Source organism: Peromyscus eremicus, chromosome 7, assembly GCF_949786415.1.
Source record: "Peromyscus eremicus chromosome 7, PerEre_H2_v1, whole genome shotgun sequence".
Lineage (NCBI taxonomy): Eukaryota > Metazoa > Chordata > Mammalia > Rodentia > Cricetidae > Peromyscus > Peromyscus eremicus.
Window position 1 is genome coordinate 45,710,316 of NC_081422.1, and position 144,179 is coordinate 45,854,494.

A 144,179-nucleotide genomic window follows, 5' to 3' on the forward strand; every position below is an offset into this window, starting at 1 on the left:
CCCGTTGAGCAGGCACCCAGGGTGAGGCGAGTCCTGTAAAAGGTCTGATAGTGTGGAACTGTATGTGAGTGCCAGAGAAAGCTCATTGTTTTCTAGATTGTCTTTTGGACCCCTAATCGCATAAGGAGCTCTGACCCTTGACCTCATAGTCCACTCTTTGTATCCATACCAGCCCTCACACTCTACAGTTACACAGCTCTCTTTGGCTGTGTGCACATGGCTGTGGCCTCCTGTGCTATGTGGTGTTTTTTCCCAGCTGTCTGGCTCTGTGCGTAAAACACTCTTCAGCCAGTGGGGGCTTTTGGGTGTGCACACAGTGGGGTGACAGGCAGTGCTGCTGAAGACAGAGCACAGCCCCGTCTGAGGTGGGAGGATGTGATGACGTGGCCGCACTCAGCGGGAACGCAGGCCTTTAAAAAGCTGAAGAAACAGCCTCAGAGTAAACGGTGGTTCCACGGGAGGAAAGCACACCCAGTCACATTAAAGAAGCCAAACTGTCTGCTTCAAAGAGAAAAGGCAACATCCTGTCACAGGCCATGCTCTGGCAAAAATGTAAGTGGTTCGGTTGTGGCTGTCAGAGTCAAGTAAGCAGAGGCAGGGGCCAGGAATGGAGAGCCATTGGTGGTGATGGGAGCGCAGGGTCTAAGTTCAGGGTCTAGGGAGCATGGAGGACTGAGGTGGGCGAGATGGAGTTTGCTGGCAAAACCAGCCCGTCAGTGGTGATGCTCATTTTCCAACTTGGGGGAACGAAGGAGTGTCCCAAGGTGGGGACAGCTCATTGCCTCTCCGGTTCTATGCATGAATCACCGAGGTAGGAAAGGGCAGTTTATGATTCATGAGACGGAAATCACATATGGTACGGGTTTGAGCAGTTCTTCACGTGAGGGCCTTTGCTTACATGGACACCTGCTCTTTGGCTTGTTGTTTAGATCTCTGGGTCTCTTTCTAGCTGAATTCTGCCAAAGGTGGTTCCTTCCTGTGCATGTGTTGGGATGCGATGGGAACCCAGTTGTGGGAAGCAGCTCTTCATTGCTTCCCTCCAGGCTCTATTCATTTTCTTCTTTATTCTGTGGCATGGTTGGCTTTCTGTTCCACTGCAAAGGGCCTGTGGGCTTATCTTTGACCTTGATTTTTATCCCTGGAGTTGAATGGAACAACTGTGAACTGTATTTTCCGTTCTGTAGATTGAAAAGAATCGGGTGTTATTGATAGTGGAAGCCATACAGACATTATCTACAACATTCCTTTCATGAGGTAAACAAAGTCAACTGAATAGTCTCACAAAAGTTAAACCTTGTTAAGGGTCAGTCCCGTACTTCCTCAAGTAAGAGCTATTATCAAAAAATTTTCCTATCTTTCTTTGTAAGATGATTAATTCCTTATAATGCCTTTCATTAGTTTAAGTATACCATTCCTCAATCAAACTTATATGATAATCCAGATGAAAAGAAAAAGACATTTGGGAGGGTTTTATTTAAAAAAAATCTGAAAATACCACTTCATTGATTAAAATGTGACATAGTCACATTATCAACAACTCACTGTTTTCTTTATTTCTCAATCTCAAGTTCTCTGGAATTGATTTTGTTATTCATAGGTGACTCAGAGGAGCAATTTAAACAATTCACAGTTTACAAAGTCCTATCATTGATATCAGTGAGATTTCATTTTTAAAAATAAAAAAAAACAACTTTAATTTGGATTTGAGAGTTTTAACCACCTCTTCTAGTTTGGGTAGCATGGACTCATACCAGAAGGTGACCAGAGCAAAACCTTATCCTTCTGGAAGCAGAAGTGGCAGCCAGCATCATTGGAAATGCTATAAGGATGTAGGCAGATGGGTCTGGGGCCTTTTGAGCACCTTTTAATGCCTTCTTGCTTAGAGTTTTGTGTGAGCACATTCATTTAAAAAAAAAAAACTCTTAGAGTTTGCATATTTAAAATGGGGGTAAAAATAATCCCACTGTGTATAGTGGTTCTTAATAAGCTGACGGTGCCACAAGAATGATGCCAATTGCTCTGACTTGGCATTAGCCCCTGAGGTATGGGCTGCTTGCCTACAGTGGAAGAGCTGCCATGGCCTCCCACTGTTGTTACCCACTGGATTTTCCTTCTCCGGTGCCTTACAAGAAATGAACAGATTTTTTTTTTTTTGAGAGTTGTTGGAGGGCTTGCTTCCTGTTCATACTGCTGGGCCAGCCAAGTAGACCAGAATGCATTAGAACAGTGACCACATTGTGAGTTCACCAGTATCATAACTGAAGTGTGCTCAGATGAGCAAAAGTAAAAATTCTTGTCAACTGTCCTTTGGGGCCTTGAAGGAAATGAGGAAAGGCCTTGCACACCAGACTTATCCCTTTACCCTGGACCTAAGGTCACCTGAGCGACTAAGACTTGTGGGAAAACCAGTAAAATCAAGGCAGTGCCATCAGCCCACTGAGAATCAAAGAGACTGAGAGGACAGGGTTTGCAGTCAGACAGTAGGAGTGCTGAAATGGCACTTTCTTTTTTCAGAAAACACCCTCCAGGCATGAGCTGAAATGACTGTACCCAGGGCTAAGAAAGAGTTAAGAAAACAATCCTAGTGCATGTGGTCCCTCCTCCCCGCTTGGCCCATGGACTCCTGTTAGTGGACTCATGGTGAACACAGGCTACAGTAATTAAGGCAGGAGAACAGTTAGACAAAGTCAGACCTGTTGACATGGAGATGTAGACGCCTTGAGGTCTCAGCCCTGAGTGTCAGCTGGATCAAGAGGTTGGTCCATCTGCAGACTTTCTCCTCAGGCTCTGATATGGTCCACCCCAGCTGGTGTAGATGAGATCTGACACATACCAACTAGGGCAGCATAGTACAAACAGCGTGAAACAGCTTGAGCCCTGGGCTGAGCCAGGGCTGACTCTGACAGTTGGCTCTCCAACTGAGAAATCTCACCTCTTCTCACCCTTAACACGGGCATTTGAATGCCTGCCTCACAACGACTTCATGAGAATTAAAGGAGAGCATGTACCTGCCTCTGGCCAATATTGTCTGTACGTGCTGGGGACATCAGCTTGGGGTTTATGTTAACCGTTGGTTACAGGACATTACATTTTGTATTTAAGCAGTTTCTGTAAAGTTTTCTCTTCCTCTGCTAAATTTAAAAAAATAGATTAATATACAAAGTAATGTGTTTCATCATGGTATCTTCATACATATGTGTCATTCTACTTTGTTCTTATCTGCTCGCCACCCACATGTCCCTTCCTTTGCTAAACGTCTGTTGACACAATTCTTACAATGATTGCCATTAAAAGTTTAAGATAGAGAAAACACTCCATTATAAAATGTAACTGTAACAATTAAATTTCACATGAGTTATCATGCCAGCTGTCTGGCAACTTTTAAAACCGTAAGTTTGCTTAAAGTGACAAAAAAAAAATCAAGAAAATGCTATAAAAGCACCCTGTGCCATCACAGCATGCACAGGTCTCTGTTTCAGAGGCTGAATTCAGCAAGGCACTGGCTCGCTTAAGTGTGAAATATTAACTTCTCAAACAATTTGATCCACACGTTTTCAAATGGAAGTGGCCACATTACAGGAGTGGAAAATGTGTTCAACTCTTACTAAAGTTTCAAGAATCTGAATTAAATAAATAAATTACAATTTTATCTAGTTGTAAATTTTTATTGAAAGGTTGAACTTAGGAAAAATAAAAGAATGTAGGCAAAGTGGAACTCATGTGTCCAATAAGCAGCCACAGTGGTCAGTTAATGCTCTCCTTCTTCTAAATGTCCCATAAGCCTATCTGACCCTTCAGGCTATGCCAGCTTCCCTCCCATATATCTTTTCCTATACTTTAAAGAGTTCCAGACAAAATATTTTTGGGTGATAGAGTCTAGCAACATTTTTCAAAGGTGTACAACACAAGTGTGCTAAGCTGGCTTGTGTGCCAAATCAGGCTTATTGTCTATCTTTGTAAATAAAGTTTTATTAGAACACAGCTATGTTTCTTGACTGGCATATTCTGCAGGGCTGCTTTTGCTATAACAGCAGAGTTATATAGCTGTTAATGTTACTATATGGGCCTATCTGGCTCTTTATAGGAGAAGTTTGCTCACCTCTTGACTTAGATGCCCGGCTGGTACTTGAGGCATTCATTTCCCCAGGTTATTCAATGGCTTGGGTATATACAGTGTTAGCATCAATGGTAGATAAAGCATGCAATCAATTCATTCAATAGTTTTTTTTAACTTTCTTTTTATTTATTTTGTGTGTCTTTCACATCATGCATCTCCATCCCATTCATTTCCCCATCAGTCGACAGTTTGTTAATGACAAAAAGTCTAATTGATGAAAAATCTTTCTAGAAGTGATGGAACAATGTATAATAAATTCAATATCACTTGCTAGAAAGGGGAAAAACTGGAAGATAAGATTTTTATCATTGTTTCTTGTATTAGGGAAAGATCTGGGTGATAGTGAAAGCAGGGTTAACTGATTTTTCTTTGCATTGACTGGTTGTCTCAGATCCCCTGGTCTTAGCCATGTCTTCATTGTAGTTAAGTCAAGGGGCACCTTAGGAACAGGAACTAGTTATTACCAAATCATTATGCCCATGTGCCTTTGTCAGACATCTGGAACATATCAGAGAGGTTTAACAGATCAGAGAGGTTTAACAATTAGGAACTCGTAATTCTCACTAATAGTGAGATCTACTTTTAGGATTTACCCTAGGGTTCCACTAACCAGGAAATATATATATATTAGGGTAAAGTGACTAAGAGGTATACATGTGATTTTTGAAACTTGGTAATTTAAACTATGTAGACAACCTCTCACGTTTCCATTATATGACACAGTTTTGCTTAACGAGCTCAGTAAAGACCTTCCCTTCCCAAGCTTATGCACTGAGTTCTTACTGCTAACGACAAGAGGGATCCGAAGGAGAGATATAAATTCACAGGTTCCTTATGCAGGCAAAGTGGGGGTAGACTGGGGAAGATACACATCTCTCAGGCTGTTGCATTGTCTTTACCCAGGGAGATATGAACAGACTTCTAATAAGCCCAGACTGAGAACCAATGGCAGACCAAAGTCACAATTCTACCCAAGTGTAGGTTGGTGAAATTATGAGTTTATATGGCTTATTTACAATCCCAAATATCTGTATCACCAAAAATTCCTACTCTAGCCTGGGTAATGACTTCCCTAAATCTGCAGAAATGGAGCCCCCTTTAGTTAGTCCTTTATTGCTTCGAAATTTAGTCTAGCACCTCCTGAAACTAATTCTCACTGGGAAAGAATGACATAGAGCTGGAAGGTCAGGGCCAGGAATGAGTGAGTGGCCTGATCAGGTGAGGGGCCAATGACTTTTCCTCCCCTTTGCTTCTATGGTAGATTGTGAACAAGCTCAGCCTTGTGAAGGTCTCATGGATTCTTATAGGTGCTCTTATTGAAATGAGAACAACCATGCTAGTACCCAGAAAAAAGTGTTCCACAACACAAGAATGCAGTTTAATTGGTAAAAGAGCAAACGATTTTCATGGCGCACATTTTCCTTGTTTTCCTATATTTAATAAAGAAATATGTCAAATATGTATCCCTAATTCTTAATATTCACCAACTCAGAAGTATTGAAAATGGTCCTTCCACTCATGCATTCAAATCTATTCTTTTATGAAGAAGGGAAAAAAGAATCAAGGTTGTCTACACTTGTTCACTAAAAGTGTGGATGTTTGATTCATTAAGAAGTTCTGCAAATGTTTGCTTTTAACTTTCCAATACAAAGTAGGTGTATCAGGTCCCCCCACTTTTTTTCCTACAGTAGTTTAATTTCCAGTTAAATGGAGATGTTCACTAATTTCTCTTGCTAGCTAACCAAACCAAAGTTGGGTAATTGATTATGACTGTTAGGATAACTTTCTCTTTATGGCATCCTTAGTAACTATTCTAGTTTTCTCATTTTTAGGAATAACTTCTTGATAAGAGATGCCTTGGATGAAAGAACCTCCTCTGAAGGCCCTGTGCCTTGGAAGTGTGAGGCTGTGAACAGAGGCATTATTCTTGCATTAGTGATTCATGGATTATACTTCCCAATCTACAGACAAACAGGCTTGAGACCTTTTAGCCAGCTACTTAACCACTGTGGCACTAGTCTTTTCCTAGCTAAGAGACTCAAGTCAGGCTCTAATCACTGAGGTTTTTTTTTTTTAATGTCCCTATTTAAAAAAAAAAACATATTTTAAAACAAAGGTCCTTAAGTTAATAGAAAAGAGCAGTTCTTTTCAACATTGGCTATATACTGGGATGTTTTAGGATAGATTTAAGGAATATCAATACCTCGGCCTCAGCACAGAGCTTCTAGTTCTGCCCCAGGAACAGAAATTATGTACCCATTAAGATACAGTTTTCCCTTCATGGGTTATGGCAGGAGGTAATACCCATTTCATAGCACAACTTGAACTAGAAAATGATATTAAAATAAATAGTTTAAACTTTCTAGGCCTGGGAAATGTTGAGATGGAAAAGAGAGGAGAGAGGCAAAAGAGTTAGAAATAGGAACATGTTTTAATCATCTTTTCATTATTTCATGTTTACATATATTCATGTGTTCTGTATTTCCAGTCCGATAGGGGAACTTCTAGAGATCAAGGAGTTATGAGTAGATTTCTTCTTAGTAGATCATTTTAATGTTCAGGTCTTAAACTATTACTCGTAGTCGAAATTGATGGTCTCTGTACTAGTATTAACAGAAAGTGCTCAGTCCTTCTGATAGCGTTAAATGGCAGCTGTGGGGTATAGGGCACTTACTTGGTGCCACTCAGAATGTGAATTCTCAGTTGGATCAATTTGGGTGACATTTGGTTTCTAGTATAGAGATGGAACATAATAGGAATTTAGGTGAGATTCTGGACTGTACTTATCACATAAAAGAAGTTCATAGCAGGCTTCCCAGGACGCTGTGGGAGTCTCTGCACTGCCAACAATATTCCGGCTTGTTTTGTCTTTCTGTTCTGATGTCTTCGGCCTATGACTTTTGTCCTCAAAATTTCCTGATTGTCATTGTAACTTGAGCCACCACATCGATGATCATCAAATCTTGAAAGAAGAACTGTGGAAAGAAAAAACGTGTATCTTCCTCACTACTGTTTCTTCTCCTAACAGACAACCCCTTTTGAGATCTCATGGCTACTCCATCCACAGGGGAGAAGAACATAATTGTTTAGATGGGCATATTGCCAGTGCAGGGGCTGTTAAAAAACGAAGAAACAAGCAGGCATTGGATGTGATAACGTCAGTCTTTGCCACATTTTGTGTTCTTTCATCTACTTCTCATAAAAATGCCACGACGTGGGTCCTGTTATAAGATGTTCTTCATTGATGAAGAAACTGAAGCTTAAGTATTATATTAGTAACTCACCTATGAGATAAGATTCACCTTAAGCAGACCCAAAATATTGACTTGCTAAACTGCCGTGTCTCCTGCCACCAAGTGGTGCTACCTCCTAGAGCTGAGGAGATACATTTGGTGAAAGCCAAATGCTTTCCATGTTAGATAAAGGCCAACAGTGAGATAAAATACAGCAGCTCACAGACGGTTGCTCAGACCTTCAGGATTTATTCACAATGTGTTGACTTATTGGAGAGGAAGCTCTGGCGAGTGGGGTTTTATTTAGAGCTATAAAGGGATATTGCTGCTTTGTTTGCTTGTAGGAGTTTAAAGATCAGCTTCAGGGTCAAGCAGATACGAGTTTGAGATCTATGCCTTACTGGTTGTGGTTCTGGTAAGTCTCGTTTCTTTCTGTATACACCAAGGATGTGGTTCTTCCTTCATGGGCTGTGGTGGGTGTTTACTACCACGCTTGGCAGTAAGTAAACACCCAATAAGTAGTTGTTACTATTATCACTTTTCTCTCACTAAGAGCAGAGGTTATTCAGGCTAACTATAGATTACAATTGGTGAGTTTGCCATTACCTGTGAAGTGGCCATATTCATGGTCCTGTAATTAATAACAGGTTTCGGGGATCAGGGTCAATGCTGATGGCTAAGCTGATCAGTTTGAGACCTATTTGTCCATGACTTCCTTACCACCCTCCTCAGGCAGTGTGGGGTGTATACTTGCATTTGTTTTTTTAATTCACAAGTTTGGACTGAGGTATTTATAAGTTGGTTGTGAGGAGAACAACACTTGAAATGGTCAAGAAATAGCACCGATGATACTGAAAACCGAAACAACAATGTGTTGCCTCTTTTTCTTAGTAATGGTTTCATTAGTAGTGCTTTCTGGGAAAAGCTGGCAGCCAAAGACTCATAAGCCAGAATCGTCCTCAGACTAGGTGCCGGTGCCCAAAAGGGGTCGACCACCCTTCAGGAGAGCTTAATTACCTTTTAATCTATGAGAAAGAATCAAGCTTTTACTGAGAAGGGAGATGATAATAATGATTCTTAAAACCTCCTAGGAATGACAAATGTTGAGATGCTGAAAAAGAAAGGAGGAAGAAAAGGTGTTGAAAATAACAAGTTTTAATATCAGCTCAGAAAGAAAAGTGTAGAAAGAAAGTCAACCATCTTTTCATTATGCTATGCATGTGCGTACTCATCCAGGCATCCAATCTAGTGATGGAACTCCTAGAGAAATGAAGCAATGAATAAATTCTCCAGCAAATGGGAAGATGGGATCAGTGATGATGCCATGGGACATTTGTAGATCATGAAGGACATGTAATGATAATCAGGTTCATTGCTTAGGTTCTGGAAAATATTGCAGCATCTTAGCATTGGAATAAAAATCCAAGGATGTCTAGGCTGATGCACATAAATGTTGTTGATAGTCACTCTTCAAATAAAATGTCTTGTGGGATCCTAACATCAACGTCAAGATGAAGTATCTCTGGGTTGGGCATGCCCAGAGCTTGGCTTTCTTGTTATGTCCTTATTTTCTTGCCTGGAATCTTAATCTTGTCCTAGGGTTCTTAAGGGTTCTAACTAGTTCCTCACTCCTTTGACCCAGGGCCCTGACGGCTAGTCACAGGTTCTTGGCATACAGAGTGAGTCACTGGGAAGCATGTTGTCTTGATTTTCATGAAGCTTTACAGCTGCAAAGATGATGTGGGTTTCTTGTGAATAAGGGAGGAAGAAATTTCTTTTAAGAAAGACTTAGTGACATATTTCTCGGATTTGATATTCTAATAACCACTCTTCCAGTGTCCCTCATAAAGTAGTCTCCCATATCATTAGAGCCTCTGGTTAGTAAACCTGAGAATTGTCAAAAAAGCTCATCTCTACTACAAGTTATGTTTTTCTTCATGAGGCAGTTACCAGGACTATTTTTACATGTGGACCAAAACCTTTACTACTCATGCGCCTTGATACTAGGCAGTTGGACCTGACCATTAAATATAACCCCTGCTGCATCCTTGAAAAGAGTAGTCCTTACCAAGGATCTCTGTGAAAAAATTTTCTTTTTGTAAGACTCTCTTTAGCTTTGGAAATCTAAAACTAGGTATTGTTTAAGTCAAGAAGCTAAAGCCTTAGTATCCATTTGCCTCTTTAAGCTGCCTAACCACAGATTTTCTTCCTGACCCATATCAGATAGAGTCAATAATTCTAGATTCAGATCTTTATTTAACAAATAAAGATGTATTCCTCTTGTCTGCTGTATCCCTCTTGATGGAGTTGCTTCCCTATAGAATTTAGGTTGGCAGTAGGTTGGGTAGGTTTAATGTGGGTTTGATGGTCATGCGTTCTCAGGTTAGGCCATTACATACACTGACACACAGACACACACACACACACAGACTCACACACAGACACACACAGACACACACACACATATACACAGACACAGACACACAGACACACACACACAGACTCACACACAGACACACACACAGACTCACACACAGACACACACAGACACACACACACAGACACACACACAGACTCACACACAGACACACACAAACACACACAATCACACACCCCTTCTGCTTTGAGGCTGCTGCTCTCTGTGAAGTTGAGGTGATGTCCAGTGTGTGAGCCAGGAATCTGCCTTGCTCTAACAGGTGATACAACCTCTACACCTTTTAGATTTGCATTCCATGTTGTATACACAGCCACATGTACACTTCACATGTGATGTGTGTTCCTAGTTATCCAGACCCACTGAAGGAATATCCACAACCCAGCCTCAGCTGGAGCTATGTCCCTGCTGTTTGAGAGACACGTACAGATTCCTTACGGAGTGGCTAGCTTCTGAGGTCAGGACAAAGGCATGCCATTGGACTCTGTCTCTTACCCAATTGCTAGCACTCAAAAATATCCATTGTATTTATTCTCAGAGGCAGCTCTAAAAGCCCTTAAATATACTAGCAGCCCACTTGTCTGGTGGCTTTTGAAGACAGAAATATGCTTTGCTTATACAATTTTTACAAAACCAATGCCAGGCTTTTGTCTCCTGTTCAGGGTTGTTGTTTGGTCAATCCCCTTCCATCCTTGGCTTCTCTGTCTCCTCCGTAAGGCTTTCCTTGAGGACTTTAGGCCCAGTACTTGAAGGTGACTTCCAGGAGCGTGATAAAGACAAGTGGGACAGGCTTTGTAGGTAGCAGGGTCCTGGGTATGTGCAGACATTTAGTCTCAGCATGCAACAAGATACGGTGAGTGACAGTGACTTTTGACTTGGCACCTATTATTATACCCTACCTGTCAGTCCATACTTAATCTTCATGATAGCCCTTTGAGACAGACAATATTGTTCTAATTTTACAGGTGGAGAAACTGAGGCTTACACAATTGAGTTACTTACTAAGGGTCACACAAGTAATAAACCATGTAGCAAGCTTTCCACACTAGGTTTACCAGGTCCTAATCAGTACTCCACTGTATCTCAGTGCAAAGGAACTTTTCATGACACTGGACTTTTCTTCCCCTTTCAATTGAAATAGGTTCACCCTACATGGGGGTGGTCTATGATTCCACCAAGGGTAACTCTACACTGACTCAAAAGTCACTGCAAATTTGAGTCTCAGAAAGCGACGCTTAAGGGCTGGGGAGCTAGTTCAGTTGGTAAAGTTCTTGCTGTGCTAATATGAGTACTGAATTTGATCCCCAGGACTGGCATGGTGGCATTTGCATGTCATCCCAAGGCTAGGAAGGTTGAGACGAGACGGGATCCCCTGGCTAGTCAGCCTAGCTGAATCAGCAAGTTCTAGGCCAGTGAGAGACCCTACCACAAAAAGAAAACAAAATAACTACAATAGATGACATGTAGGTTAACCTCTGGTGTGTACCTACACACACATATTCATCCCCTGTATCCTTCACAGACATGCACACACAAGAAAAATTAAAAGAAATTAACACTTGAGACTGAATCTAGATGACTTTCATCTTTTCTTTTCTTTTCTTTTTTTTTTTTTTTTGAGACAGGGTTTCTCTGTGTAGCTTTGGAGCCTTTCCTGGAACTCACTCTGTAGCCCAGGCTGGCCTCGAACTCACAGAGATCTGCCTGCCTCTGCCTCTCAAGTGCTGGAATTAAAGGCGTGCACAGCTGCCACCACCACCTGGCTGACTTTCATCTTATAATGAGTCAGTGGGGCTAATCAGCCAAGGGCAGACAGCAATTGGAAAAACATCCTGAGGGTTCGCCCAGGGTCTGTCACCTTGGAGTGTCTTGGCTGAGACTCATTCTCTTACTGCTACTCATGGTATGGCCCAAGCCACTGACTCCATCCAGATCAGTTTCCGCACTGGAGAGAGAACTGCCCGTCATGCCTCTTGCCTTGCTCCTCTTTGTACAGCCCCTAGAGACAGCTTGCTGCCCATTCAAGCCTTACTGAGTCAGATGGAGGCAGAAGTCAGAACTCTTCAGTTCTGAAGCGGAAATAGCTTCATCACAGCTTGTAATTCTAGATTTGCTTGTGTGATTGTTTCATTAAAGTCTGCATATCCCACCTGAGTAGACTTGCAAGTTCCCAAGGGCAGGGACCTAGTTTGATCTGCTCAACAAGTATTTGCTAGATAAATGGTCTACCAGATGTCTCTTGGTCTTGACCCTGAATCGGAGATGTGGTGTATCTGAGATAGGAACCCTTTCTGCTCTGGTGACCCTAGTTTCTATAAAAGGCGGGCAGATGCAGCTGGTTTCTCAGGTGGACCTATTTGCTGTCATTTCAGTAGAAAAATACCCAAAATAAAACGTTGCCAGGAATTGAGTCTCTCAGTTCTTGTCACTCCTCATGTGAGTAGACTATTTGGCAAGTTTCTTGTGGAGGGCTGTATTACCTGGAAACCACCATTTTCTTTGGAAAATGGCCATCAGGAGAGACAAGATCATGTGGTCCAAGCCAGCATTTCAACTGGAGGAAGGGGGGTTACGGTTGGCTTAGGGACCTTTAGATGACTGATCTTCAGTGCCACATAGAGAAACAAAATGGGACATACAGAGGCAAGAAGAAGGTACGTGATGAGGCAAAAATGGGCTATATTGGAATCAGAGGTCTTGGATTTGGTTGATAACACCTCTACTGATATTAATGCAGTCCTTCCACAATTTGTTGAATATATCTAAGCATCACCCTCTTCATCAGTAGAAGGGAAGGAAAGTAAACTACATCTTTTGTTTGTTTCAGAGGTTGTAGTGCAGCCTCCCATGATATCATTTGTGTCAGAGGCTCTGGGGACTATACCACAGAACTTCAAGAAAAAGTAGGTGAGGATTTCAGAATTTCTGGGAGTTAAGATTATGACCTGGAAACACACAGACTATTGCCACCCATTCATTCATCATTAAATGGGTGTACATACAAAGATATCTACAGCAGCTTTTTGCACCTGCTACTCCACAGTAGATTTGGAAAGAGGGTGGGCAGGTGGCATAGAAGGTGCAGTGGGCCTCAGGGGAAAGGAATCCTGGACAGTAGTGTTTGTGAGAAAAGAGTCAAGGAACCTCGCCACACAGAAGACTCCACACCAGAGACCTGTGGCTGGCTTTGCCTGAGGTCATGGGGTGGGATACCTATAATTCAAAGCCTCCATGAAGAAACACCCTAGGCAGAAGTTTGGTAAGTCAAGATGGGCTGTGAGTTTTCTTTTTACATCTAATGTAATGAGAGGAATGCCTATTGGGATCACCCCGGGTGTTCATGCTGTGATCTCTATGGCTTTCTTGAGACAGCATCATATCCTTATTGGATAACTTTGGTCTGAGGTCTGGTGTTCTATGACTGCAGTCACCCTAGACAGCGTCAGATAACACCCAGTGGCTCCTCATCACCTGCCTTGTTTTGCCCTGTCCAAGTTTAAGGACTTTCTTAGTGACTATAGCCCCCCCTTGAGCTTTCCCCAGTGAGCTCACCTGTGGCTGATGGTGAAACACTGTAGGGCCGATGGGGGAGGAATGTGCTTCTTGGGGGGGTCTCAGGGAGGGGAGGAAAACCACTGATTCTTTCCTCTTCTCTGACTTAGCCAGACTCAACCACCATTTTTGGGATCTCTTGATAGAGACATTTCTCTGTTTCCTCCCTGATTGCACTAGCAGCCTTACATGCAATATCATATCATAATTCAAGTACAGTTCTATTTTCTCTCAGATCTTCTAAACAACTTTTATACAGTCATGTCCCTACCCTTGCCCCTTTCACATCCTCTGTTTTTTCTCTGCTTTGAGTATTATCTAGATTGCTAGAGTATATAAATGGAATGTTTATTATGCCCATCTGTGGAGTCTCCTGGTTCAAAGCATTAGTGACTAGAAAGCCCACATTCACATATATGCAGGATCTTTTTGTTGGCTTACATTTAAAAAAAAAGGAAATTTGGTGTAAATTGGGCAAGAAAGTCTTTGTTTAGTATGTCAAGTCTCTCTGGCCAAAGAACAAAGTCTCTCTTCCTGTTTGAAAAAAAAAAATCAGCCATTGTCCATAAATGAAAATAGTAAATGTGAAAACTTTGAGAACTTCACGCTAAGAAGAGCACCTGCAGTAGCATTTCTGAAAAAAATGTGAACAAGCCTGTGGCCTACCTGAGCTCATGTTTCCCAGAAGACCTCAGCTATCTCAGGCCACCAACACAAACAAGACTCTTCACATTAAAGTGTCAGCAACTTTTCAGATTTTGTTCTCAGTAGAAGCTAGGGCAAGTTCGTTAGCCCCAGGCTCGAAGTCCTATTGTTCGATTATTTGCTTTGGTTTTGCTACAAGGGAAGAGAGTATTAGTTGTCTTTCTCCTTAATGAGTTCTATTTTCTTTTTGATAATATTGAACATCAGCAGAGAAAGAAAACATTCACAGTGGTTACTGGGAGTGATTCAGAGTGTCATAAGTGCTAGTATGTGTCTTGTGACCTTCTCATCTAGGTGGCTTTTATCTTTCAAAGTGGCCCATGTGGCTGTCGCCTTGAGGTCCGACTAGTTGTGAGTTCAAGCTTGAGCAGTCTGTCAAGCTGGCATGGAAAGGCTCCTATAGATGTGAGAACACCTGTTCTATGGTTTCCTGGTGATGTAAATCTGTGTTTAACTTACATATCACATAGGTTTTAGAACAGAGCTAGCTGCTTGGCCTGATGACCCATGGGAAATGGCTGAAGCAAGCGTCTTCTCTCAGAAAACACCTATTGGACATGGGCTCTTTTAAAGCTATACTGAAAGACAAGTTTCTGATGACTAGGATCTGGCTACTGGCTCCTTAGTTGAGTAGCATGTGTGCTGTGGTTTGCATGGGGTTATTAAATAAATAGGTGCTGATGATTTTGCATATTTCCTTAGTGAGATTTTATTGTGCCTTCATTGAGAAAACCAGAGTGTCACGCTTATTTAACTCAGTAGGAGCCTGCGTTCTCTCAGCTTGGTGGAGCATGAGCACTGATGCATTGTGCATCCAGGGGGCTGTGGGGTGTAACCTGTTGGCTTCAAACTATCATGCTGTGCACCTTCGCCTGAAATGGCAGCCTCAGGACTCTTCTTTTTGTGACATGCAGCCTGTCTGGGTGTGTGGTGGCGGAAGTGAAATGCCCTCTGCTGACTATTTACATCTTCGGATCTTGTGCTACTCGTTTTGGAAAAAGGAAGCTCTCTCTGTGACCAAATGTATGGGTTTTGCTATCAACTAGGCTTTTCAAACTTTTTTCCTTCCTAGAATATCACTGGCAACTGATAGTCAATAGTAAAGAAAGGCAGGATGAAGTCCTGTCCAAAAAGATTCCCAGAGGCTCATGTTCAGGCGGACCGATTTTCCATTGTGATGGATTTTTCAAGCCCACAGAAGCTCAAGGGGTCTTCACACCACAAGAGGAACATAGAGAAAGTTTCAATCTTCACTAGTGTGCTGCCCAGAGCTACAGTGTGACTCGTGAATTATTAGACTCTGATTATCACTAGTCCAGACTTTTCTCTTCTCTTTGGATACAGTATTATTTCAGTTCCTACTTTATTTTCTATAGATACTATCTTAAAAATTGCTATTTTAGATTATGTTAATATTTTGTTTAAAAAGTCATGAACTATTTCAGTGCAGTTATTGGAAAGTTAGATCAGTTCAAGGACTCAGCAGCCCTAAGCCAAGGTAATGGTTACTTTGGACAAAGTGCTTTTCTTCTTCAGAATTTCCGTAGTGGGCTCAGTTCTGGTGAGGGTGGCAGTTGATGCCACAGTGTTTACTAGGGACTGGTGCTGCTTGTTACTTTCCGTAGATTAGTGTCAGTTTGCAAGTACTCTTGTCTAATGAGCTTCCCAGGGAGATGTCTCGATGCTTTGGCTTCTGATATTTCACGGCGCTTTGCAGAGACACCTCAGAAGCCACCCCACTCTTGCCTGCTCAGGTGGAGTCAGTTACCAGATTCCTTGACAGCTAGCTACAGACACAGAGCTGTGGGAGTGTCCCAGCTGAACTAGACCAGGACTTCTGTGTTATGCCAGGACACATCCGTTAATTCTGTGGGTTCCAGAGATGACCAGACATGAAAAGCTGATACACTGTCTTTACAGACTCTCTCCAAAGCCTTCTTGGTTCTTAGATTTTAAAGCAGCAGGGGCCAGGAAATCCTAACTTCACAAGATCTAGAAATACCCAGCTAGTCCCTTTCTAGCCAAGTACATGTTGTATCCGGTTCCAGAGAGGAAGTAGGACCAGAGAGGAATGGGACCTGGAGGCCTCTAGGCCCTCCCCCAGAATTGTACATGCAAATCAGAGGAACATGAGCCTCAATCCTGTCTCTGATCTGGGCTGAGATGTATATGTATTGCTTCCCCAGTGAATTCAGAGGGTGATCATACTACTTAGACTTTCTGGCTCCTTTGACCCAAACCTCATTATTTTTTTCTGAGAGTACAGTATCTCAGGTTAGACTCTGTGCCTAAGGAATGGAAAGAAATGGATGAGGAGGTCAGCAGAGATTGAGTGAAGAAAGCTGATGTGGTCACGAATGATCCTGAGAAAGGGGAGCAGAATGAGACAGAGGCAGAGATGCTTTCCTGTCTCTCATGGCAGTGCATACACACTTGCCTCTGTGTGTGGCACTCAACATTGTTCTGTAGACAAGGTGTGCAAGCAGTGATTGTTCAGGAGTGATACACTCAGAAGGAAGACTGCAGGCTAAGAACATGTCACCGAGAAGTTAAAACATGTCTCCATTTTACAGATAAGGAAGTTGAGGGAGGCCTAGAGTTGTAGCTGGAAGTTTTTCTGTGTCCCACTTGGTCCTGCAGCTGCTCAGACCCACGTAAACACACAGAGGCTTATATTATTTTCAGACTATATGGCTATGGCCTATGGCTCAAGTTTCTTGCCAGCTAGCTCTTATAACTAAACTCAGCCCATTTCTATTAATCTATATGTCACCAAGTGTTCCATGGCATTACCTGTGTGCCATTACATGCCTCTCTGGATGGCAGGATGGCGTCTCCCCTGCCTCTCCTTTCTCCTCTCACCATTTCCCTTGGATTTTCCCACCTGGCTCCATCCTACCCTGCCATAGGCCAATGCAACTTTATTTATCAACCAGTCAGAGCAACGTATATTCACAGTGTACAGAAAGACATCCCATAGCATAGAGTCATTACATAAATCTGGAAATTTTCTCCTAATAAGTGACGGCCCATATTTGAATGCAGGTGTTTTTTGACACTTAAGGCTATTATTGCTGTTTTGAACAAAGATGAAGGTGGTCTCAGGGCACAAATACTATGCTGGCTCTTCATGATATACACTCTTATGTCAGCCCATCTCATTGGTAGGTATTTTATTGCTTATTTTCTCTGCTATACTTTACAACCCACATGAGCAGGGGCCACATCCACAACCACATGTGTCCAGAAACCTTTTGGAAGAATGCATATGGAGTAGAGATTCCCTTTTTGTCAAAGAGAAGCTAACATGAGGATCATCTCTTACAGGGATGCTATGGAGCAGCTCTAGTGTTAAGTCAGTGATGAAGCATCAAAGCTCCAAACTCAGTCATCTTCAGAAACACTGCACGTATTTTTATATATACAGACACCTTGGCTTAAGCGGATCCCTCAAATCCAGGGGTATCTGTATTTTGCATCAGTTTCTAGTTGGTTCTGCATCATGGTCAGGTAGGAAACCATAGCATATATAGGTCTGAAGCTAGCATAGTCTGAGGATCTGAGGTCCTGACTCTCACTGTCTGCCTCTGGAGCTCACTCCCACCTCTGCTTGCTGGTTCTGCATGACTTCTTCACCTACTGGCCTTCAAGACCAGACCACGCTGGTGCTGAGAGCCCAGGAGCCCTGTGGGAGGTCTTGGGCAGAGTGAGGCACACGTTGTTATCAGTATCAGCTGGGTGTTTACTGAACAAAGTTCAGTCAAGGCAGCCCTATGGATCCGGGTTGAACAGATACCCAGGCTTCCGGGCCTTTGATACAAAGCCTGGGTCTCTGGGACCCTTATCAGTGGAGGATAATGGGCTCCTTGTGTGAGTTCCAGAGACCATTGCTTCTTGATCTTGGATGACCTAGATCTTGGCCTGCCCTTCATGGGCCTTTCCATCTGTGTGGATAGGTTGTCTCTGATCTCCCAGGCAAGGGAAAGCCCTATGGCCTGGTTCAGGTTTGGTTGATGTTTTGGAGTCTTGGACTTTTTTTTTTTTTTTTGACAAAAGTGAAAGAAAACATTCTCCCAGCAGCAAGGTGGACACCCAACTCTAGGATACATGAATCAGCATTGGAAGTTTGTCTCATGTGTACTGAGGATCACCAAGGACCTGGCAAACACATAATTTTTTTCAGTCCATTAACCCTAAAGGAGAGTTGAGAGGATGATAAAAGGAACTACATTTGAAAGCATCACCCAGCTGATTAGTTAACAAGCAGCCAGGACTAAGATTATAGAGTTTAGGCATGTCTGCCACTTGAGGAAGCAGGAATGAGGCACAATATCTTGAGAAGTTTATAATTGTGTTGCAAGCATTTTAAACTCACGGCAACAAGAATAACTAATCATTACCTAGCAGGTAATTGAATTTTAGAGGCAGAGGATATAGATCAGTGGCAGAACACTTGCTTAGCATGTCTAAGGCTATTGGTTATATCCACAGCACTAATAAAACAGAGACAAGAAAACAAACAAAACCCTGATTGCTAAATGCTTGTTCTGTACCTGATTTTATATGATACATTACTTTTTATGTACTACACCAAGTTACTCTGACCAACATCCATCAGATAAGAAACTACAGATTAAGAGGCTCAGAGAAATTGAATTACTTCCTAGGACCTCATAGCTAGATTGTGACTGAGATGGGATTTGAATCCAGCTATACCTGACTCAAGAGTTCCTGGTCTGATTGTCATCCTTTACTGCTACTTACATGAATGCCACCAGCTCTAGGTGTGTTGGAGAGGTGGATGTAGGAATTCCATGGTCTTGAGGGGTCAGAGAAGTAGTCCCAGAATAGAATTCTGGCTGTCAGAAGTAACAATGAAGATAGAGAGGTGAAGCATGCAAGGACATGCTGAAGAGTGTAACTAGGCCTTCTTATTGGAGCCAGTTTATGTATCATGCAAAGGGGCCAGAAAAATGGGGTTCTGATCCCATTGGGAAGCCCTGTTGCTTTTAGACAAAGGGGACAGGGCTTAATTATTTGGATAGAGTAGAGCCCCAGAAAGTTTGGGGGCAGAAGGAGTCTTGGGAGAAATACTCTAGGAAGCCTCACAGAAGATATGGGCACTTGTGGTTGGGGGGTTCTGAGAAGGGCCAGGGGTTCCAGTGACACTCTTCTTTATAGCCACAGCTCCAGAGCAAGCTCCTGCCCCACCACGGCCATACCAGGGTGTTCGAGTCAAGGAGCCAGTGAAGGAGCTACTGAGGAGGAAGCGTGGCCATGCTAGCAGTGGGACAGCTGGTCCACCTACTGCGGTGAGGGGCTGCTGTGGGGCAGTGTGTCTGCAGTGTGTCTGTGTGTGTCTGTGTCTGCGTGTGTGCTCATATGGGTGTGCATGCAGTTGAATTTGTCAGGGTGGCCAGAGGGAGAATATGAGAGTATTCTTCCCTGATTCATGCAACATCCATGGGGCATGAACACAGCAGATTACATGGAGAAGGTGGACCCTGGATGCACCAAGCTGGTGGTTCCTCAGGGTGGTAAGGGGAATAGTGGGGCTTCTTGCTTTTATCCATAGTGGGGGAAATATCTATTGATGAGGCTTGAGGGGTATGCACCCTGGTGTAAGTTGGGAATTCAGAAAGTTTCTCTAATTGCTCAGCCTTCTTGCTAAATCAAAACATAAATCCCTCAAAAATGCAGGTGGTGATGGTTGGGGTGTGGGGTGGGAGATTTCCCCCTATGATTCTCCTACCCTGGGCCCCGGGGAGTCCCTGCAGAGGGCTTGCTACAGATAGATAAATACCCATTCTGATCTTCTTGTCCCTGTTCTAGGTGGTGCTGCCCCACCAACCCCTGGCAACCTACAGCACAGTGGGTAAGAGCTCTTCTCTACAGCCTTTGTGTCTTTGGAGACCCTCTCTGGTAAAGCCTGCAGCTCTGTAATTTCCTCTTTCCCAACAGGTCCTTCCTGCCTTGACATGGAGGTTTCTGCTTCCACAGTGACAGAGGAGGGGACATTGTGTGCTGGTTGGCTCTCCCAACCTGCCCCAGCCACCCTTCAGCCCTTGACTCCATGGACACCCTACACGGAGTATGTGTCCCATGAAGCTGTCAGCTGCCCCTACTCAGCTGACATGTATGTGCAGCCTGTGTGCCCCAGCTACACAGTGGTGGGACCCTCCTCGGTGCTGACCTATGCTTCTCCGCCACTCATTACTAATGTCACGGTATGTCACACAAATGCAGAGTCCCATCTACCCATGCTAATAGCACCTGTTGAGAAAACTCTTGATTTTCTTGGCTGTTGATTCTCATGATTACAGGGTCAGCCAAGTTCACTGCATTTTCCAGGGTGACTTGCTCCTATTCCTATTGGCTGAAAGTATCTATCCTCCACAAAGACACTGTATGCTTGTATTGTCACATCCTTTACCCCTGTGGGTTAGAAAGATCTCTTATTTCCAGTCCAAACCTCCCCAGCTACTCTGAAAGCAGTGGGTCTTCGAGAGTGAGGAGTTTAGCAGATGGGACAGTAGGTGAGATGTGTGTAGGGTCTGGGTTCCTGTCAGTCCAGATAACCTATAACCTAGGGAGTGGTTGCACACTTAGTAATGGGAACTACTATAAGGCTTCCAGGCTGAGCAAAAGTTGATGCTACTCATTAGGGAAACTACTTTTGGATCAGACTTCCTGTAAGGTCTTTTTTTTTTATTTCCCCACCGTAATGTTTAACACTCTTTCTTTTTTACTTAGTAGCTCTGCGCTTAGTACTTCGACATCTCTGAATGCAGTGCCCTCAAGTATAAAATGGGAAAGATGGGTGATACTAACAAGATGTTGATTATTGGGATCAGATGAACTGGTCCATCTGGGACTGTGCTTAGCATACAGCTAGCACGCCATAAATGTTAGTTATTAGCCTCATGGCCATAGTCTGCCAGCAGTGTCAACAAATGACTGCCTTTTAGTGCCAGATAGAAAAGGAAGTCCTCCCATCCTTGAAGAGTGGAGGAAGGGAGTTATAGTTTCATATGCTTAGTCCCTGTGTGTCCAAAAGAATGGGAATCCCTTAAGTGTTTGTGGGGAGAAAAGGTCTAGGAAGCCAGTGAGCTAGTTGACCTACTGGTGTCCAGCTCCACTCTGGGGCTGTGGGTAGTAGAGCCAGAACCTCCTGAGTGGTCTCAGAACCCACCCTTGGTAGTAGAGCTTGTCTTAGCTCCACGTGTCCCCTCTGTTTGCCTCCAGGGTCCAGTGTTATTCCAGCATCCCTGTTCTCTGCTTCAAAGCACTTTCCTAGCAAGGCTTGTGGAAGGTCTTCTATGCCACGCCCACCTGGCTACCCAACAAACCCATCTGGGGGTGGATCTTGATGAGAGTGAATAGGAAAGAGTTAATTCAGCACCTTCCCCAGGCAGCTCATTTCCATAGCAGCAGGCCTGGGGTGGAGGACACAGGGCTTCACAGCCATCTCTTTACTGAAGATTCTTTTCATTAGTTATCCTTGTCCATCATCCCCACCTTCCACTTTGAAAGGGTCTGTGTATCAAACAAACTGTATTTATTAAGAAATAATTTGTTTTGTCATTTTGTAAATTAGCTCATCAAAGCTTGCTTGAGCTGCTGGCTCAGCACCCCTGGTCAGCAGAGATAAGAGCTGCAATTCTATCCCCTGGCCGGGACCCAGCAGTTACAGTTGACCTGTATAGAGGCGTTGAAAGGGAATGATTTCCATTTGGATTTTTGAAAAAATGGAAGTAGTAAGGTTTTCCCAGATCCTACCTAGCTTCAAGAAGCCGAGTTAGGGAGCATGTGCTCGCACTGAAAGAGAACCTGTATAGAGGCGTTGAAAGGGAATGATTTCCATTTGGATTTTTGAAAAAATGGAAGTAGTAAGGTTTTCCCAGATCCTACCTAGCTTCAAGAAGCCGAGTTAGGGAGCATGTGCTCGCACTGAAAGAGAAGAAACTGTGTGTGTAGTAGATATACACACCAGCTTACATGTTGAGGGTCACCAGCTCCATTGTTCAAATACAGAAACTTCCTGAAGCCTTGCTACTCAAATTGTAGTCCCTACACCGGCCACACAGCATCCTCTGAGGTCTGACTGGATTTGCAGAATCCCAAGCCTGACTCCAAATCTCTGGGATCAAGATCCATGTTGTGACAAACTCCTCAGGAGGCTGATGAAAATTCTTCCCTCAATGACTCTAGCAGTTTACTTTCAAGATTCAGTGGCAGCTGAAGAGATGACAGGGGAGAATGGGGATAGAAAAGGGGAGGTTTGGGTCTGTCTTATGTCTGTCCACACAGAGAATTTCCTTATCCATCTGCTTTTCTCAGCTGTGGAAGGGTAGTAAGAATGTAGGCCTTGTCTTGTTGGCTTGAGGTTTGTCTGAGTAGTTGCTGTGTGAATGTGATGCATGGTTTGTAGAGGAGCACAGCGCCCCGCCCTGCCCTGCCACAGGGAGCAGCTCAGAGACAGAGGGGGTTGAGCAGGTACATGTGTTAGGCAATAGCAGGAAGGGGCCACATTTGCCAACACAACAATGCTCCCATGCCACAGGAAAGCTGGACTTCCTGTACTGGTCAAAACCTAGAAGGGCAAGAGCTGAGGGAGCTATGTTGAACTATGGGACCTAAGGATGTCAAAGCTGCTTGTGGGTCCAATGTCACCTTTCTGTCTGGGTTAGATAGTGGTCATCTTCAAGAATCAGCTACAAGGCTATGAGACAGTCTCATCATTTATCAAGCATATATTTTGCACAATTTAAGATTTCTGCGATCGGAGTATATTTTATATTGAATGAAATCTGTAAAACCTCTGATTTACTCAGTGGCATGACCTCATTATTTTCTGCATCCCCTTTCATGAAAAAGTGAAGCTTTCAAGTTGGGAAGTTGCTTGAGCATAGAGTTAGAAGAGGGAGGGACACTGTTGAAACTTGTCAGGCTCTCCCTTCTAGGAGATTGAGCAGGAGGAGGTAGAGTCCCATTAGGTGAAACATCAGTAACAGCAGGGCGGGGTATAATGCAAGATCACGATGGGGCAAGAATGCAGGTGGGCACCCCAGTTCTGCTAACCATTGGTCCTGTATTTTCCCATCACAGCCAAGAAGCACTGCTGCACCCGCCGTGGGGCCCCAGCTGGAGGGCCCAGAGCACCAGGCACCCCTCACCTATTTCCCGTGGCCTCAGCCCCTTTCCACACTGCCCACCTCCAGTCTGCAGTACCAACCTCCAGCCCCAGCCCTGCCTGGGCCCCAGTTTGTCCAGCTTCCCATCTCCATCTCAGAGCCAGTCCTTCAGGACATGGATGACCCCAGAAGGGCCATCAGTTCCCTGACCATTGACAAGCTGCTTCTGGAGGAAGAGGAAAGCAACACATATGAGCTGAACCACACCCTCTCTGTGGAGGGCTTTTAGGGCTGCCTTGCACCTACCAGCCCTTTCCCTGGAAACTGAGATTCAGAATGCGTTCAGATGGAGCCCTGACTCCGGTCTGTTTGAAATGGCTCTTTCATAGGTACCTTTCTACCCAAAGCTGAATTGTATTCCTTCCTTCCCTCCCTCCATTCCCTCTCTCCACTTCCCCCCACTCTAACTTCCTCCTTTCTTATTTCTTCTTCCAGCTTTCTTCCTCTGGAGGGGGAAATTATAGCGATATTATGAACAGAACCTTATACTGAATGTCACCAAGTCTGCAGCTCAGAGTTTCCTTTGGTGTCACAGTATTAGAGAAGTGCCCTTCTCTCAGGTGGCTTTGATTTCTGGTAGCAGTAGCATTATAGATCTGTCCTAAGATCACTTACCCCCCTGCCATTCTAAAATGCATGGGGTCCCACAGGGAGACCGAAGCCACCAGCACCTCCCTGCTGAGTCGGCCATGGACAGATGCTCTCACATCCCACAGTTTTATTTTGTTTACTCTTCTGGGCCTTGGCTAGTCTAAGCAGATGTCTCTGGGCTGGTGAGAGGGGGTGGGACAGGACTATGAGGGTGGGTAGGGACAGTCAGTGAGTGATGGGGGACAGGGCTGAGGAGGAGCAGGAGCATCTATGTGGTGTGTCTGTGGTTAGAGAGGGAGTGAGGAAGGGGAGACTGAGTGATCGGCTCCACCTACAACCAACTTTGAAAAAAAATAACGCTTTAACTTGCTTCAGCTGATCTTCTCAACAGTAATTATGGGCAAAGCTGGTTGTAGTCAGCAGGATAATGATGAATCATCTGTTTCTGCCCCTCTGCAGGCCCTCCTCAAGCCCGACAGTGAGGAGGGTTCCCATTTAGTCCTTCTATGTGGGCTCCCTTCGCCATATCATGAACCATCCATCAGCGCCAAGGGCGCTTCCATCCTTCACAGGCTTCTAGAGTCATGGTTGGTAGGCCCATTAGATTTCATTTCAATTTTTATTTTATTCTTGCTGGAGAAGCGTAACATTTACTATTGAGTATTTTGCTGTTTCTGGGGCACTCTGCTCCTGATGTGGATGTGTCTTTGGGAGCTGGCAGGCTGTTCACTAATGGTGCCATCATCACATGGGCATACTTTAGTCTTTAGAATCCACATAGAAGTAATAGATGTTTCTGGAAAATGACAGGTTTTCCACCCCCTTTCTGTTTCTATTTTCAATGAAAAATCAGAGAAAGCCACCGATCTTTTTATTTTTTCATGCTTTGTGTTTATTTTGATTTAGATTTCTCAATATCTACCTAAAATTCTGGTAAGCTTACCTTGAATTCTTTGTATTCCTCTATAATAGTTAGATTGAGTGTTAGATCCTGGATGATAAGTTTACACTTACATGATAGTTACCGTGAACAAGAAAGGGAAGAGGATGCCCCAGCCTATTGAATTAAGGTCCAGTTGCATATAAAAACACTATTCAAGATTTCCCAGCTCTTGAGGGTTTGAGAAGATGCAGGAGTGGCATTCACAGAGGAGTTAATTCTGGGAAAACAAACAAAACAGCAAAGGAAGTAGTGTGAGCATTCGCTAGGGTTGAACTGGTATCTTCCCCCCTTCTTATCCTAAGACCCCAAGTCTTGGCTGCAGACGGTCACCCAGATTTCCTTCTGAGTTATCCTACTCATAGGAAACATTTTCAATAAAGATTTGTAGATGACTTCTCAGTGTCTAAGTGTTTTATTTCTTGTCTCGTTAATCCCTCTTATCTCCCAGACCTCTGGCAGACACTGTCATTAGAGGAAGAAGCTTGCTGTAGTCTTGTTGACCTTGCAAATTGACCTGTTCCAGGTAAAAGCTGTCCCCACGGTGCCCATTGGGCAATTCTCACAGGAGAACATAGGTGTGGTTGGTGGATTTGTTCTCCAGGGCTGTAGGGGCCTGAAGGGTGGGAGAAAATCTTGCTGGCCTATTGTCCTTCCTGCTGCATAAGTTATATGAATAACTTCTGATGGTTGGCATCTGGGATTCTGCCACGAGCGTGCTCCAAGAAGCCATCAGGCAGGACCCTGGAACATGTGACACGAAGAGAAACCTGAGAAGCCAGTCACCCCTCTCCCATCCTTGCAGTGAGTAACACTTTTGGAGGTGTCTCTTCTGGTGATTTTTAAAGAATTGTAACCTTAATTTTTTAAACTTATTTACTTATTTTTAGTTTCTGAGTCCACTGCCTTCATTGTTAATCCATATTGGAATCACTGTGTAAGTCATCCCCATTATTCTGCTCTCTGTTTCCAGATACTAGAACCACTTGAACAATCAGCATCATTATTATTTCTGTATATTTATGCATAGCTTAGAAAAAAAAAAGGCAGGCAATGAAAGGGATTTGATGGGAAGAGAGAGGCCAGCTTGGTATAGGTTGGTATTTTCCAGGATTCTCGTCTGAAGGTATGCACTTCAGCATGAGAGAAGCCAGAGGCAGACAAGCACGTGGTCAGACAAAGCTGGCCACACGGAAAGAATCAGTCACAACAAAGTGACCCCAATTCTTTTGAGCATCAGACTGCACTGACTGACCTTTAAGGGGTAGTTTGATGATAAGTTCTCTCTCTCCGTGTGTGTGTGTGTGTGTGTGTGTGTGTGTGTGTGTGTGTGTGTGTGCACAGGTGCCTGTGAAGGCTGGAGGTCAACGTCAAGTGTCTTCCTTAATTGCATTCCGCTTTATTACTTTGTGACCGTTTCTCACTGAAGCTGCCGTTCACTGACAGTTCACTGACAGCAAGAGTAGTTGACCAGAACGGCTCAGCATCCTCCTGTCCCCGCCTCCTCAGTGCTAGGTTGATAGGTCCTTGCTGTTTGATCTGGCTTTTCTGAGGGTGCTGGGGATGCGAACTGGGGTTCTCAGCCTTGTAGTAAGTGCTTCTGACTGAATTATCTCCTCACCCTCTAATCCTAAACATGAGGGTTTTTCTATTTGTTTCTTTCTTTTTTTTTTATTACAATAGAAAGCACAGATAACCTTCTAACTTTGTTGTTATTGTTGTTGTTTTAATTAATTTACTTAATCTGTGAGAATCTCAGTGATTCCTTGTTGAACTGGGAATTAATTAGGGAGGTTCTCTGTCAGCTGTTCCTAAATACTGATGCGGGTGCTTGTAAACTGATTTTTCTAGCGTCTTATTATTGAACCATAGACACAGAATATTGCTCAAATGTTTTCTCTGCATGCTTGTAGAAAAACATCCATTAGCTGGTGTCCTTAGCCTGCTTGTCAGATCTTCAGCTCTGGGTGCTGTGGGGATAGTTTTTTTTTTTTCCTTAGATTTTTCTCCAATTGCTATTTCTTTTTTTATTAATTATTTTTTTTCATTTATTTTAAATCCTGACTGCAGTTTCCCCTCCCTCCTCTCCTCCTGTCCCCTTCTCCCACCCCCTCCCCTAATCCACTCCTCCTCTGTTTCTGTTCAGAAAGGGTCAGGCCTCCCATGGTGTCAACAAAGCATGGCATATCAAGTTGAGGTAGGACTAAGTTCCCACCCTTGTATAAGGCTGGGCAAGGCAACCCAGTATGAAGAGGTTTTATACAGTCGTTCAACCCATTTGAAGTTTAAAAATTTTATAGTAAATTAATAATTTGTCATTATATGCATTGATGGTGTACAAAATGTTATAATAATGCAATATGGAGTGATTAAATCAAGTTAATTAACATCTGCCACCTCGTTTCCTTTTTTGTGGTGAGGATATTTGAAACTTTCAGTAATTTTGAAATGCAGAATTAATTCACTATAATTGACAATGTTTACCACATTCTGAAATAGATCTCAAGACCCCATTCCTCTCGTCTGAGGTTTTGTTATACCCTCTGGCTGTTAGCCCCCTGAGGCCAACACATTCTACCTTCTGCTTTTATAAGTTTCATTTTTTTTCCCCAATAGATTTTACTTATAAATGAGAAATACTGGATCTGCCCCTCTGTGCCTGGCTGTTTTCACTTAGCTTAATGTTTCCCAGTTTTATGCATGGTGTTACAAATGACACATTTTCATTTTCTTTAAAGCCTGAATAGTGTTCCTTATGTATAGACACCTCACTCATTTTTTTTTTTTAACCATTCATCTGTTGATGGACACTTAGGGTGGTGCTGCAGCTTGGCCACAGTGGATAGCCGTGCAGCGAGCACAGGACTGTAGCCATTGATGAAATATTCACTTCAGATCTCCTTGGTAAGATCTGGGATTACTGGATTATGTCCTTCTCCTTTTAATCTTTGAAGGAGCTCCACCTGAATTCCCAGAACGCCCTTCGAAGTTTGCATCACTGCCCATGATGTGCAGGGCTTTCTTCCTACACATTCTTGCCAACACTTATCTTCTTTCTTTTTGATAGTAGCCTCTCTGAGTGGTATGAACTGATATCTCCCTGTGGTTTCAATTTGCATTTCACTAGTAGTTAGTAAAGCGAACATGCTTTCATGAATCTGTTTGCCATGGATACATATTTACTTATTAAGTGAATTCTGTGGTAGACAGGCATAGTGAATTACGTAGCTGTCTACCTAGTGTTTTTCTTTAAAAAATGTTCGTTGCATTAGCTCTTCTTCGTGTGTGTGTGTGTGTGTGTGTGTGTGTGTGTGTGTGTGTGTGTAGGTAGGTATGTGCACTTAGGCCATCACACATGCAGGGAGATCAGAGAACAGTTTACCACAGTCAGTTCTCTCCTTCCATCATGGGGGTCGTGGGAATTGAACTCAGGTCATCAGGCTTGGCAGCAGGTGCCTTTAGCCATGGAGCCTTCTCTCTGGTCCTTGAAGTAATTTTCTAGTGCATTTTGTGGTACAGGCCTGTGATCTAATAACTCAGGAGGCTGAAATAAGATCACAAGTTCAAGACCCACTGGGCGAGTTCAAGACTCAAAGGCAGCTTGAGTAAATTTGTGAGACTTTGTCTCAAAATAAAAAGGCTGCATGTAGTTCAATGATACAGCCCTTGCTTAGTGTGTGCTAGGCCTTGAGTTCAATCTCCACTGATGCCCAAAACAAACAAAACCAAAGTTTACTAGCTCAGTCTTCAATTTCTAGTAAAATTATTTTTTATATATGTATACTTAATCATTTATAAATTTTATCCTTGAATTATGGTTATTTTAGAAAATTCGATAACAGCATTTTAAGGGAGAAGGAAATATTAAATAAGTAATATTTAATTATTTACAGTAAAAAATTCATTTGACTTCATTAACTCTAATATTTAAGAGATATATTGTCTCTTTTGTCTTTCTGAAGCACAAGCCTTTTGGTTCGCTGACCTTTTGTGTTTTTTAAGTCTATTCAACTTATTTCCACTCTGATATTTATAATTTCCTTCACTCTACCAATTTGAGGTTGAGTTTATTCCTATTTTTCTTGTCGCTTATGCTGGAGAAGGTGGCATATTCTCAGTCATCTAAAGACACACGTGATCAGAGTTCCACTCGAGGGCTAAAGAGAAAGGGCTTCTGGTTAGCTCTTGAAGGTGTGGAGACCTTGTCAGGGCTGGAAAGTGAGCAATCATTGAGCTCATTACAGGAGAACATCATTGATACATCACATACACTTAAAGGGCACCAGCAACTCAGCCTCATTGTGCTGTGTACGGTGTGGTTCTGCCTCGAGGTACAGGGATGATGGGTAAGATGATCCCCAGTTGACTGCCTACCCCAAGCTTCCATACCCTTCTCATGTAAGCCTCAAGAGATCTGCTCTTTCCAGATTTGTTCCTTGAAGGGGCCCATCCTTGTGGCTAACCTGGGATTCTAAGTCCTAAGTGGATAAGCTGTGGGTCCCCTGGGGCTTAGCTCTTTAGCCAGACCCAGGAGATGAGGTATGGAAATAGCAATTGAGTTTTTATATTTTATTTTTTTCTTTCATTGAGAATATATATATTTTTTCATGCAATGTATTTTTTTTACTATGGTTTCCCTTCCCCTAACTTTTCTGAGATCCTCCACACGTCCCCTCCCATCCATTTGTCTTGTTAGAAAGCAAACAGGCATCTAAGGAATAATGATAAAATAAAACAAAACAAACTAACAAAACAAACAAAACGAAGAAAAAAGAATCATAGAAAAAGCATGAGAAACACATATAGGCATGGAGACATGCACATTCATACATACAGGAATCCCATAAAAACACAAAACTAGAAGCCATAGTATGCATGCAAAGGGCCTGTAAAGTAAAACAAAGAAACAAAACCAAAACCAAACACCAAAAAAAAAGTCCTGACAAAATTTTATGAGACAAAGAACCTCCAAAGATGCCATTGAGTTGGTTTTGTGTTGACCATGTCCTTCCGGGCATGGGTCCTGCCCGTAAGAGTGGTGTGTATCCCTGGTGAGGCTCCATTGGAGAGAACTAGCTTTTCCTTTGTGAGTGGTTATCAAATGGAGGCATCTTATAGTAGGTATGGAGGCTTGTGTCCACTTCTCCTCTCAGTGCTGGGACCCCATCTGGCACACACTTTTGCGGGTCCTGTACATGCTCAAGCTGACACATCTCTGTGAGTTCATATGTGTGTTGGTTCTGTTGTGCCTAGAAGGCCTTGTTCCCATGGTGTCCTCCATCCAATCTGTCTCTTAAGATCTTTCTTCCTCTTCTTCATCAGGATTCCCTGAGCCCTGGAGGGGGCATGTGGAGGCTGATAAAAACATCCCATTTAGGACCTGTCGCGTCCGCCTCGACCAGCAAGGATGACGCGACGCCAGACTCTTCTCTAAGCAGTTTATTCAGGAACCTTGAACAATCTTCTGACCCCGGGGATAGTCTTTTTCTTCTTCTCTCTCTCTCTCTCACTCTCACTCTCTCACTCTCCTCTCTCACTCTCACAGTCACCCCCAAGAAAGCCAGCCCACGCCCTTTTATAGCCACTGGGCAAATCAACCCCGTGGTGCCACGTGAACAATGCCGCTAGGGTCAGACACGTGCAAGCAAGCCAGATTAGGTCCAGGTGTGCAGAAGCAAGCCAGATCCTAGCCTTAGCCAAATAAGGAGCACCTGCCATCGGGAAGGCAGAAGCCAGACGCTGCGCCATCTTTGAGGCATGGCCGTGCATGGCTCTCTACAAGGACCCAGTGTTCCAAGGTCTCTGCACATTGTCCAGCACGTTGTTCCCAACTACTGCAGGAGGAAGCATCTCTTATGATGGCTGAACAAGGGAATAGCAGAATGTAGTTAGGAGTCATTTTATGCCTATATTCCTTTAGTGTAACAGTAGGATTTGGTTTTATCCTAGTTCCTCTGGCCTATCTGGTCTCAGGTTCTTGGCCACCAGGCAGTGTTGGAGATGAATTCTGTCTTATGGACTGGGCTTCAATGCAATCAGATAGGGTGGTATTTTATTTGTGCTGAAATGTGATTTTATTTGTGTGTTAATAAATAAAAGTGCCTGGGGGTCAGAGCTAATAGCAAGCCATTTAGCAGAAGTCTGTCAGTGGTAGCACATGCCCTTAATCCGATCACATGACAAGCAGATCTCTGTGTGTTCAAGGATACAGCCAGCATGTAAACACACGCCTTTAATCTCGATACCAACCATAGAGACCTGGAGGTCTGTATAGACAGGCAGTGATGAGGAGGTCATGTAGTTGGGTTTATAGCCAATGAGAAGGCAGAACAGAAAGTCAATAAAAAGACAGACACACAGGAAGCAGGTCTTTTTCTCAGGGGAAGGACAGCAGCGGCAGCGGGTGGTAAGAAGGCGGTCTTGGTCTCAGCTCTTAGCTACTGCTCTCTGACCTCTGGGGCTTTTAACTCTGCATTTGGCTCTGTGTTTCTTATTTAATAAAACCATTCAGAATTACAACTATAATCAGATATTTGTTGATTACTCCCACAAGTGTTGTATATTGTACTGGTACATGTTGTGGTCAGCTCATCATTGTAGATCACAGGGTTTGTAGCTGGGTTGATTTTTTACGTTTCTCCTGAGGTAGCTTGCAGAGTGCCTTCTGGTACTGTGAACTCTAGTCCATAGGTGTGAAGGCTCTAGGTAGATACCTGCTGGACTTCTCCATGTTCAATGAGTTGTGTGGGTATTGTCTTCAGCAATAGGGCCTTACCATCAGTTTGAGGAGAGCAATCAATAGCCTTGACAGTAGCCTGGGTTGTTTGGGGGTTCTTATGGAACACTTTTGTCCAACAACTCAATTAGAGGCAACACATTCCCAGAACTGGAGGCTTCCTTGGTGATGAGAGATGTCTACCCAGGCCTCTGTCTCTCCGTTATTTGGTGATTTCATTTAGATCATCTTCATATATGTATGTATTTTAGGAAGTTTCTACTGTATTAGGATTCCATATGACTCCTCAAATGGCTCTTAGTTTTAGCTGTCCCTTCCCATATTCCCTCCCCCACCAGCCTCTTCCCTTTAAGACCCCATTTGATCGTCCTGTTCTTGTGCCCCAGCCATCTATATCTATTCTAGTTCCCCTTCCTAGGGAGATCTATTCCTCCCGCATTCCCTTACTTTATACCTAACCTCTATTGTTATGTGGGTTGTAGCTTTCTTACTGAAGCCTTAACAGCTAACGTCCACATATAAACAAATATATACCATATTGTTTTTCTGAGTCTGGGTTACTTCACTCAGGATGGTTTTTCCTAGCTCCATCCATTTACCTGTGAATTTCATGATTTTACTTTTTTTTTTTTTTAAAAAAAGCTGAGTCTATTGTGTAAACATACTGCATTTACTTTATTCATTCATCCACCGATGGACATGTAACTCTTTCCAAGTTCTGGCTCTTATGAATAGAGCAGCAATGAACACAGTGGAGCAAGAGTCTCTGTGGTAGGATGAAGCATCCTGTGGGTATATACCCAAGAGTGTATGGCTGGGTCTTGAAGTTCTTTTTCCAGAGTTCTGAGGAACTGTCACACTGACTTGTGTGGACAGTACATAGTGGCTGTACAATCTGGCACTTCTACCAGCAATGGATGAAGGTTTCCTCTACTCTGTATCCTCTCATTTGTTTTATTGATCTTGGCTATTTAGACTGGTGTAAGATAAAAATCTCAAAGTAGTTTTGATTTGCATTTCCCTGATGACTAAGGATGTTGAACATTTCTTTAAGTGTTTCTCAGCAATTTGAGTTTCCTCTTTTGAGAATTCTCTGTTTAGATCTGTATTCCATTTTTCAATGTGGTTATTTGTTTTCTTAACGTGAGGTTTTTAAACTCTTTATATAATTTAGATACTAGCCTTCTATCAGATCTGTAGTTGGTAAAAGTATTCCCCCGTTCTGTGGCTTGCTGTTTTATCTGAATGATGGTGTCCTTTCATTTGCGGTTTCACAAAGTTCCATTTACTAATTGTTGTTCTTAGTGCTTGTGTTATTGGTTTTCTGTTCAGAATGTGCCCATGAATTCAAAACTGTTCCCCACTTCCTCGTCTATCAGATTCAGTCTAACTGGTCTTATGTTGAAGCATGATCCATTTGGAGCTGAGTTTTTGCAGGTGGATAAGTATGGATCTATTTGAATTCTTCTACAGGCAGCCATCCAGTTTGACCAGCACCATTTGCTGAAGATGCTGCCTTTTTCCCAGTATGTGTTTCTGGCTTCTTTATCAAAAACCAAGTGTCCGTAAGTGTGTGGACTTAGGTCTGGGTCTTCAATTCAATTCCATTGATCAACATGTCGGTTTTGGGCAAATACCACGGCATATCTTTTACTGTAGTTCCATACTATAATTTGAGATTGGAAATAATTTGAGTGATATCTCCAGAACTTATTTTATTATTTAGGATTGTTTTAGCCATCTGGTTTTTTTTTTATGTTTTTTACATGAAGCTGAAATTGTACTTTCATTTTCTTTAAAGAATTGTGTTGAAATTTTGATGGGACTTCATTGAATCTGTAGATTGCTTTTGATAGGATGGCCATTTTTACTATATTAATCCTATTGATCCATGAGCAGGGAAGATCTTTCCATCTTCTGATATCTTCTTCAATGTCTTAAAGTTTTTATCATAAAAGTCTTTCACTTGGTTAGAGTTACCCCAAGATAGTTTATATTATTTGAGGCTATTGTGAAAGATGTTGTTTCCCTAATTTCTTTCTCAGTCTGTCATTTGTATATAGGAAGGCTATTGATTTTTTGGAATTAACAATTGAGTTTTTATTTGTATAAATCTCATCTCTTGATCTTAAATGTTCAGTGCCCACCAGAAAGGGAATTTGGCTAGAGAACTGAATAGTAGTTTTTGTCTGTTTTTTATTTTCTTGTTCAAATGTTGGGTTTTATATACCCAGACATGAACTTGTGATTTTATTAAATATTCCTAGTTTTGTTACCTTATTTTTTTCCAACAGAAATGTATGTTGTCCTTGATTGTCACCCAGCTCAAACTTCTAACCTTTGCTTCAGCTGCTTGGTATTCCTAAAATAACTCTGTCCCTGTGTCTTTCAGGTAGCCTTGCTTCATTATGATTCATCTCTAATGTTCAGTTCAAAGAGTACCTTCCCAAAAACTCCTCCACCATTTGGTCAGTCAGAGTAAGTAACTGAACTCCCAAGGCCCTGGAAGAGGTCATTCCCTTTTTAGAGATCCCCAAGGATAACCTAGGTGCAATTTATCACCCTCTTTAGAAGGTATGGGGTAGGCATTGGCTTCTAAACACTGTGGGGGCAAGGACAACCCACTAATAACTCAACTTTCTCTGAGCGAGCACTTACTTCTCAGCAGGCTCTCAGGGTGTAGAAAAACCCTGTATCACCCTGCAATGTCAACTTTTGCTTTGTAGATGGATAGAAAAAGTTAAATTGTTCAGCACTTTCAACTTGCCTGGCTTGGGAGTTTATGAAGAATCTGGGCACAAATAATTTGTATAATGTAACCTACCTCCTGAAAGATGCAGTTCCTGAAATTCCAATGCAAACCAACTCCAGCTCTGTTAGCCACTAAGGCTGAGGGTGCTGGTTGGTACATCCTAGGTATGGGGGCTTTTAGGAGAATACTTTTTATTGTCTTCAACAGAGGCCCCAAAAGTTCTGACAGTTCTTCTGTCTATTGTGAGACTCATTTTGGAGATGACTCTTTGTAAGATGAATTGCTAACCGGTCTTATTAATAAAAAACAAAACCTGGAGCCAGATATTGGGGTTAAAACCTGAGAGACCAGAGGAATAGGAAAAGCCATAGCCAACCTTATCTTACCAGCTCTCAGTCTACAAAGAGACCTACTTCCTGCATACCCATGCTAATATGCCTTTCTGTTCTGCATTCTCACTTCCTCTCTCCGCCCAGCTACACCACTTCCTGTCTATCTGTACAGATCTCCAGACCTTTATGGTTAGTGCTGGGATTAAAGGTGTGTGTCACCATGCCTGGCTCTGTTCCCCAGTGTGGCCTTGAATTCATAGAGATCTGGGTGGATCTCTGCTTCCCCAATGCTAGGATAAGAGGAGTGTGCTACCATTGCCTGACTTCTATGTTTAATATAGTAGCTGGCTTTTCCCTCTGATCCTCAGATAAGCTTTATTAGGGTGCGCAGTATTTTGGGGGACACAATATATCACCACAACTCTAGTTTTCTTCTCACCAGATGGGATTAGGGATAAGATCAGGAGTTGAATGGTCTATAGAAGGCTAAGGGACTCTTCAGTCTCACTGTGTCCTATCAAATCTTTCTAGGTTCCACTCTGACAACATCAAAGCATCCTCAAAAGTCTATCTCTGGTGGTGAACTGGCCATGACCATGAGCTATGCAATCATAAAGATATCGAGTCAAACCTTGTTCTATCATTTGGTGGCTTCTGAATAGTTTTTCTCTTTTATCTACAATAAAAGCCTTCCCCTTAACCATACCATGGAATGCTCATGTTGGCAGTTTCCTTATCACACCCTGTTTGCACACATCGGGTGCCCAAACCCATGCACACAGGTAGTATCCTTATGCTCAAGTCTCTCCATCTGTAAAATGCATCCTTCAAGGATTGCCATAAAAATAGATTAGTGATATATGCAAAACATGGGGTCTAGGACCTGATGTCTTTCACAATTAGTGGCTGTGATGACAATGATGGAGAAAACATGTTCCCTGAGTGAGTTATCTCTAGAGCTTATGGAATCTGATGAGTGAGTATAAGACTGTCTTGGGATATGTGGTTTTCTCCTAAGCTTTGTCACTCTATCAGGGGTGTCCCTTTGTCTATCTATGTGGAATCTCCATGACCTGTTGCAGTGTGGAAGAGAATAAGGAATGACATTGAACCAGAGGCAGTACCAGAAGAGTCTTAGAGAGTGTCCAGACAAAAAGCTCAGCCAGGAATGTAGTGGGTAGCCATTTCAGCTTTGATCTAGAAGTTCCAACCCCCATTGAGGCTTCGGCAACTGTCACACCTACAAGGCGGGGCCAAGGGAGGACCCTGGAGCCCCAAGATCAAGATGGGCCAGTGCTCTCTCTATTCCTGGACCCTAGATGGTGGAGCTCCAGAGAACACCGCTGGACTGCGATACACCTTCCCCAGACCCCGCGACCTACCTGTCCCTTCATTTGTAAGTTACCCACTAAATAAATCTTCCTTTTAACTACGTGAAGTGGCCTTAATAATTTCGCCAATACAGGAACTTTTGTGTCTCTGGTTATTTTCTTCTCTGAAGAAACCTTGTGTTTTGTACAGTTTGGAGTATGATCTACAAAAGCCACACTGTGATTGTGAACTAATGAGTTTATTGAGTATATAGCAAACCAAAGTAAAGGAATGAATAAAAAGAGGTAGATAGATAGAGAGATAAGTAGGTAGGTAGCTAGATAAACAGAACATTTTCAAATTGAGTGCTGCTCAAAACATCCCTCGGAACTTGACAGAAGAAGTCCTAGTTAGACATCCAGCTAGAGTTCTTGATAGAGAGAATCCTAGACAAAGGAGTGTCCCCTTGAGTGAGAATTCTGAGCAAAAGAACAACTAACAACAGAAGGATAACATCATAAACTTGGAGGCTTACAAACATCCAGCAGAAACTATCTGGAGAAACCCGGTGAAGGCAGCCAGCTGGAGTTCCTAGTGGAGTCTGGCAGAGCAGGGTGTCCCCTTCGGTGAGGCTTCCAAATAAAGCACAAATGGCAGCAGATAGAACTTACATCATCAAACTGGGTGCTCATAACATCAAGTAGAAACTGACTAAGGAAGTTGAACTCCCACGGGGTTCCTGATTAAGCTTTTTCTCCCTACGAATTACCTTCCCATGGCTGATCTTCTGGTTTCTCTTTCTCTTCACAGGCAGTTTTTATATGAGGGGATAAACCCTGGTAACCACTGTTGGCCATGTTCTGCCAAATGTTCTCAAGGGCACAGTGTCTTTATTCTTGTGTCGATGTGCTGTTCTCTTCCTGGTCAGAAGTTAGCAGCAGGCAGCCCATCTCCAGACAAGGATCCTTAGAGGACACTGTAAGACAAAACAAGTGTACTTGGGTCTGAAATAGAGAAGGAGGCAACCCCACTTCCCAATCCAGCTCCTCAATGAGCTCAATCAGCACATGAAAATTCACCAGTTGTGGTGGTTTGAATGAACATGGCCCCCATAGGCTCACAGGGAGTGGCACTAATTGGAGGTGTGGCTTTCTTGGAGTAGGGATAGGCTTGTTGGAGGAAGCGTGTCACTGAGCTTTGAGATTCCAAATGCTCAAGCTATGCCCAGTGCCTCTCTCTTCCTGTTGCCTGCTGACACACATTTGGAACTCTCAGCTCCTTCTCTGGCACCATGTTTGCCTGTGCATCACCGTGCTTCCTGCCATGGCATCGATGGACTAAACCTCTGAACTGTAAGTCAGTCCTAATTAATCGTATTTCTATATAAGAGTTGCCGTGGCCACGGTGTCTCTCCACAGCAATAAGACCCTAACTAAGACACCAATATCATTCTGTGCCATTATACCCTGGCACAGAAGTATCGCTATCTGAAGGAGTTAAAAGGTCAACACTTGGCATTTTTTTTTAATAGTTTCCCTCCCTTAGCTGTCCTGCTTCCTGACATTAATTAAAACCTTCATTGTGAGGAGGACTGCAATAGCCAATTTTTTATTAACTAAATTTGTTCTTTGATAATTTCACATGTATATATGTGTACTAGTTATTCTTGCCCAAATCTTCTCTTACTTCCCTCCCACTTCTGTTTCCTACAAACGTCTTTCTTACATTCCTATCTATTATGTTTTCTGATCCTCTGAGTTTAACCAGGGCTGTCTCTGTGACCACAGGTTTGGAGCTACCCATTGGAGTCTTGGACTCAGCAGTGGGTACACAACTGAAGACAGTGACTGACTCTCCCAGAATCTACAGCCAACATTTCATCAGAAAATTGCAGGGCCCTACGAACTCCTTCTCTGGTCCATGACTGATCACTGACGGGAACAGTCTTCTTCCGGCCCCGTGCCAGTGCTTGCAGCTGCTGTGAGTTCATGGCTGCAGTGACGAGGGCATGCCCAGGAGGTGACACTTCTCAGCCCCTCTCCTTCTCAGCTCTTGTATTTTTGTCATCTCCTTTTCTGCAATGTTCCCTGAGCCTCAGAGGGAGTTGTGGAGATGCCTTGGCTAGGGCTGAACTTCACCTGTCATTGAGTCCCAGTATCTCAGGCTGCTTCTAAGTCTCTACATTCACTACAAATAGAGGCTTCTCTAATTAAGGCTTAGAGGAGCTTTTGTTTATGGGCATAAGAAGACATTTAGAAGGCAATTCAATGCTGTGTGTATTTAGCAGTAAGAAATCCTGTTAGGCCTTTGACCTGCCCAGGCATGGGCTATCAACCTGGTTTACAGTATCAGGCATGGATTCTATCCTGTGCAACAGTCCTCAGTCCAATCAGAGAGCATCTGGTTACCCCCATAACAGTTGTAGAAGTGTTACTACTCAGGTGAACACATCTTGCCTAGAAGGTTGTGTTCATAGTTCATAAGATAGTTTATAGCCTTCTAAGACTGTTGATGCCTTTTCTCCCCTCGAAACCTACATAGCCCCTTCTAGACTGTAAGGAATTGGGTGGAAGTTTGCAGGTCAGTTCCAGATTGTTTTCTTGGAGATGCGTGGAGTTTTCAGCCACAGGGTCTTATTCTCTAGTTTGGATGGGTAATGAAGAACACCGATAGGACTGTATTGTTTTAGGGACCTTCCTGACCACAACTTCTGCAGAAGGCATCCCACTCCTAGCACTGGCAATTTGTTTAGGGATCCATTGCTTCCAAGAGTAGCATTATTTCGTCATGTGGAGTGTCCCCCTTCAACATCTCTTGTCTATACTTTAACTGGCTTACAAGATAGTAGGCTTCCACAGGGCTTCTTCACATATCCCTCATTTTTGGTTAACCACCATCCCCTTATCTCTTCAGTCCTCCTCCCTCTCTCTCTCTTTAATCTTTCCACCTCCAGTATTATCCCCCTCTGGTTACCTAGGACAGTAGCCACCCCATCCTCATCCTCAGGGAGAAGATAACATTTCAAACCTATTTCATTGGTAGAAATGAAGACTGGACTCTTGAGTAGGGACCTACCATGTTCCCTGGAAAAACCCTGTGAAGAGGCTAGTCCAAGACGACACAGAAGAGCCTGCAAGCATGCTTCCTTTGGGTGTTGAAACTTCACTTTAGGCTGATCCTTTCCTTGAGGTCTGGGACTCTTGGTCATTCTCGCACTTGGGCAGGACCCCTGACCTCTGGTCCAGAAGGCATGCATTTGTTGGAGGATTCGGGCACCAGGGAGCCTTCTTAAGCTCTCTTCTCTACCTACAAGTTAACCTACGGGTGTGGAGTTAATGAGTGATGAATTAAGTTCCACAGGTGATATTACTCCTTCACCCTAGACCTCAGATGTTTGAAGGGGTTTATTTTTTTTGGGGGGGTGTCTAAAAAATTCATAAAGCTGATTTTGTTGAGAAGTGTGGATTTAGATTTTTATAGGTCTCAGAGCAGTGCACACTAAGATGGTCTGTGACAGCACTGATAGCTATGATGTGGGGATAAATTTTAGCTATGTAGCTGTTTGGAGACTGGGTTTTCATTGAATCTAGATAAGGCATGGAGAGCTTATTGTCAATATTTAATCAGGATACACTGGATTCAACTCTGCAAAGCCACACTTAGGACTTCTGTTTGCAGACTCTGGCTGGGAGCCAAGGAAAGTCATGTTGGTCCTGGTGTGAGCTTTAAGGGTGAGATTACATATCTATTTTCCCAGGGTCAGTCACAGAGATTCAGATGAATACATTGTATTGTACAATACTCCAGATCCCTATGTCTTTAATAGCAATGTTGGCAGTTTGGATCTGTGCTTGGCTAAAAGGGACCAAGACTGGAAACTTCAGCCCTTACTTTCTACTCCTGCTTTGGGAACTTGACCTTCCTGGGCCCTTCTTAGTGTTCCCATTGCTCTGTCTGCCTACTCTACCCTGCTGGAGGTCAGCCAAGTGAAGGCCTCACAGGAAAGAAACAAATGTAGTCGAGCTCTTTTATTTTTACATTATACCTCCAAATGATTCTTTCTAGGGATCTGTTCTCCTTGGGGTGGTGGTGGTGGATCTCCTGATTTCAGAGCTAAGAGGATTCCTGAGTTCTGCCAAACTAGGGCAGAATGAGATAGTCTGTAGCTGAAACCTGGCTTCCTGATCCACGTGTCCTCTGATCTCAACATACAAGTATATATTCTTGTTTCCTTCCAAATTGTCTCAGGAACATTCTGCATACACACACACACACACACACACACACACACACACACCCCACACAGAGACGTGTTGTGCGTTTCTCTCGGCTGGTACAGGCATAAGCTTTCATTATCACCCTGATAGAACTCTTGGAGCTCTGATGATACTCCGTCCTTCCTAAAAGCTCTCTGCCATGCTGGATCTCAAAGCACACTTCCTCACAGGAGTTAGGTAATCAATGGTGCCAACAATTATTGATCATTTATGTTCTGAGCAAAAGGTTTAGCACTTCATCCATTATTTCATTTAATTTCTTAACAGATTTTCAGAGGTGTTATTACTTGACTGATTTAATTTGATGGATGAAGGTTAAGAGACACACACAGAAGCCCTATTTAAGATGATACAGTCACTCAGTGACCAAGCTGGAATGAAATACAGGAGTTGTCTGAGTCTGAACTCTTTCTCTGGCTACTGTGTGTTACCATTTCTCCAGTGGAAAGAACTAAAACAAGTTCTTTTTAAAATATTTTTGATTTTTAATAATTTATTATTGTTATGTGTATGGGTCTTTTGCCTGAATATACCACTGTGCATCACAAATATGCATCACAAATATGCAGTGCCCATGGAAGCCAGAAAGAGGCTTCAGATTGCCCTGGGATTGTGGTGACAGACAGTTGTGAGTCCCCATGTGGGTGCTGGGAATCTGACCTGGGTCCTCTGGAAAAGCAATGCTCTTAACTACTGAGCATCTCACCAACCTTGATGACTTCGTTTTATATTCACCACAACCACAGAAGGAATGCATAAATACATTACTCTTTTGAAAAGATGATACTCAGAAATTGCTCAATCCCTTCTGAGCAATTATCCCCATTTTCAATTCTCCCGAGCCCCCCATCCACTGAATAACTGTGATCACTGGAGCTTATCTAATTTCTTTCCTTCTACTTACGCACGCACGCACGCACGCACGCACGCACGCAGCCTAAAAGAAAGTGAGTGTACTATCTGGAGGTCATCATACTGAGTGAGCTGCCAAGTAGCTCAGTGAGAGGCAATTGGGCTGGAGGAGGCGTTCCTTCTTCCTGCTCCCTGGAGTCACTCCTTGAGTGTGACACAGGCCCTGAGACCACCCTCTCTTAAGATCCGCTTTGATTTCTTGCAATCTAGAAGCATCAGGAAGGAGATGGAGCAGCAAGTAGCCCATCCTGGACTTGGGGCTAGGGCTTAGCGGCGGCGGGCGTTGACTGAGCCAGGCCAGGCAGGCTCCTTTCCAGCAGTCTGGGCAGCAGAGGCCAGCCTGAGCCAAGACCAGACCTCAGGCGCAGTCTGCAGAGAAAGTGCCCACAACCACAGAGGCGGATTCAGGGAAATTCCAGGTGCATCTCCCAGAAGCGAGTCTGGACAGGCTTCCCTGTTACCCCCACCCCCACCTCCGTGCTCCTTTTTGGCTTTCGAGTTCTAATGGCTGGATTTCGGAATTAAAAAACCCTCTAGCAAATATGCAAATGGTTTTGATTTGAGGTGTAACAGACAGGTGGATTTTATACCCCAAGCCAGCCCTTTTCTTCTTCCCTTACAATTAAGAGCACAGAATCAAGGTTATTATTATTATTTTTCCTTATAGAAATGGAGCCTTTTGCATCTGGTGGTCATTGTTGACTGTTGAGGAAGGAAGTATTCAGGGAGAAAATCCTAATAAGAAACTTTTGTGTGTTTGTTTTGCTTTAGAGTCTGACACCAGTCCCTGTGTGTGTTTACCAGGGATGAACCAGCGCTGCAACTTGGAGGAGATTTGGGTTAGTCCTAGGCAAGAGAGGAAGACTGCCACCAGCCCTGGTTCCCCCAGGTCCTGTTTGGATGTTTCCTTGTCTCTCTCTCCTTTCTTCTGTTTAGAGGGACGCTCTGTTCTGCCAGGGGAGTGGACCCTGACCACGTAACTGGCATGAAGATAAGGACTGGTTAAAAGCATGAGTTTCAGAGTTGGACGGATATGGATTTACACTCTGGTCTTCTCCACTCTTATGCTGTACCTTTGAGTACTTTAATTACCTAAGACTCGATTACCTGCAGAGTGAACACAAACATTTTGCCAGAATGCAAATCATAATGGTGTGCACCGGACCGGGCAGCACGCCACCGTTCAAGACTCTACTGCGGAACGTTGAACAGTATTGCTAACACATTCAGGAGTTCTCACCTATCAGGAACAGGTGGGTCACATTAGAGTCCCTTATATGTCTGGGGAGGGGAAAGTTATGCAGAGATAAGAAAAATCCCAACCTTGGTTCTTGACTCGGAGGACTTCTAGAAGAAAAGAGACCTACTTGTGATTGGAAAGTGATGGGTTAAATAGAATCAAACTAAGTCTTTAAGAAAGTGCTAACTGGGTGAGACAGATGATCAGAAAAAGTGAAATTCAGGGACAAGAGAGTACTTGTCTCAGGTTATTCAGGAAGGGCCCCTCAATCGGTCACATTCCTGGGAGGTGGACAATTTTGTCTTTATTTTATTCCAAGAAGGGTGTAAAAGTTCAGAAGCTTGAAGGAAGTCACTCAAAGTCATGCAGGTAGAGATGGCTAGGGCTTGCATTGGAAACTCTTACACAGAGAGCAGGTCTGAGGTGACCTTGAAAGAAGGGTGGGCTTTGAGAGGCAGAGGCGACAGGGGTATGCTTCTCAGTCTGCTGCTTCTTGATGCTTAGGAACTGAGACAACTGAGAAGACATTAGGAAGACTGCTCTGGGTAAAAGGAAGCCCCCCCCCAGGGGGGGCATTTTGCTGGCTTAACCTGCAGGCAGACTATGGACATCAGGGCCAGCCAGTCCTCGAACATGAAGACCACACAGGACTCTGCCTGGACAGCTCAGCAATGAAACCTGGTATTTGTCATGGTCTCACAAGGTACCAGGAATTTGCCTTCTTATCAGGCTGGGCACATTCCAAGGCCAAGTGGCCACCTGGTCTACCCCTCTCGGGAGAGATGGGCATTTGCATTACTGTCTACTTGGCACATTTTGCATTTTTGAGAGCCTGGCCTGGTTCAGGGGGCTGATGCGATGATGTGCTACTGAGGACTGAGGGCATCCTTGGTCAAGTACTATTTTTTTGTGGAAGAATACTTGGGTTTGAATCGTACTCTGACTTTTTTTTTTTAAGCCTATGACCTTTGCCAGGTCACTTACTCCCCTAGGTCTCAGTTTTCCTTGCCATAAAATGAGAATGAATATAAGAAAAATGCTTTGTTTCATAATGAATATCAGTTGTTATAAAAGCCTCAACCTATATAGATGGGAACTTGATAAAAATCCTTATATGTTTTTGTAAGTTATGGATAGTAGCTCAGTGTTAGGGCACTTGTCTAGGATGTACAAGGCCCTAGGTTCAATATATAGGATCATAAATAGTAACAACTGCAGCAACAAGCATTACTGTAGTTAAAGACATTAACTATTTATAGTGATTTCAATAAGAATGGCCCCCTAGGACTCAAGCATTTGGACACTTGGCTCCTAGTTGATGGTACTGTTTTGGGCAGGTTAGGAAGTACAGCCTTGTTGGAGGAAGGATTTGGTTCAAACCTGTCACTTGCTTGGGAACCATGTCTCAGAGGTGAGATTATGGTAGTCATGTGCATGTTTCTCACCTATTGTGCCCAGGGGCTCATAGAAGGACCACACCGTAACTGTTAATTACAGTGGCTTGTCGTCTATATGAACTTCGCTCTCCATGCTTCTTGTATGAGAAAAGCTGAGTTCTTCTGTGTTTTCTTTCCCTGTAACAGCTCTAGGAGACTGCTCTTCTATGTCAGACTTTCCTTACCTTTTCTTTCTCTGGGCATTTGTACCATCCCTAAGAGGTTCTATTCATGATGAAGAGCAAGCCCACTTAATTGTGCAAGTTACTTGCTCAAGACCACTCCCATGAGTCTCAGAATGATGTGTCTTCCTAGGATCAAGCCGCACCATTTGAAGACCTCAGCCAGGTCCCAGAGGGGTCCTTTGGAGGACACCTGGCCCACATGTCCAGCTTGAGACGCTGAATTCTTCTGGGTCCTCAGTGACTGTGTTCTCCTCAACTTCAGTCCATGGGCTCTGCTGATACCAACTGGATATTTGCATAGTGTATCCTTGGGAACAATCTTAGGTTTAAACGTCACATTTGTGAGAAGTTGGCTGACTGCATGGGGCATTGCTGGTTGATTTCCAAGGATCAGATCAGGCAGATAGGCTATTTTAAGATGCTATAAAAATTCTCTAGGCAGCTATTGTAAAAAAACAAACAAACAAACACCTTTAAAATGGATTGCCACGTGTTTCTATGGAGACCTTTTAGGAGAGGAGGGTCTGACTCTATTGAGAGTCACCTGAGAAGCATCAGGTTTTAATTTTGCTCAGTTCGGCCCCCAAACCATTTTATTCTCAGAGTGTCTGACTGGCCGTCAATTCTGAAGCCCACCCTCAGTCCTAATTCAGAGTCGGGTAGGAGGGTGGGGGGAAGTATTGGTTAACTCAGTGCTGTTTTCTGAGATGCTGAAAGCTAGGTGATCCCTGAGAGATGGAAGACCTGTGGATCAAGTAGGAACGTTTTTCTACTGGAAAATGTGAGGGAAATTCACAGGGGATAGAAGAACCACTACAGCTTTTGCTGAGTTTCTTCACTTGGCTTTGTTTTCATTATCGGGGGCAGATGGACACTGCCTGCTGTTAGTTCCAAGGAGGAAGAAAAGGAGAGTTAGGGACTCCGCAGCTGTGTGCGCTAGGCCAGGAAGAGCAGACTCTTCCTCGCACATGGCTGGTGAACTTGAGACCTCTGCTGGATCTTAGCTTGCTCGGCTTTAACTTGAACAGTCAGGTACAATTCTGATTCCACGTGGAGAACGAGGCGAGAAATGGATGCATGGCCTAGGCCTTGGGATGCTTTGATTGGCAGCTTGGCTGGTGTGTGTGTGTGTGTGTGTGTGTGTGTGTGTGTGTGTGTGTGTGTGTGCGTGCGCGTGCGTGCGTGTGTGTGTGTGTGTGTGTGTGTGTGTGTGTGTGTGTGTGCAATTCAGGTCTAAGAGCTGGTTGCATGCTTCATTTCAGTCCTCCTTCCAGGATCCTACTATTTCTCCAGCTTCATGGGCTGTCAGTAGAAGGAAGAAAAGACAAAAAGCCCTCTCTTCGTGTGTTTGTGCTACTCTGACAGAACACCCCAAGCTGGGTAATTTGTGCAGAATAGAAATTTACTCAGTTCTCAAGGTCTCAAGGTTAAGTCCAACCCACTTGTGAACTGCTTTGTTCCAAGAGCATGTTCCAAGGTTTCTGTTCCAAGGTCATGACACCATGACCCTGAAACCTCTGGAGAGAGCAGAAAGCAGAAGGATTCTACCAAGGCCATTTTCAGGGAACCCATTCCCATCACTTCATGACCTCCTTGTCTCTTAGAGGCCTTACATCTTTATATCACATTGGCAACAACTAGGTTTTGGAAGAGATTCAGTTAAGCAATAACATACCCGATTCTGCCATTTCCACAGACAAACTGCCAATGCCCACTGGATTTCTCTGGAGAGTCTTTTCCCCCCGCCCCCCCCCCGCCCCCCCCCGGAGAATGAAGATGCATTCATTAGTATCGATCTGTGTTTTTCCTTTTTAGTTAGCTTATATGATCCTTAACCCCTGGCTTCCTGATTTCTCTTTTTCTCATGCTCCAATGTTTCCCGTTTCTTTATAATCTATTGATTTGGGTCCATATCCGTAACAGTCTTTTTCCTTAACAGTGCTTTGAGCTCCCTGCACCATGTCTGAGCTTATCTTGGCTTGGCATCTGTGGTGACATTCCGGATTTGCCAGGTCAGCTTTGACCTTCCCGGCCTGTGACTCTGTCTCGAAGATGAGGCAAGCTGACTCCCCTGCCCATAAGCCCTCCTGAGATCTGCCCTGAGCTGGCTGTTGCTTGGGCCGCCTAGGGAGCTGATGGCTGCCTTGTCTCTCAGGAACATCTGGTTCCTGTCCTTAGCCCCATGTTGTCAACCACAGCTGCTTGTTTTGGACGCGCAGGCTCTTTCTCAGAGGGAAGAAGCGGTTTGGGGGACCAAGCAGACAGGTCTCAGGTTTCCCTTCCTTGGTGTTTCTTTCTTTCTCTGCTGACAACAAGAATTTGTAGTAGCTGGGAAAACTAAACTTATCTCAGAGCTCCAACTTGCTGACTCAGTCCATCCGAAGAACAACAGGAGATTGGCATGGTGACATGCTCCTGTAATCCTGGGACCCCGGAGGTGAAAACGGGGCCATCAGGAGTTCCAGGTTAGCCTGGGCTTCATAGGAAGAGCCTGCCACAAAGCAAACAAGGCCAAGCAAAACCAAACAAGGAAACAGGCAAAATGTTAATTCTCTAACACCGATTACAAGATATTTCAACTGTAGCGTCACTGAGACTGGAAGCTGAAATCTTGATTTTTCATCACTATAAATTATGGACTTAATACAGAGATGTATGAAGGGGGGTGCAAAAATCTGCATGGAAACCTCAAGTTAAAAATTTTAAGATTATATAGTTTTTCCTTTTCTGTGCTTGCTCCACACCAGGCAGAGCTCCTCATGATCATTCTCTGGAGTCAGTAGGAGGCAAAGAAGCACCATCTTGATGCCTGTTTACATACAGGCAAACTGAGGCTTAGGGAAGGCTAAGTTGTTTACTCAAGCATGTATCCTTAGGGTATCCAAACCTGGGAGTAACTTGTGTACTTTTGCCTTTCTTCCTTTAGTTTTTTTTTTTTCTACCTCCAAAAGGAAGCCATAGTTTCAAGGTTTTAGGGGGCTTTCATGAATCAGGGATTAGAGGGAGGCAATCCAACCTACAGTGAGCTCAAAGGCAGATAAACAATGTTTGCTTTCCCTTTTTACATCGGGGCCCATGTTAGATTAGACCCACAGAAGCATGTGATTTTCTTCTCAGCATAATGACTACAGTTTGAGTTGCTGCTGTGAATTGAATGGGCATGTTTGCTGAGAAACAGCACAGGAATCCATTGAGAGCATGTCAGAAATGTGGGATCGAGGGCCAGCGCTACCAAATTAGATGCTTTACCTGAACAAGGTTCCCAGGGGACATAGACAAATGAGAGGACTCCATGGCTGAGAATGGGGGCTACATATTTGGGTTTTGTACAAAGAAGAAATACCTGAAAGTATTATCATTCACAATAAAATACTTCTTTTCTACATGAGGATAAGTTTTCATTATTAAAACAAATTATCCACTCATGATGTGACTGACTACAAGCATCAACTCCCACCAACATTTCGTTTAACACAATTCTTTACATATTTTCTCATTTAATGTTCACAACAAACCTATGAGGTTCATACTCTCCTTTATCCTCATTTTTCACAAAGCGAAGTGTGGCATAGATGTTAAGTAAATCCTCCAAGGTTGACACTACAAGAAAAAACAGTTCTTTTGAACAGTACAGTTCCCCTGAAACCAAATCCTTGGGTGTGCTTACGTGTGTGCCCATGGAACAACGCCTGCTTTCAAGTCAACACTTAGCAACTTTCCAAGTTACTCCACAAGATAAGGGCTGGACCACAGCTCAGCAAAGCACATAGACACCTGTGTGCACACTAGAGACGAAAGCAAAAGAGCAAGCACTTATTAAACACTTAGACTTGCTAGCTCTCTGCTTCTATTCTAATTTTTTCATATTTCACTTTTCTATCTTTTCTGATTTGGTAGAAAGAATTTCATATAGGAATCTGAAAACAACCCTTTGTCAAGAGGGATAGAGTGGGTCTTGCTTGCCTTTCCACCTGCAGAGGACTTGGCATAGAATTTGTATATAGTAGCAACACAATAAATGCCTTTTGAATACATAACAGCCTGAAAACTTCGAGCCCTTTCCAAGAATGCACCCTCCTATTTTTCTTCAGGACTTTCAGGCTGATAGTTCAGGGGCTGGTGAGATGACTCAGTTGATAAATGATTTGCTTTGTTAACATAAGGACATGAGTTCAATCCTCAGAATCCATGTAAAAAAAAAAAAGACAACAACCAAACCAAAAAAAAAAAAAAAATTCAAACAACAACAACAAAAACCAACTAGGCGTGCAGAGTGTACTTGTAATCCCAATAATGAGGAGGCGGAGACAGGTGGATGGCTGTGGCTCACTGCCCAGACAGCACAGGGCATTTAGTGAGCTCCAGGCCAACAGGGGACCTTGTCTTAAAAATCAAATAAACATCAAGGAGGATGGAACCTGAGGAATGGCAAGGGAAGTTGTGCTCTGGCTTACACACACCCACATGCACACACACACACACACACACACACACTTCAAAGGCACCATTTGACACAGGGTTGTACTGGAGCAGTTTCCTCACAGGGACCATGATAATGCCTATCAGAGTTATTAGGTTCTTTCTATTTGCAGCACATTTTACTACAGAGATTTCCATGTCAGCATTTGGTGGTCAGAGTGAATGATCCTCATTCTATGATGGTCCTGAACAGGATGAAGAGTGGGCCAGTTGTTTGTATGACTTGCTTTAGGATAATTCCATTCCAAAGAGTGACCTTTCTTGGGGGAGGAAAGGCAGAGACTATGGAGTCCTACAGGTTTATGTTGAAATTATGGTCATGTAGTTCATTGACTTGGGCCTTTGATTCTCTCTGAATCTGGTTTCTCATCTGGAAATGGGATGACAACATCTGTCTTGTTGGCTTGTGTTCCAGTTTGCTTTCTACTGCTGTGATGAAGACCATGGCCAAAAGGAACTTGGGGAGGAAAGGATGTATTTCCCTTTAGAGATTGCAGTCCATCACTGAAGGAAGTCAAGGCAGGAACCTGGAGGCAGGAACTGAAGCAGAGGCCACAGAGGGACACTGCTTACTGGCTTGTTGCTCATGGCTTGCTCAGTTTACTTTAAGTCTTATACAACACAGGACCACCTGCCCAAAAGTGGCACTGCCCGCAGAGGGCTGGACCCTCCCACATTAATCACTAGCCTACAGGCCAATCTGATGAAGGCAATTTCTCAACTGAAGTTCCCTCTTCTCAGATGACCAGAGCTTGTGTCAGGTTGACAAAAAAACTAACCAGCACAGCTGGGTGTAGGGAACAAATGAAATGGAGGATGTTTGCAGTCTAACAGGGACCTGGTATAGCAGACAGAACAGCTGGGTGGGGGACATCGGCAGAGGTGAACAGCTCAGGTAACAAAGACTTTGCTCAGATTTTTGTCAGAGTCAAATTCGGGTTGGGCTGGCTCTGGAGTCTAGGTCTGTCTGGACTACATTGCTTTATGTGGAAATAGAGATAGTGCCTGGGAAGGTGAAGCCCCTCTTGCTTTTACCTGGACCAAGAAAGGGCAGAAATGAATCCTCCATTTCCTTTGGGAGGAGTGGGAGAGGACACTGTAGCTCAGGAACTCATGACTAACCACATTGCCAGGGTCCCTTAGTCTTCCACAGATGGCTTCCTCCAGTTAATCATTGAACTCCTGTTCCTCAGCCAAGGAGTGGCCATGGGCCAGGCCCTGGGGGTGGCAGCAATGGCTGCTCATCAAGCAGGCTGGTGGGCCTCTTCTTGTTCCAACAGGAGGGGAGATGAAGATTTGGAGAAGAGCATCCAAGTCCATCGAAGCTTTGGGTTTTCTGTTTGCCTTCTTATGGAAGCAGGGACAGAAAGAACACGTAAGCTTTTGAGAGTGGCTGCCAGTGGATGCTTAAAACTCTCCCCAAAGAAGTTTTAAAAGGGCCGCCTGAGATGCTATCTGTCTGTGTCTAGTGATGCTTAGTGAAGTCATTGGCACAAGGAACAAGGTGCTCCTGGGAGTCTGGCTGCTAACACTGACACTGGAAGCTGGCCTGTGAGCCAAAAGCAAGTCCTAGGAGTAGAGTGAGGAAGAGAGCCCGGTGAGGCTGGAGCTCAGAGTACTAATCTGCCACAGTCGTTTCCAGAGGGGACCTCCCCACCCACCGCCATGTCTACGGCAGCTCCCCAAGTCCCAGATTTCTGTGCAGGTTCAGAGGAATGTCCTGGCTGCAGTTTTCTATTTCAGTCGAAGGATAGTATGCAAAAGGATGGACCAAGAAAGTTTTGGGATAGAGCTATCCTGCCCTTCCTCAGGCTATGTCCTATGTGCTCTGTGACTAAGGCTCAAGGTATGAGGAGAAGGCTAAGAGAAGGAATAAGTTTTCTTGGCTTATTCAGTGTAGGAGGGTACTGACCACAAAGTCCCCGGGTGCCACAGAGCGCTCTCTCTCTCTCTCTCTCTCTCTCTCTCTCTCTCTCTCTCTCTCTCTCTCATTTGCCTGGCCAAAGGCTAGTAGTGGGAACTGAAGGGACATTCTTGGGAAAGCAGGGCGGGAGGTCACACTAACAAGCCTTACTATGTGTTCCCAGCTGCTGAAAATCTCTTTGCAACACAGAGAAAGCAGAAGAATATCTACAACATTTCAGAACCCCACCCCCACCCCACCAAGCCAACAGTCTTTCATGAACTATGACACAGGAAGAGCGTGATTATGATTTGCCAAGGCTCATGCGTTTCATGACTCTTTGAGAGTCTGTCAGCGCGTTCCCACAGGATGGGATGTAGCTCAGCTGGTAGAACGATTGCCTAGGATGCACAGAGCCCTGGGTTCATTTGTAGCAGCTCTTCTCCCAGCACCTAGGAGATGGAGGCAAGAGGATCAGAAGTTCAAACTCATCTTCAACTACGTAGATTGAAGTCAGCCCAAGGTGTAAGACACAGCACACCTCCGATAAAGAAAAACATCTTGAGGTTGGAATGACTGCTGAAAGATGTGCTTGTCCCTGGGGATGATCGAAATTAGACATATTACTCCTTTTGTCCCCATGCCAGGAAATCGACTTTTTATTGACCTTTAACCCACCAAGGAGTAGAGGTGAGTTCATGAACAGCAAAGAACCCTGGACTGGGATGATCATCTGCCGTCATTACCTTCACTTCCCTGTCTCTGAATAAGTCACTCTGCCTTTTGAAACCATTTCCTCACCTGTAAAACGAGGCTTGGCTTGACTGAACTCCAAGTTCTCTGCCCTACAAATTAAAATCTTCAGATAACTCTTAAAAATACAATGGGATTTTATTCAGCCATGAAGAAAAATGAAATTTGCAGGAAAGTAAACAGAACTGGAAAACATTTTAAGTGAGGCAACCCAGGCTCCGAAGGACAAATAAAACATGTTCTCTCACGTGCGGGTCCTAGTCTCTGTTAGATGTATGTATTCAGGTGGGACTAAACACAGATAGAGGCCAGAGAGCTACCAAAGGGTTCATGTGATTAGGGGTGGGTAAGACAATAGAACAAAGTGGAAGGGGCATACTGGGGCTAAAATGTACAGCAGGGAAAGTGGGACAGGGAGATGAAAGGGAGAAATGGGGGAGGGGTGTTAAACAAAGTGAAATATATGTGAAAATCCTGCTTGGGAACCTGTAACTCTGTAATCTAAAAATTAAAATTTAACTTTGAAATTAATAAAAAGAGCAATTATACTTGCATGTAAAAGCTGGTGAAAATGGAACAGTGTCCGCAGTCCATTGTACAGAATGGGACCCATGTTGGCTTCCTGAGTATGCTGTTGTCTTATAGTTATAGAAGATGACCATTGCCACCTGAGGAAGTTGGGCATGGGGTACATAAGGCTTTTCTAAAGATTGTTTTCTCAGCTTCCTGTAATTTTAAAAGAAAGACTTAAAAAGCGTTCCTAATGACAAGATCCTACTCCAGAGTTTACAATACATTATTTTGGGGTTCTGATTTTAATTTTTAACTCCTGTGTGTGTGTGTGTGTCACACACACACACACACACATACACACACACACACACACACACACATGCCAGAAGACAATCTTGGTGTTGTTCCTTAGGTACTGCCTACCTTTCTCCAGACAGGCTTTCTCACTGGCCTGGAATTCATCATGTCGACTAGGCTGGCTGGTCAACAAGCCCAATGCCTCCTCAGCTCTGGATTACAAGTGCACAGGACCACACTCAGCTTACATGTTAATGCTTGTTGAAATCTCCTCAGGTCCTCATGACATGCCACCATAGTTGGGGTCCACTGAAGGAGATGATCTCTAAGTCTCTTTCTAGCCCTAAATATATCATCAATCAAGTTTATCAAAACCCTTCTTGAACTTGCATATTCAATATGTCTATGTCAGGGTAAGATAGTTTTAAGTTGACTATTCTTTTCATGAAAACCTTCTTGAGTAACATAAGCTCCAGTCTCTGGCATGGTGACCATGTGCCTCTTCTACTAAGGCCTGGAGCTGCTGCTTCTTTTTTGATGTCCTTGCTCATGACTCCAACCTTTGCCTCTGCTCACTGGCTGTGGGTCACTTCCTATGAGCCCTCTGTCGCAAGTCCCTGTATTAGGGACTTTACATGAGTTTCAGTTGAAAGGGTGAATGTGAGAACCCCCTGCTCTCTAATATTGACTTTATATCTTACGGAGAAGATGGAGTTAACCAATAAGATGTGTGAGAGGAAAAGTTCAAACACAATGTACCAAGATAGGCCTAGGTTCACAATCTGTGGTGATTTGAAAGAAAATGTCCCCCAAAAGGAGTGGCACTATTAGGATGTGTGGCCTTGTTGGAGTAGGAGTGTTCTTGTTGGAGGAAGTGTGTCACTGTGGAGGTGGGCTTTGAGGTCTTATATATGCTCAAGCCATGCCCAGTGAGACGGTTCACTTTCTGTTGCCTTCAAGATGTAGGACTCTCAGCTTCTTCTCCAGCACCATGTCTTCCTGCATGCTGCCCTGTCCCATCATGATGATAATGGACTAAACCTCTGAAAATGTAAGCCACCCCTATTAATTGTTTTCCTTTGTAAAAGTTGCTGTGGTCATGATGTATCTTTACAGCAATAGAAACCCTAAGACATAATCCAAAAGAAAACACCCCAATTATACCTCTCACAGGGAGCCCACTTAAAGATGAATCCTAATTCTCCATGGAGATTCTTGCCTTTGGTGAGTCCTCTTTGCACAGAACTGACCCTTTATACAATCCCAGTGAAATTCCTTATTTTAATCTGTAGCAGAAGTGACGATGCTCACTCTCAGCTTAACCCCTCCCCAGGATTCACATCTCCCTTCATTAGGGCAGTCCCAGGACTCTGATAACCTAATAAAACTCTTTTCAAAGCACTACTTAACCAAGACTACTCAATGGGAGAGGGGAGGTGACTTCACTAGGAATGCCCAAGGGGATCTGTGGTATTCCATATCTAATCTATCAGGTTAGGGACAAATAGGTGTCTCTTCTTTTTTCATTTCTCCATTAATTATCCAGGTGAGAGCTGATGGACACACACATACACACACACACACACACACACACACACACACACACACACACACACTATACCTTCATATTTCCCAAAGCCCTGAAGGATGTTCTTCATCTACATTAATCAAGACAAACTCTGCTGTCTGGCCCAGAGTGCACAGATTCCTGTTTGCAATGAGTCTGGTGCTTCATTTTCATGCAAAACTGTATTCAAAATTCTTCATATTTTTAGTCCCTGCATATTGCCAAAAGCCTGTGGGAACATAAGGATAGAGGTTAATTACTCTGTATTTAAAGCACGTGTGTCTGAAATGGCATCCTCTGGCCACATTAAAATCTAGCTCCAAGGCTTTAAGATACTTTGCTGGCCAAGTCCTACTCACAAGCAGGTCATCTCCCTACTATTTGTAAGAGAAGGGGTGCCATGGGGTCACTTTCTGGAGCAGTGTTACCAGTGTATCGTACTAGGGGTTAATTATGTAGGTTTAAGGATTTGGAAATGATGATGAGGCCATGTTTATTTTGATATTGGTTATTCACAATGTTATTGGCTTTGTCCATGACCCAATGTTTTAAACACATTAGTCTTTCTAGATTGATGAGTTACTAATAAAAACACATGTATCAACAGGCAGCCTCCTTGCCATCATTCAGTCGTACCTTTATATCTACAGAGGGCTCCCAAATGTTCACCTGCAGACTCAGGCTAGCCACTAAGATGTCTGTGCTCTAGGTCATCCCTTGAGGTAATAGTTTACAAACATTTATTACCTTCTGCCCTCCCATCTTATCTCTCAGGTTCAAGAGTTGATCCTTAATTTAAGTTTCCTAAGGGCTTGAAAGTAAGTCTGTGCCCATCCTAACTAAAATTCTCATAGACCTCAGTTTTTAAAATCGAGTCCCCTTGTAAACTTTTCCTATGCATTTTGAAAGCACTTACTTAGCATTTGGTTTATATTGGCTAATATTCTCAGACGGTTCTAGAATGACAGTTTTATTCATTCATTTACATTTCCAACTATAATTTTATAAAACATCTCTGTTGTATGAGGAGCCAGATAAAATGCACCTCTGACTGTTATGGTGACAGGTCAAACTCTAAAAAGATTGTTCTTCTAAGTATAATATATGGCACATGTACCGAAGAAGCTTTGGGAGTTTGGACCATATCCTCATGTATCCTGTGTGCAAGAACTCATATTAGAAGTATAGTGATGTGGGACAAGTTCTTTCATCTCTTTAACTTCAGTTTCATCATTTATAATGAGGACAGTAATAATCATGATGTTCACATGGTTGTTTGCTGGGTAAGGAGATGACACACAAGCACAGGTCTACAGAAAGAACAGAGCAAGTGAGTGATTCGTGTTATGCTAATAGGTCCCTCCAGTGAATGACCGGCCATTGAAATGTAGTGTAGGCAAAGGGCTGGGGTAAACATGTATTTTGTAGAACATACAGATACCTGGCCCCAACTCACACTTACCCTGTCCTGCTTTCTCACACTGAGGCATTGGTATGTTGTTCATGTGTCCAGGTGCATGCTGATGATGGTCCAGGTTGTCCTGTGCTGCTGGCAATGAGCCATTCCAGAGCTTCTCTGTGAGTTATGGCAGGTGTGTGGGCGGAGTCCGTCCACTTAGTCATAGGCTATTGATCTGGCCCAAATCTAAATTTCTGAAGAATTCTTAAATATTATTTTAAGATGAAGTGATAATCTGTCTGTTGATATCTATACTAGCCTCCATACACAGTAACACACACATGTACGTACACATGAGCATGTGTGCATAAGAGAGAGAGAGAGAGAGAGAGAGAGAGAGAGAGAGAGAGAGAGAGAACAAGAAAATAAGGATGTCAGAAAATGCTTTGTTAAATCTGGAAGGGAATTGATTCAGAAGGTACCAAGCTGATGGGGAAAGAGGAGGAGGAGGAGGAGAATAGAAATGGAGGAGGAGGAGGAAGAGGAATGAGGAAGAGAAGCAGGAACGGGAGGAGGGATGGAATCGAGGGCAGGGATATATTAGTGGCAACCACTGGGCAATGTTTGTTCCTCTGCTCTCTCTTAGGGACGGCTGCTGGAGATGGGATGGAGAGTATTAAGGGGCCTTGGACTGTATGAATAGGTATTTGTTGACTCCGGGCCAATATCAATTTAATTTCAAGCCATTAAAAGTCTAACTTTATTAGCACCTCAGAAAGGGAGCGATTGTTCCATTTCCACGGCACAGCTCTTCTCTGAGACAGGCTAGAACTTGTCCTGTTTGCCCAAGCCTTAGTTAAGTCTCCAGGGAGAGGACAGATGGTGTCATTCTGAAAGCACTCTTGTCTTCTCACAAGGAGAGGGCCACCAAGTGGCAGCTGGTCAGCTTCTCACACTGCCCCGGGGCCTTAGCAGTGCTTACACTTCACACCCTGCTATCTTATGGACAGTTGGGTCCTTCCAGGAGGCCTGACAGAGCTGAAAACAGAGCTTTGAGTGGGGTTTAATGACTCCATAGTCTACTGAACAGTATCTCACAAAGGGTGGCTCAAACAGGAAGTTTGGGTGCTCACTGTCTGGGAGACTGAGGGACATTGACTTAACTTTTATGAGCCTCAGACCCTCATTTTGCTCTTAGTGTTGTTAGGAAGAGTAAGCGGGATAATGTCTGAGAAACCTGCACACAACACAGCACACAGGAAGGGCTCAGAGAATTGTAGCTGTGGGGCCAGTATAGTTCCATGAATCGAAAGGTGGGACATGGGAAATGCACCCTAGATTTCACTTCTGTGATTATGTCCTGGACTCCAGAGACCTTCAGCAAACAAGATTAACTAGTGTAGTTTAACTAGTATAGTATGACCAGTCTAGCTTGACTCCACGTGGGTTACTTTCCTTGACCTTGAAAGATAGCTGGGATCCTTAATAAATTGATTGGAGGACTCAAGCTCCGAAAGTCAGTTGTAAACAACACAGACAATCTCATAAATGACACACATGTAAGCATGTGGGATGCATATGTAAGGCTCTAAGGTAGGAGTGCAGGAAAAGAGGATAACCACAAATCTGAGCTCTGCCCTGGATGACAGATGTTGAGAGAAAGAAGATCAATATTTGTTGAGAAAGTTTACAAAACAGTATTTTGGAAATGCAAAAGAGTTATCTCAAGGTTAACGTTGCTGTAGGTAAAGTTAACATTCCATTGACTAATGCTGGATACAAGAGACCAGTGAGTCATGGCGTCTTTGTCTGATGTTGCTCCAAGATGTACATCCTCGATTAGCCAAAGCAGCTTTCTCCTTTTTCAGCCTCTTAGCAAGACCTTCTCCTCTGTCCCATGGCATCCAGGGCATTTCATCATATTAGAATAGTTTTAAATATACAACTAAGTTAGATGAAACTATTCAATTATAGTAAGTGATTTCCTGACTAATTGATAATATTGAGATCAAATGATACTATTATTGCAAATTGAAAAAAAACCCAACGTATATTATACAAAGTTATTTATTAGTTTACAAAAGAGTTTGTTCGTTACACTGAGAAGCAAGGCATGGGGGACATTCCACACAAACATTTTTAACAGTGAGTGTATAAAATGAGAGTGGCGAGAGACCAGGTAGGTTTGAGGGCTTCGTATTGATTCCTACACTAGTGTCAGGAGGTTTAAAACTATGAGATGTAAACCATATGTGGGATATTTTGTGAATGGGTTGAATGTTAGTGTCATCTAGATGCGGTAGAGAAACAGAGGTACCCACGTCATGTTCCAGTGTGGTTTTTTACTAACTGTAGCAGGCATCACAGCTTGTTTCCCTCTTATAGAAATCGCTGGTGGTGGGGGTGGCCGAGGGGGCAAAGTCCACATAGTCTGTGCTGGAGTAGGAGAAGAACTCTGTGGTTCTGAAAGCATCCAGATGCTCGGCTTCACAGGATGCGCAGTAGCAGACGGAGGGGGTGGCGGGGGAGAAGTGGCTGTACTGGGTGTGGGAAGGCCAATGGTGGTGGTATGGGTAGCCTTCCTCTGGGAGGCTGTGGTTTAGGGAATCCAGAGAAGGCGGAGAAGTGTAATTCTCTGGAGTGTAGGAAGGCAGCTGAGCTGGTGAGTAGTTGCAGTCAAAGGAGCCAGAGAGACTGGAGGAATCCGAAGGCGATTCTGGAGTCTGGAGAAATGAAAACCAGGGAACAAAAAGCTTGGTAACTTAGACGGGATCAAAAGAACTGAGCAGTGTGGATTGAATGGTGCGAAGTGAGAAAATCAGGGGTAAAAATAAGCCTCCAGCCATCCACCTAAGTCCTTAGAAGTAATCTCATCTGTTGACGGCGTGATTTCACGACACTATACCCTAGATCCCCCTTTCTCTTTCCCAACAATCAATTGCCTTGCTTCACTGCCCTCCTTTGTTAAGACCATACTTTGCAGGATGTTTTGCTCTTAAACCACAAAATCTCTCGCTGCGTCTCGGGTCACCTGCACATCAAATCCTGCTGCATGCCACAGTGTAAGCCGCAGGTGGCACCTTGGCTGTTTCTCTACACCCTTGACCATGAGGAGCCAGGTAAACACACAAAGGTAGAACCTGAGTCCTTAAGGGCCCATCGAGGACACCCCAAGATAAGAAATTCCCTCCCCCATCACCAATGTATCCCCCCTAGCTGCCAAAGCTCTACCACATCTTAAGCAAGTTTACAATTGTCAGACTTGGAAGCTGAGCAGAAACTGGGTGCTATTTCCCCATGAAAATATGCACATTCTGTGGAGTTAATTTCCCATCTTCTCTAAATTCAGTTTTCCCATTATATGGACTTTTGACAAACTAAAAGAAAAAATATTCACATTTCTTTTTAAAAGGAAGAAAACCTTACATTTAAAACTTAAAAAAATTATAAATCTCTAAAACATAAAAACAGTCTTACTCATTTTAAAGAGAACACATTTCTGAACATTTGAGATCCATCAAGAACAGAAAATCTGAATTCTTCAAAGAATAGAACATTTTTGGTCTTTCTTTGAGGGAAGGTCTCATGTAGCCTAGGCTGTACTTCCACTCACTATTTAGCTGAGACTGGCCTTGAATTCCTAATCTTCCTGTCTATGCCTCCTAAGTGCTAGGATTAAAGGCATATACCACAGAGCTGTTTTACTGTCTCAGGCTTAAATATGTCCCTTTGCTTATGGCAGACCAAACCAGCCAGTTAGTAGAGCCAATTCAGCAGTTAAGTCAGGCCCCATTAGAATATTTGGATATTTGGTATCATATATATATCCATTTAAGGACTTAAAAATCTAAGGGCTATTGTTTAAACTATTGATTTCCAAATTAACAGATGTCTAACTGATGTTAAAAAACATCAAGCACCAGGAGACCTTTTTATTGCCAGACATCCATTTACTCAGGAATCATAATAAGTGTGTATTTAAAGGTTTATGCCCTTCAAGGGGCCCACACATTGAACTTTAAATGCTTCTCTGACTATTTCCTTGTTGTTAACATTTGTAAGCTTTCTCATGAGATGATGCAAACACTTCTACAAAGCATCTCTACCCCACAGTTAGCAACCACCAGGTTACAGGAAGGATGCAGATGAATTACCAGGCTCTGATTATAGCAGAAAGGGGCCACTTGACAGCTGTCTGGGAAATAGTGGGGAGTACTTTGAGTGGAGTTGAGCAAAGGCCCTGGAAGTGTCTCTGTCTGAAGGTAGGACTCAAAGATCTGGTCGAGGCAGCTTGGACTTTCCTCACAAGAGACACAGGTGGAAAATTCTCGGGGTTGAAAATAACTGGGTGTGGAAGATATCGGTTCGGGTTCAAAATACAGTCCTAGAAGAGAAAGGGAAATGATTTTTGCTTAAAAATTGCAAAGTAGATTTCAGTAGAGTTTTTTTTTTCTATTTATTATATTTAGGGGGAAGTGGTGATTGAGAAATTCCCTAAAAGTAAACAGTTTAGGAATCTGGACTGTTTTAGTTGTCTTGGGTTAACCCAAGTACCAGAGAAATGAATCTGATCAGGAAGAGGATAGGTAGCTCTCAATATAGTTAGGGAAAAATAAAAACGGCATAGTGGCCTCGCCTGCATTTAAATGTCACATTCAAGGGGGAGCATATGCCTCCACTCTTTGGAGCATGAAAGCATTGACATCTGTACTGCAGTACAGGGAGATTTCCCTGAAGCCACAGATAGATTTGTTGGGGGCTTTGGGAAACCTGGTACTATGCTCTTGATTCGGGATTGCTGCATCCCTAAACTTTTCATGTAGCAACTTAAATAGTTGAGGAGAGAGTTTTGGGAAATAACAAAAATAGTACTGCATACACAAAAACAGGAAGCCTAGAACGCAGAGCACAAGTTAACAACACTTTGCTTGGAAGTATAGAGCAAAAATGTCTTATTTGTGGACATGTTGGGAGGGGAGGGCAATGGAAAAAAAAAAAAAAAAAAAAAAACAAGCCATAGAGAGCCGAGGAGAATAGTCTGACAAACATCACCCCCTTTCCATGTTAATATGAATAGTCCCCATGTGTGATAATCAGTCTCTAAGGTTCACAGAAGAGAGGTTAGAGCCCATTAAAGGGGCTATAGAATTCTCAGGCTCCTTTCAGGTCAAGTTAAAGTGACATGTTTGGTGGGAACTGCCATAGGCACAGGCTTCCTTCTATATGACCTCCTTAAATTCTTAGCTGCAGAGTGGCGTAGGAAGGAGTGTTTATGTAATGGAGTTATTCATATTGGGCTGGGGAAACTTACACTTGTTTGAACTGCTTTCTGGGAAGAGAGTAAAGAGTGGGAAGGGAGCCCCTGTCGGCTAGACGCTAAATGAACAAGAGGAAAGGCATCATTCTGAATATTCTGATCCCAACTCATAGTACACCAAGAAAAGACAACACAATTCTGCACAAACCTTGTTTTTAGAATGGAGTTGAGTTGCTTGGAGACCAGCAACTAGGACAAATGTGAAGGACACAATCTTGGGACAGAACAGACAGTACAGAATGAGGGCAAACTCTGTCTTTCTTCCCTTGCGGGGTTTGCATCTGGAGTCACCTTCTGATTGGTTGGAGTCCAATTAAATGGTGGTGCCTCTCTTAACCCCTGAGTCAGGCTCTGAAAGGCTTCCGAGGTGGACTTTTGAGAGGGGTTGAGGGAGCTGTGAAGCTGGTTGTACTGACCTGCAGACGATGGCGTGCTGGAATCTGGAAGGTGGATACTGTTGCTTCCTGACAGCTGTCAAGACAAGAAGAGAAGCATGAAGCCAAGGGACGCTGGCTGCAGTTCTGGGGAAGCTGGGCAGGGGATTCTCCTGCTCTGCTGCGGTAAGCCAGACTCCTTCTTCTAAGAACATCAGACTTCTTTAAGTAAAGCCAGCATTATATTTTAGATTTGATTGTATATTTGCTTATTTGGGGATTGTTTTTTTTTTCTAACATCAGATTCCTTGCTAAAATATTAAGTGATTAATTTTGACAAAGGTTGATGTAAAACGTTTTTGTTATGGAAATATAGAACAATTCAAGAAAACTCAGCAAGCAGCCTTTCTATTAAGCAATTTGTTTTAGAATGAGTAAGAGTTAACGTTTACTTAGCCCAACTATGCCTTTAGTCACATACATTTCTTCAAAGCTGGTTTCTAGGTCTTAGGAATTCACTTCTCATAAAGAAATGAATAATCATAATAATGAGACATTGTTTCTAGATTTGTTAAATCCAAGAATCTAAAATATTCACATTGATGGCCTTTAAAAATATAAAAAAAAAATTCTTGAAGTTGTATTCAGTGATTTAGAGCCTATAAACATTTGAGTTCAGAGCCAGAAAAATTTCAGTTCTTTCATATTTCAAAAAATTGTTTTCTGTATAATTTGCTTTTTAAAATTACTGTATCTAAATGCTGGAAATTCTTAAGGCTGAGCCTTTCAAATACTTAAAGTTAAGCAGCTTTCCTTTTCCAGTTGAAAGGACAATTATACTAACCGAGTAGTTCAGGATTTCTTTCCTTTAGGCTTCAGGTGTAGCTTTAAAGTTTAAAGGGACCAGCCAGCGCTGTTGCTCTGGGCCAGGAAGCCAAGCTCACCACACCTCTCTTGGGTTGCAGGGGGATACTCACTCCTGTTCCCTGAGCCACCTGCATGCAGCGCACAGCCAGCCACTGCTCGAATGGGAGATGTGTTAATTTTGAAAACGATCCATGCTGTAATGTCATGAACCAGGAAGCTGGAAGCCTTTACCAGCTCTTTATGCAAATATTTGACTGCAGCTTGAGCTGAAGGACTTGGGAGGAATGGGTCTTAAAAAAAATCTGCTTCATTGTAGAGCTGGCTTTTAACCCCCTGCTTCCCCACTGGTCTGTTTGCTTCCTTGTTAGCCTGTGATTGCCTGGAGGTATGTTTACAATATCCTACTTGATATTATCTTTCTAGCTCTTGGGTTCATTTTCTACTTTGCTCCAAGAATACAAAGAATGGCGCCTCTCTCTTAGATTTCAGACAGCACACAAAGCCACAGTCAACAGTATATAAAAACACATCAAGGCTATTAGAAAACAAAACCAAAAACAACTAATGCTAAAAAAGAATTTTTTTATCTTTATCTTTAGATAAGTACTAACTCAAGGTTTTTTTTTTTAACTTTAAAGGCAAAGAAGTGGTGTGTGTGTGTGTGTGTGTGTGTGTGTGTGTGTGTGTGTGTGTGTGATTTGATGTGGCTGAAATAAGTTTTTAAATTAAATTTACCAGTCTGACGTGTATAGTTTCTTCTGGCACACTTGAGACCTGGATATCTACCTCAGTCTATAACTACCATTCATGACTGCTTTCTTAAAATTTTAGATACTCCTCTGACTTCATAGCAAAAACCCAAGATAGATTTATTTTTGCTTTGCAATATTTGACACAATTAATTCTTTCCCTGGATTACTGTTTCCCAGAGACGTCTTTTAACATTGGACGAAGATGGATACAGTCTCTGTTAAACTAGGAAGGTCTGCATGGAGCAGGCACATGTTATTCTCCTCCCTTGCCGACTGGGTACACTGTTGGAGCAGCCCCAGGATCCCACATCCTTCTCATTGCTCTCAGAAAGGGATTTCACATCTAGGGCTCCTACTGCAGTGCTATGTGTCTGACTCTTGAGTGCTGGAAAGGCCGGGGGTGAGTGAGAACCTCCTAGGAGGCAGTAGTGTACATTTTTGGTAGATGTGCTTCCGAAGTTCCTCTTCATTCTCAGAGGGAACCCAGAAAATGTCAAATCAGAACTCTCTCAGGAACAGAACCTGGTCACATACTTCCTCTTACCCTCCACTTTGCTAACAAGCCCACAGTGGTCACACCAACTGTCAGGGTTGAGCAGTGACAGGATGGTTTTGCCTAAATGGGATGGTTGCTCCGGGTACAGCTGAAGCAGAGTACCAAAGCTCCTTGCTGAAAGAGTATGTTTTAACACCTTTGTTGACTGATGTTTGTCTGCAAAAGTCTTCTCCAGCTCCCATGGCCCCAGTTTTATTAATGGAATAGCTATGAGGTTATTAAATTCCTGCTTAGTATGATGAGTTTAGAGAGCCAATACTAACAAAAAATATTATCTTGGCTCTGCCTTTAGCCTGTTGTCAATTTCAAGACTTTGGATCTTAGCAATCATGGAGGAATACACATTTATGGCCTATTTATGTCATCTGATCATTACAACCAAATGAAATAATGAATATAAAGAAGTGCTTAAAAAAAAAAACCCAAAACACTGCGAACTCCCTTTTGCAATGCAAGGGCATTCTACAGTTCTCTGGAATTCTGCAAGTGGAGATAACTAATTTCTCTAGCTGTATGTACCAAATCATAGCAAATATACTTGAACTCTAAGTTCTAAGCCAACGGTATAATATACATTAGTGTGTACTGGCTATCCATCCTTGGTTGGAATTTAATTTCAATTTATTTTAGCTTTCAACTGAAAAATGGAGGGAACAGACAAAAGAAAGTTAGCGTGCTGGTGGATATGAGCCACAGAGTTACTGAGAACTGAACCCGGTTCCTCTGGCTCAGAAACCTATCTCACAATTCCCCCATAGCTTCTCCTCTCCCTCCCTTTCATGAAGTCCTACTGGGAACACAAACAGCACCGCACGGAGATGGGAGCCAATGGTAACTAACATACGTGATCGGAGTCCTAGCTGTCTGATCCTCCTCCCACACCTACCCACAAGCAATAATGGTGTCCTGTGCTGAAGGCTCCTCAAATTAAACTTCTTCCCAGTGGACAACCACACCTAGTGTATATGGTTCTGCAGCTGCCCTAAGTACTCTGGTAGTATATGTGAAGTGGCAGGATACCCCATGACTGCTCAGATCAGTTTTCTAATAGTTCTGTGGATTTTAGAGACAGAGCCCTTTTCTCCTGGAGACTTCCAGTGACTGGTGATTTTTCACATAAATGACCCCAGAGTCTAAGTTACAGAGAAACTAGGTGGGTTTCTGGGAGAGATTTTTCTCTGAGTGTGTGGGCTATGGCTATACTTTATCTTAACACTGTAGCAACGTACTTACCTGCTGGCTGCATTTCTCCCTTGCAGAGGACCAACAAGCCTTCCACACTCAACTATGAACAGTGAGCAATGAGCCTCCCACATCCCTGGGCCCTACACCATGTCCCACATGTTTTTGTGGCTGCCTGTGGTAACCTGGGGTGAAGCTGGGAGCAGAAGTGGTTAAGACTCCCTGAGCAGGGCTGTGCTTGTGGGGCTGAATGAGGCCTACCATGGACAGGGGAGTGAGGGAGGGGGTCGTGCGTGCTTACGGTTGCCCCTGAGGTGGCCTGGTGTGCTCTTCTTTGTTGCAGGAGTTCTTTCACAGTCATCTTTACTCGGACACCTTGATACACCTTCGGTTTTTCTGGGGGAGAGGCAACCGGGTCAGCGGTCATTCCCAAAGCTTGGGTGTCAAGGGGTACAGTGAGGGTCCCGCTGATAAGGCTTGGATACCCAAGGCCAAGTTTCAACCTTTGCATAACACAAAGAGAATGCAAAAAAAAAAAAAAAAGCGCTAGCTTTTGAAAACACCCTCATTTCTCCAGCTTGAGAAGGTGAGGACCACGGCTGCTGCTTCAGGGTCTTAGTGGGGACAGTTCCCATGGGCATCTATGAAGTCATTCACCCCCTCGCTGGGCCTCATCCTCAGTACAGAACAGGTTGTGCTGCTCTGGAATGTGGAGGCAGGTTCAGCAAGCCTACTATTTTGGCTAAGACCGTAAAATCTGGGGTTCTGGCTGTGCTTGTGGACCTGGGGGAGCTCTCTGATTCACAACAGCTGACCTTACCCACCTCACCATAATAATGTTCATATTGTGAGCTCCCCCCCCCCCCCCCCCCCACACACACACTGTATTCCTCCATCAGGCCAGGCATGGTTTCTCAGGAGCTACAACCATCAGTTTTGGTGCCCTTGGTCTGGAAGCCAGCACACCCCCCGCCCCCGGCCCCCAGACAAGCAGTAGAGGTCTGAGCAGCCTGTCCTGACCCTTTGAGGGCCTTACTGGACTGACCCCAGAAAAGGGGCCAAGCCCAGGGGGTTTCCTCCTGTCACTCCTTTCTTTTTTTTTTTTTTTTAAAAAAAAATTCCTCTCTTTTTCCTCATGACCTTTCTCCTTCCGCTCCCAGGTCGCTCTCCTCATCTCTCTTCCCACCCCGTCTGTCTCTTTCCCGGACAGGTATTTCTCGGAGAACCAGGCTGTGGAGAGTTCTCCAGCAAGAGCTGCAGCTCTGAGTAAAGGCATCCCGAGGCTCCCTAGGACCGCGCAGTCGCCTGGAGGCCGCCCTCCGGAAGGGGCCGCCCCTGAGCCCGCAGAGCTGGGCCGGGTGGCCTGGGAGAGCCCAAGTGGCCGCCGCGCTAGGCTGGGGTCCGCAGGGAGGGACCGGTGACAGCCTGGGGGCCTCCCCGGCAGAGCGCAGTGAGTAGGTCTGACTGGTTGATAATCCAAGTTAGACCGGGCAGATGCACTTTTCAAGTAGGGTTTGTCGCCGAAGCCCAGGGTGACTCCCGCCCTGACCTTGACCCTAGAGCCAGCGCTTGGGAGTCGCATGGGGAGGGGTGGAGCGCAGTGGCCCCTGGCCTGGGCGTCAGGCGACAATGCCAGGCCGCCAGCGCCTCGTCTGGTTAGTGCGGGGACCGCGGCTGGACAGCAAGGAGACCCCTACCCACAAGCCAGATCCTGAGAGCTAGGATCCTACAGGAAAGGTGCACTGTTCTTCCCGATCCTGGGAATCGGATGTCCCGCCGCAGTGCCAGCGCGCGCCCTCTCCGCTCCAGTCTCCTTCCCTCCCATCCCCACTGCCTGGCTCGGCTCCGGGATCTGCAGGCAGCGGGCGCGCCTTGGGGTCCACGCGGAGACAGCCCCAGCCCAGCTCCCTGCCGGAAGCGTCCTTACTTTAGTCCCCGGCTCACGGTGAGCCTCTAGCTCCCCCCGCCGCCGCTTCTTGGCGCACCAGATCGGCGTCTCCAATTCCCAGGACGCCAAGGTGGAAAAGAGAAGGGGCAGGCAGGGGCCTGGGGTACGCGATTGTCCGGGACAGTCAGATGGGCCTCTGGGCCTCTGCCCTTACCCAGCGGGAGCCGACCCAGCGGGCCCGCGCCCTCTCTGGATCCTTGCCCGGCCCTGACTATCCTGCTCTGACTTTGTGACTCTCTGTTATACGCAGGAAAAGCAGAGAAATACACCCGGATCCAAGCACCCCTGGCCCTCCATGACCCGACCCCTGGAGAAGCAGCCGAGTTACCCGACATCGTGGTCAGCAGGAGCTGGGCTGGAGACTGGATGCTGCAGCTTCAGAGACTCAGCACCTAGGAGGGCTCCTGTGCAGGGAGAAAGGCAGAGATGCGACATTTTTAAAGTTTCACAAAACACGAGGCAGCACCCAGGTCCCTGGAGCAGGAGACACACAGAATTAATGTTTTATACCTTCGGGTATAGGTTTGAGTTTTTTCCCCCTCATGCCAAGTATTTAAAACCTCTAGAAACCCATGATTTGACAATCAATGATTGCGCGATACTTTCAATTTGAATATTCAAAGGCTTAACAAAATGGACTATCTTCTGCAGAAATCCTGCACACAGGCACCTCACAGGGAGTCCAGAGAAACAGGGAATGAGATGCCTTTGGGTCCTGACCCTTGCTTTTCTCCTATTTTAAACATTTTGTCCACCTTCCCACAGACAGAGCAGGTGGCCTCAAAGATGCTCCATGTCCCTGCCTCAAAGGCAGCTCAGAAGCCCCCACTGACCTAGGCTGCTCCTCGGGGTTCACCCGAGCCAGGTTGGCTAGCCACAAGGATTCTCACTTGCCCAATCTCCATTTTAAGGGAGAAATCTCAGGTTTTGGGAAGTGAATATGGCAGCCAGTGGGTGTGGCACAGCAAAGGGCCACTCTGGGCCCAGGTTGCAGGCCAGAGGACAGCAGAGGCCTAAGCTTTGCATTTTGTATTCCTCTGGCCCGACCTGGCCACCTGTGGGCTTCCCTCCCTGTCCATCTTCCCTCCTGCTAGGCCACAGATACTGGACTGCCAGCAAACAGTCCTTGGGCATCAACACTCACTTGTCTGCTCAGAGAGCTGTGAGTCATCACTACTGCCCTGAGCCGTCTGAGATTTCTCTAGGCGGGGATTCCATCACCGTGCTGTGGCATTCCATATTCTTTTTTTTTTTCCTTCTTCCTCTGTACCCCAGTCTTTTTGCCTCATAGCACCCCTGCTTATTTGAGAGAAGGATGTGGGGTTTGTTTTTAAGGCTCTGAGGAGAGAGGTAGGGGAATTCGGAGTCAAGCTGCCTCATTGGACCCCTCATAAGTGACTTGGGCCTGTGGTGATGCACATTTTCCAAGCACTGCCTGAGATGCTCTCTATCCTGTGATTTGAAAGATGGGAGAGACTGGGGTGGTGTAGAGTGCCAGGCCAAATCGTCACAGAGAGACAGAAGGGTCCCCTTTGTAAATAACTAGATATTTCCAGGAATGCAGATAAAGTGATAGTACAGGTCTCTATTCTTTAATCTCTGAGTTCTCTGAAATGAAAAAAAAATGTAAGCTTTAGCTTCAAAGATCCTTAGGAAAAATATCCAAAAAATTAAAATGTATCAAATATAGTATATTAGATATAGGGTATAACAAACAGCTCAGCTAAAGGGTCTCTGGGGATGATAAAAGCATGATGGGTAGGTAGAACTGTCTGTCAGGCAGGTGGCGTCACTTATGTGGGAGAAGGTCAGGGCTGGGGACACAGCGGTTGCATCTGTGGTGGAGGGTAGAGTGAGGTGTGGCTGTATTTGGTCCAGCTGCTGTTTATCAGCCACTGGAGCCTATTTCTGCCAGGCCAGGCCTAGGGACCGGACCAGGGAAGAACCCCAGGATCTGAGAGGAACCCCCTCCCTGGTACCACTTCCTCCTCTCTACAACTTTTCCCATTGCTTCTTTTCTCCTTTTGGTCTTGGTCTTACTTTTGGTTTGCTTTTAAGAAGGTTTCCTCTTCGTCTTTTGGCTTATTTTGTTGTTGTTGTTTACCCTCACTTACATTTTCTATTTCTTGTTTTTCTTCCTATTGATGTGTTTCTTCATTTCCTGTCTTCACTCTTTTCTCCTCTCTCTGGCTCTATATGGGCCTCTCTTTCCCGTGTTCTGGAGTGCTAAATATTCTTTCAGACTAAATATTCTTCCTCAGCTCTCCACTCACACAAAAATGGGCAGGGGTGGCACAGTTTTCTCTTGGCAACATCAAGGACATTGTTGATGCTGGTGACTGGGTCCTCCAGAGAGAAAGAACATAGGCTGGAAGGTGCAGGCTCCTTTGATGCCTAGGGTCTACAGAGACAACAAAGAGCAAAGACATCTGCATCTTTTCTCCTAGCAGCCTTTGCCTGAGCCATAGCTCAAGTCCTGGGGCATCTTTGTGCTGATGCTGTTGCTGGGAGTGAGAGTGTGGTGCTGTTGCTGCTAAGCAACGACAGAAAACTATCCCCCAGGCCTGCTTTCAGAACCTTCCCCCTGCCATCTATACTACAGGTCAACCCAACATTGAGGAGTTTTGATTCTGGCACTTGTAACCGAAAAGCCTCAGAACAGACATTTCAGAGCCAAAAGCCATGTTTGAGGAGTCAAGAGACAATACTTTCTCAGTGGAGCTCCCTTTTATCTGTCTCTGTCTCTGTCTCTGTCTCTGTCTCAGTCTCTGTCTCTGTGTGTGTGTGTATGTGTTGATGATGATGATACCTAGAGCAACCAGCCATTTTGTTTTTGTTTTGTTTTTTGTTTTTTGTTTTTTTTTGCCCTGAGATTCCAAATGACTATAGAACTGGGTACCCTTCTTGTTTGCTTGCTCATTCATTCATTCATTCATTCATTCATTTTTGTGTTGAGATAGAATCCAGGGCATGCTGGATAAGCACTCTACAACTGAACGACGTTCCCAGCCCATAGAGGATTATTTAAAGTTCTCAGCTGTTGTTTCCTGGGTGTTAAACCTGTGCTGTGAGATATTCCCACTGTACAGTTGAAGAAGCCAACTTAGAGGGATGAACATCTTGCCAAGTTTAGCAAGCACGCAAATGCCAGAACTAGGGTTCAAACTTTTGTAAGTCTCACACCAAAATCCTTGCTGTATTATCAGTTTGTCCAGGGAGCTTAAGACTGCAGCATACCGATGTGGGAATGTTCTAAAAACACAGAACCCTGAAGAAGCAACTGGCTAGAGGTGAACACAAGCTGTTCATTCTGCTGACTGTGGTTTGTATGTCTGACCAGGACCCTCTTCCTGGGGGCTTGTTGCTTCTAGGCTGCCTCCCCTGAGGTCCCAACAATCCATTTGAGGTTGTAATAAAAAAAAACACCCCAAAATTGTAGAGTCTGGCATGCTGTCACAGGCTCCTTTGCTTATAATGCAGTATCTTGATTTTGAGTGTTGGAAGGGATCTTGACATGCTGAGAGGGACTGACATTTTAGCCAGTGTCTATCTAGCTTGTAGCTCCATGCCTGGATCATAGAATAATCTGTGTGGAGGAGATGGGTCTCACTATTCGTGAGGCAGATTTTGCCATTATTGGAATCCTTTCAATATAGTGATCCATAGTCCAACTAGGTGTTCCTTGAGCACCAGGTATATACCAGGCAGGGCAATGAGTACCAGGAATACAAAGATAAGTAAGCCTTGGTTTCTGCCAGCAATGGCTCTCTTCTCCATGTGCGCATTACTGCTTTCCTATTGTGGGTTCATTCACAGATTCATTCACCATTTATTCAACAACCATATGTTGATTGCTCTGACCAGTCCAGTGCTTGCTTTCCACTCAAACCTTCTTTCCTTAAAGCCGCTGTCCATAGTCCCCCCACCCCTTCTTCATAAATCAGCTTTTCAGACCCTTGCCTTTCCACATCACAAGCGCAGAAATCCTTTAGTTCATCCCTGACCTCCGTAAAGTCAGCCAGCAGCACCTGGAGTGGGTAGAATGGATGTTTTTAATGGGGAAAGTTTTTAACTGAAATTATTGATGGTCTTTTGTGTGCAAATGACACAGCACAGCATCATGCTTTTCCCTCCCAAGTAGGTTTTATCAAACGTAGACATGCACATGTTAGAAGGCCTGTGGCACAAGGAAAAGTGCAGTTTATTCCTTTCCAATTTGACTACAGCCCTTTAGTAATGCAAAGTTCTTTTGTCACCTTGACTTTGGGACACTGTTACCGAATGTTGTGGGAAATATCGAGTTCCAAAAAGTTGAGTACATGGAGGAAACAAGTATTCATTGGTGTATCATAGGATACACATTTGGTCCATGTGAAAATGACCAGGAAGGCTAGTAGATGGAGGTTATGTAAGATTTTGTACATAGTCAATTTCTCCTCATAGTGTACATTCAGAATTTAGACTTTCCTTTAAGAAAAGCTTATGATGAATCAGCCCTTGGTCATTTATTATTAGGCAAGAAAAATACCATAATATACTGCTTGAAAAGTTTCTGTTTTACTTACAACATTTTTTATTGTGTCATATTTCTAACATATAAGTGTATAGAGAATACTGTCATGAAAACCTGTGAATATATCACCATGGTTGAGGAATAAAATGGCTGAGTGATCATACATTTATGAATTACTAAGCATTAGAATTTCTGGATTATTCCACTCAAGATATTTGGTTGGGGGAAAAGTTTCTTAATGTAAAAGATCTAATACCTTGCTACTATTTGTTTGGTCTACAGTTTTTCCTTTTGGAATGTGTAACTTTTTTCCTGTTCTTTCTTGTAATCTACTCACAATGCATTGCATTTTGCAAATTTATATGTCTTCTTTTATTAGAGGTTATTGTTAAAAATACTTATGTCTCACATATCTAATAAAACATGACGCCCATGTTTGAAAATGAGTAAAAAAAAATGTACTATTGTTTAATTTGACCCTGGGAGATTATAGTTTCTGACTTATTGTGCTCGCTTTAATCATACCAGAGATATTAAACCCCAAATAACTAACTTATATGTCTTTTTAGAAATATCTCATAGCACACACAGTTATAAAATGATACACCAATATATTTTGTACTACTTCAGAAGTTCATAAACTTTCCTTCTTGAAGGTATTTTAAGATACTTCGTCAGCCATCTTAAGAATTTGCCCACAAACGCTTACTATTCATCCATGGTCAACTTGTTTTAGAGAGTTGTCATCCAGAGTCAGGGGCTAAAGAGCTGTCCGTCTTTGTGGTGGTTTTAATTCAACCTAAGAAGGGTCTACTGAGCACCTACAACATGCTGGCCCTAAGCCAGGTGCTAGGGATGCAAGGTGAGCCATGAGTCCTCCCCCCCCTTGAGTCTTTACCTAGATAATCCCTCTTTATCTAGAGTATAGGGGTTTTCACTTTGTCTTTCTTAAGTCCATAGTTAGTGAATATGTTGTATAAGATGAACAGTGTAACAATGGAGAGGGCACTTTAGAGAGAAACCAGTTGTTGGACTGAAAGTTAATTTTGGTGAGTCACTATAATATCATTAGAATGCAGTGTGACTTAAACCCTTGGAATCAGTTACTATTTTGGTACTTTAAATACAAGTTTTTTCCTGACAGGTTTTTTTTTTTTTTTTTGGTTTTTCGAGACAGGGTTTCTCTGTGCAGCTTTGCGCCTTTTCCTGGAACTCACTTGGTAGCCCAGGCTGGCCTCGAACTCACAGAGATCCACCTGGCTCTGCCTCCCGAGTGCTGGAATTAAAGGCGTGCGCCACCACCGCCCGGCTTCCTGACAGGTTTTATTCCTGACTATATATCTATATTTACATATAGAAAAAGTAGGTATTCAGATACTCTTCTGTGGATACACATCTCTATATGCAAGCACATATCTTACTGTTGAGGTTAGTTTTCCCCTTTGTGGACTTTTCCCTTTGTGGACTTTCTTTTGGGGGCACTTCAATCCTACCATGCCATTGCATTATTAACTCATCTGTGGAAAGTCATAATGATGATTTAAAAGGACTTACTAAATAAACAAAGTAAAGATGTGGTTTTCTGCTCTCATTCTTTGGGGTTTGAATTACATTGTAAGAGAAATACAAACACTTTCAACAACATGCTGTGTCTGTTTCCAGTGATTCATGGGATGATTATCTACAATGCAGGTTTTGCATGGGCAGATTTTAAATTTCATTTAACAACTTTTATTCTATGCATTTTTTATTTGTGTGTGGGGTGTGTGCGTGTGGGGTGTGTGCATGTCACAGTACATGTGTGGAGGTCAGAGAACACCTTCTAGGAGTCAGTTCTTTCCTTCTACCATGGGGGACCTGGGGTTAGAACTCAGGTCAGCAGGCTTCACTTGCTAAGCCTTATTGCTGGTCCTTAAGTTTCACCTTTGACTTCTGGTATTTTCTTAAATAGGTTGAACTTCACATCACCATTTTTACCTATTTAAAACATACATATGTCCTGAGTCCTGGCAAGAGCCCAAAAGAGTTAGCATTATTAGCTGAGACTCAAAGTTTTCCTTGGTTCTTCCGTGAGAGGCAGTGAGTCAGAAGATGTCAGGTTTGAGGCAGGAGAGAGAGAAGAATGCATTTTTTCCATATTATGGTATTGTTCAAGCAAAGGTGTGGTTAATAGCCACATGCTGAATAGGAAATAGTGTAGGGAAGTGTGATTAATCTCCCTGCCATAACTTTGTAGTTTGTTTCCGTTTTTTAATAAGACATTTCCAGAACAATAAAGCAGGACCAAATTAGAATATGTGAAAGAGACACACATCAGGCCAAACAAAATCCTGAAAGCCATTTATTACTTGGAATTGATTAGCCTGATTCTGACTCACTCCCATTTCCTGTGGGCCAGGCAGCTGAAATGGATAATAGACCGAGTGTGGGCTGTATATGTCTCCCTTGTTACACGCTAACCTTGTGGACACTGAACCAAGTTAGGCACTTTAAGAAGGATGTAGACACCTTTATGTGCTCTGTTTTCCTCTGTTTCAAGGCCTGATTTCATTTGAGAACCAATATGTCTTCAGAGTATTACAAGATCAATGAACATGATGTTTGAGTAGATGAATACAAAGTGAGCCATGATGATGAACATTGAACATAATAACCAAACAAATATTAAAATTATGAGGATACATACGTATATATAATTTACAGAAACTTCAATTTTCTACTACTACTACTTAGTAACTTACCCTGGTGAGTACTATATAACTATAGTTATTAAAAAGTTTACACAACCAGTCTAGAAAACTGACTCTGGAGCCCTCAACTACAGAGATGTAGATCTCTAATCTACAGAGGACCTAGATCTCTTCTTTCTGGTGTGAGGCCTGATGCTCAGTTCTGAATAACAATTGGATGACAGAAGGTTCTTCTACAGCTACTGGGAATCACAACAGATGTCTTAAGTGGACATCTTAAGCCACCTCTGCTGTAGCGGATGTTGCCAGTTTTCCCCAGTGAGCACATGCTGGGCAGAGTAGAGCCCAGGCTGACCTTTACTTCCAGTGTATATCCAGTTGCTGGGTTAGGCTGTGGCAGCTGTGTTTCTAATGTTTTGAGGAATCCCTGCTATTGAAGAGCTGTAATCAACCTAAGAATTCATCAGTGGGTGAGCAGATAAAGAAAGTCACTCTGTCTCTGTCTGTCTCTCTGTCTCTGTCTCTGTCTCTCTGTCTCTGTCTCTGTCTCTGTCTGTCTGTCTGTATGTATGTCTCTCTCTCTCTCTCTCTCTCTCTCTCTCTCTCTCTCACACACACACACACACACACACACACTATGCAACCATAAACAAGTTCTGTGATTTGTAACAATACAGATGAACCGTAGGGCATACGTGATGTGAAATAAGCCAGGAGCCCAGAGACAAGTGTTGCATGATTTCATTTATGTACATTGTATGAAAAGTTGACCTTATAGAAACAATGATTAACAGAGACTAAGGTGGGGAAGAGGAGGGGGCTAGGAAAGAAGTTGGTCATTGGTACAAAGTTAAAGTTAAGATAGGTAGGTTTTGTCATACTCTTGCATGGTAGAGTGACTACCATCAATGGCAACATAGTTTATACTTCAAAAGAACTAGAAGAGATGACTTCCCCTTGTTTTTGTTGTACTTATTGAAGAAAGGATTTTAATGTTTTACTGCCAAGACAGTATACATGTTTTGATGCCATGGATATGCCAGTTATCACGATCTGAGTGTTATATAATGTTCGTGCACTCTGCTGGGCAGGTTTTCGTCAAGTTGACACAGACTAGAGTCATCTGGAAGAGGACACCTCAGCTGAAAAAATGCCTCCTCCATCAGATTGGTCTGTAGGCAAGTCTGTGGGGGAATTTTCTTGAATAGGGATTAATGTGTGAGGGTCCAGTCCACTGTGGGTGGTGCCACCCCTGGCAGGAGGTTCTGGGTGTATAAACAAAAACAAAAAGTTGAGGGAAGCATGGGGAACAAGCCAGTAAGCAGTGTTCCTCCACGGTCTTTGCCTCCAGGCTCTTGCCCTGACTTTCCTTCATGATGGGCTATAAGTTGCTGTAAGGACTATTCCTACCCAGGTTGCTTTGGACCGTAGTATTTACCATAGCAACAGAAAGCAAATTAAAACATGCACATTGAAGCATCGTATCACTCTCCCACAGATGTGTGTATACACATCTACACCACAGTCACCAGATGACAGCCACCAGAGCTCATTTTTTCTTTGTTCCTGCATGGATACTTTGCAAGGAGGGAGCTTTGAGTACAAGGAAGAGGAAGGCTTTGAATTTCAGCATTTCGTTTGGTATTCCATACGCTAGGGATAGTTTGCTTAGACAGAAAACATCACCAGAAAGACTAGAGGAGACATATCCACTATTCACATCTAAGTATGAATTAATACCTAGATTTAAATTCGCAGACCCCGCCCTCCCTGCCCGAGCTGAGGTAATCAAAGACAATAGCAGAGCACATTTTGGGGACTCTATTGAAGAACTGGACCAAAAAGAAGCTTTGGAGATCTCAGTGGAAAATAAGAGTCTTGGCCTCTAGGAGACAAGAGGGTTCCAAAAGGTGTGAGAAGGAAGTGAAGAAGTGATTGTGGTGGAAGATTGGAGGAGGCAGATAAGTGTCACCTATGGGCCTTGGTTATGCATCCACAAAGTCAAGGTGTGTGGGGGTCATGTATGAGGGCATGGCCTCCAAGTGACCACTCTACTCAGTGGAGATTGCTTGGCTCAGCAAAGGAATCCACACCTCTCAGACTTACTAATGGCAGATTCCTATTTCTGATGTCAGTTTCTGTATTTGTACATGGTAAGTGCTATCCATCTCTCACTAATAAGCCACAGAGGACTTGCTTCGCGTAGCTGGAAAATACGGAACGTGCTGTTGACGACTCTTGCCTGGCAATGTGCCCATCCCCCTTGCCTCTCAGCTTCTTGGTGTCCTGTTTGCCGCTTGCAATGGTCTAGTCCCACCTTCTGCATTTTCTTTGAAACCTATGACTTGTGTTTTGATCATTGAATTCCCACTGCATGCAGGCACACTGGTAACTATAAATTTAATCCATTAGTCATATTCTGCCTAGTTTAACTGAGGCTCCCATTGATCAGCCTTTTATGGTGGGGGATTCTGAAATAACATTTGGACACCCTGGGTAAAACTCTACATTTACAAAGCCAGTCTCCTGACCTCATCCTATTTTATTGACAATAAAGCATTTATACCTGGTGCCATAATTTTTATGGGGACTTTACAAGTCCCTGTAATAAGGGAAATGTGCATAACACTGCAAACTTTAAAGTCACATGGTATATAAAATGAATTTTGTTTTACGTGCTCCAAGCTGCATTATACCATTCCCCTTTTCTTTTGCTAGATACACAAGTTTATAACCAACAAAAATTAGACAGGAAAACCATTGTGTTTTATAATCTACTAAAGTTTTTAATGTAATATAAGAAAAATAACCAGAGCCCAAAATGATGCTTCAAAGGTAACAGAAAATTCAGAATAAAATGGGTTACCAAAGTTCTAAAGTGGCCTCCCTTGTGAGGGTGTCTCATTAGAAGGTGATCCACAAAGCATTTTATTAACATTGTAGTGTTTGGCAGGGGTGTTATAGTGGCAGAGGTGTAGTGGCTAAGAGCGGAGATGAATGCCACTGTCAATTAGCACTGGGCAGAATTGTGGCTTAAACTGAAAATCCAGGTCTGATTGAGCTAGCACACCTAGAAGAATCTGTGGACACAGACTCCAACGTTCATAAGAATGCAGAAGTCCTCTGGCCTGCTGCCTCAGTAAGCTCTCCGGCACTCGTAAGAGCCCCAGGCCATGCCGCCATCTTCTTTTGTCCAAGGTGAAGGGTCATGAAGGGAAGAGGTGTCTGACCCCTCCTCTGGGGAGAGGGGCAGCACCTTGGGTGGGAGGTCATTTGACACCGTCATGAAAGAAGTGAAGGGGTATGAAGATGGGGTGGGGTACCCTGGTGTGTGGTGCAGCTCTTCCAGTGCATGCAGCGAGTAGGGCTGAGCCCCAGCAAGGGATGCACCCCATCCCATGCTCCTGTGTTGGGTGCTGCTTCCTGACTCCAGCTGGGAGAGGCAACTGGTGCTGGGTGGCAGGGTTTGCAGGGTATCGGCAGGCACAGGGTCTGGCTGGCTGAGTCCATCCGGCACTGTCTGTTCCCAGGAGTCTCTCTGAGGAGAACAGCAAAAGCATGGGAATTATTCTTTAGTTGATGCTCAGAGGATGCAGTGCTGCCACTGGACCGAGGCATCCAGAGAAACCTCCGTGCACTGTCACTGCTGCTGAAAGCCCACCTCCCAGGCAGCTTTACCCTCTGGTGTTTGACTCAAGCCAGGAAAAACTGGGTTAATTTCTACTCTAGGATGTTACTCTGGGCTCTACATTCCTTTTTACACAAGCAGGGGATGGCAGTACCTGGTTCTCATTTGTAGTAATCCTCCAATTATGTAGTCTCTAGAACGTCATGGGGTAGGGGGCTCCCTACCTCCTCAACAGAACTTTCTTTGGGGTGTGGACTGAGCTCATTCACTGTACCACCCACCACCCTCCTGACTCTGAGCCCTTCATCTGTGAAATGGGGCACAAAATTGAGTCGCTGCAAATATTAAATGAACAAAGGCCCATGGAAGCTCTTGCCACTGAATAAGGTTAATTCCCTGACCCACCTTATTGTCTAAAATTCCACCTACAGCGATTTATTCCTTTGTGGCAGAGGCTTTACAGTTTTCTATAAAAGGAGTAATTAGCAGCTTTTTGAGATCTTTCTGAACCTATTTCTTTGGAAGGATCAAGAGAGAACAAGGGGTGTGTGTGTGTGTGTGTGTGTGTGTGTGTGTGTGTGTGTGTGTGTGTATGTGTGTGTGTGTATGTGTTGGGGGAGGGCTGGTGTGTGTGTGGGCTTCCAGAGGAAGCTGGAGCAGAAGGAATGGCAAAGAGGCAGAAGATGAAGCTGGGTCATTTCTTTTTGGGAGTTTGTCTAGTCCTATTTAGATGTGACTTCAACATTTGTTCCTTAGGGCCCACGGGTCTGAAGAAGTCTCGAACTAACAGGGTGGGGCGCATTTAGCAAACACAATAGGTACATGAACACGAATTCTGCCTTACAGGCCCCGGGTTCAAAACCCTAGATAGACAATTTTGATGCCTTGGTTAATGTGATCTTTGAGCAAGACTCACTCAGAAGTGTCCTGGCAGAGCCAGCCTGACTGCATCTCCAGGTTTGAGCAGAGCAAACTCAGGAATCCCCAGATGAGTTACATCTGGCTTCGACTTGGTTACCATAGTGAGGGCTGGGCCACAGCAGCTGGGGCCTCCCCTTCCTCCCTGCACAAGAAATAACCGTACTCACAAACACAAAGTGAGCTGGATCGCTGGGGAACGGAGGTGGCAGGAGGGGCGGCAGGGTCGAGGTGCTGAACAGGGAATTCGGTGTGGAGGTCAGTGCCGGTGAGCGGTATTCTCCATAGGGCTCTGCCAGGTAGGACTCCAGCAGGCCCGTGTGACTCTGCCCAGCTGAGGACTCACAGGCAAAGGGCTTAGCCACGCTGGAGGGGTAGAGGTCATTTGAGAACTGCTTGCTGCTATGGAAGTCGGAATCAGACAGGAAAGATCTCCTGACCCCGTAGTAACCCGACATGACCGGTGAGCCTGTGACCAAAGGAAAGAGAAATGGGCAAAAGTTTCACAGAGGAAGCTCAGAGCATTGTGGCTCCTTCATTGGTGTCCTGTGGAAAGATGGTACTCACACATGCCTGACACTATCGTTAACAAAGAAATATACATGTCTTGAATGGCATGCAATATTCCTGCATCATTGTTTCAGCCCAAATAATAGATGTGCTTAACGTTCACTCTGGCTTTAGGGATGAATTCATGTTAGATGTACAATAACTTCACCCAGATAACCATTTATCAAGTATCTTCCAGGTCCAGATACTGCTAAGAGGGGCACAGAGACATAAGTTAAAGAACTTCTTGGTATCCTAGTCAGCATTAACTGCCAACTCGACATAACCTAGAACCATTTGCAAAGAGAGTCTCAAATAAGTCTCTTTGTCAGGTTGGTTTGTGGGCATGTATGTGAGGGATTGCTTTGATTGTTAATTGATGTAGGGGTCGCCCATTGTGGAAGGCACAATTCCCTGGGCAGGTGGCCCTGGGCTGTATAAGAAGCTAGCTAAGTGTAAGCCAGCATCCAAAACTCATCTATGATTTTGGCTCCAAGCTTCTGCCAGAGTCCCTGCCTGACTTCCCTCAATGATGGACAGTAATCTAGAAGCTGAAAGAATTCCTTTCCTCCTAAAAGTTGCTTTTGGTCATGGTATTTGTTGCAGTAACAGAGTGAAACTGGAATGTTTGGAATCTATGCCTTTCAATGGAACTATAAACCTCTTTCATAGTCCCTGAACTACATCCCATAACATACAGGACAGTTTCCAAGTGGCTGCTTCTGGGCTTCTTACAGGAGGTAGGTAATGTCTCTCTAGATAAGATGACATCCCCCTCCCCCCCTCAAGCGAGGGACATGTGTCCTGTCTTCTGCCCATTGAGCTTCACCACCATGTCTCACTTCTAGCCGGCATAAATAGATGGCTTGCCCTGGGACAGTCTAGTTGTAGGGAAGCCAGTTTTTGAAGAAAAAACAATCCCTCCTCTCCCGACATTTCTGAATTTGACCTTTCTAGTGTTATTTGCTGCCCCCTTGTGGTCACACTGACTCTCTCATTCACCTCATCAGGATATTATGAAGAGAAAGCTTGATAAAGTTTTAAGAGGAACAGAGGGAAACGCTGTCTGGAGTCTCACTTAAGGAAAGATCAATGAAATGGTTTCAGACACACAACACTCTCTGACCCTGCAGTTGTCTGTGGCAGGAAATGCATGGTTATTGAGAATCTGTGTGGGGCACAGGCTCCAGGTCTACATAACTTTTCACTTATATATTCCATATAGTGGAGGGTGGGATCTCATTTGCCAAGACCAACCCCGGGAGGTTGCAAAAGGGCTGAGATGTGGAGAAGATGCCGTCTCTGTCTCTGGTCTCTTCCCTCAATAACGGCAGTGGTGGTGGAGGTGGTGGTCGGGGAGAGTGGGTTACAGCTGAGCTTTGTCCCTGTCCCTGCCGATTCTTTAGAGAAAAGCGAAGCCAAGTTCACTGAGACTCTTCCCCTGGGTGACTTGGTCACAGTGAGAGCCTGAGCCCCTTCCATCCAACACAGCATTTTATATTTCGCTCTTCACTCTGTCACTGCTACAGCTATCTTTCCAGGGGGTCTAGAAGCTCCCAGGTGGTAGATCAGATCTCATGCACTGTCTGGTCTGTAAACCCAGGAGTGGAATACTGCATTCAACCCTGGTGCATAGGCATTCATTCAGGGGAGGCAACCAAGTTCCCCACCAAAACCTTTAGCATGCTTTGACCCACTACACTTTCATTTAAATTCACCACTTTCCCATTTGTTGGTACATTTGAACTCTGTGGTGACAGTTTTAGTTACAAACACACTTTCCTGGGACAGAAATCCATGCAAATGAAAATTTACATCATGAAGGTATCCCAAGGATTAGTGAAGGCAGAGAGCAGAGTGAACAGGTAAACAAGACTTCCAGGATGGCACATTTCTAATTTCAAAATAAAAATAATCATGAAGTGCATCTATTTCTCCTTAAAAAAGAGGAGAAACGTTCTAGAGGGTAGGAGAATGGGCAGAAACTCCCTTTAGTACAAAAGAGTAGATGCAAACAAATTCAAATGGAGGTAGACGTGCTGGGAAAATAAATCAGAGTCATTCACTTGTGGGACGTTTTGGAACTCCTTTTCTGTTGCAACTTGGAAAGTGCTAAATCACTCTGGAGATCTGGGAAGAATGGTGTGTGTGTTGCGGGGGTGGTTGGGAGTTGTGTGTGCAAGGGTGTTTGTTACTATTAAGAATATTCCTTTTCTATCCTCAGAGGACGGTGGAATTGAGACACATGAAACTGACATGAGTACGATACATCGAACTCAGCGTGTGACACACCATGGAAAGTACTTAGTAAACGTCGCCCCTGCCCCTAATGTTCCTTTCTCTTTCTGTCTATAGTGACATCATCCATCAGATCACGGTGTCAGAGCTTTAGATGTTTTGACTCGATACCCGGAGCCTGGTTACTATTGCTTTTGCCTAAAAGCTTCTTCCGGGCAGGGTATCAAAAATGGTCCACCTCTCAAGAACTTAAGGACTAAGTCCAGGATGATTCAATGAGATTTGTCTTCACTGATCTTTTTTTTTTTTTTTTTCCAAAGAAACAAAAATGAGAAAGTGATGTGAAGTAGTTATCAAAACATTGGACGCTCTTGGCTGGGGATGTAACTTGGTGGTAGAGTAGTTGCGTGGCGTGTGCATAGCTCTGGGTTTGGTGGCTCTCCACCCTGGAAAACAAACCACAAATGCTGTTGCCGCTGAAAAGTGAGTAAACCGCTTGTTGAATTAAAGGTCTCACCTGGCATCTGGACGAACGGAGGCTGGGAGGAGCTGACGCTGCCCTGGAAGGCAAACAGAATGCAGGTGTTTTTCATCATTAGCTGCAAGCTTGAGTTGAAGTTTAAAGTCAGGAATATATTTTTCCAAACTTTCCTCTCTTTCTTCCTTCCCTCCTTTCTTTTCTGGGTGTGGATGTGTGTTTGCACACATGTGCAAGTGTGCAAGTGCATGTGTTCACATAGGTATGGAGGCCAGAAGTCCCCAGGTTAACCTTGGGTGTTGTCCTCGGGAAGGCCAGCTGGCTATCATGGGTTTTCAGACAAGATCTCTCACCAAGATCTGGGCTTGAGGATAAGGCTAGACTGGTTGACTGCTGAGCCCCAGGAAGCCCCCTGTCTCCACCTCCCCGGCACTGGAAGTGTGAGCATATACCACTTTGCCTCGCTTTTTGCATGAGTCCTGGAGTTTTAACTCAGGTCTCCATGCTTGTGTGGCAAGCACTTTATGAACCGAGTTATCTCTTCAGCCTCCAAACGCTTGTATTTTGATGCTTAGAACGTTGCTTGAGGATTTGGAGGTGGATGACTTAGAGTAGAATATAAGTTTATTATGTGGAATAGAATAACGTTGTAACAAGGAACAGAGAGAAACCAAATTTTTAGATTCTGATAGACATGCCAACAAGCATTAGCTAGACAAAACAGAATGATTTATCTTGTGTATTACTGTTGGGGTCAATACTCATTCATAAAATATCTATTAGACAGTGTTTTATATGCACATATATATGAGTGTGTTTGCAGCCTTATATGTGACTGATATTTGGCTTCAACCCTGGATGGCCATGTTTTACTGTGGGTCTTTATGCAAAATAGATAATCCATGGAGTACAGGAAACCTGAGTGTGATTTGTCCTTCTTGCTCGAAGTAGCATGGTTCATAACAGACATAATAAACATTTGTGGAGTGAAAATGCAGTTTGAGACAGGGTTTCTCTGTGAAGCCCTTGGTGTCTTAGAACTCACTCTGTAGCCCAGGCTGGCCTTGAGCTCATAGAGATCCACCTGCCTCTGCCTCCCAAGTGCTGAGATTAAAGACGTGTGCCACCATGGCTGGCTAAGATGCATTTCTTAAAGAGCCCACAGAGCAGTGGTTGTGGGAGGGTGGGGGAAATGGTAGACAGAATATTGTTCTGCTGAAAGACTGAATGTCTTTACATTTCATTAACTGTATGTGCGTGCGTGCGTGCGTGCGTGCGTGTGTGTATATGTGTTTTGTGTGAGTTTGTGTGTTTATGTGTGTGCCTTGTGGGAGGGTGCACTTGCGGCTGTCAGAGGTCAACTTGCAGGAGTCAGTTATGTCCCTTCACCTTCTGGGTATGGAACTTACTTCGTCAGGCTTAGCGGTGAAGACTTTTACCTGCTGAGCCCCAACACTGAAGTCTTATCTTAATTCCTAGTAACTGTAACTGAACCTTATTTAGAAATAGGATCTTTGAAGATATAATTACTTGAATTAAGATGTGGTCATACTGGATTAGGATGGGCTCTCAATCCCATGCGACTGACATCCTTATAAGAAGAGAAGACAGGCTAGAGAGATGGCTTGGTGGTTAAGAGGCTGTCCTTCCAGAGGACCCAGGTTCAATTCCCAGCACTCACATGGTGACTCTCAACCATCTATAATTCTAGTCCCAGGGCATCTGATGTCCTCTTTCTGGCCTCTGTGGGTATTGCATGCAGGCAAAAGTAATCATACACATAAAACAGAATTTAAAACATTTTTCTTTCGAAGAAGAGAACACTCAATGATATAGACATGGTGAGGGTCATATGGAGACAAGGAAAACGTGAATGATTTAACCTCAAGCTTAGGGATCAACCACAGCCAAGGTCTGGGCAAAAGCTCTGGGAGTCCTTGATGAGAGGGAGGAGGGATTGTACAACCAAGGTGGAAGGGTCAAGATCATAACAGGGAAACCCACAGAGACAGCTGACCTGAGCTAATGGGAGCTCACGACTCTGGACTGACAGCTAGGGAGCCTGCATGGGACCAGCCTAGGCCCTCTGTATGTGGATGACAGTTGTGTAGCTTTGTCTGTGGGGCCCCTAGCAGTGGGATCAGAACCTGTCTCTGGCACATGAGCTGGCTTTTTGGAGCTTATTCCCCACGCAGGGACACCTCACCCAGCCTTGATACAGGGGGAGGCGTTTGGTCCTGCTGCAGTGTGATACATGCTTTGTTGACTTCCATGGGAGGCCTGGCTCTTTCTGAATGGAGGAGGAGTGAATGGGGGCAGGGTGGGAGGGTAGATGAGAGGTTGTGGGGGAGGGAACAGGAAGGGAGGAAGGAAGAGAAATTGTGGTTGGTATGTAAAATAAATGAAAAAAATTTAATTTAAAAAAAGGGAAAAAAAAGGTTAGGGATCAAGGTTGGCTGGTGGAAGCTAGGAGGAAGTGATAGGGATTCTTTGCCTGGAGGAGTCAGGGACCAGGACCTGCTGGCATCTCCAGAATGGGAGACAATGTATTTCTATTGCTTTAAACTATCTGCCTTGTAATCTGTGCTGTAGCTGCTGTGGGAGACTGGCGATGCGTGACTGGGGGAGGTGAGTGATGTGGGTGTTAGGATGAGTGGGAACACATTCTGGAGGAGGGGTGCTGTACTGGCATCAGCATGAAGGGTACCTGGGTGTGCAGAGTCTTATGATATTACAAGTAAGGGCTGGGAAGTCGGTTCAGTATCTGCTGTGCAAGCACCAGGATACGAGTTCAGATTTCCAGAAACCATGTAAAAAGCTGGCCAGGCAGCATGTGCTTGTAACCCCTGCCTTAGGGGTAGGAGTTGCAAACAAGGGCATCCCTGAGGCTGGCTGGCCAGCCAGGCTGGCTGAATCCCTGAGTTTCAGGTTTAGTGGGAGATAATGGAGGAAAGACATTCCACAGTGACCTGAGGCCTCAACATGCACATGTACACATGTGCACGCACCATCCATGCACGCAGCAGCGTACACGCAGTCACAGATAAAATACAAAAAGCCATGAACATTACACAAGTGAATGCTAGCTCTGAAATGGCCCCGGGTAAAGAAGGTGGTGAAAATACATTTCAAGGAGGTTAAGCGTCCTTAGAACTCAGACCTCAGGCCTGAGGGCCTAGCCTATGCCCTCAAGGTCCCGCAGACTGCCAAGAGAATCTCATTCAACCACCCTGCATGTTTCTAACACCCTGTATCCAGCCTCCATTGACGGTGAACTCAGAGCCCTGGCTGCTTCTCCATTCTCACCTTTTTCTCCTGGCGATCTCTGATTCCATAAACTCAGCTAGGAAGGGTCTCCTCTCTCTCCTAATCATCTCTTTCGATCATACGGAATATGTAGAGCTTTTCAAACATTTGAAGAAAACCCATCATTTTTAAACTGTCTTGTTTTCCTGTGTGCTCGTGTGTACATGTTTGTGTGTGTGTGTGTGTGTGTGTGTGTGTGTGTGTGTGTTTAAGGACCAGAAGAGGACAATTTCGTCCACCTTGCTTTCTGAGGCAAGGTCTCATTGGGACCCTTGGGGATCAGTGACAGTCTGGCTGGTCAGCAAGTCCCAGGGGTCTTCCTGTCTCTGTCTTCATGGCTCTGGGTTACAAGCGTGTGCCATCATGCCCATCTTTGTATATAGGTGTTGGATATTAAACTCGGGTCCTCGTGTGTGTGTGTGTGTGTGTGTGTGTGTGTGTGTGTGTGTGTGTTAAACCCTTGACCGACTGAGCAGTTTTCTTAAGAGCGTCCCCTACCAACTGTCTTCTTAGTCACTCTGTCTGCTCCAATACGTGCTGCGGACTGGTGGCTCAGCACTTGTTCCCACAGTTCCAGGGACTGGGATTCTGAGACCATGGCTTGGTTCTTGGTGAGGGTCCCTTTCTAGTTTGCAGTCTTTGGATTGTGACTTCAAGTGACACACAGAGAGCATGTATCCAACATGCTAATTACCTCCAAGTCCCCACCTCCAAATACCATCATGCTGGAGGTTAGAGCTCCATCCTAGGGATCTTGAGGTCTCAATCATCCAGCTCACAGCACTGACTCTGAATTCTGTCTACCGGGTAAAATATCATCAAGGGCGGCATGATATCTAAGAGTGAAGACTCTAGAACTAATATGTCTATGTTTGAATCCCAGGCCTGCCTCATTTTTGTGAATTTTGGGCACATGAAAATTAAATCAGAACATAGGTGTGGAGTGCCTAAAATAGTACCTGGCATACAGTAGCCAGTGTATGCTAGGTGGCTATTGTTACCCTAGTCCTCTCTTATCATTGAGGCATAGATATACCATGTTTTTCCTACTTACACATATTAATCAAGTTTAGCTTGTAAATTGGGCTGAGTAAGAGATTATTAATAAGAATATAGAGCAGAATTAATACAAATTCTGTAATAAAATTGCCAACATCACTTCTCTCCCACTTTGGAGTAATTATTAAGTGGAACAAGGGTGACTCAAACCTAAGCACTGAGATGTGGTGGTGTTAGCCTGGTAACCAAGAAGCATCTCTCCTTTTGCTCTGTTGGGTGGAGGTCAAATCAGGGCCTGTGCATGCCAGACGAGCACTCTACCACCGAGCTACCTCCCCATCCCAGGGAGAAGACTTCCGAGTGACTGGAATGCAGACAGCATTTATGGTGCAGACACACTGGACAAAGGTAAAAATCATCTCCTGGGCAGGACCCGGTGCAGCAGCAGAGATTTTATCTGCTACTCAGCATGGCATACAATGTGAAACTTATGAATTATTTACCTACGAAATTTTCTATTGAATATTTTAAAACTACTGTTCTCAGGGGCTGTCTCCGCCTCCTTTACTGGCTTTTGGGACCCTGCTTCTCAAACTGGGTCACTTTGCCCAGCCTTAATACATGCTTAGTCTTACTGCAACTTGATATGCCAGGTTTTATTGATACTCATAGGAGACCTGCGCTTTCCTGGATGGAGATGGAAGAAGAAGGGGTTGGGGAGGGGTGGGAGTGGGGAATAGGGGAGAGGGACTTGGAGGGGAGGATGGGGGAGGCTGTGGCCAGGATATAAAATAAATAGATGAATAAAACAAAACAAAACAAAACAAAACAAACAACAACAACATCAACAACAACAAAACTGCTGTTCTCGGTGAGTAACTCAAACTGTGAAGCCATGAGAGGATGAGTATAATACAATTTTGTTTTTGAGACAGGGTCTCACTATGTAGTCCAATCAGGCCTTGAACTCAGGCCCATGCTTCTGTCTGCTGGGAGTACAGGTGTGTGCTGAGACCCCCCCCCCCCCAAATTAGTTAAGTGGCAGTCAGGAACTCTTACATATGCAGTGGCCAGAGAGGTGCAGATCAGGGTCCCCTAACAATTGTTTGACTAAATCATAGATGAGCTGGGTCTGGCCACGTGTTCCCCATGCTGCCAGGACCCCGCTGTTCAGCAATTCCTTTCTGTTTCTGATTGTGTCAGTGTCTCTCCGAGGAGGACTTTTTGGACCTCTGATACCTTCTGACTTCTGTCTCAGCCTCCTTTTCAGCAAGGTGAGGTTGTGGTGGGGTTGGTAGCTGTTCAGGGTGTGTCTCTGGCTCAATCTCCTGTTGCCTCACCTTCCCAAATCTGCTTCTTTTCTCTGGTTGAACTGGGGGCAAGGATGATGTTGTGAATGAAAGCTCAATTTGATGCCTGGGCCTTCTGGACACTTTTTAGGTCCCAGAGCGCCATGGGCTTCTCCCTCAACATCACTTATCAGCCCCCAGGACTCTGCACCATGCTGGGCTGCAGCCAGGCTACTCACCGCTGACAAAGATCCTTGTGGCTTCTACAATTCTCCTCTCAAAGTCCCCCATCTTTCCCTTCCATCACCACCAACTCTGAACATCTCACTCATTTCCTCCTTCTACATAATCTTAATTATTACCATGGAAATACCGGCACTGTTCCTGCCCAAACCCAATTTTAATACTGGGAGGCTCTACCAATTATGAGTCTAGTTAATTTTATTTATAACTCAACAAAAAGAAGCCTCTTGTGTTCTTTCCTTCTATATAATTTCACCTTGTTCCCACTGTGGGAATCATACACTATTTCCATTCTTTATGGTCACCCATAAAATTTTACCACACCGATTTAATAAGGCCTCCAAACAATATCTTAAACCTTCTACTGAAAGACAAGAGCTGCACAATGTTCACCCTCACTGCCACTGTGCTGTGGCATTTTCTTACACCTTGGCCTGTTTTATTCTTAAAATTAAGCAGCCACAATTTAGACATTACTGTTACATTAAGCAATTCTCTATTAGATTTAATTCTGTGTTTACCTTTTTTTCTGGTCAGTATTCTACCAGACTTTCTGTATTCGTTTCATCGTCCAAAGGCAACTCTTTAGAAAATTCCTTTAATGTGTTTTTCTTTAGTAAACAGATTTTTATTGATCTAGAAGTATCACTTCTTTTGACCTTGCACTTAGAAGATATTTCTGATTTTGCAATCAGAACTTTTTAGTATTTAATTTCTTGGCGCTTTGAAACCATAAGCCCACTGTCTTTGGTTTCCATAATTTCAGTTAAGAAGTCTGCTATTATTCTTAAAGTGATGCTGTGTGACAAGCTTTCGTTTCTTGTTGCTTTTAAAGTAGTTTTTTCGCCTGCCCTTTAGGTTCTTCAAGCTCAGCTCATATTGTCTGGAAGCGGATCCTTATTCTCTTTCTTCTGCTTGGTGCAGGGTATGCTTTGTATATGCATGTCTGAGGTTTCACGTCTCTCATCAGGTTAGGACCATTTTGAACAACGATCTCCTTTAATATTACTCCATCCCTATTTTGGATCTTCTACTTGTAGCCTCTATATTCTACAACCGCCTCTTGTTTACCCTCCATCCATGATTTTGTGTTTCTTCATTATTTGCTAGAGCTTGGTATAAATTTCTTCAGACCTCTTTGGTTTACTAATTATTCAATTGTAATTTTCTGCTTAATTCATGCATTAAGTTTTAAAAATATTTATTTATGCACAGGAGTGTGTTGGTGCATGTGCACATACATGTATGTGTGAGTGGAGGCCCCAGGTTGATGTTGGGTGTCTTTGGCAGTTGTCCTCCACCTTAGATTATGAAGCAAGGTCTCTAATTGAACCCAGAGCTCACTTATTTGGCCAAAGTGTCAGCAAGGTCCCTATCAAACCTGGAGCTCACTCATTTGGCTAAACTGTCTGTCCAGCAAGCTCCTAGATCCTCCCATCTTTGCCCCCTTCCACCCCTAGCACTGAAGTTATATACATGAGCTGGGGTGACTATCTTTTTTGGGTGTGTGTATGTGTGTGTGTGGATGCCGAGCGTCTAAACCCGGGATCTCAGGCTTGTATGACAAGCATCTGACTGAACCATCTCCCCAGATCCATATTGAGTTTTTTTTAGTTAATATTTTATATTTTTTGTTTTGATAAATTCTATTTTAAAGCTTGCTTAGTGATTTTTGTCCTAAAAACATCCACGAAGGTAAGTATCATTATTCTCACTTTATTGACTATAAGGCTGAGGTACTAAAGGAACACACAAGTTTCTTTCTAGGGTAGGTTGTTGTGGTGGCAGAGGGTGGATCCAACCAGGGACTCTGATTTCTAGTTCTTCACCACCGTACCAGGCTGCCTTCCAAGAATTTTAATAATTTGAAAATATAAGTAGAAACTCATCACTATTTTAGAAAAATTTAGCTTAAAGGAGAGTTAGGGACATTTAGAGAAATTATATAATCATTTACAAGCTCACAAAAGTGTCAGATGGAGTTGGACACTTCTGAGATTGTGTGTGTGTGAGTGTGTGTATGCAGGATATATATATATATATATATATATGTATATATACACATACATATATATATGTATATACACAGGACATATATTTTTCTTGATTTTTTTTCAATGCCATTTCACTTTGATGGGGCCAGATTTATTCAGGCGTCATTGACATGTGCTAAAACTCACAGATCTTAAGTATATGATTTGATGTGTTTTGATGAATTTTGATGAATCCTTACAACCCGGCACTAGAATCTTGTTATAGACCACTTTTATTGAATTAGTTATTCTGTAGTTATAAATGGTGTGTGTCCCCTCTATAGCCAGGAACTATCCAAATGAACCATATTAAAACCGACACTAAAACACATCTCTTCGGTTCACCTCACAGAACAAAGAAGAAAGAGCCTTGTGTGACTGGGGAGGATTTCACTGGACAGATTTAAGGATCAGGACTTACTTCTCCATCCCATTCTCAGATTTCACAGGTTAGGAGAGCATAGCCTAGGCCAGACAAGCTTCCTTCTCCATGTGAAGGGGCAGCTCATTCCCTTTATTCTTGGTTCAATACATTGCACTCACTCAGTTATTTCTCATCCTACCGATAACGTTGGATTTGATATTTCAGAGTCCCTAGCTTTTGACCATGCAAGATGGTATATAATTTTTATTTTGCATACTGCAAACAACAGGATCCTGCAATACCAGGTAGCCAAATTTAGAGGTTTATATTTGAATGAAATTTGCCGACCTGCAACTTCCTGTAGCTAGCAGAGCAGCCTCACAGCTGCCCCAAAAGCCCCTCCATGAAAATGAGTTAATTTGAACTAATAGGTCACCACGGTAGTAAAGTGATAAGATTAGAAGTTTCCTTTGAGTACATTTATTGCCATCTTTATGACCCTATAATATTTTTAGGTGCCAACATAGTTGAAGGAATATAGTGGGATATACGAAGAAAGACCTCTCACTGGCGTAATGTTTATTTTGCACTGTTAAATCCATTTAAAATGTAACTACAAAATTTGTAAAGTATCTCTTTAAACTTAATTGATATTGATGCTTCAATAGTAATGATTATAGCCATTTGTGAGTAAGTATTTACGACACTTTACACATTTAATTTCTCACTATCATCATATCCATGCTTGGGAGGCAGGTTGATTCTAGTGATATTATATTTAACTTTCTAACACCACGTTTTAATATCTGAATTTAGATCCATCACAAGTCACATGATTTCACTCTAACTTTGTAATGAATGTAAAGTTATGCTGATGTCAACACACATTACCTTTAAATGGTTACCCCTGTTAGGCTGGCACACTTTCTCCCCCTGGGAAATAAAAATGGGCACAGAGAACTGGATGCACTAATGTCATAAATAATGTTGCTGAACCCAGGGAAATCTGATCCATGCCATATCTTATATGGTGCCTATACTACCTCAAACATCTTCTAATGAATCTGACTTCTTTTGCAAAATTTGAAGCACATTTCACTTGTGGACCATGTGTCTAAGCAGTACAATTAATCACAAACAGGAGAAGCACTGTGTGATGACTAGAAATTCCAGTTATGAGCATCTGCAATGTGCCAATTACTTCATATATCACTACCTTAGAAAGCAGATATTGTCTCCGGTTTACAAAAGAAGGCACTAAACATGGGAGAAGCTATGTGCTCATAACCAACCAGCCAGGAAATCAGAGAACAAAACGTGAGACTCAAGTCTCTCAAGAATCACTCTTCATTGACTTCTCAAGGACATTGTATCAAACAAGTTCTGTGTACTAGTTCCTCGAAAGAATCGTGAAGTTCATTGGCCACCCCTGATGTGGAAGATCACCATAGGGCTTCGAAGGTACCAGGAGAAAATAATTAATTGCTCAGATTAGGACCTGGTTAAGGAGACAAGCCACCTGCGAAAATAAAATATAGCTACTGTTTCTTGGAAGCTCCACACCCCCCAGAAGTGGAGTCACTGATCTCCTGAATTTAGGGTAGTGGGTTGTGGTTTGAGTTGACTGATCAAATATAGCCAAAGGGACATGTAAGTTTCAGATTCTAGGCCTCTAGGGGATTTGAAGGTTGCTTCAGTCACTAACTTTGACTTCCTCAGGAAGAGAGTCTAGCCTCCTGGAGGACAGGAGACTGCATGAAGTCAAAGTGAGGTGATCCTGCCAACAGCCAGCAGCACCAACTACCAGAGAGGCAAGGGAGAATGCTCCTGGCCATGCGCTTCACGTGAGACTCTAGCTAAGTGCAACTGCATGAGGAGTCTCTGGGCGACAGCAAATGAAGATCCAGATGACACTCAAAACTGTAAGAAACGATCATTGTTTTAAACTACCAAGGCCAGGTGGTTTCTTAGGCAGCAGTAAGTAGCAGATCCATAGGCAGGAACCATAGCTCAGGCGATACAATGGCATGCTCCTACTCTCTACAAGTGGGAGATTAGAAACCAGGCTAGTGAGTGTGCTGAGAATTTGAATTTGAAGTCTGAGGGGGCTAGGAAGCTCCCAGGTGCAAGGAACCCCGTGAACTGAACACCGGGGAGGAGAAGCTTGGCTTTTTTGTAAGAAGCAGAAAGCAGCCTGCTCAGCGGCAGCAGACATTTCATTTTGTTGCTCACATAAAAATATGTCATGTGCCTGCTGTGTTCCAGGATTGTAGTAATTTCCAAAACACAAAGAAGACATGGATTTTTTTTTAGTCAGCATATAGATTCACAGGGACAATAGTTATACAAATGTGGGGTAATTAGAGCAGTATTTGAAATAAGAGTTGAGAACGATGGAACCAGCACTTCTTATCAGGCATTATGTACGTGTCACTCATCTTTAGTGACACTATGTGTCACTTATGTAGACGTGTTTGAGTTCTCTTCAGTGTGCTATGTGTTCTCACTGAGTGAGTGCTCACCATTAATCTTCAGATGACCTTATAAGGTATCCTCTAGTCTGTATATAGCTTGACCTGTTCAAGGTCACACAACACAGCCTGGGTTCTAATCTAGATCTATTTAACCACAATTTGGTGTTGGTAGAGAAGCAAGGGCAAAGTTGGGGTGATTGACTGTCTTGAGAGAAAGGGATTTAAAATGTCATCATATAGATATGGCACCTGAATCTAGTCCGAAAAGATGAAAGTAAATCCCTAAGTAGATTGGAGAAGAATGTGTCATTGTGGAGAAAAGCAAGGCTTGGGATATTTGAGGCAGCATGTCTGAGGTGTGGGAATGCAAGCAGGAAGTGTGAAGACAGGAATGGTGATGAGAAGCCAGAGGAAGATGCAGGAGCATGGTTACAAAGGGCCTTTGAGCCCTGCTAAGTGGTTGGACTTTGTCCACCAGTGGGCAATGATTCTTCAGAGTCTCCGTGGCGTAGACATTATGGAAGAGCTGTTCTGGAACACCGATTCTGATGCTGAAGCCGTGGGTCTGGAGTTGTTGGTAGAGTGAGTGTACAGGTGTTAAGAGTCCAGCAGGGACCTGATGCTGAGAGTTGGGAAGGGTGTCTGATGACACTTCTGTCTGCGTCTGTCTGTTTGATATTCTTTTAGATGATGTATCAGGAGGGCTGACTCATGTCTGTAGGTGCTGAGAGCTGTCCTGGCCACCTGTCCTGGCCACCGAACAATTCCCAGGGCTCTTTTCATCTTTTCTTCACCATCAGACACCTTCCCCCAGAGGGACTAAGACATTTCTAGTTGCAAGGTTACAAGCCTGTAAGTTCTTCCACGATTTAGTTTAATGGCACATTGTGCAGGTCCAATCTTAAGGCCAGTGTTAATGTTTCATTGAGGAGGGAATAGAGAAACATCCTTATAAACACTTACGTTTACAAAGCCTCACTTTGTGTGGTGTGTCTTCACTCTTGCTAGTCTGGGTAACAGTAGGGACTACCTCATTGATATAAAAGGAATAAGTGATTGATTGTCTTAAAGCTTTTAAAATCAGGGGTAAAGTGTAGAGTGAAACCATGTTATAATTCTGAGGGAAAGGAACTTATCGTGAAAACATGAATTTACTTTTGTAATAGTGAGTCATTTTATAACATACATGCTGAAGTCAGTTTCTCTGATGCATCAACTTAGGGTCTAATAAGTTGTTACAGCAAACATGTATAAGAATGCTTGTGAATTTGAATGCAGTGGGGAAGGGGCAGGGAGACTTCTGTAGATTTCCACTGCATAATTGGTACAGATTTCCACCGTATAATTGGTACACTTTCTACTTGTGCATTCTCTTTGGCAGTTGCACAATGGCTTGTTTTTGTAGTTAAGGCAATTAGTTAATAAATATTAAAATGGATGTCAGACCTTATATCTTTATGGCTAACCTCAAACGGTTGAAAAAAAATATGATTCCGAGTGTCTAAATTTCTGAGCCACGAGCTATTTTACGTCCCCTGGAAAGCTCACACGATTACAGAATTCCAACTTTTTGACAGTTTCTTAAAATTTTATTTTAACAGCTCTCCTGCTTGGCACAAAATTATGTCCAGGCTGTCTCTGTGAGAAAGTGATTGCTGTTGCCTAAGTTACAAAATGAAACATATTTTTATACCCCTGGCTCTTGGTGTGCCTTTGAAATGCTGTTTGTGTTTATGTAGCTAAGCTAGAGCAACAAGAGGGCCTGGGAAGCACTTGGGCCAGCCCAGACCCTGCAGAACTGCAGTCCCGCCAGATGGACCTGCCATGGTTGTTTTGCTGTAAAACCTGATTATTTTTGCAAGCTGCGTGAAAGAATTCACCACCGGGAATGATTTTAAATTTCATGACATTTAAAAAGAAAATTCCACAGAACCAATAGAACAGCTGAGAAAATAAGTTCCCTGTGAAAGATTCCCTTTTATTATTATTTAAAAATTTTTCTGTAATTGTGAAGGAGCAGGTGGCTGGGTGGGGACCACAGAAAGCTCTGCAAATGTGGTTCAGTTCTCCAAACAGGGCAGGACAGTGGTCTAATTAAAGTCAGACAAAAGGCAGTTTGGAAAGCCTTAGAAAATAAAGCATTCATTCAAATGAAGACCAACCATAGCATGTGTATCCCTAAATTCAAACAACTGCATTTTGCATTTACAAGGCACTGAATGCTCAGAAAATGTTGTTGTTGTTGTTGTTGTTTTTAATTTCTAGGGTCATGAAGGGGGTTCTTTAGCAATGCTAACAAGCAGCATGCCAAACATTGTGCCTTGAGAATAAGCAAAAGGTGTGGGGGAGATTCTCTCTGATTAGACATGGGTTCTCTTTATTAAGAACTTATGAAAACTTATGAATAATAAGAAGTGGATTTTTCTGTGGGAAATTTAAAAAATAAAAGTAAGGTAAAATGAAATAAATATATTAAAAGTTGAATCTTTCTCAATAACTTTAGTAACCAAACATGAGGCATTTCTCAAAATATAAGAAAAAAAATCATCAAGGAAAAATTAAAACATAAGAAAACACAAAGAACTCCAAACAGTAACAAAATTAAACACCCATTAGCCATTTGATGACAGTTAGTTGTGCCTAGGGAAACAAGATAATCTTACTGAAGCCAAAAAACATGGTAGGATTGCTTCCATTTATGAAAATTACAGAGGCGAACATAAATTTAATGGTTAGTTTTAGGAAATCAGAACAATTCATGGGTATATCCTTTAATAACCACACCACTGACTCCTTTGCACTCACAAGCCTCCAGAGCTTGGGGCACCTTGTCCAAAAATTTACAACCCCTGATTCTATATGGCACTTGTACACTGATGGTAGCTGTGAACTTATGTGATCAAGTCCGCATTTTTAAGACGTTGGGTGATCAGTTTGGAAACTTGCTCTTTCCATTGCTCCTTCCAGCCTGCCATTGCTACTCAGTGTAGTCATTAAAATGCGACCAGTGTGTAAATTTCCGAGGTTTAGTAGGTGTGTGTGTGTGTGTGTGTGTGTGTGTGTGTGTGTGTGTGTATTGTGATTGAAATTAGAGTTCCATAGTATAAAAGGGTTCCATTCGTCTTTTGCATAGGTTCCCAGAAAATGAGAGCATTGGTGGTCTGCATCCTCCATTTTCTTCCCGTATTTCCATAAGAAGGGAGGGTAGAAGCATGCCATCTTCCCAAGGCTAACTTTCAAGCATGACCCGGCCGCTGCATTCTTGAACTCACAGCTGATGTGACTACCTGCACAAGATCTATACAATCTGCCAACATCCTGGTCTGGAGGGGGAAGGAGCTCATGAGGCCCTACGCCTTCCCTGAGGACATGTTAATGAATATACACCATTAATAGTTGGTAGGTGAGAAAAGAGACATTTTCTTTATAGTCGAGCCATTGAAAAGTTGCCTCAGTGCCCCCAAACAACCCCTCACCTGTTTGTCTATAAGAAACACTACTGAGGATCATTGGGTCACTCAAAAAGGAAAAGACATGGAAGTAGAAGGGGACTAAATTGGGAAGAGGAAGATCAGTGGGAGGGGAAGGGGGGGCTAGGGAGGATAATAGGGTGAATATGATAAAAATACATGCATGTTCTAAAATGTCACAATGAAACTCATGTACAATTAATTAATATATGTTAATAAAACATCAAAAATGAGGGATGCACTTCCATGTGTGTAACTACAAGAGAATTCTGAATACCACGGAAGTAGGATAACATCAAGGGATGGGTCTCCAGGGACTCTATGTCCAGGAGTCTTCCCTAAGTGGGAGCTGATCTGGGAATGAAGTTCGTGTGTTCCTTCACCTACTTGAGAAAGTAGGAGCCACATCAGCTCCTCAACCACAAAATGCAGCAGGGGGTAAGCATGTAAGGCAAGAAATACATTTCTCTCTGAAGAGAGAAATGGGTTGTGTGAGCCTGAGCCCCAGGGATTTTTAAGAGAATGGAAAGGAAGCTTCTTCAAGGTCCGTGCGTGATGTGAATGGATTCTTGACCAAGAGGTTTATACACTGGGTGGGACTGTGGAGAGGCCCCTGAGATCTAGTGGTCTAGGGGAGATAGGAATGATGAACATGGACTGATGTTCACAGCAGATTCTGGAATCAAATTAGAGAAAACTGATGAAGGAAATGGGAACTGTAGGGGGTTTAGTTTCTTCTAAAATGTATTGGAATCACAGGAAAGGAGTGTCTGGTTTTGGTCTGGGCTGGGTGGGGCATTCCTTGAACATACCCATTGCAATGCTAAGTATGGGTAGTAGGGAGCAAAGATTGGAACCCATCATTATGTATGAAGCCTGAAGCTTGGTATGAAGACCTGAAAAGTAGTGGTAACTCCAAACCTTGTCTCACCTTGGTGTGTATGTAAGCACTTAAGAAGGCAGTATGGTTGAGGACGTAGCTCAGTTGGTTGAATTCTAGTCTAGTATGTACAAATGCTAGAACTTTGTTTCATGCTAGAACTAAAAAACCAGGCATGGTGGTGCACACATGTAATCCAGAACTCTGGAGGAGGAGGAGGAGGAGGAGGAGGAGGAGGAAGAGGAGGAGGGAACAGTAAAAGTTCAAAGTCATCTTCAGCTACATAGCGAATTTGAGGCCAGCCTGAACTACATGAGACCCTATCTTTAAAAATATAGTGGTAACACACGAGGTGAAAGAAAAGCTTTGGAGTCCCATAAATCTGGGTCCAAATCTAAACCCTATAGGTTTCTACCTGATTCTTCACTCCCTTGTCTAATTTCCTTTGGAGGCTGCTGAGTTCTTGTTGATAAAGAAATACATTTTATCATTACAGAGAAATGGAGATATTTGTAAAGTCTCTACTTCAGAGCCCAGTAAATGATAGCTATTATGATTAGTGTTTGAGACAGGGTCTCATGGAGCTTTCAATTCATGATGTTGTTGAAGATGACCTTGAACTCCTGATCCTCCAGCCCCACCTCCCCAGTGCTGGGATAAACAGGCATGTGCCACCACAACCAACTATTTATTATTGTTATTATTATTATATGATGATGATGATGGAGATAAGGGATGAAAATCAACTCAATTGTACCTCCTGTGACAGTCCTTGACCAGATATTAAAATTAGCGTCAGACTATTTGTAGGTCATGTGATTGTTTTTGTGCTTTATGTTTTTTCTTTTTTCCATTTTCCTTGAAAACTCAACTTATAAAAAAACAGTTTAATTTGAGGAAAGAGGATTTATCATTCTCAGAATACAGAGGGGCTTAAGCTTGACCTCGGAGGTTAGGAGTTAGAGCTTAGGGTGTGTGTGTGTGTGTGTGTGTGTGTGTGTGTGTGTGTGTGTGTGTGCGCGTGCGTGCGTGCGTGCGTGTGTGTGTGTGTGTGTGTGTGTGTGTGTGTGTGTGTGTGTGTGTTGGGGCATGGGTGGAATATCTTTCGAGGTCTGAGGAAATGTTGAGTTAGGAAGAAAAACAGTTCTGCCAAGTGGAGAGAAGGGGACACCTTGAGCTGCAGTGAACACTGATCCCTGCCCCCCTTGTACACCTCTCACAAGACCCTCTCACACAGAGGACCAGTAGCTTCAGGACGTCATATTAGGTTAGTAAGCTGGTAGCAAATCTCGGCTGTGGTCTTCTCTCTGCCATCTGAAGTGAGGCTTTTCATGAAATGGAGTTTATGGTGAATAAGCCAAATCCCTATTAAGAGTAGGAAAGAGGTGGGATATTTGGGAAGCAGTCGGAATATCTCAGCTCTAGCTGTTAGATTACATTTTCAGCTGTAGCTGTCTTGACCCACAAAAGGGAAGAGGGTGACACTGGCTTAGTGTCCAAGTAAGCTTGCTCCTTCTGAGGCCAGGAGTGAGCAGAGCTACCCACAGGTGGATGAAGATATGGTGCATATGCACATGGGATATTATTCAGCCTCAAAGGAAGGAAACCCTGTAATTTGTGGCAACCCAGATGGAACTAGACACCATTATGTTAAATGAAATAGGTCAGAAATAGAAAGTCAAATACTACATGTTCTCAGTCATGTCTGGAAATACAGGTTCATCTCCTAGAGTGGTTACCAGAGGCTGGGAAAGGCCAGTGGGGTATGTGTGGAGAGAAGGGAAGGAGTGTGGCTAAAAGGTAGGAGGATGCACCTGAATAGAACAATGCTTCTCAACCTTCCTAATTCTGTGACCCTCTAATGAAGTTCCTCACGTTGTGGTGACCCCCTAATCATAAAGTTATTTTTGTTGCTACTTCATAACTGTAATTTTGCTACTATTATGAGTTGTAATGTAAACACCTGTGTTCTCTGATGGCCTTAGGTGACTCCTGTGAAAGGGTCATTTGACCACAAAGGGGTCTCAACCCACAGGTTGAGAACCACTGGAGTAGAAGCCACACTCTCAAAGTTTCATTGCCTAGCAGAATCAAATGCTGGCTGATAACTGACTGTGTATTCTACAGAGCTAAAAAGGAAATGGCCAGTGTTGGAGGGGATGGATATGGCAGCCATGCCAGTCACATTTCCTGATTATACATGTATATTTAATATCCCACTGTATTACAAATATGTATAATTATTCAATTAAAATAAACAAAAAAAAAAACCCCTCAAACAACAAAATTTGAGACGGCTGCCCCCCTCTTCTGCCATTTTGTTGTTTCATTCACTCAGTAAGTAATTTTTTTTCTGAAAGACTGAGTTAATGGTTTGACATGTTTCCATTATTTTAGAAATGATAGTAATGAGGGTGGGGATAGCTGATACCCAGGCCTGCTCTCAGAACACCCCATAATCGAGTGTGTATCCGCCTGGGGTTGGTACTTATTTTCTCTGGGGCTTATCAAGTGGTGCCATGTGCCAACTGTTATAACATCCAGAAAAGCTGCCACATGCTGAGCCCTCAGGACATGTCACGTGTTGAACCAGGTGCTCTATAGACACAGCCTAATGTCTCTCATATCATTGTCTATGGTGGGTATTGCTGTCTCCATTTCCATGGGACAGACCTGAGACTCAGAAATTAGGTTTATCTTCTACTGATGGAGTCCGAGCCTGATCTGTAACTCTGAAAGACAACCCCTGGCCATTCTATCACACTGCCGTTCATCCAGAAGAGACAGGCAGAGATAGCAAGACATTAATCAGCTGGGAGGTGGGGTGGGGTGCAGATTTAGGACAGCAAACAATTGTAGTGCAATGGAATAAATATTAAAGCAGAAAATGACGTCTCTGGATTCCAAGGCGTATCGGAGAAACTCTCCTAGGCAGGGCTGGATGCAAGTTTTGAAGGGTTGGCTTCCCACCTTCTCACCTCTCCACTCTGCAGGCAGAAATGTTCACCTATTTCATGGGGCAGACTGGTGGGTGGGGCTCTCCCTTCCTTTGACCTTTGTCCCTTCCATGCATTCTGTTGGACTCCACTGCTCACCTGAGTCATCTTCCTTCAAACCCTAGCTTAAGACACACCACCCTCCACGGAGTTCTCTCCAGCCATATGTCCATGCATCCCTCAGTGTAAAACTGCATAGTGTTCGCTGAGGGTCACAATCACTCTTGGGACTTGGGACAAAACTATTTTGCTATTTTAATTTTCTTCTTCAGATACAGTCCCTCCCCCTGCCACCCCCAACAGAACTGTGTGAGCTCCAGGGCAAGGGATTTCTCACATGGCTTTTAATTCTTGCCCTGCACAGAGCCTTGTATGCAGTATATACTTAATAGAAACTGCATTTATTGAGCATCTATGCTGCGCTAAGGCCATGGCAAATATTAACTGTGGCCTTTATGATAACCTTGGCAAGGTTTAAGGAAAGGTGAGGCAGAATTAGCAAAACACATGATTTGTAGATGGCAGAGTTGGGGTGTGGATTGAGGTGATCTAGTTGTACAGCCTAAGTTCTTCACCATGCCTCTTCCTGTCTTAGGTGAACTTCGGCTGGTTCCTGAGTGACAATGAACTCCAACACTACCTCACAGACGCTGCACACTAGGGACAAGCTACTTCTCAGGGACTCAGATTCAGATTTATTTCTTTATTCATCTACTGTGTGGTGTGCGTGTGCATAAGCATGTATGTGTGGCATTATCTGTGCATGCATGTGTGGAGGCCATTTTCCCCCACCCCCTCCCCATGTGAGATATACAGGTGTATTTGTGATATGTATGTGTGTTTGTACACGTTTGCATGTGCGTGTGCACACCTGTGTTTGAGAGTGTGCACCTGCATGTACATACTTCTTCCACCTTATTCACGGAGGCAGGGTCTCTTAATCAAACCCAAACCCAGGAGCTCAAAAATACAGCTAGTTCTCATAGTCAGTTTGCACCAGGGATCTCCAGCGTTGGCCCACTGATGATAGAGTTAAATAAAGGACAGTAGCCACTTTCTTGGCACCTGTAAGAGTTTAGGGCAGAGGAACTCTGGCCCTTATGCCTGTGAGGCAAGCTCTTTACCACTGAGCCATCTCCTCAGCCCCTCTACATCATCATCATCATCATCATCATCATCATCATCATCATCATCATTTTGAGACAGAGGCTCTTGGCAAACATGGCTGATTGGTGAGCCTCATCGATCTGCATATCTCTGCCTATCCCTCCCTGGCCCCAGCACTGAGATTATGGATGGATACCCCTACTCCTAGATTTTACTTGAGTGGATGGGATCCAAACTCAAGTCCTCATGCATACAAAAAGCACGCTCCCCCCTGAGTCACTGAGCCATCTCCCTGGCCTCCAGGAGCCACCAAGCCATCGCCCAAGATGCCAGAGACTATTTTAAATGCTAAATAGCTTGATAAGAACATTTGAAATTGAATAACCAAAATAAAGAGAGTGAAGGAAGAGGTCTCAGAAATGAAATACTGAGCTGTAGTCCGAAGGAGGAACTAGGTAGAACCAGTCTAAAGGTCTGACATGCCCAGTACTGGGGATGTGGTTCACACAATTTTACTGTTGGGGACCTTTGTCATAGAAACAAGTTGGAACGGCTTTTGTCACAGAAGAGTAATTATGTACAATGATGTGTGTGTGTGTGTGTGTGTGTGTGTGTGTGTATTCATCTGTGTATATGTTAAGTTGCGTCACTATGGTAACCAGTTCACTATCTACATGTTATCTCAGCATCATGTTGCAAATCTCAAATATATAAAGTACAATTTACTTAGAAATGAATGGGCCTGGGGAGATGGTTTAATTGGTAAAGTGCTTGCCCTGAAACCAGGACTTGAGTCTAATCCCCCAGTCCTCAGGAAAAAGGTGGGCGTGGGGATAGGATTCTGTAGTTCCAGAGTTACAGAAGTGAAGAGAGATGCTTTTCTAGGGTACCCTGGGCAGTCAGCCTTTGCACAATGGTGAGTTCCAGCCTGGTAAGAAACAGCCTCAAGGAGCTCCTAAATCACATTTGAGGTTGCTCCCTCTGCCCTCTACACATACACATGTGCATACATGCATGCATACCCCCATACACATGTGTACCCATACAAACATGACTAATACACATGCACACACATAGAGATAAATAAAAATAAAAATGATACTGAGATGAGCGCAGTCCCAGGCAAATGGTTCAACTTTAATTATTGACAAGGATGCTGAGGCTTAGAAAGGAGAATGAGATTACCCCAAACCACTTTAACTGACCACAGTGAGGGCCACAAAGAGACCAAGTCCCCAGCAGTCTTTCTCCGGAAGCAGAAGAGAGTACATTTTTCCAAAGTTTCAGGGCAGTCAAAGAAACTTTTGAGATGACATCACATATGGTTTCCAGTTGCATATCCACCCCCCCACCCCCCACCCCCGCTACTATTTCACAGGAAATCCAGATGCAAATTAAAGATCTGGATGTCACAGGTTTATACTCGGTGGTAAATGGAGTGTGCATGTGATTGGCAGAGCAAAGCAGCAGCTGAGCAGGGAACTAAACAAACCTCCCACTGAAGCCCCAGTGCAAAGACAGTCCCCCAAACAGAGCTAGCCAGTGGACACCTGTCCTGCAGTTAGACTTCTCACGCCCCTCACCGAAGATCAAACATGTTCATTGATTCCAGGCCATACAGATGCTGCACGGCACCCATTTGCCTTCTGTTCAGAACTCACTTTGACCCTCTGCCAGGCTTCATTCCACCACTTACAACATTTTCACCAGAAAAATGATTAGGACAAATTATTAACCACGAACTCCAGCTGACAATATGGCCATATCCTGAACGTCCTTGACCGAGATTTAATTAGCAAATTGAAGTAGAAGGATTTAGGACTGGGTAGAAAGAGATCAGAGGTATAATAACTGATATTTGAGAAGCTAACACTTGGGGTTGATAGGAAAGGATCACACTATGTGAATTAAGTTTTGTTTTTCGTTTGTTTTATGCATAATTCAAGAGAGCATAGCCCAAATGTTTCCTACATGGAATAGCTCTTGGCATTTCCTTCAGTTAAAGGCTTTCAAAAGCGGAGCCAGATATTTCTATTTATTTTTCCCCATGTTTATGTAAAATATTAACTCGAACCTTCATATCTGCTTATTGTCACTGACTGCAGTGTTTCCGTGGGCGTGCTCAGAATGAAAGCTTCTACCGTATCCACCAATGTGTGGGCAAGATGAACTGCCAGACCATGGTTCCAGGCCCTCCTAATTCTCTCATACAGGACAATGTGCTTCCCTACCCTCCCACACAATTGAAATTCCAAACAGCTTCTCATCCAACCCTCCTGCCAGCTGCCGTATATTTAGTGATTCCAGATGAATCTTCATGATTGCTTAAGAAAAACTTGATTAGTGAGCTCAATAGTCTGTGAATCATTGACTGAATTTCAAAATGGAACAGAAAAATGCTGGCAATTAGGCTTATTGATTTTTCTCTTTGTTCTAGAGATAACGAGTTTATTGAATTTGGTGGTGTTATCCTTAAAAAGTTAAATGATTAAATGATTAGCTTTTATGAATTCAATTGTAGTACAGTTGCAAAAAATTTAATTGGTCAGAAATCTAATTATATATTTTTTGGTACCAGGTGTTGGCGAATGGTGTGTATTTATCCTGGCTGAAATCCAGTGGAGTAGTGAAGAATGACAGAAAATACACTCGAGAGAAAAGAAATATCAAGAAAATTCACAATTGTAGCAGTTGTTAAGCCATAGCATAACAGATAAAATAGATGGAAATGATTCTGTGAAAACCCTGCTTGATACAAGATTTTTGTTTTTATGATATTTTACAAAACTTTACTGCAAAATCATGAGAGTTGTTCTTGAGGAAATTTTTGGTAAAGATAGAAACCACAGCGGTGTCACCTTATTCAGAGAGTGGTCACAAGGAGCCAGGTGGTGGGTGACATGGGCATCTAATAACTACATCTGGAAGCGTATCAGTTGGGAGGGACCTAATTATTCATAATCCATGCGCTAGTTTCCTAGGCTAACTATAGCCTACCACAGTGAGAGCATCTCAATGTGTTCTCATGGTCCTGAAGGCCAGGCATTCAAAGCCCGGTCCCTGGCAAGGTTGCCCTTACTATGCTGCTCAACAGGGTACCCATCTTCTTCCACATCTGCTTTTGCAGATGTGGGATTCCTTGATTTGTTGCCTCCAACCTCTGATGAAGGGGTCACTTTGCTTTTTCATCTTGTATCTTCTCTGTGTTTCCCTTTCAAAACTGCCCTTGCAAAGCACACATCTGCTTGCATTAAGTGCCCACCCAGGTAAACCACTCTCAAGATATTTAATCCCAGGGGATTGACATAGGATCTTTGAGAGTTCAGTTTTTGGTTGGGGCCGTTAGTCATGGGTCCTTGGCCATGCTGTCAGCTGAAAATTTTAAACATGCCTCGTGAGTAGTTTCCTTATTATAAACGCAGTTGAGACTGAAGACTCATAGTGTCCTTATGCATCAGTATGAAGGAAAGGAAGCAGTCTTGGTACTGCTTGTGAAATCAGAGCCCTGTGCTGGGTCTGGGGCAGCAGGGGCTCCACAATTTTTGCTCATCGAATTACATTTACAGCAGGGGTAGAAATAGGTCTTGGGAGTGGGTAGTGACTGGTGGGAATACCTCTCTAGACAGATCTCTCAGTATTCTTAAGTAGTAAGCAGATAGTAAAGTCAATTCAGAGATGCTTAAAGTCCAAATGAGCTCACATAGGAGTTACGTATTTGATCACTGAAGCTCAAACATCACTAAAGTGAGAAAGATGATTCTAGTACTCAGAGCTTACAATGAGAATGTGGAGTTAAGGTACATTTGTACCACCTAGAATGGCCCTGTCAAAACCATGGCTGGAGGTGACTTACTTCCCTGTTGCTAGTTTTTTTTTTTCTATCTGATAGTTATTCTCCTTCACATTCTCTCTCTCTCTCTCTCTCTCTCTCTCTCTCTCTCTCTCATGTGTCAAAGGTTATTCTATTTTAGTCCAGTCTGAGCTTTCTTTTAAATATGAAATTAAGACTCAGCAAATCTACTATTTGCAAACTGTACACTTTTTTAAAAAATAAAGATTATGTGTCTGTGTCTGTGTGAGGGTGTCCATGTAGACCAAAGGAGGGTGAAAGATCCTTTGGAACTGGAGTTACAGGTGGTCGTGAGGCACCTGACTGGGATGCTGGGAACCTAATCCAGGTCCTCTGAACCATCTCTCCAGTGTACCAGTCCCTGTCTTTATCTAGCTTTCAACATATTCATCTGTAAAATGGGAAACTGTAAATACATATCTCAGAGGATATGTATTCATGTGCCCATGAAATGAGATATTACACAGAAAATATACCTCAATTAATCCTTATATAAATATTATAGCTATTTTCATATTGCATGTCTGATCATAAGCATTCCATTTAGTGTTTGGCTGTATGAATGTATATTTTTTATGTGTAGGTATTTTTCTTCTTACCAGATTATTTGGTATTTAGCAGACTGTCTATGTGCTCAACATATCTGGCTCCCATTTTCTCATTTCTAGAGATAGATAAGCAATAAGAAGCCACTGTGCTATGTGAAGCTAGGGTACTTATTCTTTATTGTAAATAGCAATGTGCAAAAGAATTTTTCAAGGAGACTGTAGAAAGTGTCAAAATGATCATTCCCTGGCCCCCTCCTCATGAATGGGACAATCCCAAGAATCTGTATTTTAAGGTGAAATTGAATAATATGCTTTCAATTAGTACAGCTTTCAGACCTCACCAGAGATATTTCTTTGTGCTGTGGATAGCAGTTAACATAGAAAATCCCAACTGGTTAAAGTGCAGAGAAGAAGTGTGTGCGGAGCGTTCAGACACAAATGGGACATCTGTATCACCCCTCTCTTCCAAAGGCTCAGGGACCATTGCAGAAGAGGGGGTTGGAAAGATTGTAAGAGCCACGGGAAAAGGAGGACCAGAACAAAAAGGTATCCATTGGGCATGACAGGATCGCTGCATTCATAATGCACAGCAGCTGTGTTTGCCTGCACAGATCTGGACAAGATGAAGCCAGCTAACATCCCAGCATGGAAGGGAAAGGGGTTCAGGGATTCATAAACCCTACATCTAAGAGAGGAGCTACGGACAGTTGATGGCTTCTTAAGGAGAGAGAGTCAGTTTTCAAAAGAATTCAGCCCTGAGAGGTTAACTATGCTCGTGTGGATGGCCCCACACCCATAAGTATATGGGCAGCAAAAATTGGACCCAGTGGGTTATAGAAAGAAAAGGATGTAAAGTTGAGATCTGGGAAGAGTTAGGGGAAGGAATTGGTGGTGAATATGATCAAAATATATTGTATGAAAGCCTCAAAGATTTGATAAAATATTGATATTTAAATAACATGACTTACTTCTTGTGCTTATTTTATCTCTTAAAAAAGAAAAACTTAAAAACTAGAGAGAAAAATACAAAATCTATGACGATATTTATAGGTCTTTTGTTTATAGAAACATAAATGGAGTCACCATTTGGATATAGCCTGCCTTGTTGTCTTTTTATATGGCACATTTTTTAAAATAGAAGTCTGTAACTGTGCCTTATTATCTGTATGTAGATATTGATGGTACCGAAAAGTGTGAGTTCTACCCTCATCCACATGGTATTGATACAAAGCCCATTCCCTGCCTGTCATGTCCTTACATGTGCCTCTTGTCTATCTGATTTGATGGTTTCCTGGGACTTTTTATTAGGTTTCAAAAGTCAGTTGTTCTCTTGTTTGAAGCTGTGGCTGAGCAATCCCCATCATTTATGCGTGGAAATTGTTCATTTTGAGTAGATTCGGAAACACCCCCACCCCGCTCCCTCTGCTTTCCCTCTCAGTCTGGTAATGATATTTTTAACACACCCTCCAGATGCTTCTGAGCAGGCACCCTGAGAAATACTGAATGGAGATCAGACAAGGAGCCCAGCTGTTCAGATTTCTCTGTAGAAGCTGAGCTCTGAGTGTCAAACTAGAAGGGAAGAGGCTGTTTGAAGGGAGGGCTGCAGGGATGCTCATTAAAAGGTGTTCTTGCCGCAGAAGTTGATTCTGAAGCTGATCACTTACATCATAGGGATTGGAGCAGTGTTGAAGGTGGTACCAACAACATCAGCAGGTGCTCTGGAGGAAGTACTTCCCCTGTGTGACCCTGTGGCTGTTCCATTTATTTCTGGTCATCTACATATGCCCAGCATTCAGGCTATTATATTAGTAGAATACATGGAATTAACTTACCATGTTAGCCAAACACTGTTGCCATTCTCTGGTCACTTTTTGAGACCCGAGTACAATTTATTAGGCACAGAGTAGAGCTACAAGCACAGATGTGATTGACAGATAGGAATGAAGCTCAAAACACCTCCTGGGATTTTCAGAGAGAATTTATTGTGAATCACGTCTATCCAGTGTAGAATACAATGTATATGAAAGGTCAGCATTGTATCCTCAAGCCCTGAGCCTTTCTCAACCGGTGACTGGGAGATGTGGACAAGTCCAGGCATACCTGTTTCTACTGTCACTAGCTGAAGTAGCCAGCTAATTAGATCACACAGCTCTGGAAACATTGCCAGCAGCAAACAAACATGCCCTGAGGTAATGAACAGTCCGACATTTTTACATCATGAAGAACCCTAAAGGTCATTTTGGTTGATTTATTTCTTGTCGGGTTCAGAGACTTTCCCGTGGTAACATACACAGATGGTCCCGGGCAGGCACAAGTGCCCTCTCTACTCATGTTAATTCCATTACACCAGGTACCTTAGTAAGGAGGAGGGCTAGCATTTATGGACTGTTCCTTACATGACGTGAAGAGTAACACATTCTATTTCCAGGGTCACGTGACCAATAGCAAATGAATAGCGATACACATAGCATTCCAAAAGTGAAGCAAAAAACTGTTGTAAAGTGGGGTGAGGAGGACACCAGGGAGAGTGTAGCAAATAAAAGTGCAAGCACAAACCTTGATGCCACCAATCAAGTCCCCAGACACTGTTACATGGGTGTCCTCAACAAGGAAAGGTCGTCCGTACAGGGAGGACTAAGACTGTCAAAGGAGTTCTGAAGCATGTCCTAGGCAAAGGAAGGTCTCTCTCGTGAGGAAAATCAGACCCAGGAGGTGGGAGAGGGAGTGAGGTTAGGAAAGGAGGGGAGGAGAGAGGGAACTTTAACAGAGGCTTCAAACCTGCAGGACTTCAGATGGAATTGAATCAGGACTTACACCGAGTCTGGAGCTACTTGTCTGCCTGGATCGCTTTTCTGCCAGGAGATCTTTGACGGTGTGCTTCACTCTCACGCCCTGGTACACACGTTTGCTGAAGTCCCCTGAGACTAAAGCAAATGGAAGAGTCACCATTGGGTACACATGGGGTCATCACTCTCACGCCCTGGTACACACGTTTGCTGAAGTCCCCTGAGACTGAAGCAAATGGAAGAGTTACCATCGGGTACACATGGGGTCATCAGGTCAACTTGGCCAAGGCTGAAGATAATGATGCTGTTTTCTCATTAACACAAGAGAAATCTTGAATTTGAAGTGGATCCCAATGAGTCCTATTTCCTGATGCTTGATGAAAATTTATCCAAACTCCTGTAGATGGAAGAGACACTCCTCTGTCTCTTACACAGCAACTCTTCAAAGAAATCTCTTGTTTCACCCCTGCTTTATCAAAATTCATTCCAATAAGATATACAATTTATGCTTTGGTCACAAGATCAAGGATTGGATGAACTTGGAATAATGCCTCTTACCACACAGAAAGAAGTTAAATGTGCATGACTCAGGTTACTATGAGGCTGTGTTCCTGCTCTGGCCTATCAGCATAGGGATGTGTCACAGAAGGTCAAGTGGGTTGTTAGAGGATTATGTTCCTAACAAGAAAGTCATCTGTCTTCTGTTTACTACGTTAAATGTGTTTTATCTTTGAAAATCTGGTGATTGGATATAAGGAATTACTGCTAAAAACCTATGTCAATGGAGGCTGGGGAGATGGCTCTGTTGGTAAAGTGTTTGCTGTGCAAGCCTAAGACCTGAGTTTGGGGGTCAGGGCTACAGGAAAAGCCAGGTATGAAGATATGTGCCTGTGATCTCAGCACTGGGGAAGCAGAGACAGGAAGATCCTTTGTGCTTGCTAGTCTAGCTGAGTCAGTGAGCTTCAGGCTCTGTGAGAGAGCCTGCTTTAAAAAACAATGTGGAGAATGATGGAGGAAGGTATCCCAAGGTGACCTCTGGCCTCCACCCACACATGCATGTACACCTATACACACACACACACACACACACACACACACACACACACACACACACTCAAAATAAAACCATACCAAGGACAAAGAAGAGTTAGTGTTTTAGTTAACACAGTTTTGAGTACTTACTCTGAGCAGTTGTTGAAGATACTATAGTACTTGCCAACTGACATGCTTTATTTATTTTGATCCATTTTATAGATGAGCATACTGGACTAAGTGTTTTTTTGCCAGAGTCTCAACTAATAGCAATATAGACACAAAATTTAGACTCAGGTCAGTTAGTTTGTAGCACTAACAACTAGGAAAAAATATCACCAATAAGTGACAGATAGATGGATTTATAGAGAAATGGCTTCCCAAGGCTTGAAGTTGGCTAGAATTATCTTTAGCAATTGTGAGATTTGTGAATCAAGATGGTCAAGTAATTCCTGGAGAATCTTCTGCTTGGACCACCCTGAAGGTGTGTTCAGGCACTGAATTAGTGGTTGAACTAGACACAGTTTAAAATATTTTTAAGCTTGAAATTGCTGTGGTGGGTGGGTGGCTGTGATCCACTTTAGCTGAAATGTTGCTTGCTTACAAGCAAATTCATCTGGGACAGACTGAGTAGCTGTGCATACGACAGGACATACTCATGGCTGCATGTCTGAGGCACAGGGACATCTCTAATCTGCTTGAATTTGTAAAAAGTCTAGAGTATATCTGACACACAAATCAATTTGTATTACATTATTACATAAAGAATGGAATGAAGAGAGAGAGAGAGAAAGACAGAGAGAGAGAGAGAGAGAGAGAGAGAGAGAGAGAGAGAGAGAGAGAGAGAGTAGTCATAGGCAAGCAAGGTAAAAGCTAGAGGAGGTTGCTGGTTTAAGCTGGTTTAAGCCTTGGGAGTTGCATAGCCACACATTAGTCACAGGTGTGGGAAAATGACAATCCTTCAGCCCTGTTTTCTTCATGTGTGAAATGATTATAATTTCTTCTTAGCTGTCTTCAGGGATTTATAAGGAAAAATAACATATACATCTGAAAAGGCTTTGAAACTACTTAGTTTCATAAAAACACCCATATGCAGATAGAGCAGGAAAACAAAAGTTGGTTTCAAGAGAATGAGTCACCTAACTCAAATAAAACCACATAGCCTGGTTTCAACAAAGTAAGATTATTTCAATGGTCCCTTTTGTCTAATTTTGACAGGATTTGGTATATATATTTTTGACTAAAGAGGGTTGAAGTACTTCTTCCTAATCCTTGTCTAATATACAGCATGAGATTTGATTTAAAATAGGTTATGTCTTATTTGTTTGTTTTTTGGAAAAACCTTAGGCTATATTTATTAATTAGTTATTTATTTAATGTTTTCTATGTGTCAATAGAACACAAGGAAGCATACTGTTTAGTGGAGAAGGAAATACCTTAAAATAATTATAAAGGAAATGTGCCAGGTACAATAGAAATCTGCCTAGAGTATTTAGAGAAATACAGGCTGTGTTACTTCCTTGTGGGGACAGGGTAGATGGGAGTTGGGAAAGGAGGGATGAGATGTTAGTGGAGGCTTAAAGAACATTCCAGGTGTAGAGGGCAGGGCAGGCAAAGGTCTGGGAGCAAGAACAGAATGAGGTGTGAAAGAGGAAGTGGCCGGAAGGGAGACTGGGGAAATGAATAGCATTCAACCATGATGTTTTTTTTTTGGTACACAGAAGGAGCTAGGACCTCATCCTGTCAGCAGTGAACCACTGAAGGCTCTTTGGCAAGAGCAGGTATGCTTCTATTTGCATTTTAGAGAGACTCTTCAGACAACAGCGTGGACAGTGGGTTTGAGAACCACAAAGCCACAGGGAGATCAGTCTGGAGGATTCTAGAGTCATTGAGACAAGAGGTCATGGAGCATGTAGCAGGGCCAGGAGCAGATGTGAAAATTATCTATATATACGAGGTTATGGAGGGGAAGATTAAAAGGAAATTCCCACCTTTCCACCATTGCTTTAGGACATAGGAAAGAGGAAGTAATCCCTTGAGGGAATGTCTGACAGGATCACATGATGACACATGTAGGTAGTCATAATCTGCATCTGGCATACTGGGATAAACAGGTCAGGATTCTCTAAAGTGTTGAGACAATTCTATTAAAATCCCTATGATACTGATGTGTGTGTGTGTGTGTGTGTGTGTGTGTGTGTGTGTGTGTGTGTGTGTGCTATGTAATTATTGGCATGTATTCATTGTACATATTAATAAGTTTCATAAAGACATATATGTATTGTGTAATTATCTAGGATCCACAGATGAAAGAGGCATACACTTGTCTTTCTGAGCCTGACTTGCTTTCCTTAATAGTATGTCCTCTATTTGTATGCATTTTGATGCAAATAACATAATTTCCTCTTTCTTTATGTCTGAATAAAACTCTATTGTATGTCACTATATCCTGACACACAGGGAGGGGATTCTGGACTAGAGGATGAATGACAGAAGCCAGGCTGTGTCCTGACTCACAGGGAGGGGGTTCTGGACTAGAGGATGAATGACAGAAGCCAGGCTGTGTCCTGACTCACAGGGCTGGGGTTCTGGACTAGAGGATGAATGACAGAAGCCAGGCTGTGTCCTGACTCACAGGGAGGGGGTTCTGGACTAGAGGATGAATGACAGAAGCCAGGCTGTGTCCTGACTCACAGGGCTGGGGTTCTGGACTAGAGGATGAATGACAGAAGCCAGGTTGCATTCACATTCGAAGAAATTTTGGGGGCGGAGGGAAGACTTTACAAAGAAAATGGGCTGCAGATCTGTCACTATGTGTATACAGCCTACACAATTCAGTTGACTGAGAGGACCCATTATTAATAATTTTTGTAATAATTACAAGATTAATGGATTATTTGGGAATGGTATTAATAAATGCAATAAAACAACTTCAAGGAAAGTCTTATATAGAATGAAACTAATGAAGTTAATGCTTCTGCTATATACCTCATTTACCTTTAAACACAAAAACCTAGGATCCCTCATTTACTACACCTCTTACGGAATCTATGCAATCTTATGTTTGACTACTTACTGAAATAAATAACTACTTAGCCACTATGCTACTCATCATAAACCTTTCCAGATGGAACATTATACCAACATGAAAAAAAGGACTAAAACCCTCTTAGGTATAACATGTTATTTAAACTAGATGGAAGTTTGTCGATTTTATAATAAAGACAGACACACAAGTAAACAAACAAAGAGAAAATGGGAAAGATTAGTAGGAGAAGAGCCAGTATGAAATGGGGGACCATGGCATCAAGAACTTAGGGGAAGATATTTCAAGAAAGATGGAAAACTATCTGATGTGGTAGAATGAAGACTGGGACAGAAGAACATCCTTTGCTTTCAGTTCAGTGGTTGGTGTGGTCCTTAGCAAAGGAGACTCTGGAAATGTGGGGGTGCCTAGAAGTCCAGTGAGGATGTCAAGAGAGGGACGGAGACAGGGAGGGGGCCTAATTATTCTTGAAGTTTGAAGAGAAAGAGTAGCAAGGGATTGGATGATGATCACAGAGAAGTTCAGTATTCAGGGGAGGTTTGCTTGGGTTTTCCTCTCTATGTACGTGTTTAGGGGTAGCAAGGAGTTAAGAATATTTGAATGAGAAGAAAAGAGTAAAGTTTTTGAAAGAGGTAGAAAATGCTGAAAAGTCAGTCTTAAAGAAGAAAGAAATTGGGATAAAAGCACGTTAGTCCTCAACCTCTGAGAAGGAAATAAAGAAAGGTCATGGGGAGGGGGTGATTAAGACAGCCACACTATGCGTGAAGAGTAACCCCACGGGGGAGGTTACTGAGGATCTTAATGGTTGGAACAAAGCAGGGGTCAAGGCCAGTGAGACATATCAAGTTGAGAATATACAACTGCGATTCTCACCTGGATCTTCAACATCAGCAACTAAGAACTTGTGAGGGATGCAGATTCCCAGACCCTACTCTGGAGCACTGAGTTAGAAACCCTAGGGATGTGGTCCAGCTCTCTAGGTGACTCCAATTTCCTCAGAAGTGCCCGAATCTTGACCAAACACAGTAGAAAGGGATGTGTACATGTTGGAGAGGTAGCTCTAACCCTGGCAGTCCTGCTGAGCGATGAAAGGGCACTCTGCAGGATGGGAGGCACAGACTCAGATAGGCCTGGGAAGGAAGAGAGGGTGGAGGAGAAGAGGTCTGGGTGTTTGCAGACAGTCTCGACACTGCTTTTCTCTGAAGGACTTTTAAATTGATTAGTTGTATCTGAACTAGCAATTTATGTCTTACGTGTATGCCAAAAAGCCTATGGCAAATATGCCTTTTACAAATAGTTTCAATAATAATCACATGATAATTAACAGATGAATACAGTTCACAAGACAGAAAATAATCAGATCAAAACTGTGGAAGTTTTGTCATCAAACAGTTGGGCATATGTATCTATTGGTCTTGACTTAGTGTGAAGCATGGGGTTCTATGCCACAGGGGATAAGTTTCAAACACATAGCAGAATCTCATTTTAGTGAGATAAATAGACATTTCCATTCGAGAGGAAGTAGAGCAGAGTGCTCTTTGGATGTCTAAGCAAGGTTTTGTGGGAGGGCATGAGGCTTAAAGTATACTTACAAGGATGTGGATACGTTAGGAGGAGAAAGGCCTTGTGGCTAGTAGACATGCCAGGTAAAAGTGAAGGGACAGGAGAGAATCATGCTTGTGTGGACAGGGTCAAGCATTGGTTCAGTTTTACTTTATAACTAATTAGTTACATGGTTTGCATGTACAGTGTATGTGCATGTGTGGATGTGTGTACAGAATCTACCGGGGGATGTCTGGTCCTCTGCTCTGTCACTCCCTTATTGCTTTGAGACAGGGTCTCTCATTGAACCCGGAGCTCACTGGCAGCCAGCAAACGCCAGCAATCCTCCTGTCTCTGCTCTTCATCATGCTAGAGTTACCAGGCATGCAGGGCCATTTCCTGCTTCTTATATGGGTGCTGAGGGTCCAAACCCTTTCTCCCATCTTGCATGGTAAGGTCTCTTAGTTATTGCATTAAAATGGATCTGTATGTAGATGAGTTTCAAACACTCACCTCCAGCTCTGACTTGTACTTTAGGCTTGGATAGCCATCTCCGTATGCATCTCCAGCAGACATTTCAACCTGCTCATGTCCAAATAGAAACTGTCTCCTTCCTGTTTAACCCAAAGGCTTCCCTATCTTAGTTGTCGGCAACACCATCCTCGCAGCCCTTCTCACACAAAGCTGTACAGCCATCCTCGGGGGTCAAATGACCCTTTCACAGGGATTGCATATCAGATGTCCTGCATATCTGATTTATTATGATTCATAACAGTAGCAAAATTACAGTTATGAAGTAGCAATGAAAATAATTTTGTGGTTGGGGGTCCCCACAGCATGAAGAACTGTATTAAAGGGTCACAGCCTTAGGAAGGTTGAAAACCCCTGTTCTAATGGGTTTGCTGTTTCCATCTTTCATCTCTGCCCTGGTCTATCCTCACAGCAGTCAGGGCCACGGCGCCAGGCCAGGGGCTGGGGGTGTCCTTTAAAAAGTCCAGTCGTATCATCGCTGTGCTCAGAGCCCTGCAGCGCTTCCTCATTTCTCTTAGTAAGAGCCAGAGCCTCCACAGCACTCTCAGATGACCCTGTTCCCTGGCCCTTCTGTGCTCTTTTCCTAAGACTTGCCCTCTGCACTCGAGTGTGGCTCTGAAACGGACCAAAAGGGCTTTTACCTGAGGGTATTGCTGCCTCTGGGCTGGAATGTTCTTCTGTCCTTTACCTCTTTACGCCTGTGACTGACCGCCCTGTCTTCCTCTGCCCTTTATCTCCTTACCTCCATGACTGACCATTCTGTCTTCCTCTGTCCTTTGTCCCCTTACCCCTGTGACTGACCACCCTGTCTTCCTCAGAGTCCCTGTGTAAGGTCAGCTCCGTGAGAGCATTTTAAATGTTATACCATTCCTATAACACATTGAAGATTCTTCTTCTCCTGTACTTTTATTTCTGTTTAGGACCCACCATTTTATAAAGTCCCATAGAGTTTCCTGTTTAGAAGCTTATTGTTTGTTTTCTGTCTCTTGCGAAAAGAAAGTATCTCACTACTACACCCTGATACTTGTGTCTGGTACACACTAGGCTTCTAGGGAAACACCTATTGATTTTTTCATCATTGCTATTAATAGTAATGAAAGTGCTGAAGTAATCAAATAAACATCTATAGGAATTTATTTTACTGGGCTGGTGAGATGGCTCCGTGCATAAAGGTGCTTGCCACCAAGCCTGACAACCCAAGTTCAATCCCCAGGTCCCATATATTAGGAGAGAACTGACTCCTGCAAGTTGTCCTCTGACCTTCACGGGAATGGTACACTGTGTCATATCCCCTCAACCCACTCATGCACGTACACAAATAAATACAATTAAAAATTAAAAAACATTACGAAGACATACATATTGTCATGCATTGCTTAGTGATGGTAACATGCTGTGAAAATGAGTTGTTAGGCAATTTCAACCTTGTGCAAATGTCACAGAGTGTACTTTTGTAAGTTGAGGTGGCTATGATGTCATTATGTGACATAATGTTATCGGACAAATGACCTTTATGCATTCAGAAATTGACTGAAACATTATTGCAGTGCACACTTGATATCAAAGATGAAAGAGGCCACTAAAATATTTAACAGACAATTATGACTTTGTCATAGTTTTGGAAGATTTGAAAAATATTTGAAAAGTTAATGTGAGAGTGGGTCCTACATTAGATTTAGGATGAGGATACAGAGGGTTTGGGAAATCATAAAAAGGAAGCTAGCATGAAGCAGCAGAAATGACAAGAAAGGACAGATTTAAGAGACCTCCCAAAGTGACACACACACATGCACATGCAAACACACACATGCACACACACATGCACACATACATACACACAAACACACACAAAAACAAATAGCAAACTATGAAGATTTGGATAGGGACAGGACATTTTGAATATGTTGACTTTGGGGTTGTGGGGATATCATCAAAAAAGTCAAAGTGTCCTGTAGATAAAACAAGAATTTAGAGCTGGATTGACACTGTATCTTTAAAACTATTATAATTAGAGCTATGAAAATAACACCCTCTATAAAACAACAAGAGGAAAGAGGATATTGAATCACAGATGCCTAGGCCAAGAAAGAATCTATGGAAGGTCCACTGTGGGAAAAATCTAGAAAGATAGGACAGCAGTGTTGGATCCAGATGGAAGGACCAGGGAAGTGAAAGAAAGAGGGAGCCCAGAGAAAAAAAAGATAATCAGCAATTTCAAATACCTGGTACTTAGTAGGTACTCAATAAATGTGTATTATATACATATATATGTGTGTGTATACATACATATATATGCTGACTCCTACAAGTTGTTGAGATATCTATTATTTCTGTATTTATATTACCTGTCTATAGATGATATCTATCAACCTATCATCTATCAACCTATCATCTATCTACCTATCATCTATCTACCTATCTATCTATCTATCTATCTATCTACCTATCTATCTATTTATCTATCTATTATCTATCTCAGGAGGAGATGAACTTGAGCCAGTGGGATTGAAAAGGCTCTTAGAACTTGGGAGTCACTTCCCAGGAGTTGGAGGTGAAGCCTTTAGTTTTGGGTATCACGGGAGCAAGGGTGGTAAGGAGATAAAAATAGTCGCATAAGCTAGCTCTGTAGCAGCCATATGGAAATGTGAGCATCTATTTTGACAACAGTCCAGGCGGGTGCATTAAAATGAATTTTAGCAAATCAATGGAGCTTGGCATAAGTTCTTTAAAATCCCACCTGGAAGAGTTTTCTTCCCATGGAAGAGTCTATATTCCTTGTTTTGGATAGAGTGGTATTTAGGGTTCACAAATGTTCCTGGCATTTCCACTCCTAGACATTTGACCCTCTCTGTGCCCTGTGTCTATAAGAATCCACACCTGCATCGGCAAGAAGGGCTGGAGAGTTTTTATTCAAATACTCTAGATACACACTTACATTCAGATCGGTTGTTGAGAAAACAGAGATGAGTGTTTCCAGAGAGAAGGCACAAGCAAATTCATCAATAGGAATCAATTTATCCTTTAGAATCGGGAAAGAAGTTGGCACTGCTGGGTTATGATTATGTATATGTAGCCAAATGTCTCTGTCACATGTCTCCCAGTCCCCTTTTCTTTAGGGAATTTGATCCACAGTAGACTTAATGGTGTGTTGTTTTCATTTGTTTTTTGAAAATTACTTTTTCCATCGAATCAAACTCATATATTTTAAAATTGATTTAATACTTAAAATACTGGTGACCCTCTCCCAAAGCATTTTTAGTGATGCCTAGCACACACATGATATTTGAAACACATTCTTGTTTTAGTATTTTAATAGCTTTTTTGAGGTATACTTTCTCTGGCGAGGCTAAGGAAGGGCTTGTGACATAAAGAAGGAATGAAATGGTCTGGTGCAAGACCCAAAGAACAAAGTAAAATAGCTTCAGAAAAGAAGTTACATTTTGAGTTATGCCACTGGGCAACACAGCATAATGAAACCAGTAGGCACAAGTGTCTGAATTACAGTCCCTCATGACACTCTGTGTAGGCCGCTTGTCACTCAGAACAGTCAAAGTAGAAATACTGAATGGGGGGAGGGCATTGATGATGGAAAGCCTGTATGCTTCTTCCAGATTCTGCCTGTTAGGGAGGCAAGAACGAGGTCCCAGACAGCGCAGCAGTGATACCGTGTGCTCAGCCTCTGTGTGTTAACTCTCAGTCCCCATCTGGTACCCCTTTCCTCATCCCATTCTCCCAGGGAAGGGAGACACCCTCTCAGAACCACTAGTGCTGCTGCTGCACATCTGTTAGAACCTCATTGTTTGCACTCTGCTTCCCATCTGGGGACACGAGGGGCCAGGGGACCCCCAGAGGCGAAACGTCTCCAAGCTCATTGAGTCTAGAAAGGTTTTCATTATTAATCAGAAAATGATGCCCATTGCTCAAGATATCATAAGCTCAAAATAAAGATGGAGCACTCTAGGCATGAACAGTGAAATTACTGGACTTATTTTAGGATTGCGTTGAAGTCATCTCATCACACAGTGGCTATTCACAACCTCTCTCATCTCCTGTCTCCTGCCTGTTAGCCCCCACTGGGGGAGGCCCAAGCTCTCCCTCCCACCAGTAACCAAGGCCATGCTACATCAGGTAGGTGCTCTGACAGTTTCATCCTACTTCCTACATTTTGAGATCAGAACTTAAAGAGATCTATCACTTAAGATGTATCAAGTTGTTGTTCAAAGTACTTTATAAAGAATTTTTGAAGTATTTCTTCTGTCATTTATTAACATTTACGATGCCATTATTGACATCTCAAATTTGTTCCTGATTGGGTGGGTTCTATTTTACATCAACACTAACACATATCACTTCAGGATGAACAAACTAGGAAAGACCTAAATGTACTCTGAATTTGTGAAATGACACCCAAGCCTGTTCCTTGTGCATTAAGAGAATAACCTTGATCCTTAACTAAAAGAGTCTGGAGTCAGATGCCAAGAGATGTTTCACACTCTGTACACATGTGGATTTTCCTGTCCTTCCTTTATATGAGGGCTTCCCAGAAAGTGCCACATTTAACACAGAGTTCCACAATACTGGAAAAAATGTGTTAATATTCAGATCATCATTTTATGAGAATACTGTTCATTTGAGTAGATTTCTTGCTCAGAATGTATATCTATTTAAACTCAATGCAGCAAACCAAATCTAAGAGCAATACATTGTGACTAGAGTTATAAAAATATTATCAACATTTGCCTTCTGTCTTTGTTCTTATATTCGTGTGTACTCTAGCCAAAGATAGTGCTATTGCGTTTTTATGTTTGATGAGGTTAAGATCGTAGTCAGCACTAAAAATTAGGATCTCTAAAGACTGTTTTTATGGTAATAATCAACTCACCGCTGTCCATCCTGGATGGTGCTGCAGTACCAGGCTTCCAATAAATGTCCTTAGCGAGGGGTCCTGATCTCCTGGAAAGCTCAGGCTGGTCCTGGTGGAGAGCTTTCTGCACACGGAGTGATGCTTCTGAAATGACTTGCTTCAGATTTGATTAAATGCAAATCCTTTGGTGTATGTTTCTCTCAAATTTGCATCCCCAATGCAGATTATATATGAAGGTACTTTTTCCCTCTCTAAGGATTTTTATTCAGTAACAATGAGTTTCCATTAGGAAACAACTCTTTTAAATGTTTGTTATGGAAACAATGCAGCTATTATTTGCTTCATGAATAGCTGTGGTGTTTCCCCATCCCTTAAATTAGGGTTTGGCATTAAAAAATAGTGTGTCGTATGTAAAAGTCCATATTGTCCAGTTGGTACTGTATTTGTATTACTCTGTTAAGGTTTTTAAAAGTTGGACACTCTTCAGACGGAGTTAAAGATATTTTCTTTTGCAAACAGCAATAAAATATCATCACATTTAAATACATGTAGGTAATCTTTTTATTTATAAACAAATGTGTGTGCTACTGCAGAGATTCGTACATCAAATATTTGTATGTTACTTAAAAAAAATCTCCCCACAGTTGTCCTCCTAGTGGGGTTCAAAGTGGTACCTGGAGCACCACCTCTAATTAAACGTCCCCATTGAAAAAGAATCTTCTGGTGTACTGTGCTATGAATTCCTCTGGAGAAAAATGTAGAGAAAACAAAGATTAGGGATTTCAGCATTTTCCTCACGAGTCTTTACCTACCTACAGTTGCTGCTTCATCTAGTTTGGATTTTTGCCCCCTATTCTGAACAAGGTTAGAACTAGGCACCTTCCGGAACATGTTCCTCGTCATTCCACATGTGTACACGTGATGTTTCATGGATTCCCACAGGCTTCATCCAGAGCTTCTCAAGACCTGGAGTGAGATCAAAGGACTCTAAAACAACTGTATGTTCTAGAGAGACCCCGGGGGCTCTGCAAAGTCCAAAACTATCTACCTAGGAAAGGCAGCGAGTGATTGATTGGTCCTTCACCCTCACACTTTCTCATGGGGGAGTCCAAGCGTTTTCTAGATGCATGACAGCACAGATTGGAGAAGCAGACACAAAAATGGAGTTATTTTCTATGAAGCTGGATGATAAAGACATTCACCAAACTGCAAAAACAGTTAAATTTTTCTGACTGAAAAAATTTTGGGAGTAGTGGGAGAAAATACATTTTGAAAAAAGTGTGCCAATATGTAATGCTTTATTATTGTTAATTTAAATGAAAAAGTTAACAATTTTAGTTTTACTTTTAATACTGTAAGTGTATGTGGAAATATAGAAATAGTTCATATTTAAAACTACCCCTGGGGCCCTAGATACTTTGTAAGAGAGTTAAGGGGTCCTGAGAGCATGAGATTTTTAGATCTGCTCCACTGCATGGACGGCTGGAGATTAAAAGAACTTCTGCAATTTCCTGATGCACAAATTTGCACACTCTGTGTCTGTGCACATTTTTCCGTGGAACAACACTGCCTGTGGTTTCTAGATGTCTAGGAGAAAACCAAAAAGGCAAAACTTGTCTCAAGTTCTCGGTTTCTGACTCCCACCTCATGACTGCACAGACCCTGGTGACTTGTATCGTTCCCCAAGCAGCGGGGTCCAGCAATCATCCCAGCTTGTCTTGTGTACTCTCCTGGACAGTAATTCATAGTCACATTCTTAGGAACTTCTAAGGTGGACTGTTCACTGTTTCTATAATCAACTCCAGCCAGCTTGTAGATTCCTGAAAACATCATGCTATTAAAAGAGCCTGGAATAATTAAAAACTTCCAAGCAGAACATAGCAAGCTTACAGTTATGAGTCCCTGTCAGAATGAAGACCACTGTTCTTCTAAGCTGGCTGTCAAGGCTGTCTGTGATCTGGCTCCATCCTGCCTTGTCTGCCACTGCTTCCCTCTAAGCATCATATTTTCTCCTGTGGATCTTGGACCACTCTCCCCAGAATCACTGGGAATGCTTATAAAGTTCACTCTATGCCAGGCTTCCCCAGCCTGAGTATCAGGTAGCCATGCCAGGTAATTTACATTGTCAAAAGTCCCTCCCATGTGTTCTTAAAGAGCGGATGGTGTCTACAGTAGCTATAACTATAACTACTGTAAACTATAGCTATCATCCCTCAAATGTTTGTTTGTTTATTTATTTTTGAGAGGTCCTATTGTATCCTAGGCTGGCCCCAATTCTGCTGTGTATCAGAAGGAGGGTGACCTCACGCGTCTGGTGTCCCTGCTTCCACCTCCCCAGGGATGGGATTACAGGTGTGTGCCACGAGTGGGCTTGTGCAGTGCTGGGGATCATACACAGGGCTCTGTGCATGGCCGGCAAACACTCTACCAACTGATGAGTCTTCAGCCCTGCTCAGTGGCGCTCAAGGGAGCTGCGGCCTTTCATATCCTCTGTCTTTGTTTACACTAGTCACAAACCAAGGCGCCCTCCCCTCCCTTTGTGCTGATGAAAACTCTGAAGATCTTTTAAGATTCGGCCACAGAGACACTTTTTTCTCTAGTGGTTGACTTGTGCATGCACCAAGATGACTTTACTGACATGAGAGCGGTACAAACGCTGTCCTTCCTTGTGTGTGGTTTGTAATAACCCCTCTCCTCTCCTTCCTTCCCCTTCCCCTCCCTCCCATTTCTCCTTCACAAAATTAATTCAAAATCAAATATACAATGAACCGGAGACGTTTCCGGTAGTGCTTGCCTGTGTTGTGTGGTGCAACTTCACTGCGGCCTTGATCCTGAATACAGGATGTGCATGCATCGCACTGTGCTGGATTTCATACCGTGTAGTGCCACCAGTGAAGGCTGCCTGAAACACTTCGTCCAGGTTACAGATTATTGTATGTTATTAAATACAGTTTTTTTGTCCCCCCCATACATACAAAGTTTCTGCTCTTACACATAGGTCTGATCAGCACATACAGGGAGCTCCTTGTGCCCCAGGCCGTCCTTTTTGGACCATGTCTAGAGCTGTTTTTATATTTCCCTAGATGAGTGACTTTCCACTGGAAATTTATTTTTACTTATGTGTATATGTGTATGAATATGACAGGTGCATGTGGATACTCATGAAGGCCAGAAGCAGGCATCAGATCCCCTGGAGTCTGTCAAGTACAGGATATGGGTACTGAGAGCTGAAGTTGGGTGCTCTGGAAGAAAGCATGCTTTCTTAATCCCTGAGCCATGTCTCTAGCCCTGACACGGGAATTTTAATGACAATTTTTTTTAATCATAATGTACTCTTTTGAAAAGACATTTTGACTGATATTTAGATAACTCCCATGGGACTTACAAGGGACATAGCCAGGCTGAAACTCTCTGTCCAGGTTTGCTTGGGACAGTCCCCACTCATTTATCATGACTCGTCATCTGATAAATGCCTTCTCTCACTCTCAAAAGAGTCAGTCTGGAGAGTCATGTGGTCAGCCACCTGAGGTTGGAGGTCAGCAGTGACACAGGTAGGGACGCCATATCATAACTGCTGTGATTATCGCCTGACTCTATCTTGGGGCTATGGAAACATGAACTCATGTATAGCTTAGAGTTCACGAAGTAAGGAAAATTTCCTAAGATTTGTTAGGCCCAATGTTGATTTCCCCAACACATTTCTCTAATAAGAAGTACAAAGTAATTTCCACAGATCACTCTCTGTTGGGCCTGAATATGAAATGGCCCCTCATGGGTGTGAAAGCCTAGGGACATTGCTGGTTCTGTTTAGGGAAGTTCTGGAAAGTTCAGGAGTTTGGGTTTTGCTGGAGGATGTATGTCACTGTAGGATGTATCCACGGGGGCATCCTGATCTTATTTCCTTCTGTCTTCCTTCATCTCCTTCCTGACAACCATATAAGGAATTCTCTGTTCTGTCATGCCCACCTGTTGCTGGAGAATTTCTCTCCAGCTCCCGCCACCAAGTCCCGCCAGTTCCAGAGCCCACTTATAAAATAAACACACAGACTCTTACATTATTTAAACTGCTTGGCCATTAGCTCAGGCCTGTCATTGTCTACCTCTTACTCTTATATTTAGCCCATTTCTATTAATCTTTACTTTGCCACATGGCTCATGGCTTATTGGTACCTTACATCTTCCTTGTCCTGATGGCGGCTGGCAGTGTCTCTCTCTCCGCCTTCCACTTCCCAGAATTCTTTTCCTTGTCCCGCCTATACTTCCTGCCTAGCCAATGGCCAATCAGTGATTTATTTACTGACCAATCAGCAACACACTTGACATACAGACCATCCCACAGCACTTCCCCTTTTCTTTTCTTAAAAAGGAAGGTTTTAACTTTAACATAGTAAAATTACATATAACAAAACAATTATCAAGCAAGAATTACAGTTACAATATTAAAGAAGAGATCCTATCTATCTTATATTTGTAAGTTTAAGGTTTTATATCTAACTTATCTTTTATTATAACTAAGGAAAATTGTAAGTATCTAGTCTTTAACCACATCAAAGACCTCAGAAGGATATACTACTACCTGAGAAATGGAGAAGGATATAAGCAACTTTTAGGAGTCTTGTAGGGTAGACAGAGACAGCTGGCAGCCTGGACAGTCATTCAAAGTTCTCTTGTAAAGTTGGGGCATCTGTCTTCAGCCCACAGGCCTAGAGTCTCTTATTCACTTTTCTCTGTGTCCTGTAGAGTGTCTGGCAGTTTTCTCTGCAAAGCAGGAACCTGAAGGACCATTTTGTCAAGCAAAGTTCAGTGGTCACCTTTGTATGGGTCCTGCATGTCCAGTTGATCAGGCAGTCCAGGCAAGAACAGTTTCTTGCCCAAATGGCTATTTTTGTCAAGGTGAAGATAAACTCCGTATGGAGTGTCTTCGATGCCCATCCTCCTCTCTGAAGTAAATCGGTGCTGTCAGGAGCAGACATGTCTCACTGTCCAGAAAGTCTAAATTTTTAAAACATTTTAAATGCCATATTCTGTAGGTCTTTGAAGTGTTTGAAGACTACCTATCTATCTGAAATATAACTATGTATACCTAGAAGACTTAACTAACATGGCTACAAATATGATTATCATAGATGACTAATTATTAATCTATTTTTTAATTATCCATTATAATTTTAAATGAGTTACATAAACATAATACCTCAAACAAGAATAGAAATATATATACAGTATAACAAAATTAAGTTTAAACTTGTATCAATAAACTAAAATCTATAGCGATGTAAAACATTTTAAACAAGTTGTTACTCTTTAAAAGTAGGTTCATTAATCTACCCTTTCATCCTATCATATCTAAACTATCTCCTTTTTTTCTTTAGAAAGAGATTGTATTTATAATCAACCTGCTTTAAATAAAAATATTGGTTTTTCTCTGTCTCACACCAGAGGGCTCTTCTGATTTGGGACACAAGAATCTCTTAACCATTTTTTTTTTAGCAATATGTCTGGGTTTAGAGGGGGAGTGAGCCAATTCCATCTCTAAAGCCAGCTTGGTATATTTGGGAATTTGGGCGTAGCTTCTCTTACTACTTCCTGCTGGAGGGGGGCGCTGTATCTTATGGGGACACAAAGAAAATTTTAGGATCATGGAGTAGTCCATGAGGCTGTATCGTCTGAGCCAGTTGCCTTGAAACCATTCTGGATGTTGAGTCATCTGGGCCATGGTGTCATTGGAGACCTTTCAGGGGGTCTTGGCTGGTCAAACCTGATGTATCTTAATCTGGAACAAATCCATAGTCTCTGGCTTTCTGTGGAAACAAGAGCAGAGACTCTTTTCCAAAGCAACATATCCTTATATCCAAATTTTGAAGTCAAGGTACCTTTAAAATATACATTTTGGCATAACTCAACAGCTTTTACAATCAAATGTTTTTCTGCAGTTACGAATATCAAAGAGAACATAATCCAGATTCTTTGTGTGGTAGCCATCTTTACGTGGCTTATTTTTTTTTATATTAGCTTGAGCCTATTGCTTTAAATTGCAGCCTTCTAAGCCTGAAACGGCGCAGTGGCTGCTGGCTCCGCCCACTTCAGCTTCCCAACATGGCGGCGGGCCGCTTTCCGCCAGCTCTGGGAGCCATAACTCTCAGAAATAGTGGGTCTACACTTTACCAAAGTAGCGTGTAGCCCAGAAACCTCTTTTTTTGTTTTGTACTAGCAAAGGCTAAATTCACCACACAGTTTAATGTGCTACTTGCAGAGGCCTCATTCCCACCATACTGCAGGTCGAGAGCGCACGCTAGGAACCCGCCAGTAGCTCAAACCGGCAGCTGCCGCTTATTTGAGAGAGACAATTAGGAAGCTGTTTTAGGTCCGTTTTAGAATCTTTTTTTCTAAGTTTTTAGGTGGAAACTCTTGCCACCACGTTGGACGCCAGGAAGGGTAAGGCTCTTAGTTCTGACCTCTTGGCTTTCTTCTCTGAATCGGCTCTGTGTTTCTTATTTAATAAGACGGTTGGTTACATCAACATTTGGCGCCCAACGTGATAAGAATCCATTAAAACCGCTTAACTTGGCTTGGCGGCAGGTCCGGGTTCCCGCCAGGGCGGCCGGCAGGTCTGGTTTCCCGCCAGGGCGGCCGACTCCCTAGCCCGGGCCCAGGTCGGCTTGGCCTCAGGCCGGACCAACCTTGAGCTACTTGCTTAAAGCCAGTGTTACAAACAACTCAGGCCTGCCCTGCCGAACAGGGCCCCTGCCTGTAAAACCAACGCACGTGGTTGGAGCTTAAGGTAGCCAGAGCCAAGGCTTGACTAGGCTCAAGCGGGAACACGTGGCTGGATTCAAGCTCTTAGGCAGAACTTGTGGCTACGCTTGCTCTCTCTCTCTCTCTCTCTCTCTCTCTCTCTCTCTCTCTCTCTCTCTCTCTGGACTCGCACCTCGGACACTAGGTGGCTGTTTGAAATTCCCTCGGATTGGTACTGTTCTACAAGGACTTGGTAAGTCACTTAACATATCAGATATTTTAAAGAAAACTATTTAAAAGAAAAAAATTTTTCCACATTAAAAAAAATGGGTTTTCTGTGTACATTGGAAGAAAATTTGTTTGCAATTTTAGACAGTCTGACAATGGAACAGCTATATGAGAAGATTACTGTTGATCGAATTATGCATTTTATTACTATGTTTATCCTCATTTTACTATTTAAAAAGATAGTCAATTTAAGTGCCAGGATGACAGCTTTAGAAAAACCTATTAAACCTGTAAAAACTCAGACAGAAGAAACTAACAATGAAGCTGCTTCAAGATTGGATCATAGGGTTACAGAAAGAAAGCCTGTTTTCACACAGTCACCCTTAGTTTGTCCAGTAACCGTACAGCAGTCGCCTGATCAAATGACTACACAAAATATTTGGGCTCCAATTGAAAAGGAGGCAATAGTATCTTATGGTATGCATTCCCCATATGTAAAGCAAATGTTAAACTCTTGGTCAACATATAATAGGATTGTACCACAGGACTGGCGGGAGCTGGCACAAGGTGTTCTTGAACCCAGTCAAAGGCTTCAGTGGCTAACTTGGTTCAAGGACGAAGCTAAAAACATAGAAAAGCAGTGGAGGGATAAAGGAATACAAGTCTGCCAGGATCAGCTTATTGGAGAAGGTCAATATGCTTCAGCACAAACACAATGTTTATATGATGTCCAAACCCTAATTTTATGTCGAACAGCAGCCTTGAATGCATGGGACAGAGTTGAGGAACCAGGAAAAAAAACTGAGTCATTTACAAAGGTTGTACAAGGCCCAAAAGAATCTTTCACAGATTTTTTACAAAGACTGGCTTCAGCAGTAAAGAGAATGGTCCCGGATTCAGAAGCTAGTAAGATAATAATTGAGTCTTTGGCCTTTGAGAATGCGAATGCAGCATGCAAAACAATAATCAGGCCGTTAAAGGCAAGATCTGCACCTTTGGAAGATTGGATTAGAGATACGGTTAATGTTGAAGCTCATGAGCATGATGATACATGGGTAGGAGAAGCAATTTCAAAAGGTTTGAGGAATGTTAGATGTTTTGGATGTGGAAAGCAAGGACATTTGAAAAGGGACTGTAAACAGGTCATTCCTAGAAACAATGTTTCTTCAAGGAACAATGGCAACAGAAAGCCCCTTCCTTCTGGAGTATGCAGAAGGTGTGGTAAGGGAAAACACTGGACCAACGAATGTAGATCAACAAGGGACAGACAGGGTAATCCTTTGCCTCAGTCTTCGGGAAACTCCCAGAGGGGCCTCATGCAGGCCCCAATAGCAAATCCAGTTCAAACCTTTCCTGCAGTCGTAGAGGAAACCCCTACCCAGAGCAATTAAATAACCAAATGCCTATTGGAATAAGTCATGCTGGTCAGGATGATGAAACAGAGAGAATAGAAAATTCAGGAGCAAATATAAAGAAAATTTTTTGGCAAACTTTTATTAATGAACAAAGACCAAAATTATCGATAAAAATAAATGGTGTTTTGTTGTCTGGTCTGGTAGACACAGGTGCGGACATTACCATAATTGCACCAGAATTTTGGCATCCAACTTGGCCTCTTCAGGAGGTAAATGTTCAACTGTTAGGAATTGGGACATTATCTCAGGTGAAACAGAGTGCAAGATGGCTCGAGTGTATAGGTCCAGAAGGACAGAGAGGAAAATTGAAACCATATGTAGCTAACATAGCTATGAACTTGTGGGGTCGAGACTTGTTGCAACAATGGAATACTCAGATTAACATCCCTCCAATCTCAGAAACAAATCATAAATTAGCACATGTTTCTGAGAGAAATATTAGAAGGCATTATTCTGAGTGGTCACCAGCCATCCATATTATACAAGAACAGGGCACAACAACTGATGATCTTCCAAAGACACCAACAGCTCTACCTTTAAAATGGTTAACAGACAAGCCTGTATGGGTCCAGCAATGGCCTTTAACAACAGAGAAACTCCAGGCTTTAGAAGAGCTGGTAGAAGAACAGTTAAATGCTCAGCATATTGAGGAATCAACCAGCCCTTGGAATTCTCCTGTATTTGTTATTAAAAAGAAATCTGGTAAATGGAGAATGGTAACAGACCTTAGAGCAATTAACAGAGTAATTCAGCCAATGGGCTCTCTACAATCTGGAATTCCTTTGCCTACTCTGTTACCAAAAGGATGGCCTCTCATAGTTATTGATTTAAAAGACTGTTTCTTTTCAATACCGTTACAAGAAAAAGACAGAGAAAGATTTGCTTTCACAGTGCCTACTTATAATAATTCTCAACCGGTTAAAAGATTTCAATGGAGGGTCCTCCCACAGGGAATGTTGAATAGCCCAACTCTGTGCCAATATTTTGTACAACAGCCATTGGAAGTGATACGTAAAAAATTTCCTAAATCTATACTTTATCATTATATGGATGATATTTTACTAGCTGACTCAAATGCAGATACTTTAGAAAGAATGTTTGAAGACGTAAAGAAAATTTTGCCTTGCTGGGGATTACAAATTGCTCCTGAAAAGATACAAAGAGGAGATTCTATTAATTATTTAGGATATAAAATAGAGCTACAAAAAATTAGACCCCAAAAGGTGCAAATTAGGAGAGATAGACTACAGACTCTTAATGACTTTCAAAGATTATTTGGAAATATTTCTCATCTACGAACTATTGTTGGGGTAAAAAATGATGAACTGCATAATTTGTTCAAAACCTTAGAAGGTGACAAGGACCTAAATAGTCCAAGAGAGTTATCACCTGAAGCTGAGAAAGAATTGGCCTTGGTAGAAAAGAAAGTACATGAAGGGCACATCGATCGTATTGATCCAAAGCTGGATTGCATTTTGGTTATTTTACCTTCTAGGCATTCTCCTACAGGAATATTAATGCAGAGGGAAGATATTATATTAGAATGGATATTTTTACCAAATAAACCAAACAAAAAATTAAAAACTTATGTGGAAAAAATCTCTGACTTGATTTGGAAAGGAAAATTGAGACTTCGCCAATTAGCAGGAATAGACCCAGCAGAAATTGTCGTACCTTTAACTAAGGAGGACATTGAAAAATTATGGACAGAAAGTGAACCTTGGCAAAGAGCTTGCAGTAATTTTTTGGGAGAAATTAACAGCAAATATCCCAAAAGCGATAGAATTGATCTTATAAAGAGAGCTGATTGGATCTTGCCTCGAATTGTACGGGTAAAGCCCATATCTGGAGTTCGTACATTTTATACAGATGCCAACAAACAAGGAAAGGCAGGTTACAAATCAGAAAATTTAAGTAAAGTGGTTCAAAGTCCTTATAATTCAGTTCAAAAATCAGAATTATATGCTATTCTGTTGGTATTAATGGATTTTTCAGAACCTCTCAACATAGTAACTGACTCTCAGTATGCTGAAAGAGTAGTATTACATATTGAGACTGCAGAATTTATCCCTGATGCTTCAGAATTAACTTCATTATTTATTCAATTACAAGATACAATCAGGAAAAGGAGTCATCCTTTATATATAACTCACATTCGATCCCATACTGGTCTGCCAGGCCCTCTAGCACAAGGCAATGATGAGATTGATAAGTTATTAATAGGAAATGTGCTGGAGGCCTCAGAATGTCATAAAAAACATCATGTCAATAGTAAAGGTTTAAAAAAGGATTTTTCCATAACCTGGCAACAAGCCAAAGAAATAGTAAAGAAATGTCCTACTTGTTCCTTCTACAATCAAACACCATTACCAGCAGGATGTAACCCAAAGGGTACTCAAAGGAATGAAATCTGGCAGATGGACGTGTTTCACTTTGCAGAATTTGGAAAACTGAAATATGTACACCACACTATCGATACTTATTCAGGATTTCAGTGGGCAACTGCTTTGAGTTCTGAAAAAGCTGATTCTGTAATCACTCATTTGCTAGAAGTTATGGCCATCATGGGTATACCTGCACAAATCAAAACTGACAATGCTCCATCATATGTCTCTGTTAAAATGAAACAGTTTTTTGCTTATTACAATATAAAGCATATTACAGGCATACCACATAATCCTACAGGTCAAGCAGTTATAGAAAGATCAAACAGAACTCTAAAGGATATGCTAAATAAACAGAAAGGGGCAACAAAAACCCCCAGAAATAGACTGCATAATGCTCTATTAACTTTGAATTTTCTTAATGCCAATGAGAAAGGAACAACAGCTGCAGAGAGACATTGGATAATAGAAAAAACTACAGAATTAAATCAGCCTATATATTTTAAGGATGTGCTGACCTCAGAATGGAAACCAGGGTATGTGTTACATTGGGGACGAGGTTTTGCTTTTGTTTCTACAGGAGAAGATAAGTTGTGGGTACCATCAAAATTGATAAAGGTTCGATTTGAACAAGAGAAACCTCTTAATTAGGTTTCTTAATTAAACCAACATGAACATCCAATTTAAACTAACTTATACCAGTAACACATGTCTTTTCATTTAATCAGATAATAACTTGCCAAAAAGGAACATCCCCAAAATTAGTCTTGGGGAAAGGTTTTTGTTTTTGTCTTTTAGGAGAATGAAGGTTAAGGAATCTGAAGAACACTGGACAAATAAGACAACTGAAGGAAAGGGACAAATCATCTATCCCAGGAAGCAGAGTGAAATGGCGTATGGGTATATATTATCTAAAAAATTTTATGTCTTCCTAAATGTTTGTTTCTGCTTTTCTCTAAAGATTTAACACTATTGGTCTTCTAATAGTCCCAGTCCAATTAAAATTTAAAGCTGACTTTGGAGTTGGAGAATGGCTCTCTCCTTCTTTAAACTCAAGCATGTTGTTAAAAGGAAAATGCAAACTCCCTGTATCATGCCAGAATAAAAGAGCCATCTTCTGCTATGAGACAGGGGAAAAGCCAAATTAATTAAGGGACTATTCTATTACTAATCTCAACTCTTTGATTCTATTCTGATTCTTTAAACTTTTCTTAAAGTATAAATTTTATATCAAAACTTACAAGATTAATATATATAGATATATAGATATATAGATATATACATTTTAAACTTTGCTAAGATATGAATGGTCATATAGAGTACTGATTAATTCTAGAAAAAAGGCTTCAATTAGCTGCATATATATGTCTTTGTGTTCGAGTCTCTTATCAGTTTTCTGCAGGAATTCACGGCCAGGCCTAACATCAACTGAAGTCTCCAGGAAGAAGTTGGGGCCCCACAACAACAACAACAATTCCACGTGGACAATAATAACATCACTAAGCTGACAAACATCATCTACAGATCAGCTTTGAACTACAAGGTGCTCAGAGCAATTTTGAGATGACTAGCTGAGATGATCCAGTCTCAAAGACTACTTGAATAAGGACTTGAGATAAAACCTGAACTTTGGCATTATACACAGAATGGATAATGAAGGATATAGTTACCTTTCCTAGAATTTGACAATTAACCTAAAATTTTTCTTTCAGGATAAAGATAACTTCGCCCATACCCAGCAGGAAGCAATGTTAAGAATACGACGCCCACATTCCCAAAGAGGTGGTGTGGGGTGGGTGGTTTTTTGGTCTTTTTAATGGGTTTTGGGTCTGGGATAATTTTCATTGTTTAGGGGGGTTGGTTACAAGTTGTTGTCAAGGGTTAGGAAAAAGACTAAGCAGATTAGATTTAAGGTTCTTATTTAAAAAAAAAAAGAGAGAGAAAGAAAGAAGAAGAAAAAGACAATTACTAGTTTTAAATACTTTACATTGGATTGGATTGTTTTATATTGTATACAAATTATATATATTGAAATTGATATTGTTAGAAAATGCTATATGTATATTTCTAATTGTACTTATATCGTTCATTTAACAATGCAATTTTCTGATCCTTGAATGTTATTATTACCATTAGGATATAAAGAAATGATAGTTAGTAGTTAGACATTACAATAGAACTTGTAGTCATATTAGATATGTTTTAAAAATTGAGCAGATATATTTTAGATAGGTCATCTTCAAACCCTTCAGAGAACTACAGAATATGGCATTTAAAATGTTTTAATAACTTAGAAAATTTTTCTTTTTTGTTATGACTATGAGACATGTCGGCTCCTGGCAGTACCAATCTACTTCAGAGAAAATATGGGCATTGAAGAAACTGCGTATGGAGTTAGCTTTCATTGTGGCAAAAGTTAGCCACTGGACAACAAAGTATCCTCGAATCAACTGATGACAAAATGGACAGACAGGACATGAAACAAAGGACTACTGATTCTTGCCTAAACAAGCGTGGTTATGGCTTTATCAAAAGGCATCTTCTGAGGCCAGGACAATATGGCACCATCCCTGACGTGGCCTTCGCAACTCGGAAAAGGTACAGTGCCCTTTTCTTCGAAGGCAGCTGAACAGGCAGTGGGCCGATGGCTTCTGATGTGCTGTGGAATAGCAGCTGAAACAGTTATTCTTGAAGAGTAACTAAGCTCACGCCTCTCAATAGTAGACTGGCATTTGATAGAGAGATGTGGAGAAGAACGGGATGCTGAGATGAAGCCATATGTACACAGCCAAGAAGAATGGAGAGCTGAACTGAAAAAACCATCAACATTTTCCTGAATTTAAAATCCTGAATCATGACATGACATTAGTGGAATTCAGGTGTTTCTGGTGCATGGACTGCTCTCACCCAATGTGAGGTTGAACTGTTGACCTTGTGTACATCCTACTTCACAAATGAGTCTGTCAGATATGCTAAGCCTATATAGGCTGAAGATGATGCCCCAGCATTGCGGAGAAACCTCAGGTGACTGTCCAGGCAGTTGGCTGTTTCTGTCAACTCACAAATTTTTTGGAAGTTGCTTGCATGCACTTTCTGTTTTTATTTTTGTTAGCTAATATTATTTCCTTCTTGGGTCTCTGAGGGAGTTGAAGATTAGTTAGTTATAGTTGAAGGTTAGTTAGTTGAAGATTAATTAGGATAGAAAGTGAATTAGATACATTTTGGACTTAACAAAATAGGATAATGAAATTATCATCTCTGAATTTGTCAAATACAAATGGACTAGACATTGTTTAGACATTTATTATTTGTATATATTGTATATAGTTATTGTACTTTTGTATATAGTTTTTCTTTTGTTAGTTATAACCTTTTTCTTTTTTTTCTTTTTATTAAAATAGAAAAGGGGAAATGTGGTGGTATTTTACTTGTACTGAAATGTGATTTTAATTGTATGTTAATAAATAAAGTTGCCTGGGGGTCAGAGTTATAGAGCCATAGCAAGCGCGTGGCGGTGGTGGCTCACGCCTTTAAGGACCTGGAGGGCGGTACATACAGGCAATGACAAGGCAGTCACGTGTTTAGTTTACAACCAATGAGAAGGCAGAACATCTAGAGTATTTAAAGACGTACACACAGGAAGTAGGCCTCTTTTTCGGAGAGCTCTCTTGGCTGAAGCAGGATAGCTGAAGCAGGAAGGGTAAGGCTCTTAGTTCTGACCTCTTGGCTTTCTTCTCTGAATCGGCTCTGTGTTTCTTATTTAATAAGACGGTTGGTTACATCAACACCCACCTCTAAGACCATGAGCTGCAACAAAGCCTTCCTCCCTTAAGCGTTTCTGTCAGACATCGGTCATGGTGATGTCAAAGTTACTACCCTGAGTGTGTGCAGGGGAACCACACAATCTACATCATTATGGGCTGATGGCTTAGTGGAGAATATGGGACTGAATGAAGGATTAGAATCCTGTGAGGCCAGTGCCACTTGAAGGTGGTTGTCCTTGTTTCTATTAAACTCCAGGGAAGCATTTATCATTTAAAAATTTGTGTTTTTTTTTTTTTTTTTTTTTTTTTTTTTTTTTTTTTTTTTGTAAACATCAAAACCTCTGTTCTCCTATAGGTTCGGTGTTCTAGTATAATTTCCTTTGCTGTGAAAAATATCTCGACCAAGAGCCACTTAGAGGAGAAAGTGTTTATTTTAGTTGACAGTTCCAGGTTTGGATTCATCATTTTGGGGAGGTCATGGCAGTGGGAACTCAAAGGATCTGTCACAGCGCAGCCCCACCAAGAGCAGAGAGGAGGAGCAGAGAACGGATGCATGCTTGGTGCTGACCAGCTTTCTCTACTCCTAGGCAGCCCAGGGCCCCAGGTCAGGGGATGGTGCTGCCCACATTCGGGCTGAGTCCTCCCACACCTGAGGAAGTGTTCAAGGATGTGCTGACTGGCCAGTCCAACCTAGATAATCCTTCATCGAGACTCTTGCAGGCGATCGATTCCAGGTTGCACCAAGCTCACAGCTAACCAACATGTTCAGAAAGGGCGCCATCTCTTTCCGTCATTTCTCCTTCCTCTCTTCCCCCTCCCCTCACTTCCTCCTTAGACCTGCTTTCCTCTTCTCTCTCCCCTCCCCTCCCCCTCTTCCAATCACTGGGATAGCGGAGATAGAGAGTCCTGCTGGAGTTATGGTAATTCTAAGAAGAGCGTAGTCCCTGTAATGGCTCTATTTGGCTGTCACCTTGACTACATCTGGAATCAAATAAACCCAAGTGGCATCCATCCCTCATCAGACTCCAGCCTGCTTTCTCCTTCCTGAGTTGTGAATTCCCTTTCCTTTCCATTCAGTCCACCTTAGTCACCCTACAGCTCTGACTTCCACTCCCCAAATGGAATCCTAAATGACTCTCATGGCCCAGGCTCGAAAGCTAAGACTAGGTGTCAACCTGGCATCCAAGGCCTCCTTGACAACGCAGTAACTTCCCGGGGAGACAGACCGCCTGGTGGCCTGTGTTGTCCCCTCATTGCTCCCACACTTCCTGCATCTCTAAGCCCCACACCTCTTCATAGCACTCTTCACTGGTACAGCTTCTTCTTGTACTTCCCGAGAGTCCGTCCTTCCAATCCCATCTCATACAGCAACACATCTTCTCTAAAGACCCTATTATCCCTGGATAGAGAGCCACCCCCTCATTTAAGCTCTACAGATCTTTCAACTGTACCAAATTTTCTCCTCTGAACTGTACTCTTTTACTCTCTTGGACTTCCCACTAGATCATGAGTTCTAAGGATGAGCATATGTGGAATGCAGGAGGTGCTCAAATATTTTATGCTAGAAAATTCTCTAAATGGCCATGAAGAAAAAAAAAAGAAAGAAAAGAAAAAGGTCTCTGAAGGATTGTGCTCAGAAAAACAAAAACAGCTGCTGCCTTTCTGATTTTAAGCACTGTAACCCAGGGCTTCTTTGTTACAGCACCCTAAGCTTTCCAGGAAGCACAGACAGGTAGATGATCCCTTGGTATAGGGGCCCAGTCAGCTGGAGATAACAAGTAAACGAAGACCTAGTGACCCTATTAGCCTGAGTAAGTTTAGGGAGGTTTTCAGTGGTCTGAGCTGTTTGTTATTGGAAAAGAGAGATACAGACAGACAGACAGACAGACAGAGGTACACACACACAGAGACAGAGATAGAGACAGAGACAGAGATAGACAGAGTCTGGTAGCTGTGGCAGTCCTAGCATGACTGACTGGTGAGATATGGCCCCTGGAAGAAACTAAGCTCCCAGTTCACTTGGGACACTAGGTGAAGAGGCCATACTCTACTCAAGGCAAGTGTGACCTTGAAGAGAAATGCAAAGTGGAGAAAAAGAAGCAGTGAAGAAGATGGGCAGGGTGTCTGCAGTCAGGATGGAAATGAACAGGAAGGAGAGAGAGTGTAAAGTGTCACATCACCCTGATAAGCCAGATGCCTTTCTCTGCCTTTGTCTGCAAGCCGGGGCTTCCCAGGGCCTGGGACACCAGCAGAGTAGATGTCACAAAGTTCAGGGACAAATAGAAACATCTGAAGACTCTCCATGGAAAAAACTATGGCGTGCTAGCTCCCATACCTTTAGGTTTCTGGGGCAGTGGGGGCGTCTCAAGCAGCCTTTTGTTTTTTTGCACTTAGACACTAGTTCAAATCCATCCTAAACCATCCCAGATTGGCTTTACCAGTCAACAGCCTCGTCTGTACCTGACACCAATCCAGGAATATTACTTAGAGTTCTAGAAACTTCATTATATCCATGTATCCGGTTCCCTCAGACCACATCTCCCAACAATCCTTTGATATAATGCTCCCCATTCACATGCCTGACCCAGATCACCGTGCTGCTGGAGGCCTTGGGCTCCATTGACCTGGCCTTCCAACCTTTCCCAAGGGGATGCTGAATGCTCCAGCCCTAGTGAGTTGTCTCGGCTCTGCTAGCTCTGGCCCCCTCAGGCTGCTCCTTAAAAATGTGTCAACGGGCAAGAGTTAATATCTGCACAGGAAGCCGGATCATTCCTTCCTTAGATATAACACGCTTTTGCGTATGCTCTGCAGAAAGCTGCCCTCTGATGAGAACTTTATCTGGCTTGTGTCGTGCTCCCCCCTCCCCCTCCCCTGCGTCCCTGTCCCTGACCCGCTCCAGTTTGTCCTCTGCCTGCTCCTTGTCGCCAGTCTCTGCAGTGACTTACTTCCCTGTAGGTGTTAAATAGGGTCCACAGACGTTCAGGATGCTTCTAAACTTGAAGGGATATTTGGGGGAACACCACGTCAGAGAAATAAGTACTAGGGTGTGAGGTTTAGATCACCTGAATTCTATTTTGCTTTCGTGCCTAGCATATTGGGGGAAAATTACAGTCCTTCATTTTTAAAGGCAGCATCTAGTGATATGCAGCTATCAGCTACAGGGAATGCAGAAAGAAAGTCCTGAGCAGTGGGTAGGTAGGTTTTGGGTTTGGTTCCCTCTCCCTGCTGGGAAAGACCTGTTTCCCCTGCCTGATTTACCATTAGCTGTACTTCCATCTTTCGCCACGAGGTGGCGCCTCAACTCTATACGTAGCTCACTGGAGGACTTGTGTGGGATCTGGGTTAACAGCTTTTGGGTAACTGGAGAAACGAGGGTGTGGAGTCTTTTCTTCCTTTAAATTCTGGAAATCAACCTGAATGGTCCTTTATGAGTGGCTGCAGGAAAGGAGGCCATTTACTCAAGGTCCTCAGTCCAGTCCTCTAACCCATTTCTCACCCTTCACTGCAAAGAGTACTCTTCCCCTCCCCACAACTCTCTCTCTCTCTCTCTCTCTCTCTCTCTCTCTCTCTCTCTCTCTCTCCCTCTACTGTAAGATGGGAGAAAGATCAGGGACAAGATGGGGCTGTTGAACTGTAATAACACAGCTATTATTATTATTATTATTATTATTATTATTATTATTACTATTACTATTATTTTAGCCCGCTCCAAGTTACAAAGCAGATCGAGCCAAGCAAACTCCAGCACCTGAGAGGCTCTGCCTTATCTTGGTGACCCTCACAAGGGAACATCCAGCCTTTTCTCCAAGGAGCTCTGGCACGATGTGCCTTCTTGCCTTCGGGTCAGGGACAGCCCTGCATCTGACAAGCAATCTGGGTTGAGAACGGCAGCCTGTTCTCTGGGGTTGAACTTCTTCCAGCTGACTGCATCCCCGGAGGCAGGAGCTCAGTGTGATAAGACTCAAGGCTGGCGGCTCCAGTCCCCTACCCCGCATTGTCCATCCTGCTCTTGGCTCCTCCTCCACTTGTAACCATTGCTATCTAACTGGCCATGTGTTTTGTTGTTGTTTTTTCCTTAAGTAAAAAACAAAAACAACAACAAAAAACTCCTGCTTTGCTAGATATACAACCTTTGAGATCATTTGGTTTGAAAGTATTTGTCTAATGGCGCCTCTGGCTGGGTACTGTACTTGGAGGCTTTGTATGTGGTGAGATAGTGCTCATGAACGCATCCGCACTTACACAGTCGTCTAAAGGGAGAGCCCAGCTTGCTTCTGCATATCTCTGTGTCTCAGATAGTAATGACAAGTTCATCAATTCTCAGAGTGAGTATTGGGCTGTAGAAGTGAGAAGAGAGCCACAGACTGCTGGATACAAGAGGCATCTATTGAATGTCACATCAGAAAATGACATTCATATCACCTCAGGGGTCCACTTTGAACCCACACTGGGGCTAACCAGCATTCTCCTGGAAACAATTGTCTTCCCTTTTTGTATTTGTTCTTTGGGGACCTCAGGCGGTGGTCCTTCCTTTAGTGGCTTGCTGACTGGCTGTGGGTGCATAGTGGCAGGGGAGTGAAGGGGAACAGAGTCCTCCATGGGCTCAGGAATTCTGAGTGTGCTCCCACCCCCATCGGTCAGGGGAGGATTCTGAAGCCTTGGGAATCTGTTTCTTGTGACTAAGTGGCTGTTAGCTGTCCTCAGCTGGGGAAATAGTCCTTCCTTCACAACATACAAGGGAACTGGTTATTAAGGTAGGAAATGAGGCAGGCGGTGGTGGTGGTGGTACACTCCTTTAATCCCAGCACTCCTTTGGCAGAGGCAGGAGGATTTCTGTGTGATTGAAAACAGCCTGGTCTACATAATGAGATCCAGCCAAGGCTACATAGTGAGAGCCTGTCAAAAGGAAAGGAGAAAGGTAGAACACAAATTCCGTGCCCACGTGAAAGACAAACATGCAATCTCACTCATTTCTGATTGGTAGATTCGCACTTTGAGTTCTGTGGTGAAAACATTTCGTCCTTTTTGTTTATTTTTAAAGCTTTTGCATTTTTCTGTTGAAATTTGCTAAAGAATGTTGTTGGGTGGTTCCTATCTTAATAGCTCACCATGAACACCAGAGGCCTTAGCTGAAAATGATAGACGGCAGCTGTCTCCCATTACAGAAAGAGCTGCTGGACTTGGAAGCCCTGGAGGCCTCTCCTCCAGGATTCTAAGGAAGCAGCAAGTGCCCCATCCCTTCCCCAACTTGCATCACTCCCCCAAGTCTAGGCAAGAAAACTATAGAGGGTGGAACTATGTGTCCATTAAAACTTACTGTGCTCGAACCCGAGAGCCAATGTGGTGGAACTGGGGGAAGGGGAGGCTGGAGGGGGTGATTCCTTCCAGTTAGCTCCTCCCACAAGGATGGGATTACACCCTTATTAGTTAGCTTGAGGTCCAGGGGACTCAGAGGTCCCATGGCGTCCTTCAGTGTTCACTTCTCTTGTCATTGAGGCAGTAAGACAGCAGGGGACACATGTCCCTTAGCAGACACCCGTGCTTCAGCTTGGATTATCCAGCCTCCAGGACTGTGTGGAGTCCATTCCTATTATTAAGAAGTTGCCCAGAGTGAGGCGTTTTGGTATAGCAATGCACGAAGATGAAATTGGGGGTGCAAACGGGACTGGGGGAAGAAGCCGTGTATGTGGTACCTCTGTTATTTCTTCTTCTTCCTGTGAGCATGGGGTAAGCCATGTGAAGGGAGGCTCCAAGAAGCTATAGACTGCATCTCAGTCCCTGGAGGATGGTTGGCCCATCTGCTTTTTACTTAATCGAGCAGGGGAAGACAATAGGGAGATGGTGCGGCTGGAAGAGGGTGTGGCCAAGACAAGACAAGGATACAGCTGCCTCTTGTGGGCTTAGGAGCCACAGTGGAAGATGGGGGGGTTTGAACCACTTAGGAGGGTTTCCCTCGGAGGGAAAAACCCCCGGCCATGATTTGTAGAGATGAAAGCTGTGAAGACTGAGGAGGCTGGATTAGAGCTGGATCTGAGGAGGGAGGCAGCTGTGCTGAGGCCTGGGGGCTGCAAGGAGAACTCCCACGTGACCTCCTCGGCCGAGGAGGGACGTGAACAGTGTTACAAGGAGAGGTGTCATGCGTAAAAGGAGTTAATTTGAGAAACAGAGCCATTTATGAGTAGAGGCGCTCCAGTGGTGGGCTAAAGATGAGACAACGTAACTTGCCCTCTCCCTGCTTCCTGACACCATGCTGGAGAACCCGGGCCGGGCTGTGATGACAAAAGGGTGAAGAGGTTCAGGTCCTCTGTGTCACTTCATTTCTCAGCCCCCGGGATCTAGTGCGAATATCACCAGTGTGATACCCTGTCACTAACTCACCATTGGCTAGTGAACTAATGACTAGCTAGCTAACTAACTAAAACAGATTCAAAGTTCACCAAGTATTCTAAAATTCATATTCAATTAAAGTGTCTCTGATTAGATCCAGGAATTAGAATATTGTTGGAGCCCAACTCCCAGAGTCTTCTAGAATTTACATCTGTCTTGACTGGCTCAGCTCCCAAGGGCTTTACTCTGTAAGGGCTTGGTGGAGCCATAGTACCTACCCTTCCTCACCCAGGAGGAAATCCGTGTTCGTGCGGATATAACTAGGCATTGTTCTCTTGCTCAGATAGTTACTTTCCTTGTGTGGTCATTGGCCACCAACAGTGGCCTTCACCCTGCCCGACTATAACCCCCTTCTCTGTCGCTGCTAAGATGGCATCACTTTAACCCACTGGAGTCTCTTGTTCGGCCATGATGGTCGCTCTGTCCAGTAGTCTCTGCTTTCTCTCCTGTATGAACATTTTCAGATGGAGTCACACTTGTTTCCAAACCATTTTCTTTCAAAAAACACAGCACCATAGGTGGAGTTAGGTTTTTATGTTTGTTTGTTTTTGTATTGGTTAGAAAGCTTAGCTCAAAGTGTTAACTGGTGTGTTTTCTAGGATTAAGACATCTTTCTGCCTGTGTAGTCTTACAGTACCTGGGGCCATATTCCCTTGCCCAGTCCGTACTAAAGTAGATATCAACACAGGAACTTCTGGCCTCACTGGGATAGAGGAGGCTGTGCTGCAGCCAATGCATAGTTAGAGTTTCTACTACCTCTGAGGACTAGGTGAGCCTGGAGTTAGGAGGAAGGGAAGGGGGGGGGTGGAGTAGCAAAGCAGCTGGACTGTTGGAAGCTGGGAGCTGAATCCCAGCCACAGTGAAGATTGCAGACCGTGCTAGAGGTCGGTCCTCAACACCTAGCGCTCCATCCACTCACTGTCCATGCATAGCCTGTTGCTCATAGTCCTGGGGAGTCTCTGAGAATTCTGGTGTGGTGAGGAAGGGGTATCAAAGGCGACCTAAGTCCGTGGCCAAGGTAGAACTGTTCAGGACGGTTTAAGATCATGACATTTCCCCATGCCAGGAAAGCCATGGGCAGGCTCTGCATTGTCACACACTTCTGTGTATGTCATCCCACTGGTCTTCAGGGTTGGCTTGTGATCTGACTCATTCTGGAGCCAACCACGCCAGCTTTGCAGGTGGCAGCGGATGAGTTAGCTGGATGCTCAGCGGTCCAGCTTCTGGCTCCAAATTTTGTGCTCTAGCCTCAAATTCATGCTTGATTGCTTTTGTAGAACTTACTATATACAGTAAATAGAGTATCTCTACAGATATATTTTCAAGCAGTCTTGGAATTTCTTGGATTGCTTTTAGGGCCGGAGTTATATTTCCACATGTGTGCACATTACAGACGTGTAGAAGACATGTATCTCTCATTTGAGGTCCTTGGAGTGCAGCTGGGAAGTAATCTATAGAGTTAGTAGGCTGAACTGAGCTCTGACGTATGAGTAAAGTTGTCTCACAAACATTTCCTGGTCCCTGAACCTGTGCTTATTCTATACACATAGATAGAGTATTAAAACTGAAGGCTCAGCTGAGGTAACAAACATTGTTTACTAAAATGAGACACAAGAAAAGAAATATAGGAAAATTTAAAAGTTAATGGTTAAGAATGGTGCCAGATTCATAGACGATCTGCTCAAATCATGTGTGGTCAATGTGTGGAAATAAAACTTTAATTCAATGTCTTTTCACTTTATTTGAGTGTGTGTGTGTGTGTGTGTGTGTGTGTGTGTGTGTGTGTGTGTGTGCCATTGGGTCTCAACCTTCCTAATGCTGCGGCCTTTTAATAAAGTTCCTCATGTCGTGGTGACTTCTAACCATAAGATTATTTTTGTTGCTACCTCATAACTGTAATTTATCTGTTTTCCAGTGGTCTTAGATGACCCCTGTGAAAGGGTTGCTCGACCCTCTGACCCACAAGTTGAGAACTGCTGGTCTAGGGGATCAAATGAGTTAGGACTGACACAAAGCACCTTTGCCTAGTGAACCATCTCACCGGCCTGAGAAAATGGCGTCTTCCCTGTCCATCTCTGTCTCTGTCTCTCCCTCTCTTCCTGCCTACTTTCTGCCTTGTGAGAGGAAAACAATCCGGCAGGCTGGCAGGCTTTTCAGGTGATGTCTCAGGATTTTCTTCTGCGTGTTCCTTGCAGGTAGGGAAAGCAAAGGTAGCCGTGGAGAGCCCAGGTTGTGTGTTTCAGTGGGAGCAGCCTGGCCCCCGGGAGAATCAAGACCGCTAAGGGTCAGTGCTGAGGGGAGATGGAGGAGAACACCAACGTCTAGGAAGCTGGGGTGGGAAGAACTCTGCAGGCAGTTCCTGAAAGACCCCAGGGAATATCTTTGAGTCTTAAATAAGTAATCCCGAGAGAGCCCGAGGCCAGTGTGCAGGCACTTGGGTCGTGGCGCAATGATTCAGCAGGATTCAACTCTTTGCCCTCCGGCTTCAGCCCACATGGTCCCAAAGGGGTAGTGAGTGTGGCAAGTTTGCAGTGTGGTGGAGGAAGAGCTCACTTTTCTCTGATGGCCAAGGGAGGCTTCAGTGGGGGTGGGAGAGGACAAAGAGTGGGGGAGCACTGAGCATGGGGGAGGACTGGGGGTGGGGGAGCACTGAGCATGGGGGAGGACTGAGAGTAGCAGAAGATTGATGGTGGGGGAGGAGAGAGTATCGACTTTATTTATCAGACAGTTATCAAATATTTTGTGCTAAAAACCCCAAAACTCTTTTACTGTGTTACTCAAATTGTTAAATCTTTGGTCATGCAATGGTATGTTTTTTCCCATTGATACTGTGTCTCTGACATAAAACCCCTGTGTGTGTGTGTGTGTGTGTGTGTGTGTGTGTGTGTGCCACACACAGGTGAATCATTTTATTTCCTTGCTCTTTCCTTGTCCGACGTGTGCTTGTTGCTGCTGGGCTCCCTCAGCTGACAGAGACAGCAAATTCATTGTTTCCCCCAGTCATACCTTTCTGTGTGACCATTTGTGTCTGTATTAAGGTAATCAGGAGCTCAGGCCCATCTCTCTAATCCATGACCACACACGCTGTTCTTGGTCTCCTTCACACTCACTCACCTGCAAACTCCCATGCCAACAGTGCGAATAATCGTTCCTAAGTCTATCACCTGCTTACTTAATTGCTCATTTCGCTTAACAAGTTTCAAACTTGTTAACCCATAATTCTATGGGAAACATCTCTGCCAATCAATATGCTATAAAACCCTTTATCATTTAGTCTCGTTCATTCCAAGGTAGGCTAGGGCTTTCTTTCCGTAGCTGTTTCCAGGGAGGTGGTTTCATCCTTGCTGTTAGAATATTTTGTTACAAATTGTGTTTCATCATGGATTCTCTTAATCTCCTGAACGATGTTTTTTTGTTTTGTTTTGTTTCGTTTTTCACATCTGCATACATTACGGTTGTCTTTATGTTATGAAGTTCTCCAGAGTTCTATGGATGCATAACATCATGTGTCCATAAATTTATTATCAGAATATTTTGGCTGCCTGAAAGTCTTCCCTTGTACTCTGCCTGTTTAGCCTCAAACATTCCCATAAGCCTTTTGCAACTATAAATTTTATATATATAATTATGTGTATGTGTTTGTGTGGGAGTTTGTACACAGAGGCCAGAAGAAGGTATTGGATTCCCTGGAGCTGGAGTTACAAATGGTTCTGTGCCACCCAACACCGGTGTTTGGAAATGAATGTTGGTCCTCTCTGAGAGTAGACAGTACTCTTAGCCACTCAGCGATTTCTCCAGCCTCAACTGGTGATAATGTCATGATTGCTATAGTTTTGCCTTATTGAAGACTTTTCAGACTGGCTTCTCTTACTGGGCATGTGCGTTTATGATTTGTTTATGACGTTTTGGTTTTGACATCAGTGGTATTTTGTTGTTGTTGTTGTGGGATCAGATCCTGTTATATGGATTTTTCAGCTTATGAATTCAACTACTAAAAGATACCTTGGTTTCTTTCAGTTTGGGGCAACTATAAATAGGACAGTTAGAGACGTTTGTGCTGGGGTTTTATGTGAACACATTTTGAATTCATTTGGGCAAACACTGAGGATTGTATACACTCTATTTGTCTTTGTCAGAAACTGCCAAGCTGGCCTCCATTGCACTTTCCCCCCAACAATGAAATAAGAGTCAGTCTATCACTTTTCCAGGAACTTGTGTTGCCAGTTTCTTTGTCCTAGTTTAGCCATTTTAATAGATGCTATTTGCAAATAATGATGAGCACTATTTCAAATGCTTATTTACTATTCACCTAGATCCCCCTATAATGTATCTGTTATGAATCCCATCCATTTTTAAATTAGGTTGTAGTTTTAGTGAATGTTAGAGGTTCTTCAACTATATGTGACACAAATTCTTCAGCATATATGTTTTTTAAAAAGATCTCTCACCCAATCTATGCTCATCCTTTAATTTTTCAAAAGTATTATTATCACTAAAAGAAGTTTTAAATTTTACTCAATTCCAACTTATCTATTTTTTTCATGAATTTTGCCTTTGCTGTATCTAAAAACTCGTAATCAAATCCAAGATTATCAAATTTTTAGCCTATTTTTTCCTTCTAGAAGATTTATTGTTGTGGAATATTAAGATGTATTATATGTGGTTATGCTGTGGAATATTTGTTTGATGATGCAAAGATATGTTGCATTCTTTTATGTTGCATTTGTTTAATTCTGTGAAGCTGTCTTACTTTGCCTGTCTAAATCACCTGATTGGTCTAATAAAGAGCTGAACGTCCAATAGCAAGGCAGGAGAAAGGATAGGCAGGGCTTGCAGGCAGAGAGAATAAGGAGGAGAAATTTGGGAGGAAAGATCAAGGAATGGAAGGAGAAGGAGAGGAGGACTCCAGGGGCCAACCACCTAGCTACACTACAAGCTACAGAATATGAAGTAAAGAAAGGTATATAGACTAGAGAAAGATAAAAGCTCAGAGGCAAAAGATAAATGGAATAATTTAAGAACTGACTAGAAACAAACC

The 144,179-nt window shown here is 43.2% G+C and overlaps 3 protein-coding genes across 4 annotated transcripts; 1 reads left to right on the forward strand and 2 right to left on the reverse strand.

Annotated features, from left to right (window-relative positions):
- Positions 1 to 437: 437 nt before the first annotated feature.
- Positions 438 to 25,143, forward strand: Pou2af1 (POU class 2 homeobox associating factor 1). The gene is made up of 5 exons (XM_059267877.1): positions 438 to 552; positions 19,223 to 19,353; positions 19,874 to 19,916; positions 20,003 to 20,268; positions 23,150 to 25,143. Exons 1-5 carry the CDS (start codon positions 537 to 539, stop codon positions 23,462 to 23,464), a joined length of 771 nt encoding a protein of 256 aa, XP_059123860.1. The 5' UTR covers positions 438 to 536; the 3' UTR covers positions 23,465 to 25,143.
- A 31,766-nt stretch (positions 25,144 to 56,909) lies between these two features.
- Positions 56,910 to 64,426, reverse strand: Pou2af3 (POU class 2 homeobox associating factor 3). 2 transcript variants are annotated; one of them, XM_059267878.1, is made up of 4 exons: positions 64,208 to 64,426; positions 60,592 to 60,646; positions 59,013 to 59,242; positions 56,910 to 57,581 (listed from the first exon to the last, which is right to left on the reverse strand). In XM_059267878.1, the coding sequence occupies exons 1-4, from the start codon at positions 64,415 to 64,417 to the stop codon at positions 57,204 to 57,206; spliced, it is 873 nt and encodes a 290-aa protein (XP_059123861.1). In that variant the 5' UTR covers positions 64,418 to 64,426; the 3' UTR covers positions 56,910 to 57,203. The 2 variants fall into 2 exon arrangements, with proteins under 2 accessions (XP_059123861.1, XP_059123862.1); XM_059267879.1 differs by lacking the exon at positions 64,208 to 64,426 and adding an exon at positions 61,527 to 61,601.
- An 11,767-nt stretch (positions 64,427 to 76,193) lies between these two features.
- Pou2af2 (POU class 2 homeobox associating factor 2) lies at positions 76,194 to 107,376 on the reverse strand. The gene is made up of 4 exons (XM_059269032.1): positions 107,242 to 107,376; positions 80,908 to 80,950; positions 77,774 to 78,072; positions 76,194 to 76,595 (listed from the first exon to the last, which is right to left on the reverse strand). Exons 1-4 carry the CDS (start codon positions 107,374 to 107,376, stop codon positions 76,194 to 76,196), a joined length of 879 nt encoding a protein of 292 aa, XP_059125015.1.
- Between the last annotated feature and the right edge of the window lie 36,803 nt (positions 107,377 to 144,179).

Bases quoted from the DNA above. Each gene is read 5' to 3' on its own strand.
- Pou2af1 (XM_059267877.1), top strand. The intron at 19,917-20,002 runs GTAAGAGCTCTT...CTTTCCCAACAG, and splicing joins GGCAACCTACAGCACAGTGG to GTCCTTCCTGCCTTGACATG. The intron at 20,269-23,149 runs GTATGTCACACA...TTCCCATCACAG, and splicing joins CACTCATTACTAATGTCACG to CCAAGAAGCACTGCTGCACC.
- Pou2af3 (XM_059267878.1), bottom strand. From the start codon at position 64,417: ATGCAAAGGTTGAAACTTGGCCTTGGGTATCCAAGCCTTATCAGCGGG. The intron at 60,647-64,207 runs GTAAGCACGCAC...TTGTCTTGACAG, and splicing joins AGGCCACCTCAGGGGCAACC to CTGTCAGGAAGCAACAGTAT. The intron at 57,582-59,012 runs GTAATTCATCTG...TCATTTCTCCAG, and splicing joins TCTGCTATAATCAGAGCCTG to ACTCCAGAATCGCCTTCGGA.
- Pou2af2 (XM_059269032.1), bottom strand. From the start codon at position 107,376: ATGGTGACTCTTCCATTTGCTTTAGTCTCAGGGGACTTCAGCAAACGT. The intron at 78,073-80,907 runs GTGAGACCTTTA...CTTTGGTCACAG, and splicing joins TCCGTTCGTCCAGATGCCAG to GCTCACCGGTCATGTCGGGT. The intron at 76,596-77,773 runs GTGAGTACGGTT...TGTTCTCCTCAG, and splicing joins ATCCAGCTCACTTTGTGTTT to AGAGACTCCTGGGAACAGAC.